General features: G+C 38.6%; 1 protein-coding gene across 1 annotated transcript; it reads left to right on the top strand.

Moving 5' to 3' along the window:
- Positions 1-853: 853 nt before the first annotated feature.
- On the top strand, positions 854-102,392 carry PRIM2 (DNA primase subunit 2). The gene is made up of 14 exons (XM_065681470.1): positions 854-915; positions 1,106-1,276; positions 1,954-2,057; positions 2,364-2,443; positions 5,229-5,349; positions 22,652-22,747; positions 23,595-23,732; positions 64,537-64,604; positions 68,252-68,324; positions 69,462-69,647; positions 87,913-88,039; positions 88,893-88,975; positions 97,230-97,298; positions 101,777-102,392. Exons 2-14 carry the CDS (start codon positions 1,123-1,125, stop codon positions 102,002-102,004), a joined length of 1,527 nt encoding a protein of 508 aa, XP_065537542.1. The 5' UTR covers positions 854-915; positions 1,106-1,122; the 3' UTR covers positions 102,005-102,392.
- Positions 102,393-121,896: the final 19,504 nt, after the last annotated feature.

Here is a 121,896-nt window from a genome sequence, read left to right as displayed (position 1 = left end):
TGTGGCCACCTTGTTTTGAAGGGTAACTGGTCTGGGTTATCCTACACTATTTGAACTCAGCATCATGTTCAATCTGCTAGCACAGAGGTAGGCTGCCGGTTTTAGGCTGGCTTCTAGAGGCAGTGTTTGTTAAAGCTGCAGCCACATTACTCACCAGTGTCTTAGGTACTGCCCATGAACGTGAGTCTAAAATGTGTCCTGGTCCATGATCACTTCATTGCTCATAAGCAAATGCCAGTCTAGGTCACTGATTTTCCTCCCTCTGTGGGCATACACGGTGTGTCACTCCTGATTTTCCATCCCTCTGCACACTGAATTTGCTGTAAGATCATTAACCAACTTTTCTGTTTGGGGAAAATTAGCAAGCGGCATTTTGAGGGCAGGGCACAAAACAGAACATGACCTCAGCTGCAGCAAAACAGCAAGCCGGTAGCAAAACAGGAAAATCCTGCGGTCATCTTGGAAAAATTACAAAATTATACAATTATAGAACATGCGGAGTTTATGGATCATGGAATTCAAAGCAAGTTCCCCAGGGCTTGCATACGGCGCTGAATGTTTCACTTGCAAGCCAGTTTAGCAGCACCACGAAAGGCTGGAAGAAAACCAGAGGAGGAGCGTTTGTCTCTCTTGGTGGGAAACATTTTTAAGACCTTCAGTCGTGAAAACCACAACCTGGCAGCAGGCTAGCTGCGGCACATCACCCGCGGTCGGAATACCCACACAAGAAGGCCCGGGCACCACCGACGGCCCTGTGAAGCGAGCCGCCATGCTGGCTGTGGGCACTCCTCCCGCTTCGCCCCCGCGAGCCAATTGGAGCTCAGGAGGCGTGGCCCGGGCAGGCGCGGAGGGCGGAAGTGGGCGGGGCCGGCCGTGCGCGGGAATCCGCGGCGGTGGGACTGTGCGCGGCTGCAGGTGGGGGTTCCGCGTTAGCGTGGCGCGCGGGGCGGTTGCCATGGGGACGCGGGGGTCTGTCACTGCGGGCCCCGGGGCACTCGGTGGCGGGCGGGCTTCGGGCGAGCCCAGCGCCGGTGGCGGCTGCCTTCCGTTCCCTGCCCCCTTCCGCCCGGGGCTGCCTCCGGTTGAGCGCCCGTGTCGCCCCCAGGCCCGCCGGCGGGGCAGATGGAGTTCAGCAGTCGAGCGAGGCTGAGGCAGGCGCGGCTGGCCGGGGACCGGCGGGAGCTGTACCCTCACAGCCTGCAGTTCTACCTGGAGCCCCCCACGGAAAGCATCTCTCTGGTGGAGTTTGAGAGCTTTGCCGTCGACCGCCTGAAGCGTGAGTAGCATGCTGGGCCCTCCTGCATCCCCGCGTCCCTCCCTCGGAGTTCCGATTCTTCCTGTCGTGGCTGTATGTATTTTTGGCGGGTTTAGATGCTGTCGTTGCCTGTTATTAATGTGAACTGTCTGCCTGCTCATGCCGAAATGAACCCCCTTTAGAGGTAAACGTGTTGCTTTAGGTGTATCAGAGAGCTACGACTGATTTCACGGGTGTTTGGCATATAGCAGTCAGGACTGTATGGTTGTGGTTTACAGCGGTGGGTTTTATAAGCATGTTTCCCTTTCTAGGTGTTGTGACATATTTGATGCCTCAGCACAGTGATTCTTGTTGTAGCTTGAGGCAAGGGTTCCCCTGACCTCCTGGAAACCACTGAATGCAAGGTTTCCATCATTATGGTGGAAACCAATGTTCTGAGACTGATCCATCAGAGTTGGTTGTCTCCCTTTCCTTGTTGGCTGTCTTCCTTTCCTTGGTGACTGCATGGGCCCCAGAATTGGGTGAGCTGTTCAGCACTTGTGGATGACACATTATCTTATGTATTTGTAACCCCTTTGCTCCCCATACCACTAAAAGCAGTTCCTGTGGCCTTACTCCAGTTTGTGCATTTCCCAGGACATGATACAGTTAGATTTCTTTTCAATATGTTGTCTCTAATATGAACCATTTTTCCCCAGTGCTCAAAGTAGTTGAAAACCTTGGTGTGAGCTACGTAAGAGGTAATGACGTATACAAAACTAAGCTGGAGGCTGAGCTCCGGAAACTAAAGTTTCCTTACAAAGTAAGTAAAAATCAAAAAAGGGAACTCTATTGCACTTTATTTTCTTTACACTGTTCAAGAATTCTGAATAAAAGTAGAGGTGATGAAATATGATCCCTAAAACTTAAATTCTGCCGTTTTGTCAGAAGTGTAGTTTTTCTTTTGAGAGTATATATTTCTTTAGGATACCCTCTTTTTTAATAGCCTTGCATTTATTGTCTTAAAGTTGAGTATTAAACAGTGTTTTATTGAACATCAGTGATAAATTAATTGTATTTTTGATCTGGAAGAGATTACCTGAAATAATAATAGCAATATGTTCTTTAGGCTTTGGCTGAGGATGATTATGAAGCAAGAAGAAAAGACCATATATCTCATTTCATACTACGCCTTGCATACTGTCAGTCGTAAGTACTTTTTGGATAATGTTGTATTTTTACTATTAAAGTCTACACAGATACTACATTGCTTTGTTACAGACATTATGGTTATTTTAGAGTTGCATGGCTACTAAATAGAAAGGTAGATTCAAAGAGAACAGGGTTTTTTCCCTAGGAACCTGATTACAGCTGTGCCGAAAGGGATACTTGGGATCAAAATTAATATCCAGATTTTAATAAAATAAATTTAATAATATATATTTATTTAATAAATTATTATATAAATTATTAATTTATAATAAATAATATTTATTAATAAATTAATAAAATAATTTTAATAAAAATAAAAACATAAAGTTTTGTGTCTTGTGCATAGAACGCTGATTTGGGTCTCTGCCTTTTGACATCTTTTGTAAGACTAAAGCACACCTGTGTTAAGTTTTTGTTAGGCTTTCAGAGTGATTGAGAATTTAATTTAGATTAACTGCTGCATATGCTTAAACTGTTGATTACTGACCAAAGAGCTGACTATGTAAATAGGCTTTATATTATTGTCTCGAGAGAGAGCCTTGCATCTGGCAAACTAAACATACCATCTGAGTTTGAGGCTTCCTCTACTGATTCTGCAGATTCATTGCTGTGGATGGTTGCACTGCAGTTTTTTTGTCATGTGAAATCTCAAGCAAAAAGTTGGTCCTGTCGAGTGCTTTTCTTTTGCTTCAACTGTAGGTTTTGGATGCAATTATACAGGTTGTCAGTGTTTTATGTCTATTAGCAGCTTTCTTTTGCATTAATGTAAACTCCTGACTCCTTGTTCTTGCAGTCCTTTTTTGGAATTAAGCCTGGCAAATATGAAGTTTATACTGTTCTGAATTGTTAATTCAATTGCATTTCAATATCTAATATAGTTTAAATTAGGTGAGTGTGGTAGATTACATGTTATGATACAGTGCTGCTATGAATAGAAAAAGATTTATAAGGAAAAACACACAGGGAAGGTGAGGAGGGACTGTGCTATAAGCCAAGATATGGAGCTGAAATGGATGGGGCTTTTCCTTGAAATGGGTGATGAGACAGTTGAATGTTTTGGGGCAAGTGTTAGAGAAGAGACCAAGGTGGCTAACAATATGATAGGTGTAAGCTACAGACCATCTGATCAGAACAGGAGGTAGCAGAGGCCTCAAAAGCCTTCAGATGGAGGAAACCTCACCATGACAGGCCCTGGGTGACGTTAAACACCCTGATATTTCCTGGATTATTGACATCCCATTGTGTTGCCCTTTCAAAAAACATCTGGGCTGTGGCCTTCTATCCCCACCATGTGTTGCATCACTATATTGCTCTGGAATCTCCTCCTTCCAGATAATAGATGCAGATAGTTGGACTATTTTCTTTTTCTCTGCAAGCTGTATTTTTATAAAAAGATCCTTATCATTTGTATAAGCGCTTGCTTGACTTACTGAGTGCTTGATTAGGAAATAAATGGGAGACATGGTTCAAACGCTGTGTTTCAGGGAAGTATAGTAATAATTAGGCAGGACAGAGGTGGGCAGCTTGTTGAAGGTGAACCACTTTGCAGAAATAAATACAAGCTATTTTGGGCCACAGAATCAGAAGGAAAGAGCCTGGCTTTATTGTCTAGAGGGTAAGACTCCTTAGGGAGGAGGGGCCTTGGTTGGAGCTCCAGGGCACTCTGAAAACTACTTGCAAATGTATTTTTGTGTTCCTGTTTCTATACAGATAGTTTGATGCAGTGTTTCAATAAAGCAGATTGATAGTTTCTACTTAAACTAGCATTTATTTTTTTTTTTGGTTTCTTTCTTTGAGAAGGTGGACTCACTGCTTACTCATAAAATGGAAAATAGTAACTTAGGCACTGTGAGGTCATCCTGTGCCTACCATTCTTCATTCTTTCTTGAGAAGCAGTTATTTCAGGGATAAGATATTTCTATGCTCTAAAACTGGCATGTTCCCCAAAGATAAAATTGGGGGGCAAAGAGAATGTACTGTTCTCTAAGCTTTTATCGTATTGGGTCAGAAAAATAACACACAAATCATTAGCTTAATTGATGAAAGCTATTAAGGTAGGTGTGTTTGAAAGTGTACTTAAATAGACAGGAGCTGCAAATAGGGTTGAATTCAGTTCCCTGTGGCAGTTGTATTTACAGGCTTGTTTTCCTGCGGCACCGCCTTTTTAAGTTTCCAGTTGGCCAACAGTGCCACCCAGGGGTATGAGTTTACATCAGCTGTTTTTCTAGTCTGTGTTGTATTGCTTTGGTTTGTTTTTCACATGGTCTGAAGTGTCCAGCCTCACCGTTCTTGTCAATTAAATTTGTAATGTAATCTTCTCTTGTCTATCCTTCTGCCTTCTCATATCCAAGAATTTAAAGCTTATTCCCGTATAATGTTGCTAAGATACAGTATGTAGTCTTGAGTGAATAGTCTCATCCATACTGTTCTTTCACATCTCTTTTCACATCTTGCAATATCACTTACGTCTGTCAAGACCAGGAAACAGAATAATCTCGTTTCATTCACTTTCATGGCAAACACAGCTCTACCTTTGTTAGTCCAAAACATCTGCAGTCATGCTTCTTAGTGTACTGTCTCTTCACAAGTCTTTTTTGATTGAATGCTCCTTCCTGAAGGTTTCCTGCCTTTTCTTCCAAGCTCCTGGGTTTGTGGGTCTCAGGCCAAAGCCAGCATTACATTAAATGTTGTGTTCGCTATGTTTGACATCTAGTTTATAGAGAAAAAGAGAATGCATAACCAGAAAATGTTATTTTTAATTTTTTTAATTATTTACTTGCAGTGAGGATCTCAGGCGTTGGTTTCTTCAACAAGAAATGGATCTCTTGCGATATCGCTTCAATGAACTAACTGACAGTTTAAGACAGAAATTCCTGGAACACGTTAACTTATCATTTGAAGCTGTAAGTATGTTACTTTCTGTGTTTGTGTTATGTTGGATGTGCCTGTTGTGTTTTAAAATTCTCATTAAGATAGTTCTAGTACTTCCATTCAGAAAATAAAATTTGAAGTTATGGCTTTAAAAACCCAACCACACAGAACTTCTGAACCTGGAGAATCATGTGCATGCCACAGAAATGAGGATTAAGTGATATAATTATGTGCCTCAACAGAAGATGGGTTTGCTTACAAAGGTAAGTTAACAATGTTTACAAAAGCTGATAGGTATTTTTGAATCATGATTCTGAAAAGGGTAGAGCTAGTCTGTATTCTTCAAATGTGGTATTTATATGTCCATCAGGGCAAATGACACTCAGGTCACAATTACTTTGCCTTCTTTTATGTGTAAGTGATGAATTGTTTGATAATTCACCTTTAAGGGTTTCAGTGATAAGAAAGCAATAGCTGTGTTTGATTCTAACCTAAAGTATATGTGCAGTCCATTCTCATCAGTTTGCTGACTTTAGTTGGAAATTAGTTTTGGTCACTGTCTTTATTCATAAACTTTCCTCTAGAAGCTTTGCAATCTACTAACTGATTTTAAGATGTTGGCTTCTTGCTATAGTAACCAAGGCAGTGGGTTCCCACAGTGACCTGGGGACTGTGCACATTGTACCATTTCATAAAACTGACATATGGAAAACTATGTGAAGATTAAAACTCAGCTGTTGAGGGCATAATTAAAATATAATAAAATATGAAAATCCTGTATGGCTTGCACAACAACATAACTTACTGTGTGTCACTGTGGATTAAAACCAATAGGTTTCTACTTTGCAAGTATATTTTTGACACATGGTTGTATGTTTGTGAACGCTAAAAATAATTTCAGTTCTGCTTTTTTGTGCATCTTATGTGAGTTATTGCAACTATAGGTATGCAACCAAGAAAGTGATTTAGCTTAAAAAAACCCTAAACCAAGCTGGTATTAGATATGGTAGTTAAAAATGGCCTACTGTGTTGAAGGATTTATGTGCAATTTTAAAAGAAATTATGTACAATTAAATAACAGGTTCATTGGTACATGTATGTGTGTATGAAGTCTACGTAATTTTCATTCACTAGACTATTTGATTTTGGCCCATTAAATACATGCTAAGGAGAATGCAGAATAAAAGTTGGGTCCAAAATTCTGTAAATGCTGTTACTCTACAGGTGTTGCTTTCTCACTAGAACTTAGATTCAAAGCTTTTTCCTCTTGTAACTTAAACTTATTCTAGTTCTTTATCAGCTTATGAAAACCCTTGAAAATACCAAAGCTGTGTAGTCAAACGACTGTGGGTTTTGAGATGCTTTAGGGATATTACAAATGAGTTTCTGCTGTTATGTACTGCTTCTTTTATCTTGAGTGGATTAATTGAAAATGTCTATTGCAGTTTCTGTATTAATGACTTCAATAAAATTTTGCACTGTAGCTATGAACTCTTTTTAGAAAGCTCCAGCTTTGCCTGTATCTCTCAAAGCAAACTTAATAAAAACTAATGTACAATCATCACTACTGAAAAAAACCTTTCTCTTAAAATACTGTTTAATTAGAAGAACTTAAATACTCTAAAATATGTGACTGACATGCATGATATGTTCCTGGATTAAAATATCTGACACCGGTGCATGTTGATGGCTAAAGGTAATTTGTGCAATGTTGAGAATGAATTTGTTTAGCTGAACAGTAACACACAGGGTTTTCCTGGGTCTTCAACAGACTATTAGAAATGTCATTCTTTGGTTCAACAGACCTTTCAGTGAGTGGTGTGTTTGTGAAGCTAGATTTCTGTTGCTTATTCCCCAGTCTCATATTGTCCTGTCACAGTTTTGGCATTCAGCCTTGTGAGAATAAATTAATGTTTGCAGGTTGCTGGAAATAGCTAGGAGTATGGATTGGTTCTGTGCTATTGAATGTGCCTTCAATATGTCAAAATGATTAAGAAGGTATTGCTTTCCTATGCCTGTTGAGGTGACAAAGCATCATTTCATTGAAAATACACTTCCCTGCTTCTACTTCCCTCCCTGCCTTCCAATTCCAGTGGGAATTTAAGCAAAAGTAATCCCTCCTTGCAAGATCATGTATAAAGCATTTGAATATTACTAAGGATTCAATACATGTCTGAAATAGGTGTAAACTCTATGGTGCTGTATAGGGGCCCCTAAAACTAAGGCCACTGTAAAAGCAATATTTTTTTTCTCAATGTTGTATTTGTAAAAGGCTTTATAAAGGAAATGAAGACCAACTATACTCTTCATACTTCTCTGTTAGAAGTTACAAGTTTTTATGCCTTACTGTGCATGCATGAAAATCAAACTTTGTGCAACACCTGTCAGAAAAGGGAATGGTCTTCAGGAAAAGGAATTAGTTCTGATATTACTATTCAGTTTCTATATTGGTAAACAGATAGAAATTCTACTGTGGGATTTTAATTGCTGAGGGTATCCTAAGAAAGTCAGTGAAATTTCCTTAAAGAGAAGACAGGTGCCTTACATCTTCTAGATAACGGTTCTGCATTTCAGAATTGTAATCTGAGATAGGCCCCAGCTGCTGAAGACTAGTGTAGACTGGTGTAGCTGTGTCTCCAGGTAACAATCCTGAGAAACACTGTAGAGAGCAATTCTCAGTATTTAATAAAGGAATTGTTCTTTTTTTGTGGGGAGGAGTAAGCGGATCACTTTGCACAGTTCTGTCACAGTTATCTTCATTTGCAGCACCAGCAAAGTAAACCAAACAGTGACATATCTGTCACTTCTCTCCTTTTCATGTTTGCTTACACGCGTGAGAAAGTGAGATGTATTTATATAATTTTTGCAGGGGTTTTGCAGAGCAGTTCTTGAGATTTTGTGAATCATGGCTTGAAAGTTACTGCTTTATAGAATCAAGAAGTCTTCAATGCCACTCAGGGATAACATTTAAGCAGCTGTTAAGGTATTTCTTTCTTTGAAGACGTTAGCACTCAAGGTCTTACTTGGCAACTTTTTTGGAAGATTGAAGTTGTTAGCAACTAGAAGAAAAAAGTACTGGACTTTCTGAATTTTTTATAGGACGGCCAGCAGAGGAGAGCTTGAAATGATAGTAGGTCTGATCTCATGATTAAAGAGAATTTTAATCAAAGAGCAGGAGCTTTCTGAAACTAAAAATAGAAATAAAATTCAATGAAAATGAGCTTTAATTTTTATAATAGGATTTCTTCTGTCCTGTGACTAACACCTATATTGCCGATGGAGCCAAATACATGGCAAAGGGCTTATTAAAATAAGTAAATACTTGCTTTTACTGAGAGGGTGTATTCAGCATCTCTGCCAATAACTTGCTGCAGCTTTTGAATTTTGGCCAGTGTTTGGGACAGTAGTTGCAACTATTTTCTTTTGGTTAAAGTATTCTGTGTAGTGTAATGAGTGCCAGGCTCTTAATCAGAACACCAAACCTCAATTTTTTGGGGGGGCAGGAGGAAAGGGGGATATATTGCTTTAATGAAATGCTGTTTTGCCTGCAAATAGTACAGAAAATAATACAAACTGGTGTACTTTGTGGTATCTGAAGCTAATTGTCTTAACTAGTTAATTTCCATAATTTCCAATTTATTTTCTAAACAGCTTTAAAGCTTTTGGTGTTTCGTTAGAAAATAAATTATTTAAGATTTTTGCTGCTCAGACACTTTTAAATATTTTTAGATATCTTTAAAAATTAAAACATTCAGTTTTGAAGATTATTTCTATCTTAACAGTTATTTGTACACCTTCCATTGCTTTCCCCTCAAAATGATTGTAATGAGAATTTAAACAATTCAGTATTTAGCCTGTGTTTTTTCTGAAAGAAGTTGTGTTTGAACCACGGTGTCAGAAGTGATGTTTACAATATAGCCTCCTTTCCAGCAGCAAGAAAGGCAGTGGAAAAATGTAACTTTTGAACTTTCACAGGAGTTACAAGTTTTGAGGGCAAACAGAAATTATTTTACATACATGCTCACTTATTCACTCTGTGACACATTATTTTGTAGAATTCCCTTCCATGTATTTTCCTGGGAGTGGTTAGGCTTGACGTGGGAGGTTTTAGGCTTGACTTGGGAGGTTTTAGGCTTGACTTGGGAGGTTTTAGGCTTGGCCTGGGAGCAGCATTTGTTACATGACATTTTTACAGTACTCTTAGGAAATATTTTGAAACATATTTACTAGCTTATTTAAAACACAGTCTTAGAGCAGTGTCGCCTAATTGATAGCCAGTTGTGGGGTATTTCTCTTGATGTTACCTGTTGCCTGAGAAAATAGGTATTTGAATGGTGCTTGCTTCGTGTTAGTTAAAATCCTGCTTACAGGAAGTTTAGAAAACATTCTCTTCAGTAATTCTGCAGTTGCCTTGTTCAGTCAAGCTTATTTTTACCCTTATTTGACACTTAAATTTCTGGACTTCAGTCTGTAATACTGTCTTCAATAATACTTCATAGATGGCTTATTGTCAGGTGTCCACCAAATTTTGGAGAACTGCTTAAGGGAGAAGAGACCAGATAACAGTCTTGCCTCAAAACTAAGCTGTGATGTGAGAGTTCCATGCTTTTGATGTGTCCTTGTCCTGAAAGAATTGCTACATTGCCTTTCTTGACACTTTAGTATAGGACATTCAATATAGGATGATTCTGATGTATAATTGTTTCTATTTTTTTTTTTTTAATAAACAAGAAACACTTGCTAGTCTGTTCCCTGTTTCTCAAGCTTGCTTATTTTTCATCTCTACGTTGCGAGTATTTCCTCTGGTATGTTGAATGTTTTTTTTTTTAATAGTAACAAGAGAATTGTGGAATGGTTCTGAAGGTCTTTCAGAATATTTGCAGTCTATATTTGGGGAAAAAAAGAAGAGTTTTAAGGGATAGTGCTATCATCATCCAGATAAATACTGAAGCTTTTTATGTATGGCATGTAGTTTTCAGTTCTCAGGGCACATTAAATAGTCTGTGTGCAAAGTCAGTCACATAGGGAGCACAGGAAATCCTTAAGCAGCACTCAAGAGAAGTAAATGCTGACATTTAAGGTGACAGAGCCCATCAAAGAGAATATGCAAACACAGGTGTGCAGCTGAGATTTACATCAATTTAGGAGATTAAAGCATTAAAATCTTACTATAAATGAGTAATTACAGCAATGATGCTTGACAGTTTCTGGCAGTAAAAGCCACTAATATAGATTTTTAAGATATTTAAAGGGAAATCTATTTAATATTTTAAGTACTATAGTTACTAGTTATTGGAGAAAGTATTTTAATCTCTTCAGTAAGTTCAGTATATGAAAGAATTTTATGAAGTAAATGGTTTTACAGGTAGGTGACACTTGGCTTTAACTAGAAAGTTGTTTTCTTTCTTGTCATGAGCTGTGGGCATCTGATGTTTCCTTTTGTTTAAGTTAGGAGTGCCTGATTTTTTTCTGCCAGATAGTGATACAAGACCTGTTTGGAGTCAGTTAACATTATGCCCAAGCCCCATTTTTTCATGTAATTTTATCAGTGAGATTGTCTGTCTGTGTGGTTTTCCACATGTCCTGCTATGTATGTACTACCTGTTTATCCCCCTGTTCCTACCCAACCTTTTCACTTCTCTTTTTCCCTTTTTTCTTGTAGTTGGTTATGCATGCCCATATCAGAAGCCCTTGAGTGATTACACTTATTATTTGTTAAAATAGTGCTGTTAGACCTTCAAGGTGTGTGATAAATCCTTGTTTATTGATTTGATGTTCTGATAGCATTTTTGATGTAATAGGAATATTTATGGCAACTGCCACAAGTTATTATTAAAAAGCTTTCAGTGTGTCTAGGTTTGAGTGAAACTGCAAGGTACCTGGATCACTGATGTTCCTAGGAATTCCTGAATTAAGGTGTTGAGCTTCCTATTGTTCATATATTTGGTCTTACACCTGACACTGGGGAAATAATCACGATGATGATGATGATAACCAAAGCTATAAAAATAGAGTAAATCTATTCTTTCCTTCACTGTGTATGCAGCTTATCTTTTTCTTGTCCTTCAGGGCTGTGTCTGTGTCATATTGCATAGTAACTCCTAGATCTTAATCTGGATATTTGCATTCTTCTGAAATATAAATAGGCATCTCTAATATTCTGTTTCTTTCAGTAACTCTTTTAAGATATTTAGGAAAAGTGGTGACAGTATTCTCTTTAGAGTTTTATTTACACTTTCTTTTTCTTCTAATGCACATCAGCTTGTGCTTTGTAGCATTAAAGGAGAAATTGGGTCAAAAGTTGCCTAGTCATACTGGTAGCTTTGCTCCATAGTTAGAAGCAGGGTCCCTTGGATTGGCAACTAACTTGCCAGTTGCAGTACATTTCCTTAAAAGGAAACTCTGTTAGCACAAGTCTAAATTATCTTTCTTTTCATTCCTTGTGACTTTAACTTACATATTAATTTCTGTAATTATTACCACTTCTTTCATTCAGTGAATTTGGCTTTTTCCTCAGCTGTTGCTCAATCCTTCTGTTCCCTAAAATGACAGTGAACAAAACTTCTTTATTCATTGCCTTTTCATAGAACTTTTCTTATAGGAACTGTCACTTAGCTAACTCACTTTTAGATAACTGCCACATATTCTAGGACCTTTAACTTCTAACTCCTGGAATAGGTCTGGCATGCTCATTTTGCTGTTCTCTCCTGTTTCTCAAGTCGGACTAGGCTGCCTCTTCCTATCACAAAGTAACCCTCTAACTTACCCATCTCAATATCTTGCATTCCTGTTTCCTGTGTACCGATCTCAGCAGAACCAGGGCCTAGTTTTGCTCTTAAATTCTGGGAGTTTCTGTCATGCTTCTGTCTGCTTCAGTGAAACTGATAATGCACTTAGGCTGTTCATAATATTTCGTTTGAAAAAAATTGAGTTTTGAAGAAAATTTAACAATTCACTGTTTTCTTTTAAGTTACCCTTTCTATGTTCTGTTTCTGTGGTGAGGGCAGTAGGATTCAGTTCTTCAAATTGTTTTCTTTTTAATGGATGTGTGGTATGGCCTTAACCCTTACCTGATAGCTAAAAACTTTTGCTACTAGCTCTGTTTCTGTTAATTTTGTCTTTCCCATTTCCGTTTTGGATGTTCTCCTAGCTTATGTTTAGTATTGCAAAGCTGTACCTTTCCTTAGAACACCATTTACTTTTTGGCACTGTCAAAAATATCTAATCTGAAGCCCTCAATCTTGAGATTCAGCCTTTTGTCTGCTTCGATTTCCATGATTTTAACTGTTCAAGACATACCACTTGTTCTTAGACATCAAATGAAAGATCTGTCCTTTCAGCATCTGCAGCTGAAGGTTTCTGTACGTTGGTAATACATATGATGTTGATTTGGAAGGTCCAGTGAATTTTTGGTTCTTTTCTACTTGGTTCTTCTGAAAACCTGCAGTGAAATTTCTTTGTCTTAACCAGTCAGACTCTGTCTCTCTGGAGAGTGTTCAAGGGTCTCCTTTTCACGTGGACCGAAATGTTCTGTTGTTGCTTTCAAAATTCTACGTATTTCTTCTTGTTCTATCCACTAGAGGGTGGTTTTTGTTGTTGTGGTTTTGGGGATTTTTTTGTTTTGTTTGTTTGTGTTTTTTTCTTCCTCTTTGTATTTGCTATCTACTTATAAGACAAACTAATCATGCTTTTTCTTTCTTCTTTTAGCCTTTATTTGTGTGTGGTGATTTGTCATTTCTCTGGGTGTCCTTTGCCAGTTTTTTAGTGGGGCAGCATCTTTTTTTTTTTTTTTTTGACACTTTTTTTTAAGTGCAGTGTCAGCTAGTCAGGATATTCCACCTGAACCATTACCAATGCTAAGATGACACTCAGATTAAATGAATGTATTCTTTGCATCTTCCCCCTCTCTTCTTTCCCCCTCCCCCAAAGAGTATCATATAGTGACTCCCAAGCCGGAGATGAGCAGGTCTCACAACTGCTTTTCTCAGCATTCCTGGTTAGTCAGCTTTTGCTTTGTACAGAACGGGCTCAGATTTAAAACCTTCAAGTGTCTTTGCTGAAATTCAGTCTTCATTTATAGACCAGATTTTCTTGTCTGATCCCATTCTCTAGAGCCTTTCCAGTGTCCCCAGCCTCATAGCATTTAAATATGTAACCAGCAGCTATTTTAACATGCAGGTTAGGAACTAAAATATTAAATTTTAGTTAAAAATTAAATAATTGGACCTTGGCTTAGTATGTCCTTCTGTTTTTGAATTAAATTCTTCCATTCACGGCTTTTCCAATTGGTTTGGCATCCAGGTTATAGGATATTCAGTGGAACTATTCAGTCGTTTTCCCATGAAGGTGTCTTATAAGAATGGCTTTAAGGGCTTCTGATACAATATGACACCTAATTTTTTCCTTATCCCTGAGGTTTGTTGCACTATCATAAAGGCAGTGAGAGTGACTGAACACAATTTGTTTTTTGACAGATCTGTGTGGGCTTTTAGTTGTGTCCTGTGTTTTTCTTAAGTGCTATCAGATGCATTGATTTCTTGGTGTATCTCTCCAGGAACTTAACCTGATACTCTGGAATGAGGAGTGGAATAGATTGTAAAGTTTTATCCTAATCTGTTTTGCAGTGATGTTCTGGTCATCATCATGACCGTACAGATATCCTGTGATCTCTGTTTCATCTTCAGACTGTTCATTCCTTAAACACATTTCCTCTTTGTTGCTTCCACAAGAAATTAAAATTAGTACTTATTATCATGTCTTTATCTGTGGTATAAAGATGATGTAAAATTGCATTTAGATTCCCTGCAATGCTTCCGTTCTTTCATCTTCCTGCAGTGCACACAAGAAATAAACTTCAAAGTGCAGTATATTTCCTGAATACATCTTTCTGTGTTGCTGTTTTCTCTCCACAGAGCATAAAAAAAAGCCTGTCTAAATTAGCTTAGAACTTCTTTTTCTCTGAAAACTCTCTTGAAGTCTAAAAAAAATATTACAAGTTCTTTATACCTTCTAGGTTAGATGTCTTGTTTTAGGGTAACTGCCAGTTGTTGCAAAATTAAACATTTTTTTTTTTTAATGCTGTTATAAAGCACATTATCTTAATAAAATGCTTTGGGCCATAGTAATGGGGAAAAAACAGCAGATGAGAATAGTCAGCTGGGGGAGCTAATGCTCTGTAGTGCATCTATCAGCATCTGAGATGAAAGACCATGAGCAAAATGCATTAGTGATAATTTTTTTTTCCACAGAAGCTCTTTGATGTTGCAGTTGAAGTGCTTTTCTAGCAGCTTTAAGCAGTAGAAATTAAACTTCTTTAATTTCCATTTTTATGATCAGAGCACTCCTATGAGAGACTTTCTGATACCACTGTTACGCTTTCTTCAAAAGCATTTATCTCAGTAGTGGGGCAGTTGTATAAATATTTGTAGGTTAGCTTCTTGTGGGAAAAAAATGTTTCATGGCTGCCTTTATTAGGTGTGGGAGATTCTAAAATCAGATTTGCATTAATGAGAATGGGACTAGTTTGTTTTTTTAGTAAGGATAAATATGGGTGGAAAAAAAACCAATATTGTGTCTGGCCACTAAAAGGCTGTGACTATAATTATTCATTTTGGTGCCAGGTGTATAAACCAAAATGTTGTTCTCATTGGGTTTATGGGTTTTCGTTTTGTAAGCATGAAATAATATTTTTTTTTTTTTCCTTCCCAAACAGGATGGGTAAAAATGCTTTAAGGTGGAAATAGTCTGCAACCTAATTTTATTGTGTTTAAAATTAAACCAAGCCAAAGCAGTAACTATACCCAAATGAGCTGCGGTTCACATTTGTTAAGTAAATGGCTCTGAATTTTGTCTTTGTTTCTGACTGCTCAAATCTTCTGTTTGTCCCATTCCTTGAAAACCAGTGATGCTTGTCTTAAAGGTGACAGCAAAAGTCAGAAGTGATGCATAGCTAAGTGGGAAATAGTGCCTAACTGCCAAAGTAGAAATATGTATTCTATCACATAGCTCTTCCCTTGAAGTCATAATAGAAACAAAATTGTATGTGAAAAGACTTAGAAGTGGTTTATTTTTTTTCCTTGTTTGTGGTTGTGTTTAGTTTTTGCCTTTTTTTTTTTGTTTGTTTTTTTCATGCTAGAGTTTGTTCAGTAAGACAGCAAAATGTATACTGTTAGTGCTTTTACACATATAACAGGTTGCTGTTGTCCTAGAGAACTTAAAGGAAGTAATATATTTCTCACTCAAGTTTCAGGAGATAGATTTAAGAGAAACCAAGCAGGGGCTTTGTCACAGAATTGACTGTTCCTTTTTTATAATTTGGTTTTTCTTCCATATAAAGAAAAAAAAAACCCCACTGATATCTAGGTTTGTGGCTACCTCTTGTAGCTGACTGTAGTTATGTATTAGGGGAAGAAAATCCTAGGGAGACCTTTTTCCTCAGAAGTATTAGCAGCATGGGAATTCAGTTCAACCAGTATGTCATACTCTTCAGGTCATTGTACTCCAGTCCAAGGATCTGGTAGGCCAGCTGGCAGGTCTGTTTGCAAAGTAACGTCTTCTGCAAAGAAGTGTTATTAACTGACTGCAACCCAGAATAATTGAGTTGATTTCAAAGCAACCTGAGTATTCTAGTGAGTGAACATTGTGAGCAATGGGTAGATATGGAGTGAGGTTTGATTAAAACATCTTAAGCTTAAAATGAATTGTGATATCTTGTTACAGACTTTCAAAATAAAGCTCAATTCACAGGAGAGTATAAACACATCTCATAAATCTAAGAGGGAGAAGTTTGCTGGAAGGAGTGGAAAACATATGCTTGCCATTTTTTTGGTGCACTGTTAGGGTGGGTGAGAAAAGGGCTCTATTTATCCTTCTCTAATGAATCTTTGAACTGTAAACATGACTTTGTTATTAGTAATGGAGAAAACTAACATTTTGCTGCAGTAGTTCTAGTTGCATGTATTTATTTGCACATATGGTGTTGGTGATTTATAAAATTGTGAAATTAATGTGATTGAAGAATATATAGCTACTGGGGATGTCCCTTTTCACCTTCATAAACATAATGAATAAGTTTGTAAATGATGCAAAATGCTAATTAAAAGTTTTATTATGGTAATCATCTCATTTTGATTAGAAACAGATGTTGATTATCTGTAGAAATCTAAATGGACCTTTAGAAGATAGCTCTTACTGCTTAAAATTGACTTGTGAAACTAAACTAAAACACAAACTGTACAGTTACTTATGCCCCCTGTAGCGCACTAGAGCACTATGATTCTTACTAAAGTAGCTTTGTGTGGTTTATCATTTGAGTTACAGTGGACTCTAAAGGTCCTGTTTAAGGTTGAGTCTTTCTGTCCTGGGGACTATTAGCAGTCTTTGTGGTTTAAAGTATATTCTCTTCCTGCTTTGAAAAAGTGAATGTGCTTTGAAACAAAAATTGCAAAAAAGACTGCAATAAAAATGAGATGATGAATAAAACCATGTTGAAAACAACCAGACAACATTTGGAATACAGTCTGAGTCCTGATGCAAATGTTCTGCTGTAACCCTGGATTTCTAAAGTAATATGAAGTGGCAGCTGTACCAGAAATGCAGTGAATAATGGGTATCTTCAACACCACATTCTTCAGCTTATGACAGAAGAGGTGTGAAGGGCACGCACACTTCTTGTGTGATGATGTGCTCTAGCACTTAGTAGTTGACCAGGTCACATGTGCTGCTTTTTGTCTAGCGGCTTGGAAATGATAAAAGAAGAGCAACTCCTAACATGGTCCTTGCAGATCCTTAATTCATAGCGATCAGTAATTTTGGGTTCCTGGAAGAAACATTGTAAAGACAAGGTCTAAAGACAATGGTCTCATCGAGTGTCTTCTTTTTCTATAAATATTTCAGATGTTCTTTTTGGGCATAAAGAGAGAGAAGATTGGGAAATCAATAATGCTTTTTGTAAAATGATGTCCATATGTTGTTCAAGAAGAAAATAAATTCTTTGGATAATGAAGGCATTATTTTGTAGTGGTTAAGATTGTTTCCAAAATGAATTTATTCCTCACATAGGGGTGAATGCAGATTGTAACTTCAGAAATGTTTGTATTGTTCCTTAGTAAGGCAGCATAAAAGCTTATAGGATAGTTTGTGGAGGATGTAAACACACTGCAAGTAGAATTTACTAGCTGCTGTTTTGGCTGTGAGTTTTATAAAATGGTCTGCAAAAACTGAAATACTCTTCCCTGCCAATCCTGTGATTGAACCTAGAGAAACATTTGTTAATAAGTTTCTGCAAAATTGAGTCTGATGTTAGCATCCTCATTTGTGAATGAAAGAAAACTTGTTGGCATATTTCTCATGAGGATCTTCCATTAGCTCCTCAGTAACTGTGACTTTAATATGTATGTAATATAACATGTATTACTATATACATACATGTATGTATGTACGTAGTAATTGTTTTGTTTAGCTTCCCTGTTCATGGATGTAGGGCAATGTTTGTCAGGAATGTAGGAAACTGGACCTGTGTCTCTGAGTTTTCTCTGTGATTATAGTAAGCATGAATTAGCAGCATACTTGAGGAAGATCCGTAAAATGTCCTTTCCGTGCCCACTCCTGACTTTAAAAAAACCCCAAACAATGTTTCGGTTGATGGATAAGAATACATAATATTCCAAGTACAGCTCTTTATGTTTTAAGGGATGCCAGCAACCTGAACAAGAACTAAAATAGTAAGTTGTCGTACCATCGGAAATAGAATTTTCTTTTTTATTCATTGTGCCTGGCTAAAATGGAATTGATATCCCTTAAGAAGAGTTATCATATTTTTGAACCTCTGAAATGTTTTAAAGACAATGCCTGCTTTAACTGATAGCACAGCTGGGAATGATGTCCTTTTCTCATCAAGCTAGTATTCATTAACTAGCTAAATACACTTTAAAGTTATATTCTTAAATTTAATGGTATCTAAGTTTTTGTATTCTAGTTCTAGTCTAGTTTGTACTGGGATGTGGCAATGGAGAAGATTGACTAGGAAATTATTGTTTTGCCTTTTTCATACTTAAAATTGCAATATAGTGTAGTATTGAGATGCTGATGCAATCCCTTTTTGAGAAGGATGTTGTGCTGCTTGAGTACCAGCTGCTCAAGCAAGTTGTAAGAAGTTCACTTTGTAAGGACACCAGCAATGTGTGCCTGTAAACAGCTGAAGCTGAGCCTTGGAAAAGTAAAGGACTTGTGGATTGAGTTCTTGTTCCTTACTGGGAGACCTAGAAACAGTTGAAGTAAGCAGTTGTGCATATACAGTAGTACAATGTGTGCATGCGTCTTCATCTCTTCATTAAAACGGAGCAGGGTTATAAAATGTATTTTGAAGTTTTTGGACTGGCTCACTGCCAGTGTTTGTTTAACCAAGGCTTACGTATTAAATTATTCATATTTTAATCTAAATTTATGTGTCTTTGTGTTTCCAGGACAATTCTGTGATTAAAAGTCCATGAATAACCTGCATGTATAAAGCAAGAAAACTAGAAATAATGCAACTTGTCCCAAATCTGCTTCCTTCCTTTCCTCTCATGCCTTTCCTTTTCATGTTGTGATATTTTCCTTATTGTTTTAAGTCTTAAAAACTTACGATGAAGTGTTAAAACTGTTTCGAGCTACAATACATGACCCACTGTCACTGCAAAGGGAAGATCCTTTTCCTGGTGTTACTTTTTGCTTGTGCAAAGTAAAGAATGACTTTGTGATAAGCAGTTTTCGTTAACTGAACTGGCAACAAATGAGGCAAAGCTAGGGAGTTACTGTCTGTGGAGTGAGTTGAATCAGTTCAGTGTGAAGGGTCAGATGAGCAGCAGGTGACACCCTCAGAAGAATTCTGTTTATTTAGTTTTAGAATCTCCTGTGGTTTATCTGGCAAGCATCACTGAGCTCTGTCAAAAGTTACGCAGTCTATCTTTCTGAACTTGATTAGAATCTTAAAAGCTGTATTTAATTGTGTCTAATTTTTTAATGATTACCGGAAAGTGTTCTTGCAGGTGCCATTTTAGAAATGAGGTTATTAAATGTACAAACTTTAGTGTTCTTATTAAAATAAAAAAAAAAGGGGGGGGGGGAAATCCCTTTCCAGCTTCCATGAACTAAGTAAAAATGAGGTGCATGTTTCATGATGCTCTGTATGCAGAGGTACAGGCATGACACAGTTGAAAGCTTCAGTCTGAGTTCAGACTATAAGGAGCTTATTTTCATTGCACTGTGTCTTCAGTCAGTTTTACGCAGTTTTTCATGAAAATAGTGAAATCATTAATGCCAATACCAATTATTTTTAGTTTTCCCGTCTTTAGAAAAGCAAGTTTTGTATTTAAACGCATTCTGGAGTCATCTCCCAGCTTTACTTAGGGGCTAGGAATATCCTTGTTTCTTCTTCCTTTCTCTCCATTAGCTGAAAACATGCAGGCAATGTGAATTTGGTGAAACAGCAAGGAGCAAAATGTTGGTAGGGTTTGCCTGAAGTTTTGCCTGTGATAAGGTGCATGAGGTTGTAAGATGTAAATTATTTAACAGCTTTATAATAATATTTATTTATATGATAACTATTGCTTTACAAGAATGTTTGTTTAGAAAATACACTCAACACAGGTCATAATCTTATCTGTAGTTGTGGTCCATTAACCTGTTTTACTGGAGGTTTCACCAGGATCACTTTTACCCCAACAGTGTTATTTTTTTTGCTAGAAAATCTCAAATCTGTGTGACTTTACATCTGTACAAGATTGGTATGGTCAAATGACTAATAAGACTCTAGACAGCTTGTGAAGTTTGGAGTCAGTATGATTATTTTATATGTATATTAAGAGGTAAAGACACCTTGAAATTAAATGTAACACTGAATTAAATGATTTTGTGGATGAAAATAAGCTAATTGGTTTTAGAAAAACAAAGGAATCCTTGCTTTTCCCCCTTCTCATTCTCTGTCAATATTGCAAGCTTTATCTGTAAAGCAGTGACTGGATTGTTTTAATGCCTGTCTGTAAAAAAAAAAAAAAAAAAAAAAAAAGAAAAACAACGAAAAGAATTCTTGGCTTGGTTTCATGTTTTATTTAGTGAGATATCCTAGAAGAAATAATGCAATTGTAACCACTATAGCTATACAATATGTTTCCCTGTTTTCATTTGAGGTCAGTTTCATCAATGTTAGGCTGGGCTCTTGTAGGCAATTTCTACTGAGAAAGCATAAACCTGTTCTATCTGAAAAATGGAAGTTGCTATTCTGGAATTAAAATGAAAACTTTGGTCTGTACTAGGTGAAAGGGAAGCTTGCAGCCCTCGTGCTGACTTAGATTTATAGTTATTTAAACAAGAAATACATCATCTGGAAGGAGTAACAGCGTTTTGGTAGCACTGTGTTAAATTTGTATATAGTTCCTGCATGTCATGTTTGAAAAGGGAATCTTTTGAAGACTAACATGAATGAGATCATTAGTAGGAGTATTTTATAGATAGTGTTTCCTCAAATTACTTGCACATTTAACTGTTTTGATACAGCTACTTTGCTAAAGAAAAATGTGCTCCATACAGCCTGTTTTTCTCTGAGCATTAGACTGTCACATGTGGAAATACAATGCTACTGTGTATTTCCTCTGTCTTCAAAGTTACATTCTTCTGCCTTGCTGGCAGCTTTATTATTATTCTTTAAAGCTGATTTTACTGAGAGTACTACAGTTGCATCTAGATCAACATCAAGATGCAGACAGGGTAACCATAAGCCTTCTAGACATCCCTGCCTTGGCCATTTCATATGCATTCATCAAGTCACTTTCACAGAGCACATTTGCTGAACTACTCCTTTAAGTTTGAAGTGAAAGTGTCCTTCCTATGACTTCCAAGAAAAGTGGGGTTTTGTTTTGTTTCATTTTCTCAGTCTTTCAGCTGAGAAGAAGAAAAAAAATAATTAAATGTGTATTTAATTGCATAGAAGTGTTGGTCAACAAATTGGGTATTCTGTCCCATTCAGAAAAGAAACTGAACTGTTCATGCACATCCCTTTTCATGCAGATGAATGCCATTGAGTGTCTGTTTTATCTTGTGTTTGTAGTCTGGGTGGGTATCTAGTGCATGCGATTGCCTTGCCTTGGTTCCTGACGAGTCTATAAAAGCTTATCTTGGCTGCAGCCTTGTATCACCTCTCCATAGTTATTGGAGCACTGTCACACGGTGTGTTATACGTCTGTGACGTCTGTGTCCATCTATGGTTTGGGAAGGTATTCTGTGTTTCTTACCATTTAATCCCTTTCAGTCAGCGACTACTTCCATTGTACTTTTTTCAAGAACATATATTGTGCAAATATTTAAGACTTAGTTGCATGTAGTTAAGTTACTAGGTATTACTGCTGGATTACCAGCCTGTATGATCTGTTTTATCAGAGAAGACTACTTAGATTTTTTTTTTATTATTATTTATTACTTTTTTTCAGGTTTAAGGACTGAGCTTAATCATGATTTAAGGCAGAACAAATTGGTTCCAAATTTTGTTGTTGTTATTTTCCATTGTATAAAACCCTGAAATGATTTATTGACTAGTAAAATCATATAATATATTAATTTTGTGTGGCTTTTCTGCTGCATTTGGTGTGCTATTAAGTAGCAAAAAAACATAACACATATAGTTATGTATTTTAAGTTTTTGTATTATGAAGTGTAGCATTATCCATAATTTTTCAAGCTAGAACTTTTGGCTTAAATAATTCAAGTTGTTAAATTAGAACGTTGCTGCTTAATTTGCCCATTTCAAGAACTGGAAAAGCACTCACATTTATAGAACAAGAAGTATACCATAGATGACATGTTGTGGGGTTTTGTTTGGTTTGGTTTTTTTAGGTCTGGATTTAAATATGAGCTGAAACTGATGTTTTTGTCAAAAATCTGACAAAGTTGTTTAAGTCCTTACTAACCGCCATTGAGTCATCAGGCTTTATTTTAATGCATACAGTAAACCTAGATGTGAGCAGGGTTTATCACAAGTGTTAATTTGTTGGCTTTTAAAAGGTTGACTTTTACAAAATGTGGTTTTGTGTTAATGCTTAAAATTATTATATTTTAAAATCTGCACTACGGCTTCAGAAGGAAGGGTATTTAACACTATTGACCACTAGTGTTTTGCTGGTTTCTGCTTAATTATTAGTGATTGCTTGCTGAATATGCAATTCTTTTTTCCTTATCACCGAAAGGAATGATATATTCACAGATTAAGTAATGTTTTAGCTTGTGTTAATTAACAGAAAACCAAAACCAACAAACCTTATTCTGAAGTATTTCAGCAGTTTTAAAACAAGCTCTTAATTTTAGATTAGTGAAGACATGAAAAATGAATTGGCAAACGAGCTGCTTACATCAACCCCTGGCTTCAGTGTGACTAAAGTAAAAGAACAAATATTCTATAAGGTAAGTAGAAACTGCAAAGTTCCACGGGTTTGCACTCATTCTCCTTCACTTAAACTTGGAGTTATTATGTTTACATGATACTATTGCTAACAGTTAATCAAAATGTCTCAACTGAGACTAATAAGAGTTTCTCTTCTTCATGTCAGTATAAAGGTAGAAGGGAGGGACTGCTAGTGAAGTGAGCTTTGAACTGCTATTACTATCTTCTGTCCTCCTCTGCCATCCTTTGTCTTTCACCACAAAAATGGTGTTAAGTTTTAACGTTTCCCAGACAATTGACTTAACTTGCCTGGCTGACAGACCGTACGGTTTGGAGGCATTCTTGAGCATCTGTTGCTGAAGCTGGGTTTGGTCTGAATGTATTAGTCTGAAATTCATTTTGCTAGAGAGCAAAGGGAGAGGAAATGTGTCTGATGGAAACCCCTGACTCTTTTTTGGAGTGAAGTTGGTTGTGTTCCAGATCTACTTCCAAGATATGCAGCTTTTCATGAATAAAATATTTCAAGTTGCCTGAAACAAAAGGCCACCAGAAGGCCATTTTCAAATATCAAATCAGTAAGTGATGCAAAGCTACATAATTGGGCTAATAATCATAGATACAAGCTTTAAAGTAGCTTATTTTGCCTAGCTGCATGACCTTCTGCAAGTAAACAATTTCTCCACCAAAATAATGATCAGCTATTCCAAAATCAACAGTTAATTTCAAATCATTTGCATTTCGCCTGGATAGAGTGCTAAGACAGAGAATGACTTAAAGCTGTACTGATCCGTCTTGAACCTTAAGGTTGTAAACATTGTTACAGCGTTATTTTGCTATTCTACAATGTGGGGTTTTCTTCTTTCTCAGGTTGGACTTGCAGATGCTGTGGATCTGTTTAGATCCAGAAGAGTGTTTATTAAAGACGGCTTTGCATATGTGCCACTTAAGGATATTGATGCAATTGTTTTGAGTAACTATAGAACAAAGTTATCTAAAGCACTGGCGGTAAGTCTGATACTGATTTTTACAACTTTCGTTGCATTGTTTAGTGACACTCTTGGACAAAGACCTTTTTGATTTTTAAATGTATGTGCTTCCATCTGAAGAATACCAGAAACCCTGTTATAAATGCTGGCAGCACTAAAAAATTTTGTTATGAACTGGAGTTTCATTACTTTAAAATGAAATTTTACATGCGATGTGGATGGTAAATAAATGTCTCCTAGAGGATTTTGAAATTGTTTCCTACATACAGAGTAACATGACCTTTCATTCATAAGGTTAGCCCCATGCACATGTACTGGTATTTTCTCGCAGAACATTTTGCAACATTTGTTTTGTTGAAACAAAATACTGATTTGTGGTTCGTTGGGGTTTTTTTGGGTTTTTTTTCCTTTTCTTTCATAGTGAGAACTAAAATGAGGATAAGTCAGAACATGTCAGGGAAAAATGAAGTCTTCATTGTAGGAATGCTTCAGGTATCAGTTCTAGTTAGTAAATACTGTATGTGAATGTTCTCCTGTTAGTAATTTGGTGATGAACTTAGGAAATGCTAATTTTACAATATGAGACTCTTCACAGGATTTAAAAGTTGGTGATTATGTAGAACGCACAGAGCTTTAGTCCTAAAAAATACAGCATTGGATAACATGAAGGCAGTTCAGATTGCATTTAAAAAATGTTTTCAAAGCCTGACATTGCCATGCTGCATTAATATCAAAGTTGATTGCGAGGGTTTAGTAAACAAACACTGACATAAAAAGGCATTCCTTTAAGAAGCTGTCAGTGTGCTGATCTTATAGTTTGTTAATTTTGAATATAACTAGAGTCTATAAAATTATTTAACGTGAAGTCAAAAATCATGATACTCTTATGTGAACATATACATTAGTACTCTTTAATACAACTGTAACTAGAGACATTTCAGCTGATGCATAATGTTATTGCTGAAAACTGATAATACTTGGGTAGGATTTAAAAGCAATGAATATATTCTATAGAAATATGGCAAAGTACACAAGGTTATCAGCATCTATTTAAAATACTTTTGGGAAGCTTCTGGAATTTGCCTGTTGTGTGAGTATTTGTTGTGGAGTTTAAGCTGAAAAGTCTGAAAAACAGAAGGAACTGTAGTGAGTTGGCTGTCTGACTTCAGGTGGAGAAAAAATGTGCAGCTTTTTTTTACAAACTCATGCTATTTTATAATTTTGTTTAACCCAGATTACTTTGTTAAATCCAATAGCTGCTTTATAGGGAAGGAGTGCTCTGTATTGTCCTCTGTAGTCAGGGGTTAGAAACTGTTAACACTCTTGCAAGTGTGGAAAACTATCTTCTATAGAACTGCTGTGTTTAAAGTTATTGCAGTATTTCAGTTCGCATTAGTTTTTGAGTTTTAATACGTATATTTTGCTAATGAAAGTTTGCCATATTTTCAGAGTAAGGAATAAGAGAAGATCAGTGATTTCTGTCCTGTTCCAAGGACTTGAACTTGTGGGGTCTTGATTTACTGATTTGCAAACTAATTTAGTTTGGGAAATGACATTTAATAAGTTGTTACAGCTAATTTTAGCCAGCACAGTATGCTGCTGAGAGATACTGGGAATATTATTGAGTCTTTTGAAACAAAGACTAAAAATCAGAGGTAAATCTAACGTTCTTCTGTTACACCAAATAGGCATAACTGGACTTGAAGGCCTAACGTGGTAGCTGGATAATTGGTGTAGTTTTTACCGAAACAAAACCGTAATCATCAATTACTGTCAATCAGTTACTGAAATTTCTGTGAAACTGTAAGAAAACATGTTTTTTTTTAAAGAAAGAATTGTACATAAGGAATCTTTTTAAAATCTGAAGATGGTAACCATTGCTGTTCCACAACACAGAAATCAGGAGGAGAATCTTTAAGCTTTTCCTCAGGCTTATCTGAAGAGGCATATTTTTAATGGAAGTTATAACACAGTGGCACATTTCCAGCATTGTTTGTAAAAAGTAGCTGTTGAAATACTATTTGATCTAGGCCTAAGTTCTGCAAGTACAGCTGGTTTAGAGGTGCTTGGTAGTGCTTTTGCAGCACATGGATGTTTGTATGTGTCTGCTGCAAAGGAAAAATCAAGCAAGAGAAATGTGCTGAATTTCAGGCACTATGGTAGTATAGAGGTCTTTATGACTGCACAGAAGTTGTGCATCATGGCCAGATTTAATTAAGAAGTAATAGACTCTTCTTATTTAATTTGTCTCTTAATTAATGTATTTGACAACATTGCCACTTTGGTAAGCATTATTTATGTGTGCTTTTGGGAGCATGTTTTAGTATTTTTGCAGCATCTGGCTATTTACAGTTTGTTCTCACCACTTTCTAATGGCCAATCCTTGTTTTATTAGAATTTGAGAATTAAAGATCTTAAGGGTGTGATAAACCAAATTAGGCTTGAATGCTTTTTCTGAAGAAGGGGTTTGTATTTTCACAGGGTCATAAAGTTAGGCTAAATATTTGTATCTTCTATGGGATAGTTTGACTTTGGCCAGTACTTCTGGCTTTGGCAGTCTCTCACAAGCTTCTAAGGGACAAAATACTTTGAATATAGGTAGTGGAAAGATGATCTTTCAGGCATGTAGTTCTGCGGAAACATTTTTTGACAGCTCTCATTAGTAGTTCAATTCTTCAGTGTTATAGCAGCATAGTTTTCCATTGTGGGTTGTTTATGTGGTGTTATTTGTACTGTGACGCATGTTTTACTTCTTAGACATTGGTGCTATTCTAAGCAATCACACACACAGGTTTTTAGAAGGAGTTATCCCTACTCAGGAATGATTTTATGATTAAGGCCTGGCATGTCTTTTTCAAGGTCTTCTGAAGCTGTTACACATCATGGGAGTGTGCTGAAGCTCCTCTTCCTTGTTCTCCAAAGCGCAGAAAAATTCGGGTGGTTGCCTCGCCTTGTTACCTTACTCACTACATTGCAGGCTCATGTTGCCACCATCCTGCATGTTAGAAGGTGATTCTAACTGGATTATAAAGGAGGAATATAATGAGAGTAAATTGATGTGTTGATACTGAGCTTTCAGAGAACAGTAAATAATTCATAGTGCTAACTCCTGCTTTTAAGAAAAGTTTTATGTTGACACTGACACAAATTCAGTTTAGTCAGTTATGCTTTAATCACGTACTAGTCAATGAAGCAGTCATATGTTTGTTTCATCCCTTAAATATAAGTTTGACATCTGTACTGGCAATTCCTTGAGGCTCAGTAAGAGGGGGAGTTAATACTAGTCAAGCTGGCTTGAAAATTGCAAATACAGCTGAAGAAGTTCATTTTATGTGCAAAATCAGTACTGCAAGGACCTTCTTGCTGTATTCTCTGATCCATTTGATAATAAATAATTTCCTTTGTGCCATTAATGATGATTAAGCTGTAGAAAGCTTAAACATTTTCTGTGCTTCATGTAAACTCTAATATTACCTCTACAATTGTTTTATAACTTAAAGCAAACTTTTACTAATTCAAATTGCATTACATTTTTATTCATTGTATTCATCATTATATTTTATTCGCTGTGTTTACACTAATACACAAACATTTCTGCAGTAATGCTGTGCTGCATTTTGGTAACTTGGTACATGGACAGTGGGATTGAATGTGCCCTCAGCAAGTTTGCCGATGACACTAAGCTGTGTGGTCCGGTTGATATGCTGGAGGGAAGGGATGCCATCCAGAGGGACCTTGACACGCTTGTGAGGTGGGCTGATGCCAACCTTATGAAGTTCAACCACGACAAGTGCAGGGTCCTAAACCTGGGTCGGAGCAATCCCAGGCACGGCTACAGACTGGGCAAAGAAGAGATTCAGAGCGGCCCTGCAGAGGAGGACTCGGGGGTGTTGGACGATGAGAAAATGAACATGAGCCGGCTTCAGTGTGCGCTCGCAGCCCAGAAAGCCAACCGTATCCTGGGCTGCATCAAAAGGAGCATGACCAGCAGGTCCAAGGAGGTGATCCTGCCCCTCTACTCTGCTCTTGTGAGACCTCACCTGGAGTATTGTGTGCAGTTCTGGTGTCCTCAACATAAAAAGGACATGGAACTGCTGGAACAAGTCCAGAGGAGGGCCACGAGGATGATCAGGGGTCTGGAGCACCTCCCGTATGAAGACAGGCTGAGGAAGTTGGGTCTGTTCAGCCTGGAGAAGAGAAGGCTGCATGGAGACCTCATAGCAGCCTTCCAGTACCTGAAGGGGGCTATAGGGATGCTGGGGAGGGACTCTTTGTCAGGGACTGTAGTGACAGGACAAGGGGTAATGGGTTAAAACTTAAAGAAGGGAAGTTTAGATTGGATATAAGGAGGAAATTTTTTCCTGTTAGGGTGGTGAGACACTGGAATGGGTTGCCCAGGGAGGTTGTGAGTGCTGCATCCCTGGCAGTGTTCAAGGCCAGGTTGGATGATGCCTTGTGTTGGATGGTTTAGTGAGAGGTGTCCCTGCCCATGGCAGGGGGGTTGGAACTAGATGATCTTGAGGTCCTTTCCAACCCTAACCATTCTATGATTCTATGATTCTATGAACTTCAGTTGTAGTCATGTAGTGAATTCAGGTTGTGAAATTATTGGTAGGCCTGGATCACCTTTTTTCTGAAGATAACTTTTAATTTTTGATTTCTTGAAATTGGAAGATTTGGCTTAGTGTTGTGATTGAGGTGCACAGACCTGTATCAGAGCTGTGTTATACTCAGTACTGCACAAAGGAGGACTGCTCTGGAGAAATCTGAAGTGGGATAGAAGGGGGAGAGGACAGAAGAGGCTGCTGAATCATTGCCTGCGACTGGCCTTTATCAAATAACTGAGAAAATGACTACTATTACGTTGGTAGTTGTCTGACCTGTTTGAAGAGGAGTTCTGCCCTGTGTGGGTAACTGCTAAATAATGAAAAACCTGATGCTGGGCCACCTCCTTTAGTGTTTGAATCAACTAAAATATATCATTGCATCAGTCTTAACAAAAGTTACAGTTCAGAAAGTATTTTGTCCTTAAGTTTTAGTGCTTGTTGAACATTACATTTTAAAGCTATAAGCAAATGACACTTGGAGTATTGTGTGCAGTTCTGGTGTACTCAACATAAAAAGGATGTGGAACTGTTGGAACGAGTGCAGAGGAGGGCCACGAGGATGATCAGGGGACTGGAGCACCTCCCATATGAAGATAGGCTGAGAAAGTTGGGGCTGTTCAGCCTGGAGAAGGCTGCGTGGAGACCTCATAGCAGCCTTCCAGTATCTGAAAGGGGGCTACAGGGATGCTGGTTATGAACTATTCATTAGGGACTGTAGTGATAGGACAAAGGGTAACGGGTTAAAACTTAAACAGGGGACGTTTAGACTGGATATAAGGAGGAAGTTCTTTACTGTGAGGGTGGTGAGGCCCTGGAATGGGTTGCCCAGGGAGGTTGTGAATGCTCCATCCCTGGTGATGTTCAAGGCCAGGTTGGACAGAGCCTTGGGTGACATGGTTTAGTGTGAGGTGTCCCTACCCATGGCAGGGGGTTGGAACTAGATGATCTTAAGGTGCTTTCCAATCCTAACTATGATTCTAAATGCTTGAGAATGTATAAATGTTACTGTGTAGCATGAGGGCTTTTATCATGGGTTTGAAGAGTTTATTTTACAAAACTTATAATTATTGATGCTAGCATAACTGAACTTCCCATTCATAGTCTAATGGTGTTTTTTTCAGTAGATTTATCATACTTGTGTTAAAATTCAGCCCCTTTTTCTGCCATCTTGAGGACAGCAGTTGAAGTGGTAATTTGGCTGGTCTTTGAATTATAACTACCACAAAAAGCTGATTTTGTGAAAATCATAGAATGGTTAGAGTTGGAAAGGACCGTAAGATCATCTAGTTCCAACTCTCCTGCCATGGGCAGGGACACTCACTAGACCAGGTTGCTCAAAGCCACGTCCAACCTAGCCTTGAACAGTGCCAGGGATGGAGCATTCACAACTTCCCTGGGCAGCCTGTTCCAGTGTCTCACCACTCTCAGAATGAAGAATTTACTCCTTATATCTAACTTAAATCTCCCCTGTTTAAGTTTGAACTCATTGCCCATTGTCCTGTCACTACAGTCCCTGCTGAAGAGTCCCACCCCAGCATCCTTGTAGGCCCCCTTCAGATACTGGAAGGCTGCTATGAGGTCTCCACGCAGCCTTCTCTTCTCCAGGCTGAACAGCCCCAACCTTCTCAGCCTGTCTTCATACAGGAAGTTCTTGAGCCCCCTGATCATCTGTGTGAGCCTCCTCTGGACTTGCGCCAACAGCTCCATGTCCGTCTTATGTTGAGGACACCAGAACTGCACACAGTGCTCCAAGTGGGGTCTCACGAGATGACGGTATATGGTGGAATATTATAGCAGAACATCAAACAGGATTTTAAGTCTGCAAATTAAAATATTAACTGAACAGAACACAAACTGATTGTCCTGGGTTCAGCAGCAGCAGTCATTTTTCTCCTTCTCAGTAGCTGGTGCAGTGCTGTGGTTTTGATTTTCAGCCTGGGAACAGCGCTGATAACACCGAAGGTTTTAGTTGTTGCTCAGTAATGTTTACTCTGACCCAGGACTTTCTGAGCCTCATGCTCTGCCAGGGAGGAGGGGAAGCTGGGAGGAAGCAGAGACAGGACACCTGACCCAAACTAGCCCAAGAGGTATTCCATACCACAGCACATCATGCCCACTATATAAACTGGGGGCAGTTACCCAGAAGGGTTAGATCATTGCTTGGTCAGGCTGGGTATTGGTTGGCAGGTGGTGAGTGGTTGTATTCTCTTCCCTTGTTATTTCCCTTATCATTATTGGTGGTAGCAGTAGTGGTTTGTGTTATACCTTAGTTACTGGACTGTTCTTATCTCAACCCGTGGGAGTTACATTCTTTTGATTCTCCTTCCCATCCCTCTGGGAGCTGGGGGGAAAGAAGGGGGGGAATGAGCGAGGGCTGCGTGGCTGAGTTGCTGACCGGGCTTAAACCACAACACTAATACCATAAGAAATCAAGATTCCCATGTTAATATGTACAGTCCTGATAGCATGTGTTTCTTCTGAATTGAATGTCTACACTTTTTACTTTGCAGTATGATCTTGTGTAATCTGATAAAATGCCTACAAATCAAATTGTTGGGGTTTGAGGACTTAGTAGAAAAAGACTTCACTGCTATTTTCTGTTGTTTGTGGGGTTTTTTTGTTGTTGTTTTGTTTTTTTGCTTATTCCTTTCCCTATTTGGGATATAATCTTCAAAACTGTTAGAAATGTGCATCAAGTTGCTTCTAGCTTTACTGATCTTTGTGATGATTTGTCTTTTAAAATTAAATATTAGACAGATATGCTATTTCAGTTGATTTATGCTGTATTTTCAAAGAACCTGGTCGTTTGGGAAAAGTATCAGTATACATAGCACTATCTGCAAAACATTTTCTTCCTAAAACACCATGTTTTCAAGCAGTGAAGCAGAAAGCTTTATGTAGTGGCATTAATGTTGAGAAAGTATGATTGATTGTGGTCTTGTCACTTGAAATTAGTTTCAGGTGTTGTGTTCCCAGTGTTAAGTAATTCACTGTAACATAAATGGATGATTTTTATAATATGCACATACAAGGTTAGTGAGGTAATAACTTTGGCAGTGCAGGGTAAAGTGATTACAGTGACTGTCCTCTGAGTCTGTCATGAAAGTTTGCTGTGAGAGTGTTGGCAGAGAAACAGCTGGTGTTCATTTTTGAGTAGTGTTGTATGGTAAGGTCACTGTCTAAGGGACAGGTCTGCTGAAGAAAATGGTGATATTTTGAGTGGGAGAAGTAAAATCAAGGGAAGTGATTTTACGCCTGTGTTTGTGCCAAAGGGAATTCAGACCTGTACACAGAACGGTTACCTGTGAGGCAGGGAAACTTGCTGGACTTTCTTTTTGCCATGGCCTCTGAGTTTTCCCGTTGTTGGCTGTTTTCTGAAATCAGTTCTTCTAGTGTTTTATCCTCTGCTAATTGAAGTATATATGTTTCTTTTAGAGACTGCTTAGATTGCTAGCACGAAGCAACTGTAAATAATATTAGGAGGTTAAATGAAATTTGACTATATTCAGTATTTTTCTATTTCTTCTATCTGCTTCTTGCATGTACTACAAAGTCCAAGATTTTAAGTACTAAATTTGCAGCATAAACAATTGCTGTGGTCTCTGCATGATTCTGTTTGGTTTCATTTATATGGAAATACTTTCATCTTCAAATCAATATGGGTGTTTCATGATAATAAAACTAATGAAGCAAAATGTGCAGGCTTTGAAGCATGTGAAAAGCTTACTTAACTGTTGAGATGTTCCCCGAATTTCAGAAAAACTATTGGAATAGAATATATAAGAAGTACAGCTTTATTTCTATGTTGTGCGATAGATGTGGTGACCCGGAAATGCATCAGTTAGTATAGTACCTGTCTAATGTCACGCAACAACGTGTTAATTTGAGAATGAGGCAAGTTAAGAAAGAACTGTAATGCCATATGTGGTTGGTAAGTAAATAAAATCTGTGTTTCAGGATGACACTGTTAGAAATTAAGTTTTCTCCTGATTATATTCTTAGAAACTAGAGTTTTCTCCTGATTCATGTGGCCTTCGGTGACCTATAGGCAGTTGCTGCGTGATAGCTATAGATATCTGGAGTTGGTTTACACCTGAGTTAATGACAGATTATTTCATCAGCTGTGTTCTGGCTTTTTCTTGGAGAAAACTAGGTAAGTTTCTGGAAGCTAACTGGTAGCAATCTAACTGATGTTTACTTTGGCCACCAATGGAGCAGGACTGGAGTGACACAGGGAGCTATCCAAACTGCCTGTGAAGCTGTATCTAGGGTGTTTCTCCGCCTTCCACTGCTTCAGTGTGGAATGAGACTGATTTGTGTCTCCCTTTGCTTCTTGGGGAAAATTGATTCATGTATGTCAATCATACTAGCAGAATCTGTTCAGTGGTAGTGGGGACTTGGATTTCTCACCCATCTGTAGATTAACAGAGGCTCATTATTGAGATGCAAGTTTCAACCACTTACTGTTTTTTATTGGTGGTTCAAGAGACACAATTTATCTACCACTGCTATGTACAGTAAATCAAAAACTTACCTTGAAATTAATATATTGAATCTTGCTTACAATGTTGTAGGATTTTGTAAAGGAGCATAAATCTTACTGTGCTTTGTCTAAACCACTTTCAAGTGATGTAGTTGCTTTTAGAACACAACAGTTGTTTACTGGGCTTAATAAATGGATTCTTAAATTCATGACTGTTGAAAAGCAATATTGCTGCCTTACTGATGCTTTTGAACAAACATGGTCTAATCCTGACAGTTACATTTTTATAACATTTCTACGGAGTGTGCCACTTTTGTCCTAACTTTCAAATTGTTTATGGCTTAAACTTTGCATGTATCTATGATAAATTTTCAGTTCCTGTAGAATATAAATAATATGTTCATTCTTGCTTGCCTCATTGTCCAAATTGCTCTGGTAATTCATTTCATCACTGCTGTTAGCCAAATTAAAATTTCTCGTATTTGACAGCTTTGTGGCATACATGCCCTTGTCCAGTTCTTAAAATTGGACATTTTCCTGCTCCAACTCATCCTTTCTGCTAATCTCAAGTGTTGTGTGTTGAAAGAAATGTGGGTTCTCCCAGATTTCTTCATTGCACTTTAGAGTGCCAACCTTGTATGTGCTTTGCTCCCTTGCTAAAAGCTGTTTTGGAAGTAAAGGGGAGAGAAACTCTCACTTCCCAGCTGTGGCTTCGTTTCATACCTCTGGCTTGTGAAGAAGCAGATCCTTAGCTGCACAATGCACAATGACTTACCTCCAGGAGATCATCAGGTGCCTCTGAAGTGCCTGTACCCTACTGCCAGGTTCCTACTGGATCTTCACTTCCTTTTCTCCTAGAGGCTAGCACCTTACCTGCCTGAGGAGGGTACTGGTTTGTCCCTGAATATCTTTACTGCAGGGATGCATTTAAAAATTGGGTAATTGGTGGGTGTCTTATGCTCAACTGGCAGCCCCTTCAGCTCTTTACTTGTTAAGTTACTCTTGGGTACTGAATACAGACTGTGAAACCTGTGGGGTTTTTTGGGGTGGTTGGCTGTTTGAGGCTTCTTTTGGTTATACTTCCTGCTGGATTATATCATGTTATTTTGTAGTTCACTCCTAAACATTTTTTGCCAAATTCCTGAATTTCTGACCTGCAGGGAAATACTGAGCTACCAGTGCAAGCTGCCTCTCACTAGGGAGCATACTTTCTAGTTAATTTTCCAGTCCTTATTGAGGAGTGTAGCCTTGCATTTCCACAAGAGGTGTACTGTATATCTGTATATCCAGTTTTCTCATGGGATCTGTTCAGCTTGAAGAAAGGTACTAACTGGAAATTGGATGTGCAAACATTACTGAGTGAACTTTTCTTAAGAGAGGCCTTGTGCTGCTGTGTTCCACCTTTACATGTTTCCCTTAATCTGTCAGTGTTTCAAGCCTGCCTATACTTAGTAGCATGGGAGTCCCAAAAGATCATAGTAACTTCATGTGGAGCACTTTGACATTGCTGTGAACTGAAATGTCTTTGTCTGAAGTGGCTTTCTTTTCTCTTGAGGTGTGTAAGGAGGAGGTGGTTTTGTAGCAATAATATATTAGTAGGCATGTCTGTGTGACTTTAGCTGGGCTGGATTTTGTTATTCTTTTTTGGTTCTTCTATTACTCTGAAATAGAAGACCAGGAGAGGTTTTCCATAGCTTCTGCATGAATTAGGTGTGTTTGGTAATCTGTCAAGGTTAAGTATGTATGTAAATGTTTTGTATTGGCTCATCTGCCTGATGATGCCTCATCTGCCTGAGGGAGTGGGCATGAAAGTCTACTGCAGTACAGATGTTTTGTGGTGAAAATGGATTTTGAAAGACAGCAATGGATTTGTTCAGCACCCAAATTCACAGGAGAGTCTCCAGACATAAATGAAGTTTTGTAAAAGCTTTTATGTGCTCTATAGATTTTGAAAGGATACTGAATTAGCTGTTCAGTGTCTGAGTTGTAGAAAGGCAGAAAATGAGATGAAGTAGCAGGAAAGAACAGACTGGTGAAGATACACATCTTCAATTTACATGTTGCTTGTGAAAGAGCTTTTTAGCTATTTTTTTCTGTATTTTTGTAAACAAATTCATGTAAATACTAGGATCTATTTGTAAGAACCGATGCTTAATTTAAATAATCTGTACTCCTGAACAAATATCAGAAAGGGTTGGATTTTTACCTGTTGCGAGTTAAGCAAAATGACATGGTTTATTAATGACTACAGCCTTTGTTTATATATGTACATAGGAAAGAAATGGATTGAATTTGGATGTAGTGCTTAGAACTTTTTAAGTAATAGAAAACCCCATGAGTTTTCCCTGTTGTTTTCCTACTTATGCTGCCAAAATGAGGTGAAGGTTGCTCTGTTACCAGCTTTGTTAATCCCAAAGGATTTGGGGGTTTGTTGTGTGGTTGTTTTTTTTTTTTTCCCCCTCCATCCCTTTGACTTGTAGACAATAAAAATATTTGCAAATTCCGACACTCCCCCAACCTTGCTTTAAACCAGAACTGTGAATCAGAAGAATCCTCTTAAGAGTACATGACAAGGTTGAATTACTTCTTTAAAAGTGAAAAAAACCACCAGTTGTCAAAGTGAATGAATAAAACTGTGAATTGATTCTTATTCCAAATGACAAGCTTTAAAAGTAGTTTTTGGGAGAGCTGAGTCTCCAGGCACTAATGTAGAATACCAGCCATAGAATCATAGCACCCTTGTTAGGCCCCCTTCAGGTACTGGAAGGCTGCTATGAAGTCCCCGCACAGCCTTTTCTTCTCCAGGCTGAACAGCCCCAACTTTCTCAGCCTGTCTTCATACAGGAGGTGCTCCAGTCCCCTGATCATCCTTGTGGCCCTCCTCCGGGCTTGTTCCAGCAATTCCATGTCCTTTGTGTGTTGAGGACACCAGAACTACACACAATACTCCAAGTGAGGTCTCACAAGAGGAGAGTAGAGGGGCAGGATCACCTCCTTCGACCTGTTGGTCACGTTTCTTTTGATGCAGCCCAGGATACGGTTGGCTTTCTGGGCTGTGAGCGTACACTGAAGGCGGCTCATGTTCATTTTCTCATCGACCAACAGCCCCAAGTCCTCTGCAGGGCTGCTCTGAATCTCTTCTCTGCCCAACCTGAAGCTGTGCCTGGGATTGCCCTGATCCGCCCAGCCTTTTTAAGGTCCTCCCCTTTATCCTGGAGGATTGACGAAAAAGCTGTCTGAGCCCCAGAGCCCCTAACCACCTCTCCCAGGGCTCTGTAGTCCTTCTAATGTTCTCCAGGCTACTGCTCTCTGTATTGCTAGCACCCAGATGGACCACTAGAAGTGGGTAATAGTGGGACTTACTAAGCCAGGCAGCCTCTCAGCCACATCCCTGATCTGAGTCCCTGGTAGGCAGCACACCTCCTTTGAGACTGGGTCAGGCCGACAGATGGGTGCCTCTATGCCTTTCAAAGTACAATCAACTGCTACTGTGACCTGCCGCTTTTTCTTGGCGGCACTAGTAGTGATCCTCTTTACAGGGGCATCAGTTCATTTGGTGTGGTGCGAGTTTTCTTCACTGCCCCCTGCAGAACTGCAACAAGGTTCTGGCTGGGGACGTTGGATTTTGGAGGAAGCCCCTTGCTTTTAATTGTGCTCTTCCTCCTTGTTTTGTTGTGGGTTTGTTACTAGCTTCCAGCTTTCTGTGTTAATGCCCTCCTCCTTTCCTGTATGCGCTGTGGTGGATGCTTGAGGCCCCTGCACAGCTTGGGCCTGGAGCAAGCAGTCCTGCTTCCTCAGTTCTCCTGACATCTTTCAGCCACTGCCAGTGTCCTGCAGCTCAGCCGCTGCTGCAGGAGGATATCCACCAGGGCAAACCGAGTGCAGCCCTGCCGGCTGTGCACCCTCCCCTCACAAGACCAGTGCAGGCACTCTCTGCACTCCGAGCTCTGCGCTGCAGCCTCCCGTCATCGGCTCTGTCTGGTGCCGATGGTGATATATCACATTGCATGAACATATAGGTAAAAGGAAATGTAACAAAGGACGTAGGCTAAAGGGTAAGAGCTCATTATGCAGACAGTGATCTGTGACCTTGGGGAATTTATTACAGTTCAAATATAATGGGTGATTCTTGTGAAGTCTGCTGCCTAGTCCACTTGGCTCTTTATAGAACTGGATTGTTTCATGAGCAGATGTGGGAATATGTCAATTCTGTTGATGCAAAGAACAATACATCAGACAATGCCTGAGTATAAATCTGTGCTTTACTGCTGAGGCATTAAAAAGGAGCTGTGGCGTAGTGAAGAATGAAAGTTCCTGACCTGCCCCGTGCAGACTGCTCTGCCAGCAGTGCTAGCACCTGTGTTCAGAAGCTATACGGGGGTCATTGTGAGCACTTCTTTCAGGTGGAAGTCTTTCCATGCCTCAGGCATGAATACTGTTATGGATAATAGAAGGCTATAAGATATTTGGAAAAATAAATCCATTTTCTTTTAGTATCTTTTTTGCATAACCTTTTTGCCTTTGTGACAGTGTACAGAAGCCACAGAGAAACCTCCCAGGAAAAGAAAAGAAGCTTTTGCTTGTGTCTGTGCTTTGTGGGGTGGTGTGTATGTTTTGTTTATTTTTTTTAAAGATCCGGTTCAGCATAGAAATTTACTACTTTATATAGCAGAAGATAGCATGCTGTCCTCTAACAAGGGATTCCTCCAGGGCCAGGATTAGTTCAAGTTTTTTCCTTGGTTTTTCTTGTGAATATTGGGTAGCACCATTGAAATATAGGTCACAGTCACCAAGAACTTCCCTAACTACTTATGTTCCTTCAGCCACCTAGTGGCATAGAAAAAGCAACCACAATGGGGTTGTGTATCTGAGTTTAATGATACAACTTGTATTTATGTGATCCTGTTTCTTAACTTTCAATATAAGCATTGCAGTTTGGATTAAGTGTAGTTCACATCTAAGCAAACAGTAGCCTCAACATGAGCCAGCAGAATGCTCTGGCAGCAGAGGTCGACAGTATCTTGGGCTGTATCAACAGAAGTACAGTATGTAGGTAGAGGGAAGAGACCCCCTTTACTTGGCTCTCATTAGACCGCATCTAGAATACTCAGGGGGCTACTAGTACAAGAAAGGTGTTGATACTGGGTTAAGTGTAGTAGAATTCTGCCCTCTACATTTACTGCCCGTCTTTCTTGACAAAATTGAGCCTACTGTTTACTAAATCTTTGGGTCTTCTTCAGCAGAGTTTTTTCTCCAGCAAGTTAGCCACCATACAGTGGTGGTGCAAGGTTTTATCATAGGTATAGGACTTCTCAGTTGTGCTTGGTGAATTTCATGAGGTTCTGGTTAGCTCAGTCCTCCACCCTGTTTAGATCCCCCTGAATGGCAGCTTTCCCTAAACTGTTTTTTATGTGTTTATGAACCTGATCAACACGCATTTTGTCTCCTCTAGGTAATTGGTAAAGATATGAAACAGCATAGCTCTTAGGATAGGCACTTGAGGAGCTCCACATATAACTGGCCTTCAGGTAGTGTATAAAACATTACTACTACCCTTGGAGCATGATGACTTGTTTTCATCAGCAGCTGCTGGTTTGTTTTTGTCTCAGTAAGACTGGTCATCAGACTCAGTAAAATGTCGCTTAAAATGCTGTTTGCTGGAGATAGTATATGAGAGAGAGGATAGTACTGAAAGCCAAGTTACACATGCAGTATAGCACAGTCCAGGTTTGACCCGACTCAGGTTCACTGTTCAGGGAATCCCTAACTCTATGCTGTGTAATGATCTTTTGATTAGGATCACTACAGTGATCCAACAACTTTTCATGCACCTAGTAGTCAGCTTACCTAGACTATAAAGTTGCAGCTTAAATACAGCGATACTGTAGACTGCTGTATCAAAAGCCTTGTTAAAGCCAATGCAGATGACATCCACTGCTCTTTAGTGACAGAGCTACTCATTTTGTGTCTCAGAATGCAGCCAGGTTAGTTAAAAATAAGTTGATAGTAATACAAATTACTTACCTTTGGTAAATCCCTGTTGTCTGTGTCTGATGACCTTCTCTATTGTGTGCTCAGAAGTGCATTCCAAGAAGACTTGCTCTGGCATTCCCAGAGTCTGAAGTAAGGCTGACTGGCCTGCTGTTCCCCAATCATTCCTATTGCTCTGTCAGAAGATGCGTGCAAGAGCTGCCTTCACGTCCTCAGAAGCCTGTCTTGATTGCAGTGGCTTTTCAGCCATGGTGGAGAGCGGGCTCGTAATATCAGTTCTTTCAGCACTCTGAGGTATGTCCCATCAGGTTCCATGGACTTGCATGAGAGGAGATTTCTTGGTAGGTCACTTACTAATGCTATTTAGTAGTTCTTCACTTCTTTGAATAATCGTCATAACGCATAAATGTCTGGAAACTTTTTCAGTAAAGATGAGCAGAAAATGTAGAGGGTAGAATTGCTCTCTAACTTGCATTTGTCAAATTTGTAGCAGTAGTCTTTGAAGCTAAAAACACTTAAAATCTAATTTATTTCTATTTACTTTTGGAAATTTGAAACGGCATTATGTAATATCCCTTTTTTTGTTTACTGTGTCCTGTCACAGTAAACATAATTAAACTCTGCACTTCTAGGATCACTTGGAAATGGTGCGGCAATTATACTTCATTGACTGCATAATTGGGCTGCAACAGAAGTTTTCTGTATTTGCAGGATTCAAAATGCAGAGAGTGGAAACTGCAAAATATTTTTGGGTAATTCCATAAATTTTTAAGTTAAATTTAAAATTCTTTTTTGTCTGAAGTGTTTATTCAGCTTTTTAAAGTAAGCTCTGTGAAAATGATTTGTGTGATGGGCTTGAATTCAAGGAGCCTTTCATTTTGATAAAAGCAACCCCAGACAAAACACTAAAAGATAAATGTTTATGTGTGAGCTTTCTGTCTAGGTCGCTGCAGCTCCATATCTTATGTCATGCAGTCTAATTGGACATTTTGCCTGCAGAGTTTTGGAGTTGAGCAACTTGATAAACTTCGTGTTTCCTAAGCTGACTCTTTGTAAGCTGTGGTGAGAGTTCTGGTCAGCATACAGTTAATGGGGTGAGGTTTGGGAGAAAATTCTGGCTTGCTGTTGCATCTGTTCTCACAATCAAACTGTCAATGCATTTTTCTTGCAGTTCTTGACTGACACATGATGGTTACAGTGTTTGTGTCCAGTATCTGAAGGAGGCCTGTGAGGATGCTGGGGAGGGACTCTTCATTAGGGACTGTAGTGACAGGACAAGGGGTAACGGGTTCAAACTTAAACAGGGGAAGTTTAGGTTAGATATAAGGAGGAAGTTCTTTACTGTGAGGGTGGTGAGGCACAGGAATGGGTTGCCCAGGGAAGTTGTGAATGCTCCATCCCTGGCAGTGTTCAAGGCCAGGTTGGACAGAGCCTTGGGTGACATGGTTTAGTGTGAGGTGTCCCTGCCCATGGCAGGGGGGATTGGAACTTGATGATCTTAAGGTCCTTTCCAACCCTAACTATTCTATGATTCTATGATTTTATGCTTAACCGGGCCTTGAGGTTATAGTTGCACCTTCTGGCCTTGGCCGTCAGAACGTACTGCAAGAGTGTTGAACAGGTAATGCAGGAGACCCGTGCCTGAAATGCCGCTGTTTTGTACAGCAGTGGTATTCCTTTAAGGAGGAGATGAAGACATGGGATTGAGTACTTAATTCTAAAGAAAAATGTGTTGTATTTGGTCTAATGCAGAATGTATGTAAATGAAGTGGATTTTATTCTGTTGGTGTACACCAAATGCAAATAAGCCTTTTGCTAAATGTCATTAATTTTTAGTTCTGTGATTAATTTCCTTGTATCTGTCAGTATGAACTGATAAGCAAAAGTTAAGAAATTGTCAACATTTAAAAATCTGATGATGCCTTAACAGTAGTCTCATGAGTCTGCTTGCGTATGTCATTCATAGTTACTAGGCTTGGTGATGTGTAGCTCATTTTGTTTTTTAATCTCATGTAGTGGATATCACCTGGTGCATTGAAAGTTTTCAGTGTCTAAGCTAGTATTATGTTTTGGCCATGATGCTATGGGTATATAGGTTAATCTTTGAATCATTAGGCTTAATTCCGTGAAATTCAGCATCGACTGACCAGAGTATTTGACCATAAATAGCAATTACGTTTTTCTCTTAATTGTTGTTGAGACTGCTTAGCAGTGATTTTTATGGGCAGTTCCTGATCTTATTTTCTCTCCTTAGATCTTAATTAATCTTGTTCCTGATGTCAATTGTATTCTTCTTAAATGGGCACTTCTTGTTCCTTTTAATAATCTAAGTTAAAAGCTTTTTATTGTCTTCAGAAGATCAGCGATTCTTTCCCTCAGAATACTTTTTTTTTTTTACCAACTAAGGCTGATCTTGGAAAATAATGCTTTTTGGACTTATCCATAAACCAGAAAACTTATTAATCGACTAGCTACTAATTTTGAAAACTCTGCTTCTGTTCTCATGTCTTTTCAGCTTTAAGATTATTACTTGAGCATTTTCTTTCAGCATCCTTTCATGTTCTCTCAAGTCTTCTGTAACCTGAAATACTGCAGATGGATCATTAGTGTACATTTGACTGTAAGAGTCATCCCTGTGTTAAGAGCTTTGTTCTTGGTCTTAACATGGTTATATTCATCACACCTTATCTTAATCAGAGTATTCTAGACCATCTTCAAATGGTTTAAGATCTGTGTGTATGTGAATTATTTATTTTTTTTTAAATGCAAATACTGCTTATTGGATCTCTGCAGATACCATTTTACTAGTTGGATGTTTAGAGGGATGCCCTGCATTTGATGATTTGACTCCTGATGCTCTGGAGTCACAGTGGTACTGTGTCCTGTCTCAGATTTTTTTATTCTTGTCAGCACAGCTATACACTGCATGTTGGTTTTCTTATAGAAAAGGCATATTTCAGGTAATAACAGGTTTTCAAGGAGAGGATATAACATTCATACTCACAGACCCCTATCTTCAACCCATGATAGAATCATCGGGAAAGGAAGAAAGGATTTTCACATGTAGAGTTTGCAAAAGGTCTTACATTTTAACTGTATTATACTAGGTCATGCTAACAACTGGTGGGATAGCCTCAAGCCCTGTATTTTCATTGAAGGAAGAAAGAAATTTACAAATCTTGCTCATTATCTAGATCTCTCAAGACTAGATGTTCTTTGGAAATGCTTTACTTGTCACACTGATTTTATTTTGATGTTTTGTTGGAGCAGGAGTCCTCATTATCAAGTGCAAATCCATTCATGTCTTTCAGAAACAGCAACTGGGAGATGTTTATGTATCCTTCTCATCCCTATCAGCTACCTGTTTCCTGACAGATGAGTCTGGGGTGGTGGGGGTGGGGTGTCTTGTACACTCTCATCTTTTAATGTAGAAAAGAGAAAACTTGCCAAGAAGCTCCACAGTCATGGAGTCATCCCACCATGTTTCCACAATGGCAACCATATTGTGGCTTTCCTGCTGTGCAATGACTTCCAGCTCCTTCTGTTTGCTGCCTGTGCTGTGTGCATTGGTGTATATGCAATTCAGTTGGGCCCCCACCTCTTTTTGGGAAGAAGCCTTCATTCCTACATGACCAAGATCAGGTGCTTTCATGGTTTCTAACACATCAATAACCCTCGTGTCTTTGTTGCTGCATGTTTCTCCATCCCCTACCTCCACTGAGAAAGTGGACTGAATGACTTTACTAGCACAGTGTTCCTCAAACGCTGGCATGCTGCCTCCAGGCTTATCTCTAGCAAGCCTGGTTTTAGCCCTTTCCCCCTTCAAATCTAGTTTAAATATCTTTCAATGAGCCTTGCAAACCCCTGTGCAAAGGTAGTTCAATATTCAATGTGGATGTACTTACTTGTAGGCAACTGTAGGTTTCAATGTTCAAGTTGCATAATGGTAAGGTCATCATTCCTTGCTCTATACCTGGACATGTATGCAAGAATATGATGTAACGATATGTAGCACTTGATCAGTGTTAGAAGGTTTATTTGAATTTGTTTAATTTTAATATGATTGGCTTTTCTGTTCCCTTTTCAATCACAATATGTAGCTCCTATGTCTTCTTAGCAGCAGGCATAAAAGCAAAGCCAACAAGCCAGATTACTTGTTACAGTGGTCTTCCCCAGCCTCAGGTTTTCCAAGTCATTGCTGCAGTCAGAGTTTGATGAAACTGCATCTTTAACTAAGCCACCAACTGTCCTAAATATCACTTTCTCTAGATCTGTTAGAAAAACAGCAGGCTATTTTCTTTCATTAGGCCTATAGTAAGATTTGGAATCAGCTTACCCAAGGCACTTTACCAATCAAGTGTTAATATTACAAACTTATTTCCCAGAGACTTGTATTTTATTGGAATTCTGTTGTCGGATCTATCTTATCTTGCATTGTGTCTTCCCTGCTTGGCAGCAAATCCAGTTCTGCAGCAAGCTTAAAAAAAATCCCAAGCACAGCTCTATTATGGAGATCTACAGTAAAAATAAACGAATGAACCACACTGCTTACTCTTGGTAGAGCCACAGCCTTAAAAAAAAAAACCAGTTATGCTTAGGTGGTAACCGTGCAGCTTATTGCAGAGATAACAGAATTAGCTACATGTGGCTCTGTTACCTTCAGCTCCATATTTGTGTTATGTCATGCTGTGACTGATAGCTCTGAGAAGTGGATGAAAGTAGTAACAGATGCAGTTCCATGCTAATGCAATGATTTTGTCCCTCAGATCTGTGGTGGTATCTCTAGTGATGGCTGTGCAGGTCTAGCACACATGGAGGCTAGTACATTTGGAACATGATTCTACGTTGTATGGCCTTACTGCATGTGAATTTGAATATACTGCAAATGTAGTTCAGATTTGCTTCTAATTCAGCTCAGGTCTACCTTATATAAATGGCAATATAAAATCAGGTTGTTTTGCGCATCAGGAATGGGCTGAAACTGTGTTGCTGTTGATATTCCAGCTGGTAAACCAATGAAATAGAGACTTGAGTAACAAAATACATAAGTTTGGAAATGTGTTCATCTCTTTCTGCAGTTATCTGCTCTTGTGGCATGTAAAGTAATAAAACAGCCTTGAAAAATATTTGACATGTTTTCTGGTATAATTTGTCTGTAAGCAGCACTTGTATAGCTCAGTTTTGCGATTTCCCTCCTGAAACAAAGTTTCCTCCTGCAGTTTTGCAATGGTCTGTCTCAAAGTACTAAAAAAAATAAGAGAAGTACTTCCTCAGTAGTAGGTATCTGACTTTATAAATGCTAACCATAAGATGTTGGTGATACCTCAGTGATAAAAGTTGTCTTTGTCTTGCAGTTAGCTACTTGTGTTTATAAACCTTGTTTATGAAGTTTGAGTCAGAATAACGGTGTGCTGTATACATTTGTGTACTGCATTGAATTGAAAATATAGTTTAATCAACTCTGCTTATGATCCGGTTACGCAGCTTTAAATTAGAAGGCCCCACATTAGGCTGCTCTTTAGAAGCAGGCATCTGTTTCTAAAAACAAGGTATCTGAAGATACTTTGAGCACCTGAAAGGGTATTTTCATGCCTTTTGCTGACCCATAAAGCCGCAAGTCTTTATTGAAGAAGGGTAGTGTCAGATATGCTTACTTAATTATTTGTTATTAGAAAGCTAAAGTTCATTTATCTGCAAGATGGAGTGAAAGGTCTTTGGCATACAGATTCTGAACCAACCCTAGAACTGGCATTTTATGAGTTAAAGCAGAGATATTCTAGATTTTGCAAGCTAGTCCTAATAATTCTTTTCCCCCTGGAAAAAAAATTAATTGCTATTCGTTGATGTACCTTACATGCATTTAAATACTTGTAATCACTAACTAAAAGAGTACTATTAAATTTTGTATATTTAAGTGTGTATGTTCAAGCATTTTTTCATTATCTGAAACTTGAATCAAGAGACCATTTTAGGAAAATAAAACAAAACTGTCAGTGTTTCACTGAATTTAGTATTTAATTAAAGTTGAGGATACTCATTGCTGCTGTCATCAGACTGTTGTTGTGGAGAAGGCAGATTCATTTAGTGTTTGAATAATGAAGTTCTGAATGTGTCATTCCTAAAACAAGATGTGCCTCACTAGTGAACAAGATGAATGGTAGAATGGTTTAAACTTCTGTTTGCTTACCTGTCAGTCCTGAGTACTTTTCTCAAAAGGGAAGTACTTACCCAGTCTTCCTTATATCAACTAAGTAATTAAAAATTCTGTGAGTCACGTAAGGAACATTAAAAACACAAGTCGACTACATGAAACAAATATCATAGGATTTTGATAGAGATTCCAGTTTCTTTTTTTGGGGTGGGGTGTTTCTTAAGTGTACTTGGTTAGCTATTAGGGATATGTAAAAACCTGTTGCATTGTTACTGAAAAATGATGTGAGAATTGGCAGATTCTTGTTTCTGAGTATTTGATAATATGCAAAAGTTAAATATGCTACTTATAAGACATGTTTATGTCTTACCTGAATCTTAAATCTCTACCTTAAAAACTTACTAGGTTTTTAAATGCAATATTTGAGTCAAACAATGTTTTATGAAGAGTATATATATATAAATATAAATTTTGTTGTCTCTAGGGTTTACTAATTAGTTTGTATTACTTGTTTTCTATCATCTCTCTGTTTATACCCAGAAGCCCTGATGGGAGGACCTGGCATGTTCTGTTTCATGGCAGCATACCATTAATATGCCTTTTTGAGCACATAGTTAAAAACATTGCTTTTTCTTAAATACAACACTGCACACTGATTCTGACTTACTCTCTTCATTTTCTATCCACTGTGCACCACTTGGCAGGGCTGGATAAAGAAACTGGGAATACAGGGTTGAAGTTGAGCCTTGGAAAAAGGGGGGGAGGGCATGGAAAGGTGGTGTTTTGGGCTGTCTTTTGTTTCTCACCATTGAGATCAATTTTAGTTGTCAATACATTAAATCACCTGTCCCCGGATTGAGTCTGTTTTGCAGTAACAGTAATTGGTAGGTGATCCATGAGGTTTTTTGATCTATTTTCTCCCACCCTCCTGTTGAGGAAGTAGAGTATGTAAATGACTGGGTGGGAGTTGGTGCTTAGCCAAGGTCCACCCACCAAACTGTTTTGACGTTTCTATTTTATGACCCACTGTCACATTCTGCAAAGAATACCGAATCACATCAAACAAGTCATCTTCTCCTCTTGCCAAGCTGTGACTGCTGCTGTGTGCTCTGAGCAGCAGCTGGTCAAGGGGTTCAGGACTTGGCTGGTGGCCTGGCTTCCATGCATACTGCTTCCCCTTTGGGCTCAGCCTTTTGCAATGTTGGATGATCATGGATGTGTCACCCAGAGCTATTATTTTTCACTTATTTATTGTTTCCTAGTTTTGGCAGATGGTATAAACTGTCAGTGGCCTCATTGGTGATGTTACCTCTTCGATCTTTCCCATGTCTAAAATCCACTTGTTATTTTTACCCGAGGTGCTGTTGTTATTTGGCTTTCTGGCCCAAGTGTGTTGTAAGAATGTAAAGATGTTAAAAGTTCATCCATGCTTCTTTGGTTTTGTCCTGCGCATAGTGTACACTGTATGCACTTACAGTGTTTACTGGAATCATCTGAAGAGTTAGTGTTGGACAAATGTAGTCAAAGTCTTATTTTCCAGGTGATACCTCCAAGCAGGCTTGGACAATATACAGTTGTTTTCATCTGTCATTTATTAAAGTCATTTGGCACATAAAGTTTGAAGTAAATAATCATAAAAAAGAAGTTAGCATTTTGTTGCATGTGCCCTTGTGTTTTGACTTACTGAGTTGAAATTAAAAAGCAGAGATAATCTTTTAGACAAATAATTGCACATTAAAACTTGCTTTCTAAAACAATGTTGTATATGGGCTATGGGATGATTGTGATTTTGTTGGAGCTGTTTTCCATTGTCTCCTAATCTCTTCCATTTTCTCTTGTACATATTGGAAAACAATTTTATTTTCCCAGCCTCAGTAGCCTGATTTTCCTTGTCCCAGATAATTTTTCTCCTGCTTGAATATTCTGCATAGACTTAGTCTTGATGAGGTCACATGTTAGTGTGGAAAGAAGCTAGTGTTCTTACACAAAATGGAGAGTGGCATTACACGTGATTTTCAGTAACCATTAGAGAAAATGTTGTAAAAAGTGAAGTTAAAGTGTCAGAACTGTGACGATTTGGAGTCTGGTTTTTATAGTCATAGAGATGATGGAATATGTTGAGTGCTGTAGGAGGTATGTGTGGTAAGACTTGTCATCAACATGTTTCAGGAACTGCGAAAGTATTTAATGGGTATCAGTAAGTTGACTCTCACTGACAAGTGATTATTTATGATTATTGGCTATTGTTTTGTTGCTAAACTACCCAGAACAAGACTGATCCATATTTGGGTCTAGTCACTTGTAACTTTTAATTGTGAATAGACCTGATTTATTTTTATTTTTATTTGTTTTCACTATATTTACCAGTGGCTTTGCTGAACTATGTAGAAAGTAGCTTTTTATGTACTTTCTGTAGTCTACCTCAATGTGGGTTATTTTCTGCCATGAGAGCGTGCTACAAGTGGTTGTGAGCAACTTAGGTCCTTCAGGGCTTTACAGTAACTCAGCTGCCATAGAAAAACAGATTTGATGCTAGCAGCAGGAGTTCCTTGGCTAATATAAGTATTTGAACTAGTAATTAGAGCCTGTGATCCTCTGCCAATAGTAATTACATCCTCTATTCCTCTGCCTCAAGGGTGTTGAACTGCTGTAATTCAGGAGGAACCACGCTTCTGCTGTCTATTTCCATCAGATGCTTGGCCAATACCCATTGTATATTTTCATGGCTCCCAGTGGATCATGGGCTGTGGTTTGAAGAATGCTAGAGCAATACAACGAATAATTACTCACAGGTTTTGCCTAACAATATGTTTGTTGTTCTTGCTTTGGAAAATGGATACTGGATCCATTCAGTGACTAAGGTTTGGGGAATATGTTCTTCTTAAAAGCTTGTTTTTAATGCCCACTTTGAGGGCATTGCTATAAAATAACTTCTCTCCTGAAATGCAGTGGTAATTCCTGGTTCGGCACTTCTTTGGTTTGGGTATTCTTTTACATGTTAAGCTGGCTTCAGACAGCCACTTACATCTTTCAGTCTTGTACACACTTGTTGCTGGACTTCATAGTCTTTTTCCACCCTTGTGCTGCTGTCATAATGTGCATTTATTTGTTCAGTGTCTAATTATTTTCACTAGTCATCTCACAGTAAGTCAGATTACATTAGTTAATGCAACTTTCAGACTTTCTTCTGCATGGCCAGTAGTCACAAAAAAATACCTGCTTGTGGGAATCATGGTCCTAATAGTGTCCTCTGATGTTTTGCTGGTGTCCTGTTCTGTTCTTGTAATCTGTCCTCGAGAAGTAGTAGATGCACCTCAGTTACTAGTTAATTGTTCTCCATTTGTCAGCTAATCTTTTCAATTACATTGTTATCTGAGCAGGGGGCTCGTTTCCTGTGATTATTTTGTTGTTTGGATAATTTAGAATTTAACAAACTGAAAACTCTGAAAATTCTCTTGTAATTGACATACAGTGCATTTTCCTTGTACAGCCTCTGCTGTTCTGTATGGTTTGTGTTCTGTTTTTGTTTGCGTTTTGCTTTCTGAGAGATAATAGTGTCTCTCACCTAACATTTTCCTGTAAAACTTGTTAGGACTGAGTGTCTTTGATTCTTTTCACTATCAAATGTGGTGAGATTGGCTAAAATGGGTAAAAGTTATTAATTCTAACACTTAAAGATGAGTGTAGATAGCAGGATCACTCTAGCTTCTTTTTCTCTGGGGAAAAAGTGCAAAATAGTTGTCATGGTATCTACTTACCTCTTGATTTTCTGGATCTGTGTGTGTTGAAAATGGGTTTATCTTTGTCAGTGAAGCTGTATTAGCTACTGTCCAGAGGGGACATGGAGATGGAAAGATTCAACGTCTTGATGTTGTTAGAAGTAGTGCTTTTCGTAGTATTAATCCTTAGGAAAGGATTGAATTGCCTTTACACTCTAGCTAGGAATGGGTTTGCTAACCTATATGTAAGATTCTGTTAAGGGAGTTTATTCTGTGTACTTCTTTGTGCAATTGCCCTTTTTCTTGAAAAGTCACTGGCTTTCAAATCTAAGATGTTTTCTGTTAAAATATGTAAATCCAGTGGGAGGCCTATAAAGAAGAGTATATGTAGGATGAGGATGTCATAATGCACAACTAAAATAGCTGATGTTCATCTTTGTCCTTTACTAAAGCTCTGTCTAGGCAAAATTGAGTATTAGCAGTGTGTCCTAATGCAAAGACTAGACTGGGAGGAGTGTTGCTGGCATGTCAGGGAAGTGATCCCTCCCTTCTGCTCAATATTGGTGAGGCCGTACCTGTAGTACCATGCCTAGTTCTAGGCTCTCCAGTCCAAGAGATGGATCAACATACTGGAGAAGGTCTAGCAAAGGGCCGCTGAAATGATGAAGAGGTTGGAGCACTTCTCCTGTGGGGAAATGTCTACAAGAAAGACATTGAGGTGCTGGAGCAGGCCCAGAAAAGGGCAACAAAGCTGGTGAAGGGTCTGGGAAATAAGTCTTATGAGGAACGGCTGAGGAAAATGAGGTGGTTTAGTCTGGAGAAGGCTCAGGGGGTACCTAATCGCTCTGTACAACTACCTGAAAGGAGGTTATGGTGAGGTGGGGGTCAGTCTCTTCTCTCAAGTAACAAGTGACAGGACAAGAGGTAATGGCCTCAAGCTGCGCCAGGGGAGGTTTAGATTGGGTATTAGTAAAAGTTTCTTCACAGAGAGGGTGCTCAAGCATTGGAACAGGCTGCCCAGGAAAGTGGTGGAATCACCATCCCTGGGAATGTTCAGAAAACGTACAGATGAGGCCTTTGGTGACATGGTTTATTGGTGGTCTCGGCAGTCCTGGGGTAACAGTTGGACTTGATGATCTTAAAGGTCTTTTCCAATTTAGCTGATTCTATGATTCTACTCTATTCTATGAAAGGCTGAGTGAGCTGGGACTGTTCAGCTTGGAGAAGGTGTGGCTTGGAGGGGTCTTATCAATGTCTGTAAATAACATGAGTCCTTGTTGAACCTCATAAGGTTCTTGTTAGCCCAAGATGTGTTCTAATACTTAAAGAGCTGTAACTGAGGTTTTTTATCAGTCTGGGCTGAGCTGTGCTGTGGTTTCTTTCTATTGTGTTCTCTGCTTTACCTCATCTGTAAGTGGCTGTCTTACTAATCTGTAAAATATATTACTGTTGTTGTTAATGGTTAACATTAAGGGGTAAAATACAAACTGTTGAACATGGGGCATAGTCTTACGATCCACATATCCTTATGCAAGCGTATCTGGTTAATGGCTATTCAGCATGAAAAACTGGGACAAAAGTCAGGACAAGTAATAAGTTAAATACTGACTGAAGACTTTGAAGAATGGGAGATAATTAAGAAGATACCAAAGACCTAAACTATCAGACTATTGGTTGATGAACCACTGAAAGAGCCGCTCTTTCCTCTTGTTGAGGAAAACAAGATTATCATGTGTCTCATGGAGAAGAGCAAACTTATTATGAGATATTTGAGGGGGCTTGTGGGATTGTGCAAAAGTTGTTATGGATCATCTAGCGAAAGAGCCAAATACAGGAAAAGGGAGCGTAAGAAATGTACTGAAAAATAGATTGTGCCCAGTGCCCTATCACTGCAGTAATAGCTGAATAAGGAAATCTATCTTACTAAATGCTATTCATAGTTATTTTGCTGGTTGGGGATTCTTTCTGTTTTCTCTGTGTGGTGCTAGTGAACTTCAGTAGCTGGTGGGTAGCTTCAGAGGACTGAGAGGCAGAGCCCATACATCTTGGTGCAGGATGCTGGAGAGAACAGAGGGTTTGGGAGTCAGTGATTGGAGGGGCTGATGTCCATGCCATCTTCCAAAGGGAGAGTCAGGGCTTTTGAGAGGCAGCCACTTGGACAAGACCACAGTTTGTGGCCAGTTATGAGAGGCTCACATGCATGAGGTAAGTCAACATGTATGAACAGATTAAACAATTTCTGTAGTTGGTTTGTGCATATGTTGTTTTTGTGTGGTGACCGTTCTTGTGTTTGTGGTGGTGGTCTGGTGGCCAGCAGTGTTTGCAGTGAGTGTGTCTGAGTGGTACGTGGTCAGCCTTGCTCCTGGCTGGGGCAAGGGTCAGGAGCTGGAAGCAGCATGGCTGCAATGGGCTGAGAAGGAAAACATCACTGGGCCTTGAAGCCCACCAGCTTCAGATTCACTGTAGCAGCTTGTTGTGTGCACTTCTGATCTACTTAAAAGCATCAAACCACAGGACTTAATGGGGATCAAATGGAGGTCCTGCTTCCATAGTTAAGTTCTAAGGCAACAATACTGTATTTTATAATGAAGTAGTTTTTTTTGAAGGCTTGTATTTCTGTTTCATGAACTTGAGTCCTGGGGAAAGTGTTCTAATCTCTAAGTGTATTATATTCAGAAGTAAAACATTTGTAATAATTGCAAATGTTAATAATCAACATTTAAAAAAAAGGAAATAAACAGTTGCATGTTGTTGGAGTTGCTAGTAGTTTTCCTTAACACACATGTCCTTTTCTGTTTTGGAAAGAAAGTATTTAAACATTTGGGAAATGTCATTGCTGTTGCTGGCAATTGAGAGTTGAGATTAAGCAAAATACTTGAAAATTATGATAAGTAGGCTCATATTAATGCTGGTATTTAGCAGCACGACATTTGAGAATCTGACATGTTTTTAGCTCTCTTCAGTAAAGATAAGAATGTAATCACTGGTACTTGAACATATGAGAAGCTGCGGCTTAAAATTCTTCAAAGGTTGGCAAGATTTGTTTTTTGCTTTAAAAAAAAAAAACCCAAACCACCCAAAAATCAATATTATGAAATACGTATAACTAAGCAAAAGTATTGCAAATACCTTTTTATTTTTAGACGATAGATATTTTCTCAGTCTTAGCAACAAAACAAGTATTTCCAAGCACTACCACATGTTGAGAGAATAAACTAGAGATGATATGTTGTAAATTGAATACTGGGGATATACCCATAGGTCTGGATGAAGTCAAATGTACATGACCCATGTGGCAGAAATTTACATGAAATGCACCGTCATCATATGCTAACTCGTTGGCAACAGTGAGCTGAAGGGATGCAGTGGTACCTCTAGTGGATGAAGCGAGTTGTCAGCTGTGGGAGTTTGAAGGCAATCTCACCCCATCTGTCATTTCAGATGTGGAAAAATTCCTATCCAAGGAGTTCAAGCAATTGAGAGACAATCTATCCGGCCCCCCATATGTGCAGACCTGCATCTCAGCTATTAACAGAAGGTGCTCAAGAGGGAAGATACAGGAGGTACATGCCATGGGCCACCCTATGGTTTTAACTTCAGGATCATGTAGAAGACATGAGAAAGTGGAATAGAAAATCTGAGTTCTGACGGGATGGGTTAATGAATTGAAAACAACAGTCACAATGATGATCCTCCCAAGAAAGTTGCTGCTCCAGTCTTTGGTGAGCAGCTTCCCAGATGGAGTGGACGAGCTGATTTTATTCCGACTCCTATGAAAAGGAATTCTAATCCCTTTGTAGAACAAGTGGAGAATCTTAATGGTGGCTATTAGAGGGGCCCTGTCAGGGGCCAGGTGGAGGAGAGGGACAATCAGGTTTACTGGACTGTGTGGATCAGATGGCCTGGCACATCAGTCCCACAGGAGCATAAGGCTCTAGTAGATACCGGTGCACAGTGTACCCTGGTGCCATCAAGTTATCAAGGGGTAGAATCCATTTTTATTTCTGGATTGACAAGAGGATCCCAAGAGCTGACTGTACTGGAGGCTGAAATCAGCCTAACAAGGCAAAGCACCCTTTTTTGACTGGTCCAGAGGCTCCATGCGTTCTTGGCATAGATTATTTCAGGAGAGGGTATTTCAAAGACCCAAAAAGGGTACTGATGGGCTTTTGGTATTGCTGCCTTGGAGACAGAAGAAGAAATTAAGCAGCTGTCCACCTTGCCTGGTCTCTCAGAGGATCCTTCTGCTTTGGGGTTGCTGAAGGTCAAAGAATAAGAAGTGCCAATTGTGACCCACAACAGTGCACTGACGACAATATCGCAGCAACTGAGATTCCCTGATTCCCATCCATAAGCTGATCCGTAGACTGGAGAGCCAAGGAGTGATCAGTAGGACCCACTCACTCTTTAATAGCCCCATATGGCCAGTGCAAAAGTCTAACGGACAGTGGAGACTAACAGTAGACTATCATGGCCTGAAGTCACACTACCATTGAGTGCTGCCATACATGCTAGAACTAGCATGTGTTAGAACTAGCCATGCATGCTATAACTTCAGTATGAACTGGAGTCAGAGGCAGCCAAGTGGTATGCCACAATTGATATTGCCAGTGCATTTTTCTCAGTTCATTTGGCAGCAGAGTGCAGGCCACAGTTCGCTTGTACTTGGAGGGGCATCCAGTAAACTTGGAACCAACTGCCCCAGGGGTGGAAACACAGCCCTACCATCTGCCATGGACTGATCCAGATTGGACTGGAATAGGGACAAGCTCCAGAACAACTGCAATACATTGACGACATTATCGTGTGGGATGATACAGCGGAAGGAGTTTTTGAGAAAGAGAGGAAAATAATCCAAATCCTGCTGAAAGCCGGTTTTGCTATAAAATGGAGTAAGGTCAAGAGACCTGCACAGGAGATTCAATTTTTGGGAATAAAATGGCAAGATGGACCTCACCAGATCCCACAGATGTGATCAACAAGATAACAGCAATGTCTCCACCAACTAATAGGAAAGAAACACAAGCTTTCTTGGGTGTTGTGGTGTTAAACCACAACACCACTGAACTTTAAATGCCACCATCTGAGGTTTGAAAGTAAGAGGTTGGCATCACACAGACTGTTGTGATAATATTTGTTGCTAATGAACATCAAGTATAGAATTCTCAAGGATTACTTAAATTTATTTGAAGTTGTAACTTTCTCAAGGAAAAGAAGTGAGTACATGAAGGTTTGAGAAGCTCATTAAACAGAGAAAATGCTTTGCAGTAGGATTCTTTTTCCTTAGATGTTAATGTCTTCACCCTAGTGTTTAAAGACTGAATAGGAACACAGCCTTTGGCAGTGCTTATTTTGGTAAACAATCATGGTCCTTAAAAAGAAGTATTATTGAGATTTTTGTTAATTATTTTTTTCTGGAAGCAATCTAAGAGTAAAATGATTTTGTTTCTAGAATATCACTTAAATTTCATCCTTATAACTTCTGAAAAAGAGTTTAGCAATCTTGTTAGAATTTGTTCAAATGCTAATCACTAGTAATTTTGAAAATTTCATCACATTGCAGATGTGGACTTTTGAGGAAGCTTAGGGAATAGAAATTCTTGTATGAAAAATAAGAATGTTAGTAGTTGTGTAGAAATACTTGGTACTGGAGGTCTGTATTACATGTTGTTTTATTTGGTTTTAAACAACCATAATTCTTTCTACCATCTTTGATACTTGGGCAGTTGAGAAGTCTGCCAGAACTTGTCTGATCTCCTGTGGTTTTTCGCAGAATAACAGAATGACTGAGGTTAGAAGGGGCTTGTGCAGATCATCCGGTTCAGCCCCACAGATCAGGCAGGGTCATCTGGAGCTGGTTGCTGGGGACTGTCCAGGCAGGTTTTGAATATCTCCCAAGGATGGAGACTAATACAGCCTCTCTGGGCAACCTGTGCCAGTGCTCAGTCACCCTCACAGAGGAAAGGTGTTTCCTGACATTCAAAGAGAATGTCCAGTGTTTCAGTTTGTGCCCATAGCCTCTGGTCCTTTCTCTGGGGACCTGTGAAGAGAGCCTATCTCTGTCCTCCCTTCAGGTATTTATATGCATCAGTAAGATCCCTGATGAGCCTTCTCCAGGCTGAACAGTGCCAGTTGCCTCAGCCTTTTTTCATAGGAGAGATGCTCCAGTCCCTTTATTGTCTTTGTGGCCCTATGCTGGTCTCTCACCAGCATGTCCATCTGTCTCTTGTACTGGGGAGCCCAGAACTGGACTAATTGATTCCTAATAGTAAAGTCTTGTTAAGAAAATTAAATATCTCCTCTGAAGTTCTGTAATAGAACTGATTTTTATACAATGACAGACTATAGTGCCCTCTGAATGGCATAGGGCTTTAGTAATAAGGCTTGCCAAGATTAATAACTACATAATGGTTTTTTAGCTCAAGGTGTTTATAATGGTCTACATTGTAAAACAATAGATGAAGGCCTGTAGTAGTAATGATGACTATGGAAAATGAGATTTTAATCAAGGTTTTTGAATGGCTATGTAGACGCTTGTTTCTTTTCTTTTTGACTGCGTATTTTTGTCATTGCAGAAGTTTTGCTAGTGTGGTTATGGTCGTTCTTAAAGCAGTTTTGAAATACAGCATTAATTGTAGACTGATGAAGTTTGTCATGGGGAAAAAACCTACCACTGTTTCTGACAGCAGCTTTGAGGGTGCTTAATGAAGAAGTAGTGAATCTTTCATGCTTTCTATCTGATTGCTTCTTATGTGGTATTGGCTGCGAACGTCTACCAAATTATGCAAGGATGTTGGTTTTCTTAATTTCCTTCTCATGAATGAAGGGCAGAGGGGCAGAATGCTTCAAAATCATAACAGTAAAATGTTGGGGAAATCACTGCTGTCTGAGTGACATTCTCCCCCTCTGATAATGCTCCTTGAAACAAGTTAGTTAAAGCAGCAATGTGTAGTTAGTTGAACGGAAGAACAGATTCCAGGTTACCTTGGAGTACTGGAATCAATATTTAGTCTGTGAATGTGGGAGAAAGACAGCAAAACACATAATAATGCCTGGAAAATAAACAAAAGATCTACATGCAGCTAAAAGACAATTAGCAGTATTGAAAAGATGAAGAAATATTCACATGTATCAGAAGTTGGTAGTGAAATAAAGTAAATTATTTTTCAGGCTTGCTGTGAAGACAAGTATTCCAGTACACAATTTACTTAGTTATAAAATTATTAGGTATCTGGAATTAGACACAAAAAAGAGGGCTAAATAGAAAGTTAAGAAATCTCTTGGTAAATGACAAGTTGATGTGAAATGGTTGATAAAATCACTGAAGAACTTTCACAGTTATGGTGAGCAGTATTATTTGATTTCGACTTTGCTGACAAGGTAGCTTTCTAAGTGGCTACTTCAATCTATACAATTAAAACCTGAAAGATGCTGTACACTATTGTAAGAATGATGAAATTAATAATCTGTTCTGGGGGAAAAGTATCTAATGAGCATTTTGGTAGCTGGCAACTTCAGCTTTATGTTAGAGTGCAAGAGATGAGTTCATTTACATACTTACACCCTGACATGGAAGTGAAGTGAGTATATGGACAAGCAATAATGATGCAAACTCCAGCAACATTTCATGTACAAATTAAACAAGGTTTAATTATTGAAAAATCTTGCTTGAAATGCTAACCATTAATCTTCAACCCAGATGTTATTTATACCTCAGTGTGAATACGAAAGCTAGAGATTTCCAAATAGAAAAAAGCTTTCAGAAGCAAATGCCTCAGGAAAACATAAATTATTATTCTGAATGCATTTGACGAATGCTGAGCTGAAATGAGTGGAGTTCAGTGTCTTCAAAGTTATTTAAATAGTAGGCAAAAAAAGTCCTTTAGGAGCTTGAATTAACTGACTGTCCTGGGTTCAGCTGTGACAATTATATTTCTCCTTTCTAGTAGCTGGATAGATCATCTTTCAGTTGTTTGACCTCCTGGAGGAATGGCCGTAAACTAAGTCACAAGAAGTTTCACCTGAACATGAGGAAGAACTTCTTTACACCGAGGGTGGCAGAGCACTGAACAAACTGCCCAGGGAGGTTGGGGAGTCTCCCTCTCTGGAGACATTCAGAACCTGCCTGGACGCATTTCTGTGTGACCTGCTCTGCCTTGACAGGGGGCCTGGGTTGGATGATCTCCAGAGATCCCTTCCAACTCCAAGTACTCTGTGATTATATTATATTGGCTCATTGAAAAAAAAAATTAAAATATTGGTAATGTCCAAAATATTTTTGCTTGTTTTGTTAGTTTTGAAATATGTCATCTCCTGTCATATAGATTGTCTGCAAACAATTCATGTGGGATAAATAGAATATTAGTTGTTTGCTTCAGTTTTTATTGATCATATTTCAATGTAAGTGCTGCTGAAATAACTTTTAATAGCTGAAAAAGCCGTGGTGAAAATGACTTATTAATTTTGTGCAACACTTGAGATTTGTAATGTGCTGTGAAAGGTTAAAGCCCAACTTTTTTCAAAAGAAGATTGATCAGCACTAAAATGTCAACTGTCTAGGTACAGCAGCACACCGGCATGCAAACACTGTGCTCTTATTGCAGGTTCCCCAGCCACATAGCATTTGCATTGTGACATTTTGTTACAAAATTAGCAAGATAGCTGATGTTTCAAAATTAATCAGGTTTTGTTGGTACGAGACAGCCGGAAACTTAGTAGGATGTTGAAGTTTCTGTGAAATATAATTAAACTGAATTCTTGGGTTCTGGTAATAGCTACATCTCATGACTTTGTAGTGGTGGCTGCAAGAGACCATATTAGGTTATAATTCTCAGGTATCTTAAAAAGAAAAAAAAAGGCAAAAGAAAGCAATATTAAGACTTTTTCAGAAGTACAAAACTTTATAGACATTGTGTTTTAAATTTAATTTAAGGCAAGTATTTTGGTGCCTGTGTTTTACCTGAGATGTTTATGTTGAAATAGGATGTCAGTATGTCGTAGAGTCTCCCTTTTAAAATAAAAGCATGGTCTTGATTATATGCGTTGAGAGACACTTGTAGGTGGGCGCTGTGTAAGTGGAACTGAGACTTAGAGGCCTGTTCTTTAACGTAATCATGCTGGGTATGTGCAGAGTTCATGTTGATCCTAAGTAATATCAATATGTAAAGAGTACTTTGATGTGCATAGTGTGTCAGTAACAATACAGCAAATGTTATGACACAGTCCTTAAGTAAGTAGAACTAAGATGTTTCTACAGCATTATTTTTAACATGTTCTGTATCTTAAAATTGGGGTTAGGGAAGAAAAGCCCATCTCCTGGGGGTTGTTCTTGCTTTTGATCAAGCAGAGACTTCAGAAGGATAGCTAATCTAGAGTATCTAGATTATCTAGGGATAAGGAGAAAAATCCTGAAGTAAGGTGGTAAACTTCCACATCTTAGTGTCCTAAGAAGAGGCTGAAATTGAAGTTCTGGTGTTCAGGCTAATACTGGTTTTCATTAGGCTCTGTCTTTTCTTTTTGTAACAACTGGGAAACAGAAATTCAGGAAGGGGGTGCCTGTAACTGTGAAGGCATTGAAGTGTCATGAGAACAAATAGTTGTTGGTGGGAGAATGGACTAAAGTGTCCAGAATACTGTAAAAGAGTACATGAATCCATGGTTAGTTTCTTTGCTTTCTAAGTAGACATTTCCTCTCTTTACTTAATCTTTTAGCTACCTAATAATTTATTTATCTATTCATCAATACATACAATGGGAAGATGCAAGGGCCTTCACAGGGTAAATTTAATTCCCATGAAAATGTGGTCTGTAACCTGTAGTGTGAGATTCAAAGCACATAGGGTTTTGTTTCCCTTCTGATACTCTCATTTGTAATTTCTGTGTTCTTACTACTTTCTATAATTTGCTTGTTACTTATCTAATTTAAGTTTAACAAAAGCCTAACAACTTTAATTATTCTGTGCTTCGTCAAAATCACTGTTGTTCATAAAAATGACTAGAATTGCTATTGAGCGTAAAAGGTTAAAATGAGGTGTTATAGATCCACCTTCAGTAGATTTTGTACAGACCAATGGCAGCTCTTTTTGGATTCTCTAAGACAGGGGCAGGGAGGGAAGGAAAAACCCATAAGTGATGCTCATCACCAGCAGACCAGTGTCCAGCCAGACCCTGAGCAATTGCTACTTTGAAAAAACTGTCCTGCACCTTTATTGCTGAGCATGATGTTACATGGTCACAGGTGATGGTAGACTTCTGCAGATGACAAAGGTAGCTTTTTTCTGTTTGTTGGTTTTGGGTGTTTTTGTTAAAGCCTTTATTTTTTATGGCTGCCTTGATCAATCCCTACTTTAACCTTAATTTATCTTTGTATTTGGATTAGAGCTGTTCCTTCCCATCCTTGTTTTGGAAATTTTGTGGTTCTTGGTGTAAAGATAGTATGAAGTTGGATTGACACTGTCATTTCAGATTTCAGTTCATTCATTCTTTGTTCTTGTACTGTTAGTGGTGTAACTATTGTAACAGAAATAAACAGAATAACATTCTAGGAAAATCTGTTTCTTTCGCAGAAGGCTCCGAAAACTATGCCTGGTCTTAAGCCAGGCCTTGTTACACTGAGAAGTGGAGCACATATGGAGGGGAAGCTTGTTGTGGAACTGCCCATGGAGATACAGGTTAAATAATTTAGGTAGAACTGTAGAAAGCCTGCTGGGAACTGTGGTCTCTGCTTTAAAAGTATTTAGTGCTTGATAGTGCATTTAGTGCTTGGTAAAGCAGTCCTCTGTTGGGGGGAAGAAGCAAGGTAGCTTCCCAGGGATTGAACATTCTTTGGGATACCCTGTCAGTAGACATACCCACAGTGCAGTCACCCTCCCTTTTAAATATGAGTCCCATATGATGTAATCCTGCTTGTCTGGGTTCTAAAAGAACTCAGGAGGCAAAAGCACTCTAATCCTCCTTGTACAGTGTTTTTTAAAATATGAAAAAAATAGCATGAGTGACAGCACAGGTAGTTCTAGGATATGGAAAAAAACCACAACAGCTGGGCTTGACAGATCGTGTAGAGGCAATTCACAGGCTGTGGATGTGCATGTAGACGACATGCCTTCAGACACTCCTTGTTCTTTAGGAGTACTTAGCACTGGATAAGGAAATACTCCTGGTAATAATTTATATTTATATTATATATATTATATATTATTATTATTATTATATTATATATTATATATATTATATATATTATAGATATTATATATATTATATATATTATATATATTATATATATTATATATATTATATATATTTATTATATATATTATATATTTATATTTATAATTTATATTTGTAACCTTTGCCACAAACCCCTTCTTTCTGTGCTTTCCTCCTAAGCCTTCCATGTCATTTTTCTCAGTGTGATTTAACAAAAAGTAGTGTATTCGTCAAATGATTATATGGATAGTCAGAAATAAATGGTCTAACACCACATTGAAATTTTCTTGTGCAATGCAGCTAATTAGGACATCTCACTTAGAAAGTAAACGCTGTAAAAATGATAGCTCTTTTTTTTTTGTGCAAAAAAACCCAACCATGTAGGGAGCAGATAGCTCTCACATGAGAGGCTCAAAATCAAGAAATTCACCTACTACCTAAAATATTGAGACATGTTAATTGACTCATGGTAATCTTGTTCTTAATTGCTGTGTGTAAGAATGTAATTGCCTTCCTGATAGCATGTGGAGCTACTACTTCAGGCTTTGTGTCAAGTTAACTTTAACTTAAAAACCCCCAAAAATCTTAAAAAACTTAAAAAAAATAATACTAGCAAAGATAGTAAATCTTTGATAACTTGCAATTTCATGTCCTAGTCTCATGTTTGGATGAGTGAGGAAAACCAGATTACTTCTTGGACATCAAGCTATTAGTTGTCATCCTTTTACCTTCATTATTACTTGAAATACCACTGCACTGTAATTGGGATTATCTTTTTCTTTTCGAAAAATACTGTTGAAAAAGGACATAAAATTCTTAGATGTTTGGAAACAGTAGCGTTAAGTTACCACCACCTTTGTAAAATCCTATTTTATTTACAGTGTGTCTCAGAGAAAAATACAGTTGTGAGGAAAGACTTTATACATCAAAATTTTACGTTTTGTTTTCATAATCTGGATAAGTTAAAGGAAAATACGCTCTTTCAGTTAAATTTTTTCAGACATTTTGATGGGTTCTCCTCAGCTGTGTTGAGGTCTTCTCAACTGTGTTTAAGAAAAACTGTCTTGAACAGTGTCATGGGAATCCCACATCTTCAAAGTAAACGTTTGAACTAACATAACAAATTATTTGTTGTGAGAGTTGAAAGGTGTGTGCGTGTAGAGACTGTATGCTTATCTCATGTAAAAATACAGATGTGAGTGTTCACACAAATAGTCTGTATCATTTAGGTTCTTAATAGAAAGAGGAGTAAATGGTATTTCAGGTAACCCAGGTTCTGTTCTGATTTCAGCTAAGTGGAATAATTTGACAGGTATTTAGAGGGCCTCCAATTTCTCTTCAGAAAGAGCTTCTGGTTTTGTGTTTATGTTTAAAAAAAATTAGAGGGCTACTTTATGGAAGACAGAAATGCAGAACAGTACATGTATTGGCCCTTAATACTTGGTGGTAAGAAAATTATTTTTGTTTTTTGTTTTTTTTTTTTTTTTTAATCAAAAGAAAATGGTATATATATATTTTCTTTTTAATCAAAAGAAACTTGCTATTAACTACAGAGCTTACTGAATTTTTAGTATACTGTATGCGTCTCGGTCTAGCTCCATAAAATAAGGGAATGTGAGTAATGCTTTAATTGCCAAGATATCAGCCTTTTTTTAAAGAAAGGTGAATGGATTGCTGAGACTGCCTGACTTGCCTTTATGCAGCAGTCAGATCAGATGAGTACAGTTGGGTAACCCAGCACTGGAAAGTGCTGTGCTTTGAAGCGGTGATTGCTGCAGGCCAGACCTGGCTTAACATCTGAAATGGCCTGTTCCTCCTCCCCTGCTGTCCTCATGTTCAGTAGTTTCAACTTCCACTTGACAAACCAGCTGCTTTGAACCTCCTATTCATTTAGCTGGTGGTTACTATTGCTAGCTCAAGGTGTGAGTTTAAAATTTGGTCACAGTCTGGCATCTGCCTAGCAGCAAAGGTTATGAAATGGATGTGATAAACGGGTGATCTCTCAGGAAAATATTAAACTCCTTCATATTCACTCAGTCTACCTATGAGCTGATGGAGTTTGGCTCAGATTTTCATACAAATAAACCTGTGCACCACAAACACAATAAGTGCAGCTTTTTCTGGGGTATATTTATTTGTAGATTATAAATAGAAATTGCAGCCTGCTAGTTAGTCCATGTTAGAATTATAGAATGGGTAGGGTTGGATAGGACTCTAAGATCATCTAGTTCCAACCCCCTTCCCCCCTGCCATGAGCAGGGACACCTCAAACTAAACCATCCCACCCAAGGCTTCATCCAACCTGGCCTTGAACACTGCCAGGAATGGAGCATTCACAGCTTCCCTGGGCAACCCATTCCTGAGCCTAACCACCCTCACAATAAATAAATTCCTCCTTATATCTAACCTAAACTTCCTCTCTTTAAGTTTGAACCCATTACCCCTTGTCCTACCAGTACAGTCCCTAACGAAGAGTCCCTCCCCTGCATCCTTGTAGGCTCCCTTCAGATACTGCAAGGCTGCTATGAGGTCTCCATGCAGCCTTCTCTTCTCCAGGCTGAACAGACCCAACTTCCTCAGCCTATTTTCATACGGGAGGTGCTCCAGTCCCCTGATCATCCTTGTGGCCCTCCCCTGGACTTTTTCCAACAGTTCCATGTCCTTTTTATGTTGAGGACACCAGAACTGCACACAATACTCCAGGTGAGGTCTCATGAGAGCAGAGGGGCAGGATCACCTCCTTGGACCTGCTGGTCACACTCCTTTTGATGCAGCCCAGGATACGGTTGGCTTTCTGGGCTGCGAGCACACACTGAAGCCGGCCCATGTTCATTTTCTCATCGACCAGCACGCCCAAGTCCTTCTCTGCAGGGCCGCTCTGAATCTCTTCTTTGCCTAACCTGTAGCTGTGCCTGGGATTGCTCCAACCCAGGTGTAGGACCTTGCACTTGTCATGGTTGAACTTCATAAGGTTGGTATCAGCCCACCTCTCAAGCATGTCAAGGTCCCTCTGGATGGCATCCCTTCCCTCCAGCGTATCAACCGAACCACACAGCTTGGTGTCATCGGCAAACTTGCTGAGGGCTCACTCAATCCATGTCACCGACAAAGATGTTGAACAAGACCGGTCCCAACACCGATCCCTGAGGGACACCACTCATTACTGGTCTCCAGCCGGACATTGAGCTATTGACCACAACTCTTTGTGTGCGGCCATCCAGCCATTTCTTTATCCACCAAGTGGTCCACCTATCTCCAATTTAGAGACAAGGATGTTGTGTGGGAGAGTGTCAGACGCTTTGCACAAGTCCAGGTAGATGACATCAACAGCTCTACCCGTGTCCATCAGTTCCGTAGCCCCATCATAGAAGGCCACCAAATTGGTCAGGCAGGATTTCCCCTTAGTGAAGCCATGCTGGCTGTCACCAAGCACCTTGTTGTTTTTCATGTGCCTTAGCATGTTGTCCAGGAGAATGTGCTCCAAGATTTTACCAGGCACAGAGGTGAGACTGACTGGTCTGTAATTCCCCGGGTCATCCATTTTCCCCTTCTTGAAAATGGGGGTTATATTTCCCTTTTTCCAGATGTCGGAAATTTCACCAGACTGCCATTATTTTTCATATATGTGTGCTTGCCTTTACTTGTGTGCTGGAGCCAGCAAAGTGAAGCTACGCTGGTGGTGCTAAAAGTGTTGTGTTTTGTTTTTGGTTTTTGTTTTTTTTTTTTTTAAATAAGATTTTTAAAGAGTGTATGTATACCTATGCATGCTGTTTTAAGTTACATGTATATACTTAAGAAGTTGGTCGTGATTGATACAATGTAAAATGTTGAAATTTTAAATTTGGTCAAGGAGTTTTCAAAATGCAGCCTACCTTGGCAGCAGTAGAATCATGAAATGTGTGTTATAGAACTATTCTATATTAGATATATGTCAGCAATATCCGAAGTGCAACACTTGTGCCTTTTACAGGTGTAGGTAGATACCTGTATACTGATACTAAGCAAATTTAATACGTTTTTTTTCCAATTACCTTAGTTAATGCATCACTTAATTAGTATTCTGCAATAGTGTGACATACTTGATTTTTTCTTTTAGATTACTAGGTTTATTCTTTCAGAAAAGTTTCATGTTTTAACTTGGCATAGGAAGGAGTTACAAGAAAAATACACTTAGAACAGTCAATTTACAAAGTACAGGTTATGCCTATTGAAAAAAAACTAGTGTACACAGGTGTGTCCATATATGTCATATAGCGCAAAGAAATGCAAATATTTCTGTATAAATAAAATATATTTAATATAGCTTAATGGACTGTACACATTATGTGATGATTTCTAGAAGGCTGTTTAGGTACACTATGACTTCTAGTCCAAATGTTTGGAAACAAGTATACCTCTTTCAGTGATGTCTTGCTATTTATTTCAAATAACATTGTAATTTTAGAGAAATTATTTTTCACTGTTTGGCTTTGTTAACTTGTAAATATTTCTGCTAACTTCCAATTCAGGATGTTTGTGCTTAGCTATTTTTAATAGAAGAAAGTATGTCTCGTCTGATGTTGTGTAAAGTCTTAACAGCACAGGGTGATTTCTTTCATCATTCCTGCTGTGTGCTGTCAAGTTTTTTTAGCTAATATTTTACAAATTGAACTTCTGCTTTCTTTTAGCTGACAGCACGATCGCTGCCATCCATACAGTCTGATGAGCGACTACAACCTCTGCTTAATCATCTCAGGTAACATAAACTGAAAGCACGAATTTATTCTTTCATGCAGATGAAAGTAATGCTACTAGGGGACCGTTTTACTTACAGAGTTGTTTGTTTTTTTTTTTTCACTCACCTCATATGTGCCAAAACACCCTGACAGTATCCCTTCACCCTAGCAAAAGCTTTATGAATCACGCGAACCATAATTTACAGAGCTAGTGTTGCTTCTAAGTAACAGTAAAATATTTGTAGCTTTTATAAAAACTTTTTAAATAGTAGATGCAAAGTTGTTAAGCTTCTTTACAAACAAAACAGATTCCAAATTACACTGTTCAGAGTATGGGCCTTCCCTGTTGCGCATATTTTATGCTCTATGGTCTTTCTGAAAGATTTCACTGTCACTGAGAAATAGAGTCCTATTTTGTTCTTTTGATGAGCATAGGGAGAGAGACAAGTATGTGAACTGTTACGGTGCCCTACAACACAGCTGAAATAGTTTGCCTCCCTCTTAGTAGTTATACAATATATTGAAGCTTTCTACTTTCTTTGAATAAGAAAGTTTGGTGCTGAAGAGTAAGAAAACATTCTTTTCTGATCTTCGGGTTAAGCATAGATCTGCTCTCTTTCTTATGTACGTAGTTACTTTTTACCACTTTGTTGTTCAGGAGAGTTTTCTTGCTACGGTAGTATGCAGGAGGACAAAGTCCATACAATTACCAGGAGATGCATTGGCTTAGAATCACTGAATAATTTACCTTGCAGTGAACCTCTGGAGATCATTTAATCTAGCCGCTACTCAATGCAGATCCAGTTAGATCAGGTTGCTCAGGTATTTATTCAGTTGAAATTTTAATATCTCTAAGGATATAAATTTGCTTAAATATTGCATGTCAGTAATGAAAACTCTGTATTTAAACATAATACAGCTTTCCATTAAGATTGCTGAAATGATGTTGGATGCATTAGAAATTGACACAGTGAGGCACCATCATGACAGGACTGCCCTGGAATTAGGATGCAGGTCTAGTTAGCATTCTCTCTATTTCCTGTGCTGCTCTACTGCTCTGTACCCAAACCCTGATATTTTATTTTGGTTAAAAAAAAATAAAAATAATTACATAGGAACAGCTTCATGTTTTGTTGCTTTTAGTGTATAAGAGAATAGGAAAAATAGTTTTGATTGTCTCTCTGCTTATATAAATATGATTGAAATTTGTTCAAGAGCAATGAAAGAACAAAAATATTGTAGTGTAAGTGTTATGTAGCTGGTTGGGTGATACTTCTGGATGCCTATAACCTTCCATCTTACCACGCATTGTACTGGGATTTTAAAAAATACGCCTCAGTGGCATACCTTTCTCCATTTAAAGCTAAAGAGCAATTAGGTTGGCTTGTTATAAATCGTGCTTCCTAGGAGTAACGACTGAGAAATTCGAGATTTCTTTTGATATATGTTGTGCCTCTGTGTGAGCAGGACAGCAGTCAAGCAGTTGCAGTTCTCTCTGTGCTCTTTTTTTTTTTTTAACAAAAGCTGGTTTAACAGCAGCTACTTCAACAGGGATACTGCATTCATGTAAAGGGTATTTTTAGCACATCCTTAGGTTAACTTGGGTATGTCACCAACTGAGAAAAACTATACAAATGTTTCCAAATTGCTTTTTTGGAAGTTCCTTTAAAATAGGCAAAATATATCAAACCTTACAACTTGAAAAACAAGCTCTGGCAGTGAAGAGACAGATGACGAGATAGGTCTTCTCTGGTATTTATTTTCAAGAATCTGTGATTTGCTTTTGCTTCATCTTGCTCATAAGAAAAGAGGATATTAGTTAGTTACAGGCTTTCCTTTACCTTTGTTGTGTGGATTCTTGCAGCAGTATTTATTTTTGGCATAGTCAATAGAGCTTTATCAGGGGAGCAAAAACTTTTGATTGAAATGTATGAAAAAAGCACATAGTTGAAGGTTACAGAGCAATTTGGTTATTAATACCCCACACATTTTTTAGAAGTTATTCGTGTCTGCTTGTGATTTATAAAATAGCTAGTCCTCAGGAAAGGTCATTTTACTGTGGATTTTGTCCATGTAGATATTTTAATCCATGCCCTTTTTTTTTGAAATGGGTGTAACATATTTTGTAATTGGACTTTCTGGGACTAAGTACATATTTTATCTGTGACTTACGTCCTCTTTTTGTTCTGTTTCATTGGTACTTTCTAATATTAATTGTACTAGACAAAAAAAAAAAGAGAACTTTTTTAACTAAAAGTGGTAAAATATTTGATACAAGATTATGCTTATGGATTTCATTTGCTGATTCCATGTGCTCCTAGGGACAGGAATCCAACAGTTTAGCTGCTAAGGCCTCATGGCCAGTGCTGGCCTCCTTATGCCCCAGTCCAGCCTACCACGTATTCTGAAGGGATAAAGCATACTCTTTTTCAGAGCATCACCTTTGAAGGCAGTTTGTAGGGTTCAGCCCTTTGGTGAGTGGTGTCAGGTATCAAGAAACCTTGACCTTGTAAAGGTCATATGGTACTATTCAATATAAAAGTAAGGAAACTTTTATGAAAAACTTTTCCTGTTTGCTCACCATGCTGAGTATATTTGACCTTTTCAGAGTCTGAAAAGTAGAAGAATTTCTTCTTCTCCCCCAGCTTGACATTTAATTTTCTGTCCTTGCAGTAAAGTTTTCTACCAACTCCAGATGTAATGGTCAGCAAGGGTCAGAGAGTATTTCTTCTTATTAACAGTAATTTCTGAAGTCTTATTTTGGTCACTTAATTGTGTAGGAAAACTTTTGTGTCTTCTCTTTGGACCTCCTCTTCACAGGCCAATTCTTTCTGTGGATGCCAGGATGAAGTAGTTTTCTTTATCTTAGCAAATTTTTTTTCAGTATTGGTATGATTATCATAAATACTGTAGGATACAAGCAGATGATCGACAGTGATTATGGTAGAGCAGCTTGTATCACATCCTGGGATGTGATAACTGACTGAATGGTCATTTTCATAATTGGTTGGTTAAAAAGAAAAATACTTTGCCTAAGCCACAGCTGTTTTCTGTTCTGTACTTCGATTGTAATATTGAGGGACTGTGATTTTTGTCTGTAGTTTGCCTGAGTGATGCAGATCTGGTTCTACAAGGGAATTTAAATACTACTCTAGTAGGATCAGTAGTAATAGACATTGCGCAAATACTTTTAATTATTTATCCATTGTTGTGTAATGAAAAAAAATCTATTAAGTATAGTAAGCTTGCTTAGTGCTCCTGTGCGTGCCAGAAATAAGGCTAGAGGACAAATGAATGCATATATAATTGAACTATTTGTACTGTAATAGAATCGTCTCTTAGCTCTATGCTTTTCACACTATATAGCATTGAAATGTCACAAAATAATCTGTAGTACCAAGTATCATCATTTAGCTAAATTCCTTTTTCCTGGAGTTAACCTCTATAAGCCTTCAGAAGATGTAAGAAATGATCTTTGTAAGTTAGTTGCAAAGTCCCTCTTGCAAGAAATTTGTTTTTGTGCAGTCTTTGCTGATTTTTAGACCAGTATGCTGGTCTAAAATATTTGCAGCCCTTAACTGGTTAAATAATTTCTTTCTAAATCTGTAAACTTAAAAAAAAAATTAACAGTTTCAAATGATGCTGTATTGCTTGTTTTATTTTTCAGCCATTCTTATGTGGGCCCAGATTACAGTGTGCAAAAGAACACAGGAAAAATTTCTCTAGACCAGGTTGATGCTGTAAGTCCCCTGTGCTTATTGAGTTATATTTTATGTTCATACGTAACTTTTAAAATTTGAGTATTCTATGTACAGACAACATATAAAGCTTTGATCTTTATTGGTTCATATTTGCTTTGTAGCTATTGAGTACTACTTGAATGAAATTGTGATAAAGTTTAAAATGGAGCAGAATGCACTGAAAATACATCTAATCAGGCTTTAGGCTGGAGCTATAATGAATTGCTTAATTTACTGCATAATTTTGTGTGCTTTCACAAATACATAACAATTATAAGCAGAGTTTAACAAAATTTTCTTATTTAATAGTTTGGCAACCCAAGATGTTTATTTTATGATTATTGCATTGCAGTATTAGCCTTTTCAGTGCTCTTTTTTTGACTTTTGACTTGAAGGGTTTTTCAAAACAAAGTAAATGAAATGGATTGTAAAATCACATCATTGGTGCAGAGACAATTAAAACCACATTAAAACTCCTTTATCTGAACTTTACTAATTTGTGTTTTCAGTGTCCATCTTAACCATGACAGTGTTCCTTCAGTAGTGAATTCCATGGCATGACTCGGATGCTAAACGTAAAAACGCAAAGCCTAAGTAAACTTCAATGTTACATTTTTCTGTACCTGAGATCTTGCTTTACAAGAAATGCTATTCTCCAGGGAAAAAACCTGCAGATCATTTGCAGTAGATTTTACTTATGCCTGTAGTTTTTCAAGATTTTTAAAAAAACCTATGCCCTTACATGATCCCCAACTACTCTATAAGAAAGTCACCTCTAAAAAAGATCACCTTGCCATTCCAGAAAGTAAAATAAAGAAGAAGAAAGAAACATTGTAATGGAACTGTGGGTGTATTTTTCCTTACAGCAATTAAACAAACCCATGTTACTTTTTAGCTATTGTGTTACTACCACCTGTATTACTCTGTCCTTTGGATTTTGTTCTGGAGGTGGTCATTGGCCATGAAGGCTTGCGGACACACTTAGTTATCATTAGTCCCAAGGCACTCTGCATGCATATCTTTTCTTCCAGCCACTGGCTTGTTCAAGTGATGCCAATTAATAATCACAATAAGCATATATCTGTCCTACAAACAAAATTATTAGTGTGCCTTAAATACAAGTTTCTCTCTTGACAGCTTTCTGTGAAATCATTCCCACTGTGCATGCGCCAGTTGCACAAAGCTCTACGTGATAACCATCATCTCCGTCATGGGGGCCGTATGCAATATGGACTGTTCTTAAAAGGCATCGGCTTGACTCTGGAACAGGCACTGGAATTCTGGAAGAAAGAATTTATCAGAGGAAAAGTGGATGCAGACAAGGTAGTTAAATGAAAAATATCTAAATACGTGAATGTGAGGATGTGATTAACATGCATATTGTGCTACAGATTAGAATTGCTACTTCTTAAAAGTAGATAATCGGGCACAAGGCACAGTAATGTCTGATTTTATTTATTTTGTTGGTCATCCTCCTGAAGCCTGGGGATACAAAGCAAGCTACAAAGAGCCTTTTTGTAGGTGAGGACTAGAAAAGTCTTACTTTACTACTAAATCACTAGGAAACCAATGGCCTTTATGAAATGCATGTGAATGTGACTAAATGAATTCACCAAGCAGTGACCACAAACAGTACTATCTGAAAAGCAAGGTTAGCCTTTTTTGTTGGTTAATAAAAAAAATAATTAGACAGCTGTGTATGTGGTGAGCTTGTCTGAGCAAATTTACAGTCTAATAAAGTAGAAACTGAAGGTGAGCGAAGAGAGAATATTTTCTAGACAATAGTGAGGAAATGCTGTTCAGTGCAATAGAAGGTATTATTAGGTATATTAGTCAATGACCTAACTCTTTCTAATATTGCTGAGAGTACTGTGAGTGAGGAAAATGTAACATATATGTGCTGTGTTTTTGAGAGCATGAAAAATGTATGCTGATTTTTGGAGGTCTGTGACCCGTTCCTTACCTGAACAAGCTAGGTAGAATCAAGCAGGCTTTTTCTCTCATCTATCTGCCTGGCCTGTGGTATGTGTTAGAGCAAAAATTCCCTGATCTTATGGCAGTTTTGTGTGGATTGTGATACTTTGTGTTTGATGTTGTGAGATCTCAGCTTTTCAGAGTGCTATGAATTATTTTGTAGTGTTTGGTAGACAGTATTTTGTCAGCTTAGGTTCTGTGGGACATGGCTATTTATACAAGACATGGGGCAACAAGTACTGCTTGCTGCAGTGAATTATGGTGTATGTATGTCTTATTTCAAGTCCCAGAAGAATTCTTTCTTAAGCATTTTTGGCACACAACTTCCTTCCTGTTAAGGACTTCAGTCTCTGCTGAGATAGTTCTAGGGATTTGATTTCCCTGGCTGTTCCATTTCTTTTCCAGATGATCTTAGGAGATCCTTGAATCTGGATTCAGGTGGGAGGCTTTACCTTGATTGCAAGCAGCTGGTGGGGAATGTTTCTAACAGGGCCAACCACAAATTCTATGAGGGAGGCTTGGACTAGAGACCTCCTGAGGTCCTTCCCAGGTTGAATTATTTTGTGATTCTCCATAAAAGTATAAATACATTTTTGTGAGGGCCAGCCACTAGAGGGAGACAAGATCACAAAAAATAAGCAAATCTGAGGTACAGATGTAAAATGGAAGTGCTTATGCTATACTGCTTTGTAGGTCTATACAATTATATTATAACACACCCTCCTCACCCCTGTGTGTTTAAATAAAAATGGAAATAGGCACTTGGTAATCTGCAGGACAGTGCTTTTAAGCATACACAACTGTCCCCAGGGCAATTTCTAATGCATGGGTGATGTGGTGGTTCTTTAAAACAACCTCCACCTCCTTAAATCCCCAGGAATATTTTCTTTATCAGTCACTTAGCTACATTTGGTTTTGGTATTTCACATTCTCATTTGTTTGAGTTTTGGGGGTCGATTTACAGCTAGATTCCTTTTTTACTTGCCCCCTTTATATTGGGTAATGGTGCCTACTATTTTGGGAATGTATTTTGATTCATGAATCAGAAAAGCATCTTTATTCTGTCATTTTTATTATAATTCTCTAATTAAATGTAATTTGCTGTATTTATTCTTGAATTATTTTAAACTTTACAAATCTGCAGCTTAGAGTGACATGTTGAACAGCAAGCCACAATACTTAACATCTAAGAGATAAAGATATAAATATAATTGAAATTCCTCTATACAGATTAAAATCTGGTCTTTAATGGTACGTCACTAGTACTGTAATGCAAATAGATGGCCAGATTGAATTGTCAATGTGTAAAGGCTACCACAGAACTTTAAGAAAATATTTTCTGTCCTCTAGAATGTATGTTAAAAAAAAGTAGTAGAAGAGCAGCATATATTACCTGTAAGCACTTATGCCCCTGAATTCTGTGGAAGTGTATGTCATGGTAATTAAGCATTAATATAGTTAAGGATATTGCCCTTGCTTTCACTGATTATCATGGGACTAGATAGTCAAGTTCTTGATTAAATTGTATTTTTGTTAAACTTGTAATGAAATGAAATAATATTTTTTTCCTTCCACCAGCAACTGTAAAAATTAACTTCAGTAGACCCATTTACTGTCTGTATTTCTCTTTCATTACTTGGAAATTAACATTTCATACTGTAGTTATAGTGAGATAGAACAAGAGAATTTTAAAGATTTTGTGTGAATCATTTTTATTCTATACTGGCAAAATGACACTATTCGTAACATTATTGTATGTTGAATGGCAATGCTTACAAGGTATAATTGAGCATAAAGAAAGTATTTTTTATGGTATGTTTCCAAATGTTTTTTGTATTCTACAAAGTTAGCTCTTGAAATGGATTTAATAGCAGTCATTTAAAAAGTGATTTAATTGTCAGAAGAAACATGAAAATCCATTTTCATGTACAAGCTCATTTTGCTGCCTAAACTTACAATTGAATTAGTATTTAAAGAAAAGGTTTAATGTAAGCTTGAAGAAAAAACAGTAATGTGCAATTGTTTATGAGGGTTTCAAGACAGTAGGTGGTCCAAGTGCATCCTAGGCACGGAGGCTTGAAGTGAAAATTAATCTTTAATTTGAATTTCAACCCAAAAGGCTAAAGAAAAGGACTCTCAGATATCACTATTCCCTAGCTCTTTTGTGTGGTTTGGTTTGCATTTTGTTGAGTGTTCTGGTTTTTTAGTATAGTCTTTTATGGCATTTCTCTGAACAGCCAGATCTATGAAATCCGAGTATTTGTGCAAAAGTGTGAAATGACTCAACCAAGATGCCACAGCTCCACTATGGCAAAAAAGCTGTACAGCCTTTGCAACAGTGATACACTGAACACCAAGGTAAAAATGCCCATAGTCTGAGGTCATGTTAGTTTCCAGAAATCAGCTTTATAACAGTGCATCAGTCATCAGGGATTCTACTCCTTTGATACAGCTTCATTAATGTTTTATTTTTTTGTTACTTTTGCATATAAATTGAGGCCTGGAGTTTACCATGTACATTGTTCAAATGGGACATATCCATTGTTGAAGGTGATATTCATGTGAAGAGAGATGGCTGCTGAGATTGATCAGTTGGTGTGATCTTGCCTGAAGAGTTACTTTTATATTTTAATAAACAATATGCAGAAAAGGTGTTTTGAGTGAGTGTGTTTTATAGTAAAAATTCATATGACTAGTCATTAGAATTAAAAACATGACTTGAAGCCATAAAGGCATGGGTTGCTGTTGTTGCTTGCACCTGAATCAAGCTGAATTAATACTGCTTTCTTGTTGGTTGTAGCTGGAGATTTAGTTTTCCTTTGGCCATGGTAATTTGCTAATAAGAAGCAGTGAGGAGTTGGACTCAAATCCTGAGGACTTACATTTTAGATAGCCATTATTCTTCCCCATTTGGTTCCATATGAATGGTTAAAGCTGAGCCTGAAAACTGGGAATTTTTTACAACACCTCTGTAGTCTGGCCATGGAGTTTAGCTGAATGAAAATGAACTTCCTTTGCCATTAAAATTGAGTTATTTTTGATATTAAATGTATCACAGTATGTGTTAAGTCTGTGCAAGATTCTTGCAATCATATGTTATCATTTTTATGAAGAGTTCTGTATTATTGATGGGAATTTGTCCTTTGTATTCTGTGCTTACTACCATTCTTCTCTCCTGTGGAGCACTTGAGAATTTGGAAACATTCGGATGAATACTGCTGGCATATTATTGACTGCATGGTTTGATTTCTTCAATTTGCTTGTATACCTATTGACCAAAACAGTGGGAAGGAGATGGGTAATGGATTGTGGAAGTGAGAGGACTGAGAAAGAATGCTCACAGGGGTTTCATTTGGTTGTATTCCAAGCAGTATGGTGCCTAGGGACATGGTTTAGTGGTGGACTTGGCAAGTGCTAGATTTACAGTTGGACTCAATGATCTTAAACGTCTTTTCCAAGCTAAATGATTCTGTGATTCTTTGTAATGATTACAGAAAAGGTACTGTTAACTTATAACTACATAAACATATATATAATAAATTTATATGTATTGTGTGTGTATATGTCTATATAACTTGCACATGATTTAATTGTATTCAGAAGTTTAAAAAATAGGACTAAGAATAGTAATAATATAGGGCAGGTGGTACATAATGTACTATTGAATTCAACTAGTTAAAGTGGCTGGTACTTAAATGTAAAGGTAGAATATTCACTGGTAAATAGATGCTCTCCCACCCCCAAAATTAATGATGCTTTTTAGTGTCAGTTAATGGAGTTGTTTGTATTTCCAAAATTAGCCATATTCACAGCCTTCCACATATACCCACCCTTCTCCAGTGGTAGATGCTGCATCAGTGCCCTGTAGTTTTTGGCAGGGGAGTAATCTGCAACTTCACTTGGTACTGTTTTCTTTCAGTGTCGATTAGAATTTTTTTTGCCTGCCACAGCTGGAGGCCTGAGCACTAGAAGGAATAAACCCAAACCAAACCCTTACTTTTTTACCCTTTTACTTGTAAGCATATATTTTACTTTAAGACAATGTTTGCCTGACCTTTTAAACCCAAGGTTCTTACTGGGTTATCAGTAAAGTTAAGCATACTAAAGAGAAAGTGTCTTTGGGACATAATTACGTAGATTTAAGAGAATGACGTAGTTTTAATTATGCCCTGTAGCTAATGTAGATGCATATTAAACTTGGTCATGGTTCTGTGTATTCCCCTCTGACACTTTGTTTTCTCAGGCTTTAAATTACTAATCATCATCTCAGTGTACCTTAGTTATCTAAGTTTACTGAATAGTGACAAGAATCTGTTTAACTATTTGCCCTGTTTGTCATTTTCTATTTTAACTTTTTTTAAATATGACAGCATTTTTGTTACTGAAACATTGGTGTTTTTTTAATTTAAAAATGCTATTTTTGTGTAATAAATTTGAAATTTTAAAGCAGTATTTCTTATATCAAATGGAATTGGTATAAACCCATTGTTTTTCACCTTAATTTTGTTTTGTGGGTGTTATTCAAATAGATATCAACTGATGATGATGTACTAGAAAATATAAAATAATTTAGGCTGTGATATAGTTGGAGGTTATTGTGTAGGCACACAAATACTCTAGGAATCACAGTAATCACTGTGGTACAAGTGGGTGTTCTTTCACTCCAAACATAATCGTTTTTTCAGTTGCTACCAGATTTCTCAATTATGTTCTACAAAAACTGGAATTCTCCAGTCTTTGTTGTGAAGCCAAAGTTGTGGAGGCGTTTTCCTATGATTATTCACTTTGAAGTACCTCAGTTTATTCAGCCTTTTTTTTAACCTGTATCTGCTCTTCCTTTTGATTCTCAGTTGTCATCATCTGACTAACAAGGGAAAAATTTGGATGGTCTTTCAGCATGTGGCAAATCTTAGGGACATAATCTCTCTTCCAGGATATTAATTGCACTGCTGGCATAATTATAGTGAAGTTTTTTTTAACTATGCTCGCTACAAGAAGAGAAAGAAATAGAATCAGTTTCCGTGGTTGTTACATATTAAGCCCTGAAATCTGTATTATGTAATCTGGTGTATGAGCAGGTTACTAATAAGGTTCTTGCACTGACAAGAATGAAAGCAATAAATATCTTTCCTGTATTGAAACTAATTCAGGTCAGAATTGGCTCTCTTATGACTTGTTTTATTCCCAGCAGCACGTTTGCTTTCCATACTGTGGTATCTTTTTAAAATTGTATGTATGAAGAAGGATGGTAAAGCTAGACCTTAAATTTTCTAAGATTTCTTTTGTAGTCTTGAACCACTTGTCAGACTTGCACTTTATTATTGCTGTAGAAAGACTGTGTACTTGTCAGCAGTTTCCTGTTTTATTAGCCATCGCAGCAACAGCAAGTAAGTCCATGGCATTTTAAGAAAAGTAATAGATGGTTATGCCTATCCAGTTGCCAAATTTCTAAGTTCAGCAAATGTGAAGTACCTGAGTGTCACCAAGTATGGTCTTTAGCAGGCTTTTTCAAATACCTTCTTAACTATACAGCTGTCTGTATCCATCTGCTGAAATATACCTGCTATATGTTGTCACACACACCACCAATAATGTATATAAGCTCTTCAGCTGTTTACCCCAGGTTCTAAGTCAGATGTTAACTGGTTTTGACATTAATCTTTTTCTTACTTTCCAAGATGAACTGAATGACATAGCAGGTCTCTTCCAGATGTTTTCCTGTGCTTTTTGAACAGAAAGGTTTTGATGGAATAGTTCATTTATCTTAATATAATAATTTGAAAGAATATTTTAAAATTATTTTATTATATGTTAGATTTCCTGTAATCATATGAACTGCCTTCCCAAACAAAGCCCAGAATCCTGTATACTTTACCTTCCCTGATAACAGCCATGTAATTGCTGTAACATCATATAGATGTCATATTCCATCTGTCTATGTTCAGCCAGTAAATCGTGTCTGTATTTCATATTCAGTCATCCAGAAAAGCAGCATGTTGTATCAAATGTGCACTCTGCTGATATACCGCATAGGCACGTTGTAAATAAAAATATATTTTTACTTTCAGAATTGATTTAACATTCTGCTGTTGTCTTTGAAATCTATTGAATCTCATGAATAAATACAGGACAGCACTTTTATATGTTATTTGGGCTATGCACAATTTATGTTTCAGAAATGTAATATATTGATTTAGGTTAGGTTGTGATTTTATATTGAAATGTACAATGCTATTTAGTTGTGAAACTGAATTCCGCATAATGCGGTATGCTCTGAGCTTTTCCTGTTCCCTGTGCCCCTTCTTAACTCCCCTTACACAAGTTGAAAAATGAAATGTCCCTCAAACAACTAGCAAAAGCCAGGGGTCTTTATGGCAAGATCTGTTGTTTAAATTCCTTTTTTATTTTTCTAATTTATCTGCTTAATGGAGTTGGGTTTGGGGCATGAGAACTGCAGCAACACCAGTGAAACTCAGGAAATGTTTGCTGGTTTTTGTTTTTTTTTTTTTTTTTAAGCAAGAAAGATTGACCTTTATTTAAGATTAATAACAGTAGTTGGGTTCTTCCATGTATTTTCTTACCAGAATTATTTCCCTGGTTTTAGAACCTTACAGCAGACACTAAAAAATGAGGTATATGTTCCTTCTGAGACAGTTCAGAGCAGTCTGGCAGTAGAGCTTCTTTATTTTTCTGTTTGCATTTCCCCTGCAATGAAGTCTTCTTTTTCCATGATGAATTAACGAAAGTTAAAAAAAAAAAAATAAAGAGGGTGTCTGTGGGGAGTTTTGTGTATTTTAAAACAGGCTTTCTTCTGTTGTTGAATCCAGAGAGACTCTTGTCATGGTTGCATTCTAGAGGTCAAATGTCTTGATTACAGTGCACTCTGCATAAGATAGGGTATTAAAGGGTCCTTATGTGTAAGCAGTTCTCCTTATTATGACAGCAAGGGCCAATATGTGTTTTTCTGTTCTTCTGTTTCCTTTGATCATTGTCTTAAAGTGTGATTTTGTCTTTTATCAAACCGTGCTGTTTGGAGAGCTCTAATATCTAGTTTACTGTGTGTTCAAAAGGGTTGACAACAAATATCTCTATACAGTTTTGTGTTTTAATGCCTTGGTTTTTGTCATTCTTTTATAACTGCATCGAAAATGTTAGGTGTACGTGTTTCAAGACTAGACATAAGGAGTACTTATCAGTCTAAGAAAACATTAATTATTCAGCCTCCTTGTAGTTTCATTTTAAGAATTGCTTGATTTTTTCCAATGATCGATTTAGCCATAAAATTAATTTATTTTTTATCTGCACTTACACAGGAGATTTGCTGGTATCTTGAGACATTACGTGATTGGAGACTTAATATCCTTGTGTTCTGACACCAGTCCTTGTCTAAGAGATTTAACCACATCTCGGTAAAAGGCAATTTTTTGCCACAATTGTATCACATTTTGATAACTGTCCCTTGGATTGGTTAAAGGGATATTCTCCAACTCAAGTCACTGTATCTCTTTGAGTGATGCTGATGATTCTGCAAATCTGAGGCTTAGAGTAAAATTGAAACTCTTGGACTTTACTGTGTTTCATTACTCATTTAAATGACTAGGTTGAGTCAGTCATAGTATTCTAATCAATGAGGACTACTGTGCTGGTGGGCTGTTATAACCTGAGGGTTACAGCAATTTACCACTCAATCCCACGATTAGTGAAGAAGTCCTGCCTTTAGCACGCCTTGCTTCTTACATGCCTTTTGTCATCTAGTGCTGAATTTGGTTTTAGATGTTATTCTGATCAGTGTATAGACTGAGGAATAACAGTCTGTAAAGGATTCCTAATAACACGGCTACACTGCAAGGGTGCCTGCAGGGCGATGCAGTGATAAATTAATGAAGTAATTCAATAATACCTAATCAGTCAAGATGGGGAGTTTGCTGAGGGGAAACTCCTTATGCAAGGTACATGGTTTTAAAAGGGAAAAACACTTCTGTGGTTTAAGTAGTCCAAAAAGGTGTGCAAAACCTACCAGTCCCTGCTTTGATGTTTGCATGTTTAGAGAATGCTACATAGTTCAACCAGCAATTTAGTGGGCTCAGGACCAGAGGAGGGCCGCGAGGATGATCAGGAGGCTGAAGCACCTCCTGTATGAAGACAGGCTGAGAAAGTTGGGTCTGTTCAGCCTGGAGAAGAGAAGGCTGCGTGGAGACCTCATAGCAGCCTTCCAGTATCTGAAGGGGGCCTACGACGATGTTGGGGAGGGACTCTTCATTAGGGACTGTAACAACAGGACAAGGGGTAATGGGTTCAAACTTAAACTGGGGAAGTTCAGGTTAGATATAAGGAAGAAGTTCTTTACTGTGAGGGCAGTGAGGCACTGGAATAGGTTGCCCAGAGAAGTGGTAAATGCTCTGTTCCTGGTGGTGTCCAAGGCCATGATGATCTTAAGGTCCTTTCCAACCCTAACCATTCTATGATTCTAAGATTCTGTGACGTCTTCCACTTTATCAGGAGATGGTTGCTCTTTGGAAACAATGCATAGATAAAGAACTTCCAACTGTTGTGGTAAACTTGCTCAGATCTTTTGATTCTGGCAGATGTCCTAAGTAGAACTGGAATATTGGATAATGAGCAAGACTTCCTTGGATTAATTCCAGTATCCTGTCTTTGAAATTGGGAACACCATAGCAGGTAAATTTCAACCCATGCCAGCAGCAGCCCTTTTCAAGAGCAGATCAATATGCACTGTTCCTTTGGACTCATTTCTGGTGCTGTGGTTGAACATGTCTCTGTTTTAATGCCAAGAGTCATGTTCAAAATGAGGCAACTCCTACTAATTTTGATTGCCTGGAATGTCTGAGACATTTTTTCTTTAGACCTCCTCTCATTTGTGAGTTTCTCTTATGCTATTCCAGTGACCTGGAAGTCATACCCTTCTAAATTTCCAGTGTGTAGTATGGTTGCTTGGATAGCTTTGTTTTCTGGTATGCTCTTTCTCTTTCCTTATCAGGAAAATTGTTATTACTAGAATGCAGGAGCCTGTTATGCCAGACTGTTGAGTTAAGTGACAACAATTGGACGTGATAACATATTGCACTATTTTCTGTGGAAATATCTGAGGTGTGAGCTGGAGGTGAGAGTAGTGGCTCTCCTAAATCTCTTCCAATGTCCAGTTGGCTGCCACTTTGGCATATTGCAGTCTGATCTTCTGAATGCCTATGATCATCCACAACTTTAAGATGTTGTGACAGGCTAGCGAGACTAAACCCTGTCTCAGTGTGCAGTCTAAACCTCATGGCACAGTCCTGTGTTTCATTGCTGGTTGGTCTTATAATCAGAGTCCAGTTGGATACATTTCAGGATTCTTCACATAGTGGCAACATGTCTGACATCAGTTTTCTTTCCCATTTCTTCCCCGTATATTCAGGTTTTTTTTTGTACATGCTACTCTAGGTTGTGGTATATGCTGCAGTATTACAGAACATGAACTGTATGAGACTGCAAACATGTTCAAATAAAACTATAGAACATCATTTGTTTGCACTCTTCAAAGTATTGCTAGAGCTTGGAAAAGCAGTAGGGATTTAGTTTTTGGACTTAGTTTTGAGTCCATAGCCAGTTTTCATCCATCTTCTCTGGAAACCTGTAATATGTGCCACAGTAGCAAATGTATAAGTATGGATTTCTCCCAGTTCTGATACAGACTGAGGTTCTTTTCTCCTTGGTATACATGTTCTTTACACTGGGATCCTAAGCTGCCATTATGATCAATAGACATCTAGCCTATACAGTCAATAGTGTCTGGAGAATGATTTGTTTAATTAGTCTCTGGGTTGCCTATGTTAGGGTAAATTGAATTGCTCCCCAGGGTTCTTGGATAGCATTGACCTGCATTGACAATAATGGGAGATGTCTGAATTTAGATGTCTGGAGTTGGATCTTATTCCTATAGATGCACAGAGTTTGTTACTGTTCTGTTTAACTTTCAGTCGTTTTATTATACCACATGCCAAATTTCTGTCTACTTTGCAATCTGTTTACACTTTTACATCTCTTTCAGTGATAATGCTTGCTGTGTTCTCCTTTGCCATTGAATTTTTTTGAGTCTCCTATTTTCTCTCTGCAACTTCTGATGAAATGAATAGCCCCATTAATTTACTGCTTACCTGAAAAGATACACTTCCAAATTGCATCAGTTGTCTTCTCTGGATATTGAAATGTGAGAAACAGCAATTGAAAAACATCAGCCTAAAAATCTGAAAGGCATTGGTGTACTTGTAATTGATGGAGTACCAGAAATGCAGTGTGAGTTTGTTCCTAATTGAATGAGATTCCTTGGTTGAAAAATTTATTATTGGAATTTTTTTTAATATCAAACTTTCTAAATGAGTATGTTACAGAGTAAATATTAGTAAAGGATTCAGGATTATTCTCTGATATTAGAAAGACTTTTCTTAAGAACTCCTTTAAACTGTAGAGAATGGTCTGCATAAATCTGTTGAAAATAACAGTAAAGTGGTTTATTGAGTGTTCACTTGTTATTTGAAGGAAAGTACCAATATATTTTTATAGATACTTAAGAAAAGCATGGTGTCTTTGATGGTGCTGTCAAATATTGCTGTTTTAATGCAGCTGTTTTAATTCTTGCCTAAAATAAGATTTACTATTTTCTTCTATTATAAACAAAGCAACAGAACTTCTCATCACCTGTTCAGTGTTAATTACCATCTAGAATACTCATTTTCTTGTTATAATTTCCAGGTTCCTTATAATTCATAATTATAACTTATAAACATGACTGTTTGTGTAGTTGTTTTATTTGAAATTACAGATACTCGCATCTCTCTGTTCAGCAACACTCTGAACTGCCAGCATGAAATTTTCAATATTTTCAATGAGATTACGTATTAACTTGTTAGTGGAATTCTGATATGGGTGAAATCAGTCATCCACAAACTGATTTTTATCTTAAAAAGGCAGTTCTTTCACTCTCTGTTTTTTTCTTTTTTTGGGTTGTGTTACTCAAAAAATATTTTGAAGTAGGTTAGGCAAATATTTAGGAAAAATAATGATTCTTGGGAGTGTCGAAACAGTGATATTCCTAGATACATAGCATTTTCATCATTTGCTACATTTGCGATTTTTTTGAAATAGTAAAGATATCAGAGAAAATTACTAGTATAATTAGTGGAGTACTGTGTGAAATGACTTAAGCATTGTAATCCCATAAAGAAGTAGAAGATTGGTGCAGTGTAATATGGAAAGGATTTATTTTTTTTTTCAGATGTATCTTTTTATCAAAGAAAAATGCTGTGTATGTGATATTATTCCAAGAATGAAGGATATTATGCTAAGGGAATCAGATCTGTAAAAATAACCTTTAAACAAAGACTGCTGCATAATTCTGTAATCACAAAGGCATTTCAGTTTTCCAGAAGTAGAAATGAATCACGTATTACAATAAAAATCACTTATTTTTTTTAATCCTTCTACTCCTACTGGCGAGCATTAAAATCAAGTCAGAATTTTATGTGCTCTTAGTTTTTGTTTAGTTTTTCTAGCAGCTTTAACCTTTAGGACCCGCTTTCAAACATGAATTGAGATGTCTGACCATATGTTTCAAAATGCATCTACTTCTTTTTTAGTAAAATGTACATGAAACATCAACAGACTAAGAAACAAAAAAGGTATTGATAACTTATACAGAAAGAAATAATGGCTGTGTCTTGAAGTAGCTAATAAAATTGTCCATAGATGACCAGGTGTGTGCCTAAGAAAACCCATGTTTTTATAAGAGATGGCTTTAAGATCATAGAGTTACAGAATGGTTTGGGTTGGAAGGGACCTGAAAGATTATCTAGTTCCAGCCCTACTGCTGCGGGCAGGTACGCCTTCCACTAGACCAAGTTGCTGGATGTGTTGTGCTGTTAATTTGATGCGGTGTCTTAAGACAGAAGACATCCTGCTGTAGTTTATTTTATGCTTCTGCTTCAAAGTCTTAGTCCATGCAAATATGTGGAGAAATAGTGTACATGAATTGTATCTTGGGCTGAGTTATATTAAAGCAATTTAGGCTACTTTAGATAACAGGCTACATTGTTGTATTTTTGCATGTGTGGTCTGGGGTAGCCCAAAAACTAGCTCATTAGCTGCACAGCTTACGCTCATGTGGATAGTATACAAGGAGTTTGATGAAAACTTTTCTGATTTCCTCATGCTGGATGGAATCACCTCCAAGGCAAAGCAGTTCTTGCCTCATGTGGCTTGGAAAACCTGAAATTGGAGGGGAAGAAGCTTTTTGTACTTAGTGTGAATTGGTCTGTAATCACCACCACACAATGTATTGGAATTCTCCAACTCAGATTTAGCTGATGTCTCTGATATGTGCCTTTAAGGTAGAAATTGTGCTACAGGTTGAGAATTTAGGATAAATTGAAACTTCTTGTTGACAGATAGTGAAGCATTTACTTGTGCTCCTAAATGACAGCTGTGCTTGGGAAAAGATAATCTTAAATTGAGGTGATTTTAATAGTGAGCTTAAAAAAGAAAGCTGCTTGGAAAAAGATATGCCAGCTAAGCAGCGTCAACAGTATTGGTTTGAGCAACTGCCTAGGAAATGGCTGAAAAAGTGAACAAATTACTTCAGAAGATACACAAGTGTTTGTGATAAATTTATGAGTTGGAAGCTGTTACCCATACATGCTCAACAATTTTAGACAGGAAATTACCCAATGACTGTTTAAAAAGAAGGTGTTAAACCGTTACTTCTTTGAATTTTGCAGAGTTGGAACTAATCTGGTGGTCAGCCAAGAAGCTAGACAAAATTACTGCCATCATTTTGCTTAGTTGTTAGACTTTAAATAAATAAATCAATCTCCCAGTACTGTAAGGAATAGATGCATAATAATTTGCACAAGTATATAGAAGTACTTAAACTGAAACATGAAGAGTTTTGCAGAAGTGGGAACCTGAGCATACAAAGATCTGTCAGCAAATTATTTTCCACACATGCATGCTGAATGTCAGGATTGATAACAAAATTTATGGAGGACCTAGTTCTGTTTCCAGATACTAATCTGCAAATATGACAATAAAGTAATATAAGGAAAGTAACTCAGTCATGACATACTTATTCTGCAGTGACTGGAATGCCTTGGGAATGTTGTTTGTTATTGTTCTTTTTTGAAAGTGTATTCAGTTGTGTCAAATTGATAATTATGAGGTACCCATGACCCGTCCTTCCCTGCTTCGTCTTATAAAAGCTTTTCTTCAAAGGAGAGCATATACCTGCCAAATGCTCCATTTGATGCACATCCTCATTCCATATCCAAAAATATTCTGTGCATTTATATGATCAGAATTTATTGAAGAAAGCATTTCCTTAAGTTCCTATCTGGAACGTAGAAATTTGGCATCAAGCTATACCAGTTGCAAATATATACATTTTTTAATGCAGTTTTATTTATACCTTACACATTGATTTATAACTTGGATGTCTTCTAGTGAAAGTTGTCTAATGCAGTATGTTAAAGAGATACAGGGCAAATTAACTGGCATTAGTCTGATACTCATGTGAATATACTACATAAAAGCAAAATGTAAGTTCCTTGCTACAGCACACTCATCTCTACCCAGTGAACTGTCCCCCAGCCTCCTTGATTCTGGCTTTCCGCTACTGGTTTAGTTCCACTAAACAGTGCTAAGAGATTAGTTTTTTTGTAGGGAGAAGCCTTAGAAAGCTTTGGTGTCGTCTGTTCCAGGATACCCAGGATCATCAATAGTACATTAAGTACCATACACCGGACCCCTCGGTTCATTACAACAAACACTGATGCACAACAACTCAAAACTGTTCACTTGTCATCAGCAGTGCATTTCAGACTGGGCATCACGTGTGTTCTACAGCCATGCCTGGAGGAAAGAGAAGTCCTGAAAATACTTTGTATCTTCAGGGATCAAGCTAAAGCTCAGACAGCTGACTTGCAGTTTTTTAAAACAAAATTTCACACTGCTGCTAATCCCAGGATTTGCACGTTCCAATGTCAATGACAGATGTTGATAGAGATGTTGTTAAAGGGTTCTCTTTGCCTCAGCTTCTTGGCTTTGGTGTTTACCAGTTCATTGCTTTAACAAGACATATTTCTTGATCCTTTTCTCCCTCACCAAAGCTGTGGCCCATCCACCCTGCACATAAATTACAAATGCCTTGCAGCTTTTAGAAAACTCAGAGCTAAATAGAAGCAAAATAACTGAGATGGTTGAGATGTGGGCCATACAGTTAAAAAGTTGCCGAGAATCCCTGCTCTCAAGTTTTGCCAACAGTAGATAATCAGTAGTATAATGATGTTGCTTTAACACTGCTGGTTTATTGTAACTGCCAGTAAGTTTTCATTGATATTTAGCTCAGATTATGTTGTGTTATAAATGCATTGCCAGCTTTTCTATAATACAATGATTTTTTTGCTTCTGTGTTCTTTTCTTTTGTCTCAATGGAAACTCACACAGAGTACATGGGAAATGTACAGACTCCTGCAGCATCATTATTTTTGAGCAAGTTCATATCAGGCTTCAATAAAACCCTCAAAAGTTCTTACAGGGCAAAAAAGTGACTTTTCAAATAACTTAGTATGAGTTTTGACCTTTTAGAGTGTTTTGCCATAGTAACCTTATAGTAGATTGCAGGTAGAATACACCGTAATAGTAGTTTTATAAGTTTTTAAACTGTTTTTCTGAAATAGTTTCAAACCAAGCAATTTATAAAGCAGTTAGAATGGCCCTGCAAACATCTACATGCATGGTGTGTGCTGTGTGTAATTTGCTTATTTTGTTCAAGGAGCTGTGAAAATCTTACCACTTCAGTTTGGGGTGTTAGAATAAATAGGAAGGGACAGTTCCTTACCTCTGCCTTCTTGTTTCTACATATTTCCAACCTGTCTAATAATACCTTGGTGCTTTTGCTGGCAAAAGAGATTGCTTCTGAGGGGGATTGTAATCTGTGCATGTCCTAGAGTAATGGCATTAGGAAAGAATGAGTCTGATTATTAAGTTCATCTGCCAATGTACAGAAAGGGCTGTGCCACAGGATGTGTTTTCTGAAATGAAATGCCACAATTCATTGTTTCTCTCCACTGAGGATGACCACACAGCCTGTTGGATATTTGCCCTACTAAAATCTTGTTTCCTTAATCAATATTAAGAAATGCTGAATCATAAGAATGAGAGCTGTTATTAAAGCACGTAACTGTGCATGTGCTATAACTTGCACCATATAGCTATGTTACTTTCTGCCACTGTGAAAACTCTTGAGATCCAAACAGGATTACAAGAAAGCGATGAGAAAATATCCAACCCATCCCAAGGCTGTGTTATTATGTAGCTGTTGTTTCTATTTACTGCAAGAGCTGCTTCTCAGCATAAAATAATGAGTTAGGTAGTAAAAGTAGTTTCTGTGGGTGTTAAGGCAAGTGACGTGAAAAGCATAGCTCAAGATTTTGGTATACAGACGCATTAAAGAGGGTGCTAATTTTCTGGTAAACTAAGCAATACATCCTGAAGCACTCAAGATTTGCTTTTCCCTTATAGAAAAATAATTTAACTGCTTGCCCAAATATCCTTTGCTAATCAAATTAAATATGCTTTCATTCATTTTTAATAAATAATGAGGAAAGGTTCCAGAGCTTCTGAATGGACGAATAACTGGCTGTGGGATGACAGACTCCATCTTTAGTTAGCAGGTTCACTCAGAGCTTGGGAATTAAAATATGCACATCTTTGTATTTGACGTTTTCTGTTTTTCAGAAGTAAATATACCATTTGCAGCTCCTGCAGGACCTGCTAAGGGGAGAGTAGCTGTTCCCCTGTAATTTCCCAAGTACTTGCACATACCTACAGATCATGATACAGTCTTACTCTTCTTTCTAATGAGGAGTTTGTAAACCCAACTCTGTTGCTAGCAGAAATGGTGTTGATTTACTATTCCTCCAAGCAGTTTTTTTCTCTCCTAAGCCAAAATGTTCACTAGATAAGAATATTCCTATATGCTGGATCCTGCTTGTGGCTATGCTGGAAAACACAATGCTATGTATTTATTCTTTCTCTTTTCAGTGTTTGTTCAGAGCTTTGGATGTCTCAAACCTTATTTGGAATGAGTGTTGAATGTTACTCTTCTTGATGTATTGACTTTGATTAGGGTTAGGGTTACTTTTAGGGTTAGAAGTTACTTTTTCACCTCTTGAACCAGGTGCAGTTTAGGATTTTATTCTCAAATGTTGTATATTTTTATACATGTTCATTGTGTATTTGCATGTTAAGTTACAGATTTTCATTTACATGCATTTTTCAGAAACATTAAAGTGTTTTATAGGAAGAAAAATGCACTATTTTTCTACTTTATTTTAGATGTGTTCTAGCAGGTCAAAGTATTTAATAGGTATATGAATATACTGAATTACTATTTGGAAGGCCGCCGGCCAAATAGGGAACTACTTTTATATGTGAAAATGAGAGTATCCTTGAAGTAGTAGTGCTACCAGTTGTATGCTTGAATGATTTTTCTTAGGATGTTATGTTGTCTTACACTCATAAAATACCAGAGTACAGAATTATTTTAAAGTGGCTTTGGAGAAGAAAACAAATTCCTCTGGGAGTTGTTTATATTCAGACACAGAACTTTGCATAAGGTTAATGCTAAAATTCTGAATTGAGCAAGAGCACAGTTTTTCTTTCATGTACTGTCATAGCTTTTTTGAGGAGAAGAGAGTCTGAGGATGTGTAATTCTAAATATGATGCTTCATTATCTTACTCCATTTGGGGTTTTGTTTTGTTTTGTTTTCAGGACTAGCAGTATAGTATTTGAACAAATGTTTCTTGATGTCTTATAGTAACTAATGCAACTTAATGGAATCAGGATGTTAGATTACCTGATTCTACTACAGAATTTCTGTCACCTATTGCCACTTTTAACTCATATCATTGCATGTTCTCCACAGGACTTATGTAAGATGATATATTGATAGCACTGTACTCAGCTGCCAAGATACATATCTGTTTACATCTGTATTACTTTAGAGGATTTCATTTTATTGGAGGAGCTGATAATCTGTCAGTAAGCAAAAGAGATTTGCTAAAATCATTTGTACAAGTAAAGTATACTCCATTTTAGAATGTAAGGAATTGAGCTTCAGTGTTGAAACAAAGTATAGATGAAGCATTATGCTTTGGGAGATTAAGAATATGAACCTGAGTGAAGAAATCTATATTTCTGGTGTTTGCCCTGATAAAGCAATCAATTTATGGAAGATTTTAAATTGCTGTGTTTTCTCCACTTACTAACATCATGGGGTTCGAAACTGTGATCTTGAAATTATCTTATCTTTGAAGTGATTACTGCATCAGCTGAAAAGACTTTAGATCACTTCTCATGATCACTTCTCACAGCACATCTGTAAACCACATGTATGTGCATACCATATAGCGCAAAAATCAAAGCTAGCAGCAAGTAACTAGGTTTTGATTTTTCTCAGTTTGAATATGATTGTAAGATTTATGTTGTTGTCCAGTATTTCTATTTGCAGAGCAGATAGAATCACTGGCACAACATGCAAGAATTCTTTTGCTTTTATTTAGTTTGACAAAGGATACGCTTATAGCATTCGCCACAGCTATGGAAAAGAAGGGAAGAGAACTGATTATACCCCATATAGCTGCATGAAGATCATCATGTCCAATCCACCAAGTCAAGGGGATTATCATGGTGAGTTCACTGGGGAGAGAGGGGAAGTTTAAAACCAGCATAAAGCCTTGGTTGGAGAGTTACTTGCTTCTGTAGTCTCTTAAATTACATGTTTAACTTCAAGGCTATAGTGGTCTTGCACTGTTCTGTTTAGATCACACTGGATAGCTCTTTTTCTGTTTTTCTAGACATTGAGTCATGCAGTGCTAGTGACTTTAAGTGTACAGATGCTTTAGAAAGTGACCAGTTAGAGGTGTCTTGAGATTAATTAAATTGTGCAGGAATTCTGAAGTTTGCTAGGGTACTTTAAAACATTATTCCTCTATGTGACTAAACATGGAAGACCCACAATGGTTTCACCGTTATTATTCTAGTACTAAGTTATTCATTTAGTTGTATCTCAAAACTAGTTCTGGGACAAAACTCTCCTCACTCTTAAATGGTGGTGGAACTTTCTAAGGTATTTTTGAAGTAATATTTTTACAAAGGGCTGTGCTTTAAAGACCTGTTGACTCTTATTGCTTGTCTTTTCCTGTTTGGTTTTGGGTTTTTTTTCCCCCAGCTATTATATGTACCAGGGCTATCATTGTCAGTACAAAGCTAGCTAAAATTCTTTTCCTGTCAGTGAATGAGAATTGTGGCATGTTATGTTGGGATATTTTATGTGACTCTTGAGCCTGTGGTGCCTTGATAACCATGCGGTGGAGTAATTATTAGAAGAAGCAAGCAATTGTACACATGGGCAATTAACTTTCTTTATTAATAAGCTGTTAGGACAATTAGGAACAGCTTAGCTGGTCTCTTGAGTGCCTTACTGCGCTAACTCCTGGGTAAACAGCCTTGTTTATGAGATTACGTGTTTTTTTACTGTCAGGGTGCCCATTCCGCCACAGTGATCCTGAGCTATTGAAGCAGAAACTGCAGTCGTACAAGATCGCTCCCAGTGGAATAACTCAGGTAAGGCATATTTTGGTTGGCACTTTTGTTAATATTAATAGGCACTGCCTTTCAGTTCTTACTTTCTGTTTGGTTAGGAATGCTATATGCAGTTTGTCAGTATGTATTGTGAAGTATCTCTTCTTATAAAAGGTTTAAACCAGAGTCGTGGCTTTCTGGCTCTAGTGCTCCCACTGATGTGTTGATTATTGTCATCGTCTTTAATTGCTTAATATTATGAGTTGGTTTATTACTATAGTGGATACAGTGCAGAATTTTGTTTCACTTTGTTTTACTGCACTATGATGAAAAAAAAAGTTTAAAGGAATCTGTCAATATTGTAGAGAATTTATTTTTATTCTTGCGGTGACTTGTGCAAGACTACTCTGTATTCAGTACACGTAAGCAATTGTTTTCCATCATAAACTAAAAAAACATACATTCTTAATCATCCACTGTGCTAACTTCCCTTAACCAATAAGAGCACGTAAGATGCATAGTGAAATTAAGCAAAGATTTTTAGCAGTTTTTTAAAAGTTAGCATGAAATTGAAACCCAAGTCTTACACAGCAAGGACAGCACGGGAATTGGAACTTTTCAGCATATATACTGAAGGACTGTGATTCCATTGCTACCTTTAGCAAGAGGTTAAGTCTATAAAAGGATGCCATCTTCTTAACTGGAGGAAGACACATGGGTTCAAGTTAAGCTGAGACAGTTCAGCAAAAAGTTGTGTATATTAATTGGTCCATAGGTAAAACCTGCTTTAAGTTGTCATCTTTAGTTTGTGTGGAGTGTCACCATTGCTTATCAGGCATCCACGAAGTGTTAAGCTAGAACTAGATAGAGAAGAATGTGGAAGTTCCGCTTACAGTAGTCTCTCTTGGAAGGAATAATTAAGATACAAATTAGAATAGTTTTAAAGAGTTTCACTCATGGTCATTCTTGACAAATTTGGAAATACCCAGACTTTTTCCTAGGAATGGTTTTTTTTTTGGTTTTGTCTTCTTTTCTCCTTGTTCATATAAATAAGCATTTGACAGTCTTCTGTGTATCTGATGGGCACTAGAGATACTTTGGGTTTTGTCAATTTTATATGCATCAAAAATTGATGCTGCTGTGAGATTTTCATCCTGCTCATCATTGGAAAGATTGGTGAGGATTTACTGGTTTAGCTGACTTGCTGTGTGTGGATAGGATTTAGTAAAGGTTATTTCTTCAGTGAAATTGTGCAGTAGGGCAGTATCTTTATACTGAACACAGTTCCTTACTTGATATAAATTGGGTTTCAGTTTGTGTGTGTGTATGTGCTTGGGTTTTTTTCCCTTGTAAAGTTGGATTGGGATTCACTAGGAGTCTTATCTTTTCTTACCAAAAGTGACTAACAAAACCTGTCTCCGTCAGTGTCACCTTTGCCCTGAAATGAACTCTGTCCTGTGTACAAAGTTTGTGATGTCAGTTTTAGTGCAGTCGGGTTACAGGTCTCTGCAGTGGCCACTCTTAGTGTTAAACCAAAGGTAACCCAAAACAAAATACCCTCCACCTAAAGCTTAATAGTAAAAAAAGTTGGCTGTGGCTGGGTTTTCAGAAATTGATCTTTATCCTGATTTCAGCTGGGGTAGAGTTAATTTTCTTCCCAGTAGCTGGTGCACTGCTGTGTTTTGGCTTTAGTCTGAGAACGATACTAGTAACACATTAATGTTTTTTTATAGTTGCTCAGCAGCGCTTACCCTGATCAAAGACTTTTCAGCCTCTCATGCTCTGCCAGTGAGGAGGGGCACAAGAAGCCAGGAGGAAGCAGAGACAGGACACCTGACCCATACTAACCAAAAGGGTATTCCATACCACAGCACATCATGCCCAGTATATAAACTGGGGGGAGTTACCCAGAGGGGACTGCTCGGGTCAGGCTGGGCACTGGTCACTGGGTGGTGAGCAATTGTATTGTGCACTGCTTTTGGGTTCTTTGTTTTTATATGCACCCATCACCTGCAAACCCTGAGGATTTTGTTGTTTTTATATACACCCATCACCTGCAAACCCTGACGATTTTGTTATGTGGACAAGTCAAATGCTCAGATTAAGGGAAGATGTAGGTTGATGTGCATCATTATTTTCTTGTTCTTTGTTTGATACATGGCCAGTCTTGGGCTGATGTTAACCTGTTACTGAAAGAGTTTTGTTCAGATGAATAGGATAAGATGATTGGAAAGAATGTGGTATTAGCCTACAGGCAGGGGGAAGTTGCACTGCCTGGCCTTAGGCTGATCCTGGTTGGGATTGTAATTATCAAACAGAGCTAATTGCCAGTGCTTGGAGCTCTGATAAACATGGTTGGACCTTGCCATAAGAGTAGATTGAAATAATGTAGACAAAGGCCAGAAGGATACCACAGCGACTCCTAGGGAAGATTGCAACCAATGTTGTTGACAGTTGTGAATTAAGTTTAGGCAAATTCCTTTAACTGAATTCTTTTAACTGAGTAGTTTTGCTTAGCATCAGTAGTGCTTAGTACTGACAGCTGGAGTTGCTGGAGCCTTATGCTTTACTCCTGCCTGGAGACAGTAAAAAACAAGATGGACAAGAAGACCAAAATTCACCACTGGCCCAAGAGGTGCGCGCAAGGTATTTGAACAGCAACAGCATGTGATGGTCAGGTGCACAGAATGTAAGGGTATAAAATCCCAGGAATTTCATTATTCTGGGTCCCTGCCTGAAGGCATCTGGCTACAGCTGTTTGTATCCCTGTACCACTCAGTTATTGTTTTTCTAAGAATTAGAGGCCTGAGACTCTGCTGTGGGAAACCTAGGGTGGAGATTTTTCTTCAACATTAGACTTCAGTTCCAGGAGCAGTTAATGGGCCCTGCTGGTGTGGAAGGCAGTCCTACTCCATTCACCCCTGCCTGTTGACTTTCCATTCCTTTCTTTGTGCTGGCCTTATGACTACATGGTAAAACAGATTAAAAAAAATATCCAGCTATAGGTTTACCTGGGGAAGGTGAGGAGGAATGAGGTTCATTTTGAGTTGGCAGGAATGGGTGGACAGAATTAAGAGCTGTGTCTTCACAGTTCAGCAGCTTCAATTTGTGGTGTATTAAACGACTCATGAATTTTTTATTTAGAAGAGAAAGAAGGAGAAAAGCAGCACACAAAAAAATTCAAAGGGTTTAGCATGCAGTTCAGGATGACAAAAAACAGGACAACAAAGAACACACGTGAAATAAAAAACTTTCAGCTCGCTGCTCTCCAGACTGTTATGTTGCATACCTACAATGTACATGAAGCAATTTATATATTTTTTTTTTTTTTAATTTTAATTTTGTAGCTGGTTTTTAATTATTTCAGATGTTTGCTTTCATCCTTGGTAACAGTCTGGACTTTGACTTAGCGTTGCAACAGAGGAATGCAGGTTATTTATCATATCTAAACCCAGACGTAATTGTCGTAAAATAAATGGATAAAAATGTGTCACTAAAAAACAGCCAAAATTTTTCTAATCATAAAACGTATAACATTTTTTTTAGAACTATGTGAAAACAGAGAAGTGGAATACTTGGGTGCATTAACCCTTCTTGATTTGATTCTCACACCATTGACTTTTAGCAGATGACTGTATAAAACTTCGCAAAAAAGCCCACAAGCAAGCAAACAAACCAACTAGCATTAGAGCTGTTTCCTTTTAAAGTGATTTACTCAGTTTACATTGAGGTCTGTCTTCATTTAATAAGCTGCCCACAGGTTATCTCTGCAAACATGGGAACATATCAACATATTCAGACATTCACTTATCTTTTGTTAAGTATCTAATGAGTTCCTTACTGACATAAATGAAATAAGAAGTACAGGCTAGAAAACCTATACTTTAAAAGTGGAGGGAAAAATACAGGTATTTTTAAGAGATATTAATGAATACCTTCTGGATCATGACTGCCTCTTTCTTTTATTTCTGTAAAGTGTGCTAGAATACAGTTCAGTTTTTGACAGTTGTGATGCAAATTGCAGGGGAGAAATTGATCTGGTGTAGTGCCCTAAGTACTACCACGTGCAGTGCTGAACACTGTGCGATCAAGTGCTCTTCACTACAAATGACAAGCCAAAGAGTGTAAAGGATAAAGGAGTTCTGGCAAAGCAGTAACAATGATTTTCCAGCCTGGAAGTCAGTCCCTTGAGGAAAGCAGCTTAAATCTGAGGAAATTGTACTATACATGTGTACCTTAGAAACATGAAATCTTCAAAATCAGTTTAAAATATAAAAGTAGCATCTGGAAGCAGCAGAAATAACAGATGGCTATACTGACCAGGAGGCAAAGGGCACTGGGGAGTCCTGGGGTAGGATTAGTGCTGAGATGGTCACAGAGTGGCCTGAAATAGAAGAAACTGGAATGTGTTCATATGTGCTCTATCAATTGCACCCAATTGTATCTTGAATCACCTTTGAAATAAAAAGAAAGCAGTAAATAAGTCACACTTAACTGAATCTATAGTAGAAAGATTTAAATTTGGAAAATATAAGTTAATTCTGCAGTTTTCAAATGAAAGAAACTAACTTTGAGTAAAACTAGATGATCTTAAGGTCCTTTCCAACCCTAACTGTTCTAGGATTCTAAAATAACAATGGATAATTACAGAGCCAGACTCCTGCTATGCAACATCTCAGCTTTGAATACTGAGGATCTATAAAGCAGGTGGCTGCGTACAGCTGCCAAACATCATCTTAACCTCATCAGTAGTCAGTAAAGCAACATCAGGAAAACAAGTTGCAGATGGCAGCAAAAGATAAAGGCACATAGGAACTAACAAAAACAGTCCTTTGGTATGTAAGTTTACTTGCAAAATAAAGCAATGCAATGTAAATGTCTTAATATATGTAGAGGGAAAAGATTGCTGTGGTGAATTAAGGTAGTAGTTCTTAGTGGAGGTTTCTGCATAACACTAGTAAAAACCAGCTGCAAGCTTGCTTTCATTATGTGCACAAATCATACAATCATAGAATAGTTAGGGTTGGAAAGGACCTCAAGATCATCTAGTTCCAACCCCCGTACCATGGGCAGGGACACCTCACACTAAACCATCCCACCCAAGGCTTCATCCAACCTGGCCTTGAATACTGCCAGGGATGGAGCACTCACAACCTCCCTGGGCAACCCATTCCAGTGCCTCACCACCCTAACAAGAAAGAATTTCCTCCTTATATCCAATCTAAACTTCCCCTGTTTAAGTTTTAACCCGTTACCCCTTGTCCTGTCACTACAGTCCCTGATGAAGAGTCCCTCCCCAGCATCCCTATAGGCCCCCTTCAGGTACTGGAAGGCTGCTATTAGATCCCCACGCAGCCTTCTCTTCTCCAGGCTGAACAGCCCCAACTTCCTCAGCCTGTCTTCATACGGGAGGTGCTCCAGTCCCCTGATCATCCTTGTGGCCCTCCTGGACTTGTTCCAACAGTTCCATGTCCTTTTTATGTTGAGGACACCAGAACTGCACACAATACTCTAGGTGAGGTCTCACAAGAGCAGAGTAGAGGGGCAGGATCACCTCTTTCGACCTGCTGGTCACACTTCTTTTGATGCAGCCCAGGATACGGTTGGCTTTCTGGGCTGCGAGCGCACACTGAAGCCGGCTCATGTTCATTTTCTCATCGGCCGGCACCCCCAATTCCTTCTCTGCAGGGCCGCTCTGAATCTTTTCTTTGCCTAACCTGTAGCTGTGCCTGGGATTGCTCCAACCCAGGTGTAGGACCTTGCACTTGTCGTGGTTAAACTTCATAAGGTTGGCATCAGCCCACCTTACAAGTGTGTCAGGGTCCCTCTGGATGGCATCCCTTCCCTCCAGCATATCAACAGAACCACACAGCTTGGTGTCATCAGCAAACTTGCTGAGGGCACACTCAATCCCACTGTCCATGTCAGTGATGAAGACGTTAAACAAGACCGGTCCCAACACCAATCCCTGAGGGACACCACTCGTTACTGGTCTCCAGCTGGACATTGAGCCATTGACCACAACTAATTTATTATGAAGGATAATTCCATTTCATTTAAATAAAGGATTGTTAGTGTCTCTCACACAGGGCTCCTTTCTAGCTGGGCTCCCAATCTATTGCAATTTTTAACCTCTTTTTGTTTCTTTTCTTAGAAACTTGTTCCCTGTTAAAACCAGTTAATCTACTGAACCTGTTCTTCTTCGGATATGTTTAATGTTTTTCTGAATGAGCCAGAAATGTTGGTCTGGCTTTTCTAGTCAAGCACCACTTTTAATCAACATGTAGGAATTGTGTACCTTTGACATCTGTACTTGTAAAATTTGGCTGAAATTGGCCATTAGGCAGTGAGGGAGGTCATGTGGTAGAGAGGATAATGGGGCAGGTATAAAGTGATGACTACCAGTGCAATCATGTATGTTAATAAATTTAACAAACTGGGTGCAAGTCTGTGGTTTGTCCTGGTGGGCATCTGTTCTATGGAGCACTCTATCGATATTGGGAAAAGAAGTGACATGAAGAGCTATCTACTGAACTTCACTGGAGAATACTGGTAGACATTCCTCCAAGATATGTATCTTCATAGTAGCAGAGTAGAAAAATCTGTGTGGTGACCTAATAGCAGCCTGTGAGAGGTTTGAAGAGGGGTCTCAGGGATGTGGAAGAGTAGTTTCTTGGTGGAAGGGCAGTGTAGCTGGGCAACAAAGACTGAGCTGCTACAAAATAACATGGTTGCTCTTTCAGAATTTTAAGTCCCTCAAGGCCAACTCTGATAATGTGACCATTATAGCTTTCATATGTCAGCAGCATTGATTCAGTGAAGTCCCTTTCTCCACCTCAAAGGTGGGTCAAATACTATTTAACAGAGTACATACAGGTGGGTCAGATACTTTTTAAGAAAGTACATACATACGATGTTGTTAGCATTTACTTAAAGATAGCTCTTTTGCATGGCATAGATTTTATTGTAAGGAACAAGTAGGGAAGCACAAGGCAACATGTAATTGAACTGTTTAGAATAGCTGAGTTTTCTTCAGTCCTTACATACTTAATGTGACACTAATTTTTTCAGTCAATGTCAAGTAAGGAAGGAAGTAAAATAAAGAAAAAGTATGTACACAGAGAGATCCAGATTTCAGACTCCATTGCCTAGTTGGCCTTGGCCTTGTTCTTTTACAGAAGATTTAACAGGAGGTGGCAAGAGGGATAAAAATGTAGTCAGTTGGGCTATTACAGAGAAACAATGTGGCTAAGTACTTTCTTGGCAGTGTGATGTTGGTTTTATCCATTCAGCAAATGTAACTTATTTATAAATCTGCCAATAAATACGAAGCAGCATCCAATAATGAGTATGGCAGGGATTTAAACTGAAGTGTATTGCTGTGTTTGACACAAAGGTCAACCTTGGGAAAGGGGCTTGAAATTAACATTTCTTTAAAACTATTTTTCCTTCCACTGAGGCTCTCTTAATTCCAGCAATTTTCTCTGTTTGATAAGCAGAGAGAGCGCACATTTTGATTATGTAAAGGATGGAGGAGGTGATGAAACTTGAAAAAAATTCAGCTGGCATTGCATTCTGGTGATAAGAATGGGACTTTATGCAGCACAGAGAAGATTACCTGAAGTAGAATTGGGAAGCAAATTGTATTTACAAAAGATGGCATGATTTTCCTAATAGGTGTTCAAAACAGGCCATTCGCTCACGTATTCTGCTGAGCTTGACTAGAAATAACTTCATTTCAAAAAGGACAAATCTGATTGAAGGTAAAAGCATTCCCCTCTCACAGATACTTGTCTAAAGGATTTGCATTAAATTGTCTTGATGGAAGCATAGTAATGTTTTATTTTGCATCTGCATGAACGGCTAATGTGGAAAATAAAAATACAAATTGTATCCGTCATTGCTTCATGCTTCAACCACTTGAATTACTAGATTTATGTCTGCAATTATGGAAGAGATGCTGCAATATGATAGTTTGACAATAACTGTCACAATTATATTACCAAAATATAGATTCAACTTATTATTGAAGTTAAGAGTATTGAAATTACTTTTTAAGGACTAGGCGTGTCTTCCTGCTGTTTTATCTTGTTTCCAGTGTAGCCAGGGTATTTTTAAAGAACAACAGTATGTCTAAATGTTGTTAGTTTTTAGTAGGATACACAGATGTCAAAGATGCTATGTGCTGCAAATTTATGTGAGCTGTTATACAGGGCTGTGGTGAAATACCCTGTCCTGGTAGGTATCAACAAGATTTATAATCTGACTCGGTTACCTTTTTTCTCCCTCTCTATAGATCCTGGAATTGGTGAAGGGCATGCATTATCAGCTAGCCTGTCAGAAGTATTTTGAGTTGACACATTATGTAAGTACCTCTGAATTTTTGCTAAACTATAATCACTGCCGTTATCTTGAGGAAGGCCTTGGAAATCATGCATGAAGCCAAGAGACTATCTGCAGTTTTCACATCCATCATTAGCTGTCTTGCCTTGTTAGTTTTCATTTCAATAACTTCAAATATTTTTTTGTTATTTTCAGCATTTGTATATTGATGTTATTAGTACCCTCAACATTACAAGATGTAGTAAGTTATGCTTTCTTTCTGGAAATGTCAATATTGTTGAATTTTACCTATTTTAAGCCATTCTATTTTTGCAATAATGCTGGTTTTAATCAAATCTGTGTTCTTTAACCTGTTACGCAAGTTTGATATTTTGAGATATACCTTGAAAATAAACAAAATGATCTAAAAAGCGTTATTAAAATTCTAATCTCCCAGCACATACACAGCTAACGTTGTTAATTTTCACTTGGTAGTTTTCCACATCCTTAGCCATGTGTGATTAGTGGTTAAATCAAGTTGAACATTCTCAAATCTTTCCCATTTGCTTAATCACAGGCACAGTTAAAGTAAGATCCTCCACAAAACTGTAAGATAGTAAATGGCTACAGTCCATCTGCTATGTGATTTCTGGATTCAAAGAACTAGCTTTTGCATTGGTTCTAGATTTCTTGTCATCAGGAAAAACCAATGAAGCAGAAGCAATGAAGATTCTTAGATGTTTTTTCTACCAACAACTAAAAAAATGGAAACATCCCTTTCAAACAGCAGACTGTAGAACAGCCTTGCTAAAAATGTGGATTGGGATTAAATGACATTTACCATTGACTTTTTTGTCAACTGTTTGTCCCCCCAAATTTCCAGCAGTCATATGTGTGAATATATAGTAAAGATATACTCTGAACCTGTATCCAGTGTAATGGTTACTTAGGAAGACAAATACCATCACTCCAAACATAACATCCTGAAAATGTAAGCAGTGTAACCATAACCCAGAGTAAATAGTCACAGTAATCATAGAATTACAGAATCATAAAATGGTTTGGGTTGGGAGGGACCTTAAAGATCATTTAGTTCCAATCACCTCTGCCACAGGCAGGGACACCTTCTACTAGACCAGGTTGCTCAAAGCCCCATCCAACATGGCATTGGACACTTCCAGGGGTGGAATATGTTGTTCAGTCATAGTAGTCGTAATAGTGGCAAGATTTTATTTTACTTTAGTTGGTAGAATTGGATGGCATCTCAAACCAGAGAAAAATATTTCCAGTCCATACAGTCTGGAGGTCTTGGCTATGTATATGTAGACCAGAAAAAGAGATTGATACTAGCAGCTATGAGCTACTAGGAGGTTAAAGAAATGTTTTTTGTGACAGTGTGCTGCCTGCAGAAATACTTAGTGCTTTGAAATCTGATTGTGTATAAATCTACTGGTTTACGAGCCTGAGCATTGTGAATAAATAAGAATGTCTAAGTGGCTCATGCCTGTGTCACTGAGTTATATTCCAAAGGAACCAATGATGTTAATGTTGGTTACATGAGTATTGCTGTATATTAGTTACTTGTTACAGTTACAGCTGTAACGACTATCTATATCTAGTATTTATCTCTAAATATATTGTTCTTGAATACTGATATTTTATAATCCTTGTGGGGTTTTTAAGAAGTAAATGACATCTAACACATAGGAAACTTCCTGGTACAGAAGAATCACTTTTGAATAGTTTATTTAAAACCATATGCAAAAACTGTTTTCATTAGTCCTTTGCGATCAAATTGCAAGAACACCTTTTTAGGGATGTGGTTAATTGATATAACTTATTGAAGCGCTATGATTCCTTCACATGTTTTTTCTGTAGTATTAGCTGTAGCATTATCAGCTGTAATTTTAAAAGTTTTTGGTTAAAACTCAAAGATATTGTAGCTTCAGAATGATTGTTTCAGGTTTTTCAAAACAGGATTTGCTATAGCGGAAAAACAAAATTAGTGTTTGTGTGAAAGCCAGTACATGCAAAATCTGTTGAATCTAAAACCAGTCTTATGTTAGTATCACCGCTGAGATGGAATAAACTATTCTGACCAAAGTGACAGGTCTTTTCACTTGGGTCAATACATGTTATAAGCTTAAATTTTTGATTGCACAGAAAATACGTTTTTCTTTGGCCATGGTGGACTCCAGATGGATTTAAGGTGTGAATGGGTAAAGCTGTTGGAGAAATCTAGTTCTAGCTAAGTTAGTGGTGAAGCTTTTAAAATTTATGTGCTCTGATCTATCGTACCTAAAAACATTGTAAATTTACATAAAGTAGCATAAGCAGCCTAGCATGAAAAGCCAGAAATTTTTGTATGCTTCACCTCCATTTTTGTGGTCAAATTTCTTGTGTATTTCTAGCCAGAGCAGAATATTGTTATGGAGAGAAATGCTCACTGAACCTTGTCGGAAGTTACACAGGATGGAATTGTTTATGTATCACTAGATAACAAATTAAGATGATGGTTCTGAGAAAAATTTTCTCTTTTCCTCCTTAGGCTTTCAGAAAAAGGTGATAGTATGAATGGGCAGAAATCTTTTAATTGAAATAGAATCATCTCAGCTTCATCCAGTAGAGCTTTATTTTAGTAGTATTCAGGTTTGCAAAGGGGAAATGGTACGTGGACTCATACTACAATTTTAACTAACAACTTGTAAGTGGATTTTAGCCAGATACCTTCTATCACCTCTCAAAATTTGTTTGTAGATTTCATTCATACAGTGAGCTGCTTCTACAGCTTATTCCAATTTATTGGGGAGAGATAAGTTCAGGACAAAATTAAGAGTTACAAAGTGACTCTTAAATTGTTCTGAGGAAAACTGAGCTTTTAACGTTAAAAAATCCAGAGCTAATTAAGAGCTGCTTCTAGGAAAGCCAAGTTTTCACTATATCATTTCTTTTAAAGTCTTTTTAGTGTAAGGAATAAAGTAATTTAGTTCCGACGTAATGGAAATTGGAGCGTGGATGAAAGCTGGCTGGCAGAAACTCATCCAGATAAGGCTAAAATGAAATTCAGTGGTGGATTTGGGTTTCTTTTATTTTTTTGCTTTTGTGTCTTTGAGTACCAAATTAGTGTGCTGGTCCTGTCACTTGTTTGTAAGATTTTTTCAAGCAAGGTCACTTACTGCAGTTGCTAATGTCTTCTTCTAATGACTTAGATTTTGTTACACCTGTCACCATTTTCTGATGGAACTAAGCTAGGCAGTGGTAATGCATTTAATCAGGGTGCCATTTAGATCACACATTGATCCTCTGCTTTATGATTTTTCACAAGTGGCTGAAATTTAAACTGATGGATTTTGGCATATTAAATCAGCCACAGTATGTGTCCTCATGAGATGCTCTGTGTGTGCAAAGTTGCTTGTTATGCTTGAATTAGCTCCACCATTCTGGGAAAAAGGGAAAATAGAGGGAGCAGAAAATGAACGGTGTCTATTTCTTAGTCTTCCTTGGTTTCTTGTATCCCAGGTTTGGAAGGCTTGCCAAAGTTTCTCCAGAGTAGTATTTCTCTTAAAATGTTCTTAGTATTCACATGAACCGACAGGAAAAAAAAAGGTGCAGATTGCCTGAGTAGCAGGTGGAAGCATCTTTTAAAGCACGCATTTCTAACTTCTGAGCCCCTCAAAAAGAAATACAAAGGTTAGAGCTGAGATTTGTGGTGAATATTATCAGCATAGCTTACTTTGAAAACTGAAAGCTTTGTTGATTTGAAATATTTGATAAGCATTAATTGAATGTTCATTTATCAAATAATAATGGACCCGAAAGAATGTGCTTAGTAGTGGAGAGGAGCAGTAAAAATATTCTTCCTTTATGCTTATTTTCTTTGTTCTTTTCCACTGAAGACTGATGTTCTTTGGCAGTGCTTGTTCATCTAGTTTCGGGATGCTGATGTTGGCAGTGATGGAGAAGAGATAAGCTAGATCTGTTGGGCGTCTGTCTTAGCCTTCTGGCTTGCAAATATTGCGTTTTTGGCTACCCCTTTCCATTCACAGTTTCACACTGATACGTAAGATCTATATTTATATTGTGTAATTTTTACAACTTATAGTGGTATTCCCTACTGTTATTTGCACTCCGGACTTGTCCAAGTCCCTGTTTTAGGTAGGGAAATGCTATTTTAAGGTGTAAGTTTGATTGTTCTACATATATAAATATGTGCCATTTACTTGTATTGTTTTATATGTTTTGGGGTGTTGTTTTCCTGTACTGCAGCAAGGACAGTGTGAAATATCGTTTGAATATGCAAAGCAGTGGTTTTCCTTCTTCTAACACGAAGGAAGACATTTTGGGATGAAGGTAAATCCATGTCATGCTAATATTTACCAGGGTCGTATTTACAAAGAGATGCCACCTTCTTCAACAAAATCAGAGCTTACAAAATTGCTAATTAACTTGTCCTTGAATGTGAAAAAGATTACTTTTTGAAATAAATATAATAACTCACTGTTTCTTTTCTTTTATGTGCAGGTTGATGACATTGGGTTTTCTTTGAATCATCCTAATCAGTATTTTACAGAGAGTCAAAGGCTGTTAAACGGTGGTAGAGAACTAAAGAAGGAAATAAGTAATTCAGGAAACTCTCAACAAAAAAATAATAGTCAGGAAGGCATGAGTTCAAATTCTGCTCCCACCTCTTCGAAAGCAACAGCTGATGCAGAACTGGAGGGCCTGGACGAATACTTCACTGAAGATTAAGCAGCTGTGTTACTTGTTCTTTTTGTTTTGTTTGTCTTGGTTTGGTTTTTTGTTTTCTTTCTTTCCCTTCTATAGCTGGATTTGTCGCTATGCTAAGGAATATGTATTTCACTTCCTGGAAGAAACAGGCATTTTGTGCTTTAAATAGACCGAAGAAAGAAAGATAGGTACTGAAGCTGCAATTTAATCCAGTACTTACTCTTGCTGCTTTAGGATACTGTTTTTATATGGCATGTAGAAGGATAGGAAATGAAAGTTCCTTCACAATTAGGTGATTTTTGTTTGATTTACCTTTTTTGTATTTCCTCAAAATGTTTAAATATTTTTATCCCATTTTGTGGTCACTTTTATGTATTTCTTCTTAATAAATACATTTTTGTGGGGTTTTTTTGGTTGTGTTTTGGGGTTTTTTTAGCCATATTTGGATAGTAATTAAGTAGGAGTTCTTAAGATCAAAATCACCCTCTGGAGGATTCTGTCTTTTTTCTGCATGAGGACCTAAGGGAAATCAGCTTCTTAATTTGAAACTAAATTAGAGAGCTTGTTTTGGTGATCAAACATAAGCAGTTATTTTAGATGCCTAAGAAGGTAATCCAAAAAGCTGATACTCTACCATCTGACTTATTTGAAGAAGTTAAAAACTTACTAGCATATGTTCCTTTTTCAATTTCCTCAATGCCTGACTGTGGCTGCAGCCTCCAGTATCCTGCTAAGCTAAACAGCTGTGTTTACCCTAGCAGCTTTAAGTCACCTAGATTCCACCCATTCCTCAAATCCTAAGTTGCCTAACATATGGACAGCATTCAGTCGAGCAGCGGTCACCATGCAGTAGGTGGAAGCTCTAAGTATAGCTGGTACATGAGTAAACCACACTATTTGGCTGTAATGTGGAACTGCCAGACCAGTGAAGAAAGAACAAGAAGTAGAATGGTTTTGGAAATGTGTAATTTTCCAGGTGGACTATGGAGAGAAGAAAGAACAATCCCCACCACTGGCATCCTATTACTTGTTATGAACAATGTGGGACCCTTACTGCTGTTGATCCCAGGACCCCAGTGGGCAGTGGAAAGGTGTGTGCATGCTGCAGAAAAGGATAGATTCAAGAGAGTGTATGAATAGGTAACATTTGGCAGTTGTATTATGTCAGATGTTTTCTCTGCACTCATTGACTATTAATATTGTGGCTGGGCTGAAGACTGTTTGATTATGCATAAGAATTTGGGCTATCTGTAGATGTTTGACTCATATGAAGAGTGTTCCCCTATAGGCACATAACTCACACAGGGCCAGTGCAACATCAGGCTTAAAAAATAAGACAAGTCTTTTGTTGTTAGAAGAGGATCTGTCAGGATTCATTGTTCCTTTTTCTCTTCCTTGAATTATTCCTCAATTTATTTAGGGTCTGCTTTGTGTAAAGTACCAAGCCCCTTACTCCTTTGGATATTGTATATTCAAAGGAGTTGTAGAAGTCCGCCCTGAGCAAAGGCTCAGCACCTGGATCCTGCAGGCTGCCGTTGGTTCTGGGCCCAAGAAACAAGGACTTACAAACAGCCGTGGGCTTGGTTTCTCTTGCTGGTTTAGCTCCTGGCAGCACCCTACCTGATGTGTGAAAGTCCCCTGGCTGTAGTAGATGGTTAAGAAATTTGACCTTAGGGTTTTGAAGTGTCCTTGCAAGCAGTAACTGTCATCTACTTTGCGTTACTGAATGCCTGCGTTGGAAGTGCCTTAGTGGACGTCATGGATCCATTTACTAGAAGGGAAATGGTTTCAGTTCTACAATGAGATTTATGTGCCTAAGTGAAAGAGCTGAGAGGCGGTGGAGAAACTGAATGCAGGTGGTGTTTCTCAGCCAAGGGAAATTGTAATTTCTGTTTCAGTAGAAACATCCTGTCGTACCCTAACCCTGCTCATGTAGACATTGTCACTGGCTGTGTGAATAAAACTCCTAGCTCTTAATTTCTGAGTTTCACGTGTACTTTGAGATCTGTTATGTTGGGAATGGGCTGCTTCATGTGAATGGTTTGGGTTGGAAGGGACTTAAAGATCCTCTAGTTCTAACCGCCCTGCCATAGGCAGGGACACTTTCCACTAGACCAGGTTGCTAAAGTGCCCATCCGACCTGGGCTTGAACGCTTCCAGGGAGGGGCATCCACAACTTCTCTGGGCAGCCTGTTCCAGTACCTCACAACAGATTGCTACACTGGCAGCATAAAGTTATTTTTAGGAATTCAAATATAAAATTTAAAAAATAAGTCTCTATTACAAGGGAGAGAATATAACAGCACAAATCCTCTGAATGAAAAATCTTAATGTGAAATGCAGCAAACATAACAGTTTGTGACAAAGCCTTTGTCCTTCATTGGTTTGCTTCATTACTGTGAATTTACCTCTCTTGAGTAATAGTACTACAAATTGCTTTACACTGTATTTTGTTTCCTTTTATAACCTGTAAGGATGACTATAAAAAAGTATATAACAGGAAAGTATACAAATTATAATATACAGTTACAAGTAAGTAGTGAAAGATTTAAATTAATTCTTTTGTTGCTATTTGAAGAAAATGGTAATTTTCATATTTTGCATATTTCTGGATAATCAGATTTTTCTTTGAAAGCAGAATATTTTGAAATTGATAACGTAGAAAAACTCAAAATGAGAATCCTCCTTCTGAGCAGTTGGAGACGAAGGAGCTTTAAACTCTTAATGTGTTGTAAATTCGCTAAGAATCACTTCTTCCTTGATTATATAGCTGTTTGAAATTAGAAAGGCAAAGTCATTAAGAATATGTAAATCAGTCATTTGAAACACTTCCTGCATTGTAGTAGTGCTATTAAAACTTATATTTAGTCACAAGATAAGGATTCTGAAAACCAAATGACCCCGATATGATTACGCAGTAGTCAAAAAGAATAATGAACTGTATAACCAAATAAAGTAATAATCAAATCAATAACCAAACAAAACCCCAGAAAATCCCAAACCCTGTTCTTTTACAAGTTGAAAAGAAAATATTTTTCAGCAGTAAAGCATTGCAGATGATATCTCCTTGCGAGCATCAACTCTCCTAAATGGATCTTTAAAGTAAGTTTTGTTATGTTTTGTTACTTGGGAAAAAAACCAACAAGAGATGCACAAGCATCTGAAGTTTGAAATTGTTCTGGACAAAACACCTATATTCTCCAGGTCAGTAAAGGAGATGCTAAGATAATATTTGGTTGCATTTCTGAGGGGAGGCAGTGTGACAAAGATAGCTTTGTGCAACCATGGTGCTTATGTGGGAAGTGCTCTTCTTCGCAACATCTGATCTTAAATGTACCACAGTTCAATTTAGAGGTGGATGTTTGAAAAGGAGTGATGGTCCATAGCCTGTGATCTTTTTGAATTGCTAGCATCAAAACCCACTAAACAGTCTCTGACTTCAAAGCCTTTCAAGACCTAATGAAAAAGTTAACTTTACTAATGGGCATTCAGCAGAAGGATGTGAGAAGCTCTCAAGCTGGGTGTCGCTTACAAAGTGCTCTGCTGAGGTGTGGAACTCTGCCCCAGCAAGGGGAGCAGTGAGAGTAACCAGTATTATCGTGGCGTGATAAAAGTGGATCCATGCAGTAAAATAGCTGATGCTGAGTGTTGAAGGCATGCATGTTTTGGGAGTTTTGCTTTGGACTAGTTTCGGTCTCACAGCATGGCTGTAGTGATCATTAGCAGATAGAGGAGCATTGCAGAGTGTGCCTTTTGGATGACTCTTGAAGGAATCCAGTTTGCAGACACCCATAGTGATAAGCAGTGTGAGCCAAAGCATAATAGATGGAGATGACTGAGAGATTCCCTCGAAGATGATGAACATTTCATTCTCAAGCTTTTGTAATTTGTTCTGGTTTAGGCAGGGATAAAGTTAATTTTCTTCCTAGAAGCTGGTGCAGCTCTGTGTTTTGTATTAAGGATGGGAATAATGATAACACACAAATGTTTTAGCTGTTGCTGAGCAGGTCTGAACTAAGTCAAGGACTTTTCAGCTTCTTTTTACCTGTAGGTTTACTAAATAAGTCTTTATTAAATAAATCCTTTAACTAACCTCCACTGTCCAGTCTCCTTACATCACCATCCTTTATATTCTTCCTTATCTGCTATCTCGTATATGTTACTGGTGGTGGTTTTTAGAGCTTATATGAAGTCCACTTCTTGGTTCACATTAGTAGAGTAACCTGTCCTTGCTGCTGTGCTCTCCAGTCGCTGCCTTTCATGTTTTATTATCCCTTCTACTGTACAAATGGTACTGTGCTATCTGAATCAGAAGCCTAGTTCGCAATAGTGCGTGACTGGTTCTAACAGACCATTTTGAGACTTAACCTTTCTTCCCACATGGATCTGTACTCTTGAAGTATACTCCTGGTAACAGTGTTATCTCTATGAAAACTTCTACCTTTGATGTCTAGTTAACAAAAAGTAAAATACAGACTATCACCCCTTAGCACAATTATGTGCTAAGATTTGTTTAAGTCCCTCAAATGCTGAAGGATCTAATGTATTTGAATCAGACAAAGGATATGATCAGTAGGTGTAATTCATTACCCCAAGGAACCTGAAGTATTTACATAGATAAATCACTTGGAAAACAGATATAAAAATGTCTGGAATAATGTCAAGGGTGAATTGTAGCTGGGAAATAGGTAGGCATAGATACCTAAATACTAACTTGTTAACACTGGAAGACTTTAGACGTGGATTAGGGTAGGTGAAAATTAGATTAATAGCTGCAGACAGGATGGTGATATCAACACAGATCTGTTGAGGGAGAACAGGAATTGGTGATTACTCTGCAAAAACCAGCAAGATGTATGAACTATCAATATCTCTTTAAAAATAAAATATAACCACAATGAAAGCATCACAAGATGTTATGTTTCTAGCTGAAAGTTCTCAGCCAAGTTAGAAGATGTTTTGTCATATAAACCTTAATTAATATTCTTCATGAACATGGGATAATGAGAAGGACATTAGTATAGCAGAAGTAGATATGGCATAATCTTAATATTAACTTTTTAGAGGAACATTATGTTCTACTCAGGGTCAGAGTTGTATTGTAAGAGGTATAACGCAAACAGAAATTCTGCCATGCTTCATGGAAGCTCTTACAAAGTGAACAGTAAAAATCAAGTTAGATCGGAAGGAATGTCTTTGCTCAAACTGAACTAGTCAAACTGATGCATGAACTACTGGATGAAATGTAATGGTCTGTGTTGGACTGTTCACAGTAGATGATCTGACTTGGCCATTAAAGTCTATGACACTTGGATTTATTTTTGAGTTTAATAGAATTTAATCTTCCAAGCTGCAAAGTGTCCTTGGTTCAGACACATGCTCTAGTGCTTTTGGGCAGAATATAGAGGCAATCTAAGTAGAGAGACCTGAGAGTGAGAAGCGTATGCTTCAGCCGCTCGGTGTTCAGGTCTTTGGAGTGTCAGTGGCTTGGCCAACTACAAGTTTCAGAGAAGTGGCTGGCTGTAGAAAAATACCGAGAAACCTACTGAATCACATGTAGGGAAGCCTCCTGCCTCCCTGGGGCCCAGGTAGAGGAAATTGTTCCCGTATACCATATAGCTTTGTAACTGGTTTTGCTAAAGTACTTTTGATAAATGGTTCTTATGTCTGAAAAAATAATAGCTGTAGTGGTAACATTTATTTTTGCAAGCAATGTTCTTATTACTTGATAGGTTCAGTATTTATTATACTGTCTGTTGTGCAGAATTTAAAACACGCTAAGCCCAGTGCTCTGGGAATGCTGCTCTGTCCTGGGTTCAGCAGTAGCAGTCATTTTTCTCCTTCTTAGTAGCTGGTGCAGCGCTGTGTTTTGACTTTTAGGCTGGGAGCAGAGCTGATAACACAAATGTTTTAGTCTGACCAAGGACTTTCTGAGCCTCATGCTCTGCCAGGGAGGAGGGGAAGCCGGGAGGAAGCAGAGACAGGACACCTGACCCAAACTAGCCGAAGAGGTATTCCATACCACAGCACGTCATGCCCAGGATGTAATGGAGAGTTACCCGGAAGGGCTAGGGCACTGCAGGGTTGGACTAGGTATCAGTTGGTGCTTGGTTGGGTGGGGTGGGGTGAGTTATCGGTTGGCTGGTGCTGAGGTGTTGTATTCTCTTCCCTTGTTATTTCCTTTATCATTATTATTACTGGTGGTAGCAGTAGTGATTTGTGTTATACCTTAGTTACTAAACTGTTCTTATCTCAACCCGTGGGAGTTGCATTCTTTTCGATTCTCCTCTCCGTCCCTCCAGGAGCAGGGGGAGGGCAAGAAGGGGGAGAGTGAGTGAACGAGCTGTGTGGCTCGGTTTAAACCATGACATGCTCAAATCTCTGTAGTAATCCCAGCCACCAGCTCTCTTGGTTCTCAGTTCAGACCCAGTTTCTCAAAAAGCTAATTAGTAATTGAGCTTGGTTTTGAACATGTAGCAAGCCCTAGAATTGCTGGTTTTTCTCATTAGAGTTTAGCGCTGTTTCAAAAATTTTACTTCCAGTCTTCAGCTGTAGTGATCCAGTGTTTCTGGGAAATGTTAAAAAAAAATAATAAAAATCTAAAAAGCTTTTAATCATATTTAATCTCTTTAGAAAAATGCTGCATTTCTTAATTGTGATCTCTTACTACAGTTTCTTAAAGTCAGTTGGAGCTTATTGCCAGTGGTGAAGTTTGTTCCCTATGTTATTTTTTTCTGTCCATGTTAGTAGACTTAAACCTGTATGAGCAATTAGGCTTCCTCATTGACAATGGGTGCAAGAACCATTTTCTCTAACAAAAATTATCTGAGGGTTTTTTTTCTGTATCCTGCAAGAACAATATATTAAAACAGAAAAGAGAGTAGTTCTCCTGTATGTAGTGCTGCTTATTCAGTTGTTGGCACCTTAGTCATTATAACTGTAGGGATCATTTAAGTACAAAGACCTGATGTTGTCCATAAACCTGGGAGAAATGTCTAAATGAGCGCATCCCAAGCTTTAGTAAAGACCATTTTTTAACAGACATTGTTAAACTGACATTATAAAGAAGTGAATAGACCCTTTCTACTTTACTGAGCATGATTTATGCTGCAGTTGGTATCAGCTGGTGCCTTAATAGAGCTACGATTCATAGTATCAGACTAAGCTGTTTGTTCTTCATTACTTTTTTCAGCTGAGGATTATGTACTCAGGTCTGCCAGGCAGGGAGTGATCTTACATAAAGTTGAATACTCAGTGTATAGCTACACAAGGAGATAAGTTAATTTGGACTGATGTTTTTAATTGTGTGAACTAAAATGAAGTTGTAGGGATATAGTAGAAGTGTCTTACCTTCTCTCTCTACCAATAAGTTGAAGGTTGTTGGTCCTCCCTTCAATTCCAGATGTCTAAATACTTTAAATAAAACTAAACAAACATCACCACTGCATGCTATCCCTGGGTACTTTTGAAGAGTTTTAGCATTCAGCTGTCACTGAATGATTGTTTTGGGAATGAAAAGTTGGCTCCTGTCTGTGCTCTAAATAAATAAATGCATTTGGTGTATCTTTTCAATGTATCATGATGTTAATGTCTTCATGGTTCACTGTGGTGAACGTCTTGCATGCAAATCCTTGAATGATGCTTAACCTAAATGTACTCTCTTGAAGTAGTTTTTTTGCTTGTGTGGATAATTTGCAGTGCTTCGGGAAGCAGAATCTACAGCAGGAATCAGGTGTATGACTGAATTGTGCCTATGGAGGGAAAATGATGAAGGCCGTGGGTTACTCTGCATCTGTTTGTTCTGCCACGTGGGAGACTGAAGTCTAATAAATATATAGTTATAAACTAGTCTCTGTGGAATGTTTGTAAGTGCCTGGTAACATCTTAACTTCCCAGGGATGAAGAAAGGCTCATAATTCAGAGCAGTTCTTAGCACTGAAAGGAGTCCAGCTGGTCCTTGGGGTCCTTTGGGGTGGCTTTGTTGTCCTGAAAACAGGGTCTGTTACCCATTGTGCAATAGCCAATTCACATGCAGTACCGAGGTATTTGTTTATTCCAAGTTTGCACAAAAAGGGGTGCTAGATGGTTTCCCACAAAGCTGGAAGATTCACACGTTTATACAATTCTCTTCAGGTTAATAACCTTCATGGTTATTAGAAGATAAATACCTAAAAAAAAATAAAAAAATCCTATATAGATTTTAATTTCTATGAATGCTCAGAAACACAATATTGAAAGACATGTCATGTTAAACCTGGTTGTTTAGCATAAAACCCCAAAACCATTAAGAACACCCATGGCCATAAGCAGAATAGTATGCAGTGATCGTTTCATTGGGCATAGTATTCGGGGTTACAGGCTGCTGTTATTATTCACAGCTACTAATGGATGGGTGATTCAACCCCAAAGCCTTTTTTCCTTTGGCAGGAAGCAGGCCTTCCCATTTGTGTGTGCTCTCGCATAGGAGGGTTTCAATGGCAAACACTCCCTAGATGGGTTTTTGATGTCAGGTTTGCTCTTCAAAACAAGTTTGGCCTAACATAAACATTCAGATGAACTTCATGTTGTCATTGTCTTGTTTTATATGTTCAATATTTAGGGAATTAGAGGGAAAATATGCACCAGGAATGTGTGAAGACCGTCTACTTCCTTGTGGAAAGCTGAAGGCTGCTTAAAGGATAACTACTCACCAGAGCTGCACTAGATGTCATATGAAAGATCTTTTTTTTTCCTAAAGAAGAACACAATTTTCATTTCTGATCTCAAGTGCAATGCTGAGATGCCATGTACTGCAGATTGCCGTCCTCTGACTTCAGAGCAGCAACAGACTGGAGCGTGACAAAAACTGGGCGCCTTTCCCTGAAGGAGAAAAATTGTCTGGATTCATTTAATCTGCTGCTGCTGTGGCACACTTTTCTCTGCGGAAGATGCATGTTGTAAGGCATACACAGTGCAAAGTGCAGAGAGGTGCAGCACTTGGCATCTTACCCATGTCTGAATGCAAATCAGACAGCAGCTTTCATTGCTCTGCCTAAAAAATATACTTTGAAATGCTAAGGAAATGGTTGGAAGGTTATAATAACATTATTGCGTGTATTAGTTTCCGGAGGAGCTATTGTGGCAGGGTCTCATTGTTCATGGTCTCATTGCACAAGAATATGCAAGACAGAAGTTTTTTTGTCCTCAGCAGCTTACAATTTAAATTCTGAGATGTTGTGGTGGGTGAATGTAACCAATATGAGGGGCAGATGATAAAAAAAAATGGAAAGGACCGTGACCAGAACATGTCTACGCTGATGGGTTATATAGATTGAAGGTTTGAGGTGGGTTGTTAAAATAGACATATTAATTACGTTCATAGTCTCAGCTGGCCACTTGCCTATCTAATATGAGCTGGCAATTTACCATAGCTATTCTGGCAGAAATGGGTACTGAGCAAGGATTTGAAATCAATGAATACAAAGCAGGAAAACATATGAAATCAAATTACATGCTAAATAGCCCTGAGCTGAAGCCTGTGCCTCCTTTACTGTCTGAATTCTCTCTCTGCCCACAAACTTTTCAGGATCTTTGACAATGCAGAAGCTCTTGTCTAAGTAAGGGCCTTCAGTTTCTGGCTGTTTTGATTTGTATCGGTAACAAAAACCACAGGAATGTGCCTGTTTTACATGTGTGTCCCTGAGAAGGATGCTTTGGTGTCTGGCAAGACCTCCGTTCATGATGTTGCTCTTGTCAGAGTCCAGAAAGCTCTACCTGTTCCCCTGCCTGTGACTTTTGGAGAAAGAACAGCCCAGGTCTTTCTGTTTTATTGCTGCTTAAGTCTCCTTCATTCAGCTTTGTAACATTTTTTTGTCAGCTTATAAAAAACATTTTTCCAAAGAAGCCCTTTTGCCATGTGAGCATTCTGACACACAGCAGCCCTGCTCCTATGTCCAGCACGAATGGAGATGGTTTATGGATCGCTCCAAAAGAAACGCTTCAAATTCAAGTTTGTCTTGCAGACCTTTCATCTGTATCTTGTTCAAGTTAAAAAAAACCCCACCGGAGTAGCTGGCAATTCTAATTTGGTATGAGTAAAAATACATTGGCTTTGAGTGACACTGGGCTAACGCACACCGTGAGATGACAGTTCTCATTTGTCATTTCAGCTGTGTTAGCTCTTAGGTGTTAGTTCATAATTATTTATAAAGATTATTTTAATGCGTTGGGTTTTGGTGCACTAAATTGCATTTATGAGTGATCGCAAGGGCATCTAGAGCCTGGATTTCTTTGCTTGCTTCAATCCAACTATGTAAGTAAATATTATGCACATGAACTAGTCATGGTTCTGTCTTTTGAAAGACCATATGTTAAAAAGAAGCACTGTAATTCAGGTGAGAAATACTGGAGCTGCTTGCAATCTCTCAATCCCAGCTCTAATTTTCATAACATAGAATGGCAATAACAAGCTTGATATATACTTATTGCCTACTTGGTATATTGTTTATTCTGATGGGCACATCTAAAATTTTCATTGTTATTGCTGCTGCTTTGAACTCCTTGAGCATTTTAAATTGAGATGAGTGCTTTCTGCCTAATGAAGTTAAGTGAGTGAGTCCGATAGCTTCCTGGTCCGTATCTTATTCCTAGCAGCTGTAACCGGCTGGATGCTTAGGAAAATAAAGAGGACAAGTGGGCAATGATCCTTCCCTGGGCAGTCCATGAGTTTTTAAAACATCTTTTGAAGTAATTTTTTATACCTTTGCATGCTTGCGTAACAATAGTTCCCATGATGTGGTCATGTATTATGCGAAAAAACACTTTGTTTTCATTATTTTAAGCTGGGTACCTGATTGTATCATTATGTTGTAATGATGAGAAACAGCAACTAACTGTTCTTTTCACCTTCTCAATGTAACAGGTCCTAGCTGCCCTTCCTCAGTTATTCCTTTCCTAAGCTGAGAAGTCCACCTGTGTTTAATACGTCTTCACATGGATGTTCTCCTATGCCTCTGATATTTATTTTTCCTGTCTTGTTTGTCTGTGGTTTATCTCTATCCCAGACTTCAAGCCATATTTGCAGTCCCTGTGCTCCAGAGACTTCCTCAGTTGCTGTTACAGTGCAGCTAATGAGCCTCACTGCGCACCCAGAGGCACGAGTTCACATCTCACCTGGAACCTGCATGAAGGCTGCTGCCAGCTAACTCGGCTCTAATTGGATAGCTGGTAATTTTGGCTAGGGGTAACCAAAGGTGGCTGGCCATGATGAGGGAAAAAATGGATCTCGTGTTTTCTTGGCTCCAGAGGCTGATAAGCCTCAAACATGTCTGCCTGATAAGGATCTGTGCTTGAGGTTGACCTGTGTGAATATTTATTAGGGTATGTCCCTGGCCATGGCAGGGGAGTTGGAACTAGATGATCTTAAGGTCCTTTCCAACCCTAACTATTCTATGATTCTATGGATCAACAAATCATCTAGGCAGTGCAGTGGAAGCAAGTAATTCTGTAACTAAGAGTTCACAGCAGCATGTATTTTTTCTAATTTAGTCTCTCATATTGTTCTAATATTTACCAATAAAAAACCCAAACATGTCTTGCAACTAGAATATATATATGTAGAAGGAGGCAGTAAATTAAACAGATGTAACAGGAAGGATTTTTCTTAATACTGGTTTTCATAACAAATCTAAGACATTTTACATTTTATCATACTTCATGATGAATGTTAAGATTAATACAATAACTTCATTTATATGAAGTATAATCTAGGCCACATGGAGCACAGAGTGCTCTGTTTCAAACACTTCAAACGTCTTATGCCTCAGGCAAAAGCTTCAGCTGTAGTAACAAAGTTACCACGAAAAAAGGGTCTATAAAAAAAGACATTAAAAAGGGGAGAGGTGGATTGTGTCTTCACTTCTAGCTCTCAGAGAAAGGATAAATATAGGGCATCTAAGGATCTCTGAATTGTTACATCTTTTGTTTTCAGAGGATTGGTTGTAGGTGTGACAAACACGATTTGTTGTCCCTTTGGACTGGATACAGATACTTGATTGATTTCAGTGTTGTGAAAGCCAAAGCCAGCCCTGTGTTTTATCACCATACTCCTCTATGTGAGGTCTTGAAGATGAGATGAAATGCCCCAAATAGAAAATATTTTTATAATTGCTGATCAACCAAAGAACAGGACTGTGTGCACTTTGTAGTCGCTGTCTCTTCTGAGCATTACAGATCTCATAGCCTTTAAACACAGGTACTTAATGTTCATGAATTCTTTGTATTTGAATGCCGTTTTTTATTCTAGTCTTGTGCTACTACAGCTGGAGGAAAACTCTGGCTTCAGCAAGTTTCATTCACTAGCTTATGTGCTGCAGCAAATGATTTTGGATTCGTCCCATAAAACTGGTCTGTTTTTTATATTTTATAATTATATAAATTATATGTAAATTCTATATTCATAATTATATATAAATATATATCCTTTCATAGATATAAAATTTATATATAAAAATTATATACACATAATTATAGCTATTAACAATTTGTAATATGCAAATTAATACACGGTTAAGAAAAAAAGCAACAAAAATATCTTCTGGTTGGCAAATTTGGTTGACTAAGGAATGATAGAGCTCCTGTTCCTGTTATCCTCTCTGTTTAAATGCAACCTAATAATTTAAACAATTTTTGGATGGCTGGATATCCATAATAGATACTTGGATACTTTATTCATCCCACTGTAGATATGTTCCCCTAATGTGCTAAGGTTAGAGAGACATGTCTGGAGCTAAGCAAGAAGCATATTCTGTCCTCTCTTCAGCTATTCGTATCCACAGAGGGTTTCATTTTCAGAGCTATCAGTTGAATATGTTTAAGATGTTTCATGAGCACTGGGGACACGTTCAGAGCAGTGCTCTGGTCTCATAATTAATTTCTGTCTGCCATTCCAGAATTGCTTTAAAGGAGAGCTTTTTTCCTTTTTTCCCCATTTCTTTCTTTCTTTTTTTTTAACAGTACTTTCAGGAGCAGAAACTTGAACCTGTAAGAGAATTGGAGTCGCATAAGGAAATCTGTGATCCTTGATCAGGCTTCCAGTTTTTTGGCTTTTACCTTGCGTTTCTGATTTGGAATGGGTTTTTGCAAAGTCTTGCTTTGTGTTTCTCCACACGTGGTTCAGGAAGCAGATGCTTTTATTCCTGACAAAAAGTGGAGAAGAGTAAAAACACATTTTCCTCTAGTTGCTTTTTGAGCATTCTGTTCCAAGGACACTGCCTCAAATAGCCTGAAGATACCCAACAGGAAGGTCAAAAACACAAAATATTTTTTTGACCTTACTCCCTTAACTAATGCCTGAAGTCTACACTGGTGGCAGGGTGTTTCCATCATCCAAAACCTCAGCCTTTGTGGGAGAGGGAGTGTTTCCGACGCCTGCTGAACAGCTGGGAGCCTTTAACAGAGAATGCTTTTGTATGCAGGGTCAGTCACTTGCTTTTCCTATTCAGCATAGGCAGATATAATCTCTCCTGATTTGGAAGAATTCAATCTTCTATTTCCCAGACATGTTTTATTTGCTCTCCACTGCTGATTAATATATAAAATATACTGTTCTCTGCCAGATGTTCTTTCTTTTGCTCCATCCCTTGAATTTTAGTTGCAGGGAGAGGTGCACATTTGGGAGCTATTTCATAGTCATTCCTTTTTCTTAAATGTTGGGGTAAGAAGCTGTACTAACAAGGATTACTCAGGAGGTCACACCACCGGTGGCAGCTGTCAGGTTGCACAGTAACCACAGATGGTGGCTGAATACAGTCAGAAATAAATGCTTTGTCACAATGGACTGCAGGCGAAACCTGCAACTTCTGAGTTCTGACGTATATTTATTAGTGCACCACAAAATGGCATATCTTAGGCATAAGTATAGGCTAAAGCAGTCGTTTAATGTGACTTTTTGTTTTACTCTATATTTAAAGAAATTAAAACACTCCTGGACCTGGAGGGGGAAAACAATTTCATCTACCTGCAGTAAAAGGATACAGAATGGTTTGCAAAGAGAATAATGAAAATGTGCAGAGTCACAGCTTCAGGCTGTATAAGCAGGTACAGTATTCAGCTTGCATGATGAAGTATAGTAAATGGGGGCTAGGAGGGTAATCCTGCCAAGATATCTTATCAGAGGTAGGTGAAATAGGGTTTGCCTTGGTGAACTGGGAAATGGTGGGCAGACCATTAAGATATGATGAGAAAAACATTGTGTTTCCTGCTTACCAGGAGCTGACAGGTTTTAATGCTGGAGGTGAGCCCAAGGCCAAATAGTTCCAGAATTTTGACCAGACTGCAAAACATTTTTACTGTGAAACTTTGGTGGGGCTGAACCTGCATCTCTCTGGTCATACCTCTAAAATAGCATGCTGCGCCTGGGGAGTTGTGGGGAAGGGTACAAATACACAGTTTGCTGTCTAAAGCTATCAAGTGGTGCAGCTGCAGCAACAGATTCTGCTGTTGGCCCTGTCTTTTCCTGCCCCATTAATCTCTTCATCTCTTCATGGTGCTTTGAGTAAATGCACAGCGCTCCCCTCAGTGAGCTTGCCCATGGAGGCAGGGATGTGCAACTGCCCATGTCATGCTGATGCTGGGCAGGGGACAGCTCCTGACGCAAGCAGTCATGTTCCACTTTCATTTCCTCCCAGTCTGGAATTACATGGCATTTTCTGCATGTGGGGATGTGCTGGAAATATTGGGACGAGAGTGAGTGAAATGCATTCATTTTTCCTTCTTAATGTGCCAGGTATCATGCTGGCTGAGCAGGCACAACCACATCACTGCTGTTAGCGCTGACCCACTGATCGTCACCTTTCTTACCACTCAAAGGCCATTGCTGCGGCTCAGTTTGCAATGCGACCATGGAGGTCCCTGGTGATCCATGGCAAACTGCCTACCTGCCTCATCTGCAAGGCGGAGGAAATATTCCTCCTTACCCCGTTTCTGGGCCATTTGCTTTAGGCTATACTGTGTGTATTGTGTCTGCTACTTTGTGTAGCATAGTGAGAGCACTGTCTCAGCTGATTCTCCAAGCTTGCCTGCAGTGACAATGAGCAATGACAAAAGTTCTCCTTCCAGGCACTTGATGTGTAAATCTGTATTTTACTTGAGCAATAACTTTGGATTATAATAGAAACAAATATTCCAGGTGGCCTCTTCTAGTGTCCTGATGCTAAAATTTCTGGGTGTTTGGGGCATTCCTGGTTGCTAATTCTGTAATTGTTGGATTTCACATTGGTGCAGGATGCTAGATTTCTGTCTGCTATTTGATATTACCTTCAAGTTTCCAGTTATTGCAGCTCACCTAGAACTTCCCAGTCCCCTCTCACAGCATACCCTCTGCTGCACTCCTAAGGGCCATGTACTGTTTGTGTGTTGGGGCTGCAGCATGGTGTGCAAAAGGTAGGAAATGGAAATTTCCTCTGGCTACATGGATGGTGCGGGCTGCTTTTGCCTTGAGTTCACTCTTCTGCTCTCTTATTCTCCTCAATAGTCAGTTCAGATACAGACAGGAAAAGTCTGTCATGAGCAGCTCCATCCCACTCCTTCAGAGTGTGAAAACTGCTACTTAAGTCATTTGCAGTGTTGTAGATATCTAATTATTTTGAATGCTCTGTTTATTTGTGCTCCTGTTCCCTCCCAGCGCAGCCGGCATGACTGTCTCTGAAGCCTAGGGAAGAGGATCCTAGCTGGATGCTTTCGACCGGCTCAGCTGTTCTGTTTATTTCTATTTCCAACAAAAAACTCTGCAAGTTAGTTAAATACTTCATGAATTTCTCTCTTACTGTGGCGTGACAATGCAGAGACAGGCAGGTCAAATAAGAGCTAGGCTTGGTGTGGGGATGCCAGCTTCTCATAAGACATTACTTTATACATGTGCAATATATAATTACTTCAGCTCAGTTTAGCTTAACCATCTAAACTAACCTTCCACATAGGTTTGAGGGGTTTGCAAGACAGAAAGGAAGACTCTTTTTGTATGGACTAGCAAAAATTAAAGTGAAGAAGGGCCCCAGAAGTGAATGTGCAATAAGCAAACCAGGACATGACTGCCTCCAAGGAGAAAAGGAAAAATCACAGAATCACAGAATCACAGAATCCCAAGGGTTGGAAGGGACCTAAAAAGATCATCTAGTCCAACCCCCCTGCAAGAGCAGGGTAACCTACAGTACATCACACAGGAACTTGTCCAGGCGGGCCTTGAATATCTCCAGTGTAGGAGACTCCACAACCCCCCTGGGCAACCTGTTCCAGTGCTCTGTCACTCTTACAGTAAAGAAGTTCTTCCTGATGTTAACGTGGAACTTCCTATGCTCCAGTTTACACCCATTGCCCCTTGTCCTATCACTGGATATCACTGAAAAAAGCCTAGCTCCATCATCCTGACACCTACCCTTTACATATTTGTAAACATTGATGAGGTCACCCCTCAGTCTCCTCTTCTCCAAGCTAAAGAGACCCAGCTCCCTCAGCCTCTCCTCATAAGGGAGATGTTCCACTCCCTTAATCATCTTTGTGGCTCTGCGCTGGACTCCTTCAAGCAATTCCCTGTCCTTCTTGAATTGAGGGGCCCAGAACTGGACACAATATTCCAGATGCGGCCTCACCAAGGCTGAGTAGAGGGGGAGGAGAACCTCTCTTGACCTACTAACCACTCCCTTTCTAATGCACCCTAAGATGCCATTTGCCTTCTTGGCCACAAGAGCACATTGCTGGCTCATGGTCATCCTCCTATCCACCAGGACCCCCAGGTCCCTTTCCCCTTCACTACTTTCCAGCAGGTCAACCCCCAACCTGTACTGGTACATGGGGTTGTTCTTCCCCAGATGCAAGACTCTACACTTGCCCTTGTTAAATTTCATCAAGTTTCTCCCCGCCCAACTCTCCAGCCTGTCCAGGTCTCGCTGAATGGCAGCACAGTCCTCTGGTGTGTCAGCCACTCCTCCCAGTTTTGTGTCATCAGCAAACTTGCTGAGGGTGCACTCAGTTCCCTCATCCAGGTCATTGATGAAAATATTAAACAGCACTGGTCCCAGCACCGACCCCTGAGGAACTCCACTAGTCACAGACCTCCAGCTAGATTCTGCGCCATTGACCACAACTCTCTGCCTTCTTCCTTTCAACCAGTTCTCGATCCACCTCACTACTTGATCGTCAAGCCCACACTTCCTTAGCTTATCTATGAGGATGCTGTGGGAGACAGTATCAAATGCCTTACTGAAATCAAGAAAAACTACATCTACCGCTCTACCATCATCCCTCCACCTAGTCACTTCCTCATAGAAGGCTATAAGGTTGGTCATACATGACTTCCCCCTCATAAAACCATGTTGGCTGTTCTTAATGACCCCCTCATCCTTGATATGCCTAGTGATGGAGTCAAGAATAAGTTGTTCCATCATCTTTCCAGGGATGGAGGTAAGGCTGACCGGTCTATAATTACCCGGGTCCTCCTTCTTGCCCTTCTTATAGATTGGTGTGACCTTTGCCATCCGCCAATCCTCAGGCACCTCGCCCGTTTCCCACGACTTACCAAAGATGATGGAAAGTGGCCTAGCAATGACCTCCGCCAGCTCCCTCAGCACCCGTGGGTGCATTCCATCCGGACCCATCGATTTACAGATGTCCAGATTGCATAGCTGATCCCTAACCCAATCCTCATCTACCAAAGCAAACTCCTCCTTTGTCCTGACTCCTTCTGGGGCTATAGAAATCCGGGGCCCTCGGGGAGAGTCTGCAGGAGTAAAGACAGAGGCAAAGAAGCCATTCAGCACCTCTGCCTTCTTTATATCCTCTGTCTCCAGGGTACCCACTTCGTTCAGCAGTGGGCCTATATTGCCTCTTGTGTTAGTTTTATTTGCTATGTATTTGAAGAAGCCCTTTCTATTGTCTTTAACCCGACTAGCAAGATTGAGTTCCAAGGAGGCCTTAGCTGTCCTAATTGCCTCCCTACATCCTCTAACAACTGTCCTATATTCCTCCCAAGCGGCCAGCCCCTCCTTCCATAATCCATAGATTCTCCTTTTCCACTTGAGTTTGCCCAGCAGCTCCTTGTTTAACCACGCCGGTCTCCTAGATCCCTTACTTGACTTCCTACTTATTGGGACGCTCCGATCCTGAGCTTGGAAGAAGCGGTCCTTGAATGCTAACCAACTATCTTGAGCCCCTTTACCGCCTAGTACACTTTCCCATGAGACTTCCCTTAGCAGTTGACTGAAGAGGCCAAAGTTGGCCCTTCGGAAATCCAGAACTGTGGCTTTGCTAGGTATTCTATTCCTCCCACACAGGATCCTAAACTCCACCATCTCATGGTCACTGCAGCCAAGGCTGCCATTGACCGTCACCACTTCGACCAAACCCTCCTTGTTGGCGAGTACTAAATCTAGCAGCGCTGCTCTCCTAGTTGGTACGTCCACCATTTGCATTAAGAAATTATCATCAATGCACTCGAGGAACCTCCTAGACTGTGAATGACTGGCTGTGTGAGTCTTCCAGCAAATATCAGGGTAATTAAAGTCCCCCACGACGACTAAGGCATGTAGTCGCGAGGCTACTTCCAGTTGCCTGTAGAAAGCCTCATCAACTCCTTCGTCCTGATCAGGAGGTCTGTAATAGACCCCCACAACTGTATCACCCGTGCCAGTCAGCCCCTTGATTCGTACCCACAGACATTCCACTTGCTCCTCATCCGACCCCGGACAGAACTCAATACATTCTAGTTGCTCTCTCACGTAAAGAGCCACTCCACCACCTCGCTTCGCTGACCTATCTTTCCTAAAAAGGACATAGCCATCCATGACCACATTCCAGTCATGTGAACTGTCCCACCATGTCTCTGTAATCGCCACTAGATCATAACCTTTAGCCCGCACACAGACTTCTAACTCCTCCTGTTTATTCCCCATGCTGCGTGCATTGGTGTACAGGCATTTCAGGGAGCCAGTCCTAGTACCCTTTTTCCCCTGCGGGACAGGGTCTAAAGAGCTATCCTTTCCCACAAGTGAAACAAGAGATTGATAGTCCTCCTTAGCCCGCCATCCTTCAATCCCTAGCATGTTCCTCTTGGGCTTGTCCCCAACAGGCCCAGTTAAATCCCCTCCCCCCTTCATAACTAGTTTAAAGCCCTGTCAATAAGCCCTGCTAACTCCTGCCCCAAAACCCTTTTTTTTCTCTGGGACTGGTGTATCCCGCCTGTCACCAGCAAACCAGGTGTCCCATACAGCAGCCCGTGACTGAAAAACCCAAACCCCTGCCTTTGGCACCAGTCACGTAGCCATACATTAACCTGCAGAGTCTTCTTATATATCCCTTCACCCTCGCTTGCAACAGGTATGGAGGCAAACACCACTTGCGCTCCAGACCCTTTAACCAGCCGTCCCAGGGCCCTGTAGTCTCTCTTCATTGCCCTTACGTTCCTCGTAATAATTTCGTCACTGCCAACCTGAAAAACCAGCAGTGGGTAGTAGTCAGAGGGCTGCACCAGTTCAGAGAGCTTCTTTTTAACATCTCTAATCCGAGCCCCAGGCAGGCAGCAGACCTCCCTGTGGGGTGGATCCGGTCGACAAATGGGCCCTTCTGTTCCCCTCAGAAGGGAGTCACCCACCACAATTACTCTTCTTTTCTTCTTGGTTGGGGAAGTTCTGAGGTATGTGGGTGAGTGACTAGCCCTGGGTGACTCACTAGATAGATTTGCCTCACCATCTCCATTCACCTGGCCCTGAATTTCCAAGACCTCGTACCTGTTATTCAAGGGCAACTGGGAGGGAGGAAGGGATTGTGAGGGTTTTCGCTTACCTCTCCGAGGAGGAACCTCCCTCCATCCATCCTTGTCCATTAAGCTCTCTCCTTCTGTCTGATGGTAGGAGGGAAGGGGATCCATATCTTGTTGAACCACT

Source organism: Lathamus discolor, chromosome 5, assembly GCF_037157495.1.
Source record: "Lathamus discolor isolate bLatDis1 chromosome 5, bLatDis1.hap1, whole genome shotgun sequence".
Lineage (NCBI taxonomy): Eukaryota > Metazoa > Chordata > Aves > Psittaciformes > Psittacidae > Lathamus > Lathamus discolor.
This window is presented reverse-complemented; position numbering and strand designations above follow the sequence as displayed.

What these genes read in the sequence shown, in the direction of transcription:
- PRIM2 (XM_065681470.1), top strand. Translation starts at nt 1,123, where the DNA reads ATGGAGTTCAGCAGTCGAGCGAGGCTGAGGCAGGCGCGGCTGGCCGGG. An exon ending in TGCCGTCGACCGCCTGAAGC is followed by an intron (nt 1,277 to 1,953) that starts GTGAGTAGCATG and finishes ATTTTTCCCCAG; the next exon opens with TGCTCAAAGTAGTTGAAAAC. An exon ending in TTAACTTATCATTTGAAGCT is followed by an intron (nt 5,350 to 22,651) that starts GTAAGTATGTTA and finishes TCTTAATTTTAG; the next exon opens with ATTAGTGAAGACATGAAAAA.